Source organism: Cyprinodon tularosa, unplaced genomic scaffold (assembly GCF_016077235.1).
Source record: "Cyprinodon tularosa strain WSP-4 unplaced genomic scaffold, ASM1607723v1 ctg108, whole genome shotgun sequence".
Taxonomy (NCBI): Eukaryota; Metazoa; Chordata; class Actinopteri; order Cyprinodontiformes; family Cyprinodontidae; genus Cyprinodon; species Cyprinodon tularosa.
In genome coordinates this window covers 804,851-927,191 of record NW_024037871.1, presented here as the reverse complement: position 1 = coordinate 927,191, position 122,341 = coordinate 804,851, and the positions used below count along the sequence as shown (strand labels likewise).

Genomic DNA, 122,341 nt, shown 5'->3' with positions numbered 1-122,341 from the left:
AAATAAAACCAATTAATACATATGCACAAATATAAAACAATAAAAACAACTTAAAAGCAGTGACACCGTTTCATAGAAGCTTGTTTTCTATCTTTAAGAACCGCTCGAAATAAGTGCAATGAAATGGTGTCCGACACAGTCAGCTCAGACTGGAGCTGATTCCACGCTGTATGAGACAACACACTGAATGCTTTCTTTCCTTTATCAGTTCGAACACGAGGCACATGTAGAAGAGACATTGGAGCGTAAAAAATGTGAACTACTAGATCTATGCAAAAGAGAGCTTAAGTATGTTGGTGTTAGTCCAAGGAGAGATTTATATATTAGGATCAACAAATGGTTGTTTCTCCGAACACTTAAAGGAGGTAAATCAGCTTTTGCATACAAATCACAATGATGTATCAAACGTCTACTACCAGTTATAAACCTTAAAGCAAAATGATAAACAGTATTCAATGATTTCAGGCATTTGGTTGAAGCATTCATATATAAAACATTTCTATAATCAAGAAGTGGCAGGAATGTTGCTGCTACCAATTTAGTTTTATTTGTTTTTAGTTTATTTATATAGCGCCAAATTCACAACACGTCATCTGAAGGCACTTTACAGTTCAACCAGATCATACAGTCAAATTGATACAAAGTTACAAATATAGTACAAATATAGAGTCAGATACCGTTAGCAAAATTGCTTTCAGGTTTAATAAATCACTTTGCGAGTGCTAAATTAATATATTTACATGTTCTCCTCCCACAAGACGCACTTTTGCGTGTAAACGCCCCATATTGCATATTCATTGCAGAAAAAGTACTAAATGGATAAGAGGCGCTATTTAGCACGTTTTAAAGACCAAATCCTTTTAGCACGCTGTTTATAGATCAGTTTGTAAATTTTTTAGCGTGCGCAGTGAAATAGCTCACGTTTTTATACACGCAAACCTTTGATAGATCCGGCCCATAGTCTTATTCACATTCAAAACCAACTTCAAAGTTTGTAAACGTGTTTGAACTACATTAAAAGCAGACTGTAAATACTGTATTGCCTGTGATAATGATGAAGAGTTGCAGTACAATATTAAGTCATCTGCATAAAAATTATAAGAAGCATTTGACAAGTTGACGCACAAGTTCTTTATATAAATGGAGAATAAAAGTGTACCCAGAATTGAGCCTTGAGGTACGCCATTTAAAATAGTGAGAGTAGAAGAGGTGAAGCCAGCTAATTGGACTCTCTGGGTTCTGTTTGACAAGTAATCAGCTATCCACATGGTAGCTTGATATGAGAGCCCAATTTTGTGTAGAATTTCGATTAAAAGTGGTGATCTACTGTGTCAAATGCCTTTGATTGATAAACAAAGCAACACAATGTTTTTTTTTGTTATCAAGAGCCTGGATCAGATCATTAAAAACCTTTAAAGTTGCAGTAACAGTACTATGTTTTTTTCTAAAACCAGACTGTACATTTTGTAAAATACAATTAGAATCTGAAAAAATCTTTAATCGATCTGCAACTAATTTTTCGAAAATTTTTGCTAGGATACATAATTTAGAAATTGGTCTGTACTTTACCTGCGATTACTCTCCACCCTTGAATAGAGGCAAAACAAATGCTGATTTCCAGAAACTATGGATTTTGTTAGAGATTAGACTTAGATTAAAAATATGAGACAATAGCTACGTTTACATGAGCAAAATTTTCCCGATCCGATCCAAACCTTGGTTGATCGGAAATTCAAAATCTCCGTTTACATGGACACTAAATGAAATGATCCGATCATGACGTGTGTATACATGTAACAAGCGTTGGATCAGATTAAATCTTTTAAGCATGCGCAGAACTTCCTGCCAAACTTGGCAGTTCTGTCTGCGTCTGGTTTTTGGCAGGCCTGACAAACGATGAGCTCGGAGCGAGCGGAAAGAAAAAAGGAGAGAGGAGGAAAAAAGCGCTTGGCAGCGAAATGTACGAGAGAAAATGTAGAGAATGAGCGATTGAACCGGCGTGGGAGAGCGTTTGGGCTGTGGAGAGAGAAAAGAGGAAGAGGAGGAGGATAAATTCCTGCTTCCTGCAGCTTTAAATGAACTTGAGTGTATAAGTCGGCGTTCCTAGACTCCCCCCGCCATGTTGTTCACAACAAGAGCGAGAGAGACCGGTGGTTTCCTGTTGTTGACAAGGCGGAAAAACGTCACGCTGACGTCGCACACATGCGCAGTGAAGATTATTTACTCTTAAGATCCGAATGGGTGTTTACATGGACGCCAATCGGAATGGCGATCGGCAAAAACCACCTCTCTCATTCGGAATTAAATTTAGATCCGATCGGACCGAATCGGATTAGAATCTTCAGTCTGACATGTTTACATGAAACATTTTTGATCTGATCAGGCCTTCAATCCGATTATTTGTGTCCATGTAAACGTAGCTAATGGCTCTACTGTAAACTCTGCTGATCACTGTGGAGTACCACAGGGATCAGTGCTAGAACCAATTCTCTTTACTATATTTATGCTCCAAATCGGAGCAGCATAGGCATAGGATTCATTTCCACTGTTATGCTGATGATACCCAGCTATATCTATAAATCCACATGAAGCTAACCCATTACATAGATTACAGGTGTGTCTCGAAGACATAATGACCTGGATGACTCTTAACTTTCTCCTTCTGAATGCAGGCAAAACAGAAGTTATAGTCTTTGGACCAGAGTCTTTGAAAAATAAGCTGACTAGTCAGTCACTTCAGTTGGATGGGATTAAACTGATTTCAGACAATAAAGCAAAAAATGTTGGTGTTGTTTTTGATCAGGGCCTATCATTTAAATCCCATATCAAAGAGGTTTCTAGAATTTCCTTCTTTCATCTGTGGAATATTGCAAATATCAGAAATCTCCTGTCCAGGGGTGATGCTGAGAAACTAGTCCATGCATTTGTTACTTCAAGGCTGGAATATTGTAATTCTTTACTATCAGGAAGTCCACAAACTGTAGTTAAAAGTCTTCAGCTGATCCAAAATGCTGCAGCCAGACTTCTGATGAAAATTAGAAATAGAGATCATATCTCTTCTATCCTGGCTTCTCTTCATTGGCTTCCGTTAAATCCAGAATAGAATCTGAAGGGAGGAGGTTGCTGGTGAAACCTGTTCAACGTATCTGTCCAAAGCGATGCTCTGTTCAACCAGCGAACCAGGCAACTGGTTGAACAAAGAGCTGATTGGATCAGCCTGACAGTTTCTCTGGTTACTCTCTGGCAGTCACCTAGTTACCACTCAAAGTTGTGCATACTGTGAAACCGCAGAGGTTGAATCCTCGAGTAAAAAACGGAAATGTAGGACTAATTTTACAGCAGAATATACTAAAATATATCCACGTCTAGTGAAGGTGAGGAACAGTGGCGGATCTAGACCAAATGTACCAGGGGGCCAGGAGGGGGCCAGCGTGTTTTCATGGGGGGCCCAGAAAAGCATGAAATAAAAAACTGGACAAGGGATTTAAATATATTAAGAGAGCTGCATGAAGTGGAATTTTATTTTCAATGAGGTTCAATAAAAATTATATTTCTTATGAGGTCTATATACATTTATGATTTAGGAATTTTACATATTTTTGACTTAATTTAAGTTACCTTAAAACTACCGTTTTCTATAAAATTTGAATTAGAACTCAACAAAAACTGTTAAATTCATCTGTAAAAATTAGAGCATTTTTATCTATTTGTTGTGAGGAAAAAAACATTTAGCAGATGAAAACTGGGATCCTATCTCAATATCACTGAACCTATCACCTTATTGTTTTTGAATAATTAGTAAAAGAGAATTTGTAAAGAAAAAGAATGAAATAGATCCAAAGGACCCATCAATAACCATGTCTGTACCAGCCCAGATCATCATTAGAATTTCTTTAAAGTATTATGTCTTCAGTACAGGGGCCAGGACATGATCTACAGGGGTGCCGGCCCCCGTTGGCCCTTGTCTAGAACCAGCCATGGTGAGGAACGATGACACAGTGGCGAGGTGCACTGTATGCTGAGGTCCCATGAAAAATAGAAAGCACAACCAATGTTCAAGGCTACAAGATTGAAGTATTGAACATTGAAAATAAAAGACGAATACTGTTCTGTTTTGTGTTTAAGAATTTACTGTTAGTTAATAAACAGTTTATGAGAAGTTGCTGGCCTTAAGTGTGCATGTATGCATGATGTATGGGGCATGGTGCGATCCTTTGTGTGTGTGTTTGAGTTTGGGGGTGCGGGGGTTGTATGATAAGCATCTCCCTGAAATTAGTTTCGGGCTGTCTGTTAGTCTGTTATTGCATGTTCCATATCCCAGTACATCTCTTTCCCCTTTGAATCTGTTTAAAAAGATTTATGAACCTCTTTGCTAATATAATGATGCCAGAAACAAAATTTAAAGATATGCAGAAGCTCTGCAGTCTGATTCTGTGTGCATCTGCATATTCTCATCTTTATCATTGGTCACACCTTCTTGCATGAGTTGACGTTTTCTAGAAATTTCTAGATATTTACAGAAGTTACTGAAAGCCCCTCAGTTGTCTCATTTAAATCTGTGTTTTGGTCTGAATTGAATGATCCGAACCTACAGAAACAGAACCTACACTGAATGCATTGGTGTAATCCTACAAAATAAAATGTTTTGTACTATATTTCATTTAAATGTACTTTTTTTTTGATTGGCTTGCAATAATTTACATACCCTGCTAAAATATATTGTGTGTTTTCTGTTTGTAAATCTTGGTCATTGTTATCATTCTAAGTAAAATATTTTTAAAGTTATTACTTCAGACACTTTAAAAGAGGCGGTATAAACTTACATCATATTCACATTATTTGTGACATTGAACAAATGTTGTTTTGTCTTAGTCTCCAAGTTTCCTTTTTTTATTTTTTAAAAGGTTGCTTTAAATATTACTATTAATTTTAATATATACATTCGATCTGATTATTATTTGTCCTGTTCTCTGCACCTTATTATCAAGCTGCTATGAACGTACAACCTACAAGTCTGCTATACCACAGACATGGGGCAGCCCTTTATAAACAACCCGACCTCATGGATCTGCATAGAATTTTCTAGAACAAATTCTGTGTTGCGTTTTTATTGGCTGTCGTGAAACAGCCCCCTCTTCTCAGCCAATCAGATGAGAGAAGCATAAGCACCGCTGCCTGCGTTGCTGGGTAAGTAAAACAAAAGCAGGAGCTTTCTCATCTGAGTGGAAAGGTTCGTGCGGCAAAACGGTACGTGTTTTTTTCGTTTTTTATTCCTGATAAAACATTTAAAATGTGTTGAATTACACTCCTTCGAGCTTTAGCATCTGTAGAATGTTGCTAGCTTCGCCTATTTAGCTGGCGACCGTTTGTTGTTTTCGAGATAAGTTGCAAGGTAACGAATCAAAATGACAGTCAAACAAGCGTTTACCCTACTATTATTTTTGCAATTTGAGTTTAAAGTCTGTTTTCATGTAAATTAGGATACAGACATATTTATTGAAGGGTTTATAGTCTGTTTTATATTAGCGGTTTAAACCCTCGTGAGCCATTGTTTGTCAACAGTGCGGGTTTGAATGGAAAACGGCAGAGGGGTTGTGTTGCGACATGTCTTGGCAGATCACTGCGCGTCTTTAACGAAATGTATGCTTTTATATCATTAATTGTTATATTATTTTTTTGCAGTTCTTTGTGTGAAGCTATTTTCTGTTCTAAACCATGGCGACCGACTGCGAGGCTTGGCTGAACGCTAACCCTGTTGGTAAGTGTGAAACCTCAAATACTTCATCAGCTGAGACTGAGGTAGGGTAGTGGTACTATTTTTATGTAGAAGTGGGTGATTTTTGTATTTCCTCTCACTACACTGAAATGACTCAATCTTTCCAGCAAATTTTTATTTATTTATTTTTTTTTAGATAACAGCCTAGTTAATGTTGTCATAACTTAAATATTGTGCACACATGCTGTGTTGTTATATTTTTCTTCAAATCAATGTAGATTGGCATTTTCAAATTAAGCGTGTGTATTTCTATACATAACTTGACAATAAAGCTGTTTACATTAATAAAGCAATAACCTTACAATACAAAGATCATGTGTGCAGGTTAAAATTTTAAATAAACTTTTATCTACAAACCTGTGGACAATTGTTTACCAAAGTAGAAGAAAAATCTAAAGGTGTAATTTTATTTAATATTGCAACGTTCAAAAAATAGCCTTTTAGGAATGCTTAGATATTTTGGATTAAATCAGATGTTGGTCAGTTAATTTATATGACTCAGCCAAAAGATTAAACGGATAACCATAGAATAGTTCTTCTTAATTCAAACCGAAATTATAAATCAGGAGTAAATTAAAGGTGCTGTAGGAGATCATGGAAAAAACGGTTCTAGCAGGCTGTATTTTTGAACAGACACAACCATGCCTCTCCCTTCAGACCACCCCTCGAAACCACGGCTTCAAAACACATGAAGGCACATGCTGCCTACAGCGCATCTAGAGCCGCATGTCTTAGCAGTGATGATGCAGAGCGCTGTGATCACTCCTCTGAAACATTTTATTAACACCGAAATTAACTTAAAATGCCCAAATCTGCTGGCAAAAACATGTTCACTTTTATTATCCTGGTGCCTGCAGTTTAGATTACGTACATGAAAAACGCCTTCCAGCCGCAGCGGCAAACCCCGAGGAGGTGACCGGGCCATAGGTTGCTGTTGAATGGGATTCCTAGTGCCAGTGCACCGCCGGTGTATGGGCGTCTGAGCCGCTCAGACAGAAATAATATTTGAAGGCAAGATGGTAATCTGGATGAACTGACTCCACTGACAATGTTTCAGGTGGACTTTCTCACTTCAAAATAGATTTAAACTACTTTTTACCCACTGATCACAGAGAAATATAGCTGCCATTGTTACAGGCAAAGAAAGGATAGGGTAGCAACTAGGGGTGGAACGGTTCACAAAATCCACGGTTTGGTACGGTTCACGGTTTTGTGGTCACGGTTTTCGGTTTGGTATATCTTGATTGTTACCCCAAAATCCCATAAAAATTAATTAAATTAATGAAAAAATCCAACAAAATTAATTAATTGTAATTATTTTTAATGATCCGCGGAAACCCTGGATCATTTCCGCATGTTTTGCTGCTTTGAATTTAATCATCTCGCGCATGCCACGGCACTCAGAGCGGACCGGATGAGAGCCACAGCGGTGGCTGTAGGCTTTGCTTTGTGCAGGCGGTCTGGAACGCAGTATGAGGGATTTCGGGGTTAGCATGACATGTTGGCCGTGTTGGTGTTAGCATAAACAAAACGTGTTGCACAATGCTTGCACACTGTTGCACTTTTATCCACAACTTTCTTTCCGCTGTCATCGTAGGTCACTCTAAATGCAAAGTGGTCCCATACAGCAGACCTATAAAGTGCTGCTGGTGCGTCTTCAACTCCTGTTCTTTCCCACTCGCCATACCCACACAATTCTCCACAACAAATGAATTTTTCTGCTACATCCGGCTACGCTGCTTTGGTTCTTCTTCTTCTTGTTTACTACTGGTGGTTGGCTTTTGTCGCAGTACCGCCACCTTCTGCGCTGGAGTGTACACGCTTCACCTATGAGAAAAAGGAGCCGCGCATGAACCGATTGCAACACACGCGAACCGAGCGATTCGGACGGTTTTCATAAACCGTTCCATCCCTAGTAGCTACACCCAACACACATCGGAGCCACTTTTTCACCGCGCAGCTAGAGCAGCAAATATGCTTCAGCCCCGTGTCAGAACTAAACTTGTTCAAGCATCAAAAATGAAGCAGCACGTGTGTTTTTGCTGCTCTTGTTGCTTTAGGTGTGTACACCAACTCGTTCTTATGTGTTTAACAGAGGCTGAGGTCCTCAGCGATTCCTTCATTTCGGCTGAGGAAGACAATGGAGGAACTGGTGTCTCCAATAAGAACATCATCATCAACAACGAGATCAATGGGAACTGGCTGTCTTCCTCCAGCAACAACATCCACGAGGCTCGGCTGAAGGCAAAGGCCAAACGAAGGCTGCGTAAAAACTCCTCCAGGGATTCAGGCAGGGGGGACTCCCTCAGTGACAATGGGGACGTAGTGAGAGGAACCTCTATGGCACCGACGAGTCCCAAAAGCAAGCTGCTCGACCGAAAGTCCCGAATGGGAAAGGGCAGAGGCCTGCCAAAAAAAGGTAACTGCTTCTTTCTAATGTGATATGCATATTATTACTCAACAGCATTTAAGTTATTGTCATTTTAAGGGATCATTTGACAGCAGGACCTAGAATCCTAATCCATCAAAGGGGCTAGCTACTTCTTGCAGTTGTCTTTCAAGTGCTGATCCTTTAAACAATTAGACATTTAACATGGATATATAGACCTATCTCTGTCTGTAAACAAGCAGTTGGTTGATCTTAAGCACACATCCTTTAAAACAAGCTTTCTTCATGTCTAGCATTCATTAAAGCTTTTCTGTAATCTTCCGCTCAAGGATTAACACAGAACTCAGTCAGATAGTGTGTATGTTGTCTAGCATTATATTTATCTTTCTCAAATGAAATGTAAGTTAAGGAATGAATTAGTCTAAAGTTAGCAATTGAGCATGTCTATGGGTTATAAATGGAAACAAAATGCTGTGATTAAAGTGCATCTAAATGTATTTTCTTTGTGTTGTCAAAAGGAGTTAACCTTAAGAGGAGGTTTGTATTTTTTGCTGTTTGTTAACAATCTGCATCTTCTTAGTGATGTAACCAGCTCTCATTTAGACTCCCTTTCAGACTATTTTGAATTTGTCAACTTGCCTTCTTTACATAGGCAGTAGACTAAAGGGCATGTCCAGTTTTTCCTTGGTGGAAAGTCTCTCCTCTTTTGGTTACAGTACAGGGCTGCTGAAACAGAAGCGTTCATATCTAAGGAGTTTCATTTTCTGGACTTAAATATGTACACTTTCTAGTTAAGATGAGAAATGTTTAATGTCAAGTGTGCTGATTTCCTTTTTTGTTCCTTTTTTTTTGTAAAGCTAACGAGCAATCAGACTGTAACCTAGGAGTGGGATGGATTGTCAACTGATGTGGGATTAGCTAAATATAGTCCTCCACCCACAGACTGGGTGGAACTAACAGGGGTTTTAAAGGATGTTTTCAAGCTGCTTTGGTGTTTGGATTCTTAAACTGTCTGCAATCTGTTGGGGGTCACCCCCTAGTTGTTTTGTTTTAGGCCTACACAGAATATGCAGTCTGATCTGCATATTGGCCACAGCAATGTTGAAGCTCATATTTAAAGCTTGAAAACAAAATGTAAAACTTGGTTTGAGTTAACCATTTAGGGAGCAGAAACACGACATTGTGGTTCTCATAGTCTTTTATTTCCCCCCTGCTTATTTAACATTTTGGTGGTCAGATGTTTTGAGTAACATAACCGTTGACTCTTATTTGCAGGTGGGGCTGGAGGAAAGGGTGTGTGGGGACGATCGGGTGAAGTCTACGAACCCGTGGAAGTGGACAAGAAAGACCCCAACTTTGATGAAGATCAGGTAATTATTGTAATATATCTGCCATTCATTTGCATTAAGAACAGTTGTTTAGTTTAGTATTTGATAAAGGCACACACCCCAATTAGTTCTCATAATATGATCACTTGGATTTAAAACCTGAGGGTTTGACTGCAGAAACTTCAAAAGGTTAAATTTTTCCAGCTCTGGTATCTACTGATTGTGAAGCTCGCCTCACACCTCTGATGCTAAGCGGCCCACGAGGCGCTGCTTCAAGATGAGCTGCTACTATGGCAGGCCGTTTTGACATTTACTAGCTTGACTGAATATATAATCCAGATGTCTCAAATGCATTTCTTCCTAGTCAAAATGAATATTTCAGAAATCTAAAATGTAATTCTTGCTAGTACAAATGAAGTCATGTTTCCCATTCATGTGTATTGGGCTTTTACTTCCAGATATCAAAAAATAAACATTCTTCCTATCTAAAATTAATTCTGACAAGGATGAATTCTAATTTCAGATCTCTATAATAGAGTTACTGCTAGTCATAATTACTATTTTAGACATCCAAAATTAATATAACATAACATCCAGAAATCCAATTCTTGACATCTGAAATGTTTTTCTGCTAGTAGAAATTTCATTACGGATATCAACTACTTATTTTATGACTAGTTAAATTAGAATTTTCAGTATCTCAATTTTAATAATGCCTATCTAAATCTATCTATTTAGTTTTAGATACTTTCAACAGAATAAAGAGGCTCCATTTTAACATAAAATAGCCAGGGTGACTAGTCACATTTCTATTATAGATGGCATTAAAGCATTCTATTTAGTCTCAATTACAATACTCCTAGTCAGAATTGTATTTTAGATATCTCTAATTACATTTCTACCAGTAGAAATACATTTTAAGTACTCTGGGATTAAATTTAAACTAGTAAGAACTACATTTCAGATATCTACAAATCTTTACTTATTTTAAGTGGCCGTTTTAACATATATTTGTTTGTATTTCAGATATCTTTAATAGTATTCCTCGATCAAGTAAAAATCAGTTAACCCCCCAGTCTGTGCGCCTTCATGCTCCTCAATCATAGGCATTGCATGTAAACCGCCTGCTCAAAACGCGTTTGGTGTGAACGCAGCATTAGCTCTAGGGTTGCCACCTGTCTGTCAAATACTGAATCAGCCTTTTTTCTTTGATAGTTTAATATTGTGTCTGGTATCATATCAATAAGGAAAGCAATTTGTTGTGTTTTCATGAGAGATGAAAGGTGGTAACCCTTGATTACCTGGTTACTCAGTGTTCACATCAGCAGCTTTATGTTGACAAACAGCCAGAATTTTCAGTTTCATTGAAAAGGGAAAACCATAGGGGCCATCTCTTATGCAGCTTATTAGCATTGCACAGCAAAAGGTGTGGGAGAGATGGTTATTTTTCCCTTTAGCATTGTATAAAAATGGCATTGGTCTGTGGGAAAGTGATAAAAGCAATTTTCCAGATTGAACGTCTGTCCTCCTGACACAAAAACAATGTTGCTGTGTTTTGACAGGAAAACTGTGTGTACGAGACTGTGGTGCCTCCGCTGGATGAGAGGGACTTTGAGAAGACTGTTACCCCTATAGTGCAGGAATACTTTGAACATGGAGACACCAATGAAGTAGCTGTAAGTTTTTTAAAGAATACTCCTGTTCAGAAAAAGGCTCCTCTGTTTCCCTTGCAGCCTTAAACTAGTGCAAACTGAGGTAATTTCCCTTCTTCAGGAGCTGCTTGCAGAGATGAACCTGGGGCCCATGCGGAGCGAGGTGCCCTCACTTGCTGTGTCTCTGGCCCTGGAGGCCAAAGCGAGCCAGCGGGAGCTTACCTCCAGGCTGCTGGTTGACCTGTGTGGAAATGTTCTTTCCCCCAGTGACATGGAGGTCTCTTTTGACAAACTACTCCGTGATCTGCCAGATCTGGTCCTGGATACACCTGGGGCGCCTCAAGTAAGTTTCTAGAACCTCTGACTAGCGGCTGTTTGAGGGGGAAGAAAATCAGTTTTGTTTACTTTCTGAAAGTGTTTTTGCAGCACTTTGTTTTTACTTAGGAAAGAGCTGCTTCTACTGCTTCATTCTTGTGCCTCACAAGAATGAAGCAGTAGAAGAAGTTTTTTCACATTACAACAACAATGGGGGGTGTTATTTAATAGACCAACGTAAAAGAGCATATACAGATAAAAATCCAAAGGTGTGGCAGAAATGAACATGCAGCTCTATACGCCCTGACGCCCAAAAATAGTGCAACCAGATTTCAGTAACAGATGATGTTTGAAGGCTTGTTAGACATCAGGGAGCAAATGGGATCATGAATGGGATCATGAAGACCAGTGATCAGAATCAAAATCATCAAAATCTTTAAATACTAATAGCAGTTTCAACCCATCAGCTGAAATTAAAAAGTAGGGAAAAACCGCACAGAGACCCTGCTATGTTGGTCCTTAAAAGATATCCATAAATGCTCAATTTACTTCGGGGAATACCAACACTGAGGCACTTTTCCATTAGTACTCACTGTGACGCTCAGTGTTGCTCAGTTGTGATTGAACTCCATGTGAAGAGTTTTGTTAAAACATCCCAAACCAGTTAAATGCTGTTGGTGGTAACTGCTAATCAGCCTGAACACATGGATCTGGTGGCAGTATGGTCAGGATAGCTGTTCTGACTTGATAGGAAGATGTTTGGAGGTCATTGAAGGCCTCAGGCAGCTGAACATACACCCCAAAAAGTCTTGCAGGTGTCATCGCAGCTTTTCAGTTTATTATATTTATATTTATTTTTAAGTAATGTTTTAAAGTTAGCTATGTTTACATGGACAAAAATAATCAGTTTTATTCAAACATGTCAGATTGTAATTGTTTTGCTCCTATCAAATGTCATTCCCAAAGAGAAAGGTGGAGTTTTTTTCTTATCGTCATTCCAATCGCCATCCATTTTTCTTTACACCACTGAACAGAACGGGGAGGAAAAAAAGTCCATGGGGGATTTCTTTTAAGAAGCTTTTTCTTTGAAACTTGTGGATTTGTTGTAAAAGGAAATAAAATGCAACATACATTGAGCGAGGCTTATTTGTCATAACACTTGCCATCCTGTTTTGTTTTTGTTGGAACTTTAACTCTGCTTGTGGCTGAGCAGAGGGGAACACCGCTGTGGTTTTATCTGTTGGTTTGCAAGAGAAGAGAGCGTGTGTCTCTGTGTGCTCTTTCCTTTTCAGTCTGAGCAGACATTAAATCTCTCACTATTGTCTATCTTTTCTGGTAAAATGCATGCTCAGCAAAGAGCACCCAGAGGCTTATTTGTAAGCATCCCTCACCAATCCCCTTCTTACATTGTCCGATTTATCTGACCAGTCATCTAGTCCCTGCTCTCTCTTTTTTTGGGGGGGTTTGTTGGGGCATTATGAATGCCCTTCCCCCACTCTATGTTGAACTTTCACTAGAGGGTCTCCTATTTTCACACGCTTAGTCTGGCCCCCGCAACGCACCACGCTGCCTCTGGTCCAAAAAGAAACAATGAGGGAGTGCTTTGTGGTGGCAAAAAGTCCAGAGCTGGCTCTTTGGTCTCCCAAAACTGTGCGGCCCCCACTGGCGTAAACAAAGGCACATGTTCTAAGGGCAACCATTATATCCCTGTTTGTTTGGGATGCTCTCAATCCGGCCAATAAACCTGTGGCACTGTACTTTTGCGTTTGTTTGGATTTCACAGCAAACATACAATGCCTCACTTGACCTCTATTATTTGGAAAGAGAAACAGTCTTTTAGTGTGATTTATATTCCACTATGTAATGTTTAGGGTTGGGAATTGAAAAGATTTTCACGATTCCGATTCCCTTTTCGATTCTATGAAACGATTCGATTCTTAATCGATTCTTTTTTCGATTCCAATTTGGGGGAAAAAGGAGAACAAACAGTTTGATTATCAGAATCAACTTTGTTTACTTAACTATTGCACAATCTTACAAACTCAAAAAGATCAAGATGTCCACAGGAAATGTGAAACTGGAGTAACATCTGTGTTTAAATGAAAAATGAATACAAGAACAAACTTAATAACCAACAATGTCTAATAACAAATGATGGGATAATAACCTATTTTAAATAACAAAAAATACTAATTATAAAACAGTAGTAGGGAAAATTAACAGTTCTTTTGCAGAAAGATGAGCATATCTGCTTTTTCTGGAAGGATACGGGATCTTTCAGCGCTTATGGTGTCTCCAGCCGTGGAGAACACCCTCTCAGATGGGGTGGAGGAAGCCTGCACACAGAGGTAGTTTTCAGCCAGTCCAGATAGCAAGGGCAGCGTATCTTGCTTGTTCCACCACCACAGTGTGGCGCTATCCCTGCAGGGGATGGAGGGCAAGCTTTTATAGAGCTGGATTTCCTGATCTACCCTCTGGGCTAAGGAAAGACGGGGCTTTGATTCACAAAGTGACCGCAGCACGTTGTCTTCCTCCTCGAATAGTTCTTCCAACTTGCGTAACTTGCGTAAGTTGCGTAACTTACGTAAAAAACGTGACGTAAGTCGTGCTCCCCAGAGCCGGCGCTCTCGGCTCTGGTGCTGCGGGAATCGAAAAAAGAATCATTCAGCGAGCTGCCAAACGATGCCATGGAATCGAAAAATACGGAACCGGTTCTGAACAGGAACCGGTTTTCGATTCCCATCCCTAGTAATGTTCCTCAATGGGTTCAATATGGACATCCTTCTCATTCATTTTCTCCTTTCAGATGGTGGGCCAGTTCATTGCTCGGGCTGTTAGCGACCAAATACTGTCCAAAAGCTACCTAGAGAGCTACAAAGGCAAAGTCGACTGTGAACATGCGAGGTATGCAACTTTTACTGAAGCACTTCTACTGTCTGTTTACTATACCAGGCTGATGTAACACAGAGCTTTACCACCAGGGTTTGCCAAACGTAAAGCCTCTCAGAGCAGAGAGGTAGAGATGAACAAATTCTGACTAAAAATAAACATGTACTATATTAGTAAAAGTTTAGGATACAGTGCGTCAAACACAGCTGTTGGGTAGAGTTACCTTAGTAGCAAAGTGCTGTTTGAACAGTTCAAATTAAACATTTGTGTGTTTATATTTTAACTTTATTATAAAGAACGATGTTTATCTGCAGAAAAAGAGCTGACGGTTGGCACATGGTTGTTAATTAATTGATCTGTTCAAGCTAGAGTATAGATTTGGAAAACAAAACAGATTAAGGATTACGGTTAAAGTGGCTCTATGGATTTATGGATATGTCTTTATGAACTAAAATGTGAAGATCTCAGCTTTTTTAATGTCTTTGCTATCCTTAGTCCTGAACATGCGCTGAATGTTAAATCTGATGTTTTAATATACAAGGCAAGCTTCCTTTAGTTGTACTTGATGTAAAACGTGTCAGAATCGTCTCTGTACTCGACTTCACACGATTAGCACCTAACAAAAAAGTTAAATGTATTTTTTTTTTCATCCTCTCAGTTAGAAGCAAAACACCCCCATGTCCAAATATGGTCTCTTCTGAGTCACAAAAATGGTATTGGTTGCCCTCAGATGTGGGACAAGGTTCAGACTTCAATACAGTCACTTTAAACAGTATAAAAAGTGTGTTTTTGTTGTTGGCAAATTTTGGAAGAAATTTGATTGGCCTAATTTTGCATGAAATCTTCCATCAGCATATAATGGTAGTGATTTATTACATTTGCAGAGCGGCTCTAGATCGAGCAGCTGTGCTGCTGAAGATGAGTATGGGTGGTCTTCGTATTGACAACCACTGGGGGACAGGAGGAGGCCAGAGACCTGTCATTCAACTCATCAAAGAGGTAATTACTTTTTAGTTTTGGTCATACTAAAATAGGTCAGTCATTGGTATCCATGGGCTAACATATGTTCACTATTAGAACCTTGCTATTGTTAGAGGTTCAGTCCTTTTCACCGTTAACTGAATGTAATAGAAGCTCCTCTGTCCAACTAGTGCAACAGTTTTGTTTCTTAAAGAAAGATGAATTGTTTTCATAATAGATTTTCTCTTTTAGATGAACCTGCTTCTTAAGGAGTACATATTGTCTGGTGATAGCAAGGAAGCAGAGAGATGCCTTCGTGACCTGGAGGTCCCACATTTCCACCATGAATTTGTATATGAGGTACACACAGGGTTACAGTTGTCCTCCTATTATCATTATTATTATTAGACTTTACAAAAATGTATCTTAAGAAAATCTGTGCTGCTCTTTCCAGGCAGTCGTGATGGTTTTAGAGTCCCGAGGGGAGAAAACATTCAAAATGGTGCTGCAGCTACTCAAATCACTCTCTCTGTCCTCCATCATAACCATGGACCAAATGCGAAGGGTATGGCTCCACCTGCTGTTTGAGTAGAGCGCTGCAAAGAAGGCTCCTTTAATAGTGAGGTAGTTAAAATCGCCTTATCTCTTTCAGGGCTATGAAAGAGTTTACATGGACATCGAGGAGATAAACATTGATGTTCCTCTTGCATATTTTATCCTGGAGCAATTTGTGGATAAGAGCTTTCGCATGGGAATCATCAGTGTAAAGCTAAGAGACCAATGTCCCCGCAGGTAAGGGCTTTGATTTTGATCATTTATTAAATATTTGCCAAGATTTGAAGTTGTTTTATTGATGCGCTGATCATCTTCTTTGTGATTTGTCTTTTAGGAACCGAAAGAGGTTGGTCAGCGAAGGAGACTGTGGAGTTGTGAAATTTTAACGGTACTAAGGAGGCCTTCTTATGAGCCAGAATTCCTGAAAAGAAGTGGAAATACTTAACCTTTTTACTTGGGTATTTTGAAAAAATAGTGAAGTAAAATGTTCTCCCTTCTAACGGTATAATTCTGGAAAAAAAAAAAAAAAAAAAGCTGCACTTTTGATTTAAATTGAAGTAGACCACTCTTCTCCAAAGGGTTTCTATACAAATATTTACATAAGCTATCCCTTAAAGTGCCACACCTCAGTGTCAGTAATTCCATGTTGTTTTGTACAGTTTTTATTTTTTCTTTTCTGGTTTTACTGCCACCTTCCTTTCCTTTTGTGTTTTCCAAAAGCAGTGTTTGTACCAAGATAAATAATTTGTGATAAGAGCTTTATGAATCTGTGGAAGAAATAAAAATAAAGGGAGGTTGTTTGTTCATCGCAATAACTGGTTTATATCTGGGCACCTTTTAGTATATGCTACTTTTTTTATTTTATTTTGTAAAACAAAACAGTTATTGTTAAAGTAGAACTTCACAGGCAAAATAGGCCACCAGTGAGGTAAATAGACATACTGTTTGAAAAGAGTTTATTTTTTTGTATTTATGATGTGACGTTCACCAATTTGTGTTTGATTAAATACAAACCATTTCCTTTTATTATGTTGTCATTTATATTAAAACATTTAACACTAAATGCTTCACAAATTCCAAGTTTTCTAAAAATAACATTAACAGAACTTATATAAAATAATACCAAACCATACAAAACTAACAAGTAATCATTTACACTAGCTGATTTACCACTGGAGCTAGAGTGGTTAAGCTCAGTTTTTCCTCCACTTATTGCAAAAGTTCTCTTTTACTAGTGTTTGAATCATCAGAATTGCACTCTTTAAGTCTTTTTTTTGGCTGCAAGTCATCAGCTGGGCATCTGCTGTACTTGTTCCTTCATTGCCAACTCCTGTTGTTTGACAGCCTCTTGAGCCTCCATCTGCATCTTCTCCAATTTCTCCAGGGTGACTGATTTGAGTGGGAGCAGCTTTGGCTTACAAAGAACCATGGTTGGGACATCTTCCATGTAGAGCTGCCCTGTAATTGAACAAGATATGGTTACTTTTCCTACAACCTTAAAGGCAAAACTCAGAATCCCACCATCACTAATCGTTAAAACCTTATTCCATGTGCTTGATCTTTACTCGGTGCTACTGTTTTACAGTCAAAGGGGTAAAGTATCCTACTGATAACATTTTATATATGAAGCTACCATGAGCATCCAAAGTATACATAGCTAAAACAGTCTGCATACATTTGACATATTTTAAATATAACTGGAAATTGAGTGATTAAAAAAAAAAAAAATCTGAAACCCTTAGTATTGCAAGCATACACTCACCGGCCACTTTATTAGGTTCACCTGTCCAACTGCTCGTTAACACTTAATTTATAAGCAGCCAATCACATGGCGGCAACTCAGTGCATTTAGGCATGTAGACATGGTCAAGACAATCTCCTGCAGTTCAAACCGAGCATCAGTATGGGGAAGAAGGGGGATTTGAGTGACTTTGAACGTGGCATGATTGTTGGTGCCAGAAGGGCTGGTCTGAGTATTTCAGAAACTGCTCATCTACTGGGATTTTCACTCACAACCATCTCTAGGGTTTACAGAGAATGGTCCGAAAAAGAAAAAACATCCAGTGAGCGGCAGTTCTGTGGGCGGAAATGCCTTGTTGATGCCAGAGGTCAGAGGAGAATGGCCAGACTGGTTCGAGCTGATAGAAGGGCAACAGTGACTCAAATAACCACCCGTTACAACCAAGGTGGGCAGAAGAGCATCTCTGAACGCACAGTACGTCGAACTTTGAGGCAGATGGGCTACAGCAGCAGAAGACCACACCGGGTGCCACTCCTTTCAGCTAAGAACAGGAAACTGAGGCTAAAATTTGCACAAGCTCATCGAAATTGGACAATAGAAGATTGGAAAAACGTTGCCTGGTCTGATGAGTCTCGATTTCTGCTGCGACATTCGGATGGTAGGGTCAGAATTTGGCGTCTACGACATGAAAGCATGGATCCATCCTGCCTTGTATCAACGGTTCAGGCTGGTGGTGTTGGTGTAATGGTGTGGGAAATATTTTCTTGGCACTCTTTGGGCCCCTTGGTACCAATTGAGCATCGTTGCAACGCCACAGCCTACCTGAGTATTGTTGCTGACCATGTCCATCCCTTTATGACCACAATGTACCCAACTTCTGATGGCTACTTTCAGCAGGATAATGCGCCATGTCATAAAGCTGGAATCATCTCAGACTGGTTTCTTGAACATGACAATGAGTTCACTGTACTCAAATGGCCTCCACAGTCACCAGATCTCAATCCAATAGAGCATCTTTGGGATGTGGTGGAACGGGAGATTCGCATCATGGATGTGCAGCCGACAAATCTGCGGCAACTGTGTGATGCCATCATGTCAATATGGACCAAACTCCCTGAGGAATGCTTCCAGCACCTTGTTGAATCTATGCCACCAAGAATTGAGGCAGTTCTGAAGGCAAAAGGGGGTCCAACCCGTTACTAGCATGGGGTACCTAATAAAGTGGCCGGTGAGTGTATGTATTCACAACCCCTTTGCCTTATACCCCTAAATAATATTGTGTTCAACGTTCAGAGGAGACAAGAGGGCCAGGAAAAGACAAAGGGCTGCAGCAACATGAAGCTCTGTAGGGAGAATCTGGCATTGATCCCAATGCTATTCTTCAGCAAGGACTGGTGGTATGTCAATTGACGATTCCCCTGCGTCTCCTCACTGTCCCCTACTAGGCAGAAATGCATACTTGTTCAGTGCTCATATCCAGCACATAGCCCTACCAGAGAACCAGCGTGAAAGCTCAAACAATACATGTAGACAAAGTTTACCAACTTTCTTTTGCAACAGCACTCTGATTCAAAAAATATTTCTGTATTCAAGAATATATGCTTATACACAAATAAACATCCATCTTGAGATGTGTGTCTATATATATATATATATATATATATATATCCTGTGACAGAATGGCGACCTGTCCAGGGTTTACCCTGCCTCTTACCTATTAAATGCCAGAGATAGGCACTGACCCTACCACAACCCTGACAAGGACTGAGCGGTAGTACATTTATTTACTTATATAAATATATATATATATTTATAGATACAGACTTATTAGCTAGAGTTAGCTTTTATAAAAGTTTCCACAGAAAATTATTCTGTCTTTAGATGTCCAAAGTTAGTAGGTAAACACTTAGAGCTGTTGCTCAACTATTTTTTGGGGGCCAAAAGTTGTACTGAATCAGAAGATTTTATCGTCAGGGAGCGTGCTGAAAGGCAAGCTAATAAAGTTATACACTGAATACATAGAAAAACATCTTAGCTATATAATACTCTCATCCAGGTTTCTGGGGACCCACATCTCAGCGGACATGTCCTGGTCAACTAACACCTCCTGCCTGGTCAAGAAGGCTCACCAGCGCCTCTTCTTCCTGACGACACTGACGAAGAATCAGCTCCCCCCAACTATCCTGCGGAACTTCTATCGCTGTGCAATAGAAAGCATCCTAACCAACTGTGTAACAGTGTGGTACGGAAGCTTTTCTGTTGCAGAGTACAAGGCACTGCAGCGGGTGGCGAAAGCCGCCCAGCACATCACTGAAACTTCACTACTCACCATTGAGCACATCCAGGAGAAACGCTGCCTACATCGAGCCCGAAGCATTCTTAAGGACTCATCCCACCCAGCCCAAAGACTGTTTTCTCGCCTGCCCTTCGGCAGGTGTTTCAGGTGCCTCCGGACCAGAACTAGCAGAATAAAGAACAGCTTTATCCCAAGAGCTGTCTCTTTACTGAACTCTAACCCTCACGGATAGACTCTACTCTCCTTCCTCACACCAACCACCATTTTGCTATTCTGTTTTTTTAGAAGACTGTAATGTTCACCTGCACTCCTGACTGTTACTATTGCATCTTGCACTACTCACTTTGACTGATAATTGATTTGCACTGCCGACTGTTTATTCACATTACCAATTGTTTACATATACATCTGCAATAACGTAATTTAACTGTAATATGCAATTACCTCCCATTGCACTTTAATCTAGATAGCTTCTGTCCAAACTTTATTTATTCATTTTATAGTAAAACCCATCTGTATATAATGCTATTGTAGATAACTGTAAAAACTTTTTTTTAATAGTAATATCCACCTGTATATTATATTCGGTACATATCCAGCTGTAAATTTAGTTCATAACACTAGTGATCTATATATATTATATTCACTATTTATAATAGTATTCATCTCTATACTCATTCAGTAGAAATACCCATGTCCTGTATTTATGGAACCATTATTTATCCCTCACTTGCTGCTATTGCACTTCTGGTTAGACCTAAACTGCATTTCGTTGCCTTGTACCTGTACCTGTGTAATGACAAAGTTGAATCTAATCTAATCCAGCAATGATAAATCCTCTCTTAAATACACTGTTTTATAACTCGTCAGTGATTTGTTTATTACAAATCAGTAAACATAATATATAGCAGAAGCTGCAATGTAGTTCTACAAAATGTAACTTTTGTAAAGGTTATACGTATTTAAATGTCAAGTTGTTTAAACCCATTTCGGACTTTCTGGTTTTAAAATCAAACAATTTTGAAAATCCTGCATAATTTTCCAGCAGCTTTAAAGCTGGCCAATAACAGAAAAAAACGATAATAAATAGGTTTTTATTTATTTATGGCAAACTGTTAAAATATCAGCTGGTTCAAACACATTTTGCAAAGCACTCCAGTGCTGATCAATAAAGGACACAGAGAAGCATTAAAAAGGAAGGAAGTAATATTATAAACACTGCTGTGCAGATTAGCAAACAGCTGCAATACAAACCTTGTTTAGGCAGAACTTCTCTCAGTGTTGACTTGACCTCAGGCATCGTTTCGTCAGGGAGCGTGCTGAAAGGCAAACTAATAAAGTTATACATTGAATACCTAGAAAAACATCTTAGCTCATCCAGCAATGATAAATCCTCTCTTAAATACATTGTTTTATAACCTGTCCATGATTGTTTTATTACAAATAAGTAAACATAATATATAGGAGACGCTGCAAGTAGTTCTACAAAGTGTAACATTTGTAAAGGTTATACGTATTTAAATGTCAAGTTGTTTAAACCCAATTCGTACGTTAACTGTTGCTAATTAGCACAGAGCTAACCCCGCGGAGCATGTTAGCATACGTGTTTTCTTATGTCTACATTCATAAACAATCACTTCCTTTAAAATAAACTTCTGTCAAGATTTTCCTAAGCGCCTTAACTAAAACAGAAAACATTATTTGCACACATGTTTGGTCGATCCTACCTTTAAGCTCCGGGATAAAGAAGAGTCACGTGACCTTCTTCTTCTTCTTATGGGGTTTTATGGCGGTTGGCAGGCTTGTGAATTGTGCATTACCGCCACCAACTGATATGGAGTAAAGCAAGAAAACAGAAAACGATTGGCAAACAACAGATAGATGAATTTCCGCCATCTACTGGAATGGAGTGTGGACCAGAATAACTCTCAGGATTTAAATTCTATTATATAAATGCGTTATTTTTAGTTATCGAAATACTATACTGTAAATATTACTATCTGAATAACTTCTGAATAATTGAAATAAATCTAATTTAACTTTTACTTTACTCAAAATTTGAAAGAATTGCTGTCTCTCCTCATATTTATTACAGTATAATATCACGTGCTCAACTGTTTCATCTACCCCACAATATTCACATTTGCCATTCCTATGTTTCCCTTAGATAAACAGAGTACCATTTAATCCGGTATGACCAAACCTCAATCGAGAAATGATTGTTTCTTCTCTTCTTGTTCTTTCTGTTCTTCTCATTTCTTAACGTGAATTTTCTTTTGAATTTTATAAAACCAACGTCCTTTCCTTTCTCCCATTCCTTTTGCCATTTATCCTTTATTTTCTGTTTAATTAACATTTTAACTTCAGATTTGCTAAAATTAACAAATAAATCCACTGACACATTTTTAGCAGCTTCTTTTGCTGCCTTATCTACTTGTTAATTTCCTTTAATTCCATAATGTGCCGGTATCCATACAAAATTTATAACTAAACCCATCATATTTATTCTATACAGTGTCTGTTGAATTTCTATTAAAATATCTGGCCTGCTTTCTGAGTGACTATACTGCAAACTAATTAAAGATGAACTAGAATCTGAACATATGACTGATTTTAATGGCTTAACTTCTTCCACCCATTGAACAGCTAATAATATTGCAATCATTTCTCCCGTATAAAATGAAAGTCCATCACTTATTCTTTTCCTAATTTTAACATTAAATTCTGGTACGATAAAGGCTACTCCTATTTGATTTGTTGTATTTTTAGAGGCATCTGTATACATTTTTACATACTTATAATATTTATTAATATAATCCTGTACTATATATGAGTTTAATATGAATTCCTTATCCTTTCTTCTTTCCAACAAAGTAAAATCTACCCTAGCATCTGTAATTATCAATGGTTGTATAACTGATAATGGAACTGTTTGGCTTATACTAATCTGATTTATTTTGAATTCTGTTATTTTTTCCTGCACAGTCCAACAAAAACTTCTAATATCTCTTACTTTTTTTCCCAACAGGGTTTTATTACTTGCAGAGTTGGGTGATCCTTTCTATTACCTTTTAAATTAGCCCAATAATTTAATGTTAATTGCTCTCTTCTTTCTCCCATTTCTACTAAAAATGCTGCTGTTGGAGTAGTTTTAATTGCTCCTGTACATAATCTCAATGCTTGATATTGAATCCGATCCAGTTTTTGTAGATTTGTCTCTGCTGCTGAATTATACACAATACTTCCATAGTCTATCACCGATCTAATTAATCCTGTATATATATTCTTTAGTGCTACTCTATCTGCTCCCCACTCCCTACCAATTAAGCATCACATAATATTTATTACTTTCTTGCATTTGTCTAAGATTTTTTTAATGTGTATATTCCATGTTATTCTTTCGTCAAACCAAACCCCTAAAAATTTAAATTGCCTCACTCTTTCTATTTCTTGATTATACAATTTTAATTTACCATCATTAATTTTCTTCCTTGAAAAGGACATTGTTTTAGTCTTATCCACTGAGAATTTAAATCCCCATTTTAATGACCATTCTTCAACTTTAACAATTGCTTGTTGCATCTTTTTAGTAATAAATTCCAAATTCCTCCCTCTCTTCCACATTGCTCCATCAGCAAAAAGAGAAAAACCCATTCCATTATCTATATTTTGAAACACATCATCTATCATTATCGAAAATAATAAAGGACTTATTATACTTCCCTGTGGAGTACCATTTTCAGCAATATATTTCTCAGAATGATATTTACCTATTTGAACTTGTATTTGTCTTTCAGTTAGAAAATCTTTGATCCACCAATACATCCTACCTATAATACCCATCTTTATCATTTTTATTAATAAACCTTCTTTCCACAACATATCATATGCCTTTTCAATATCAAAAAACACTGCTACAATACTTTCTTTACTAATTTGAGCTTTTCTGATTTCAAATTCCAAACTCAAAACTGCATCCATATAGTCACGTGACCTTCTTTGGTTTATCGCATTAACGCTGTGCTATAGCGACACCCACCGGCGGCTCAGAGAAATTAGGACAAGACCACAGTTGTTGCAAAGGCGTGTTTGTACTTTGTCACTATCCAGAGAACATTAGATCCATTAAACGTCACTAAATTTTACCCCCGTGAAAAGGTTTAGGATAAATTAGGAAAAAAATATATTAATAGTTATTCTACAATCTGTACTGCTACAAAAACTAACACTATTACTATTAAGAGGAAAATACTGATTTGTTCTGCTAGTTTTAATCTAGATGTTTTGTGTCAAAGGGTGAGCAGAGCGAGGGTGTGTTATCTTAGACTTAACGCATAGAGATTAGTGTTGCATCATCCCTGAAACTGGTTTTCACTGATAAGTCTCAATTTCGTGCTTGTCTGTCAGAGCAGGATTGTGCAAGAAGCATTCAGTCCAGGTTCTGCCAGACAATCACTGCAGCTCTTATTAGTAGCTCTAAAAGGTTTGTCCTTCTGATAAATGCTTCAGCTGCTGTGTCTGTCGGACACTGGTCCTGTGTATCACTTTTAATATGCTGAATAATATTTGCTCTTTAAACATTTCTCTGATGATTCAATATGAACTCTAAAAGTTTTCACAATCAGTTAATATTTTTCTTCTTTCACTTTTTTCTTTAGAATCAACAATTTAAATCATATAAACTTACCCCAAATACTAGTAGTAAAGTATTCATTACTAATACTTCATATAATGTAACTACTGTAAGACAAATACACATTTCATAAGTTCTTTTCAGATAGATTTAGGAATATTGTTTGAGTCTTCGGGCTCAATTTATAAATTGGACTATGACACTTAGACTCAAGCAGTTAAGGGGTGGAAACATCATCTTAGACAAAAATTTGGTTTCCGTCTGTCCATTGACACCGACCACCCCTGTATATATATATATTTATTTATATACAGGGGCGGAGCTAGATGGGGGGCCACGGGGGTGGGCCAACGGGGCCAACCTCTTACCTGACAAAAAAAGCACTGTGGTTAATTATGCACATATATACTAACATTAAAGATGATAAGTATAGAATTCATCCTCTTGGTCTTATATTGGGTACAGAGAAAATTAGGTCTCTGCAAGTCATCTAGGACTCTTCACTAATATCAGTGATAAATAACTACTTTAATAATTAGTAATCCATTTGATGTAGATATTAGAACATGTAAATATTAATTTGCAGAATGATTATTAATAAAAATACGTAAGTAATGACAATGAATAAGATATCCACCCCAGAACTCAAAACTGAAAGAATTTTGTCCACTACACCTTTAATTTAGACAGCATGGATGTTTAAATATATGCATCTATTTGTTAGCAAAGGCGGAAGGAAAATATACTTTGTCTTTATGTAGAAAATATGGATGTTGTGCTTGTTCCTTTTCCTTTTAGAACAGTGTAGATTGACCCTGATGTTCTGGCACCTATCCGCTTTTAGCCACCATTGGTTATTGCCTGGCCACCCTTAGTAAATTTTCTGGCTGCACCTTTGTATATACATCATTAGAAACATGTTTTAAAAATGTTGGCTCTACAGCCATTTCACTACAATCCTTGACTGCTAACCTTTTTCATTATCAGATAAATCATGTGCTATGACATGGCTCATGTATTTTACCATTTTCATAACATTGCACACTTGATGTACTATCTGAAGCGGAAGTTTATCATCTCTTCCTACTAAAATTGTGGAATTTATAACAACGCACATTTTGTTAAACAGGATGCCACACTAGATAGCATCACCAGCAGAAGAAGGAGAGAATGATTAAGGCATTAGGATAGGATGCACAATCCAGAAGACAATCATGCATTGAGCATTGATTCATAGAAAGATCATCTGAATTCAAATGAACAAGAGCAGAGAGTGTTCCACCATATTGGATACTTAAAAACATACAGATAACATAAAATAATGGCTTAAAAATGCTCCCTATAGCAAATAACATTTTACCTATTTTTTACACACATTTATAGATCAGCCCTGTGTTCATTTTGAAAGTGAGCTGAAAAGGTTGCTGTCACTAGGTGATCCTGAACACTTGATAAGAATGTGTTCCAACTAAAGAGTAAACACCCCAAAGCAACAGGTTTGAAGCTCTCCATGGTGTACATCTTATCAGTCACATTCACTAACAATTGCAATAAAATAACCTATAACATTGGAACAGGTCATTTTAGAGTCTCTATACTCCAGTTAACGATGAACTGATTACTAAACTAGTTTATGATTATTTCAATAATCGATTAATCACGATAAATCCGATTCATCATTTCAGCCCTAGAATCAGGTGATGTCAAACGACTTCAAAGTCTGTTTATTTGAGAGAGTAAATGATATCTGATTTGGCCACATGCTTTATCTGATATCTGTTTATACCTCTTCAGTTCAACCCAAAAGTTTGTTTTTTACTCTTTGCATCATTAAAGATATTAGAATAGTGTTTTTCTTATCAAAATACTTAATAGCACTATATGTGGCTCCATGACACCATGAGAAACCCCCTGAGAGAAGCATCCATGTTAGTTTCTGATTGATACTGAGACTACCTAATAACTTCTGTCTGATATGAGAGAGCACCTCACCCTATCTGTAAGGATAAGTACAGTTAACCTGTAAATGCTGGAATGAAAGCCTGACTGCTCGCCTTGTGCTGAGCCTTCCATAGAATCAGCTCTCGGTGTCAGCTGGGTCTTTTTCCAGACACAAAATCTTGTTTGAATAAAAACATTCTGTTTTTTTTTTTTTGTTTTTTTTTAGTCAACAACAGGTAAGTAGAAATTCTAACCTTGGTAGGATATATAACATATTGACTAATCAAATAATTTTCCATCAAGGCATGTTGTCTAAGGAAATAAAAACTTCATATTAAGGTGTGGATTTTACAAGGCAACATCTGTTCCTCGTCTAAATTATATTTTGAAGGGATGCAGTGCTGTTGAAATTGCCAATACGTTGGAGCATTGTCACAGAACCAGCAAATGTTTTGTTGCAAATAATCAACAGGTTTCAAGGAATATTTTGCATAAAAAAAGAAAAAAAACAAAAACTCAGAGAAACCCTTTCTTCCATTGTGCTTAAACTCGAAGGACCTTGAAGGACAAGGTGTCCAGTCCTCTGAGACTTGGCTTAATAAGGCTTAAACTTGACCACTGCTCATCAAGGCAAGCAGAAGCTTCCATACTGGGCCAAGAAACATAAAAAAAATTCTATTAAAGTTTTTGTAGAGTAGCTGTGTGTTTCCTGGAAGGGGCCACCTTTTACAGCTGCCTTTTGTATCTCTGCTTCTGTCTCCTTGAACCCCAGTCAGCCTCGAGAGATGGCCGCTCACATTGACCCTGGTTCTGCTGGAGGTTTCTTCCTGATAAAAGCGAGTTTTTCCTCTCCACTGTCGCTACAAGCATGCTTAGTGTGAGGGCTTGCATTCGAGTCAGTGAGTCAATGCAATCAATTGGTTTTCCTTAAATAGAAAACTTTGAATCAGTTTTACTGTATGATCTGGTGAACTGTAACGTGTCTTGAAATGACATGTGTTGTGAATTGGCGCTATATAAATAAACTGAATTGAATTGATTGACTGAATGAGGTAAAAATTAGTTTTAGTTGACAATTTCTTAAGGAAGTATTTTCAAAAATGTACGCATCTTTCAATATACAAGACAATGTATTTCAGTGGATATAAATCATGACCTTACACTAATTTAAAACAATTTAGTCCTTCTTAAACAGGAGAATTATAGTTTAGGAAATCCATCTACCTTTATTCTTAGTGTCCACAATCGTATGGCCCTAAATCAAAAGAAGTGATTGAACATGTTTTTTTTTTGTCAGATACATTTGTTAAAGTGTTTATTTACTATGCACAGTTTAAGACAGTGGCGGTTCTAGACCAAAATGTACCAGGGGGTCAGGAGGGGGGCAGGAGGTGGCCAGGAGGGGGCCAGCGTGTTTTCATGGGGGAACAGAAAAGCATGAAATAAAAAACAGGGAAAGTGATTCAAATATATTAAGATAGCTGCATGAAGAGGAATTTCTATTCAATTAGGTTTAATTAGAATTCTATGTCTTTACGAATGTTACGTATTTTTGACTGAATTTAAGTTAAAATAACCTTTTTCTATATAAATCAGAATTAGAACTTAAGCAAAACTAATAAATTCAGCTGTAAAAAAATTATAAGTATTTTTCTTAATTTGCTTAAAAAAAAAAAAAAAACATTAAGCAGATGAAAACTGGGATCCTATCTCATTACCGCTAAAGCTACCACGTTATTATTATTATTTTTTTTATAATTAGTAAAACATGATTTGTAAAGGAAAAAAAAATTAAATAGATCCAAAGGACCTTCCAGTAACCACGTCTGCTCCAGCGCATATCATCATTAGAACTTCTCTTAGTATTATGCCTTCGGTACAGGGGCCCTAACAGGGGCTCTGGCCCCCGTTGGCCCCTTTCTAGAACCGCCCATGCCTTCAATGATTAAAAATGAGCATGTGGGACATCTAAATTACAATTTTTGTACGAGCTTATAGCGGCTCATCAGATATGAAAATAAATATATACTCTCATCAGAAAGCTAAAACTTAATTATTGTTTTCTTATTGGTACAAATATGTCAAAGTAATTAAGAGTATTGTGGTTGTTCAATAATAAGTGGAACAAACACATAATTTGACTTTTTAATGTTTTTATTTTTTATTGTTTGTTTGACACGTAAAATAAGCAACACGTTATCGTATGGTATGTTACAAAAAATGTAATTTTCATCAAGCATAATTGTTGTCAATGAACATTCTCGCTGTTGTGTAGTGAAAGGTTATCCCAGTTTTATTTGATTTCTGGGTGCATTTGAAAGTCTCGTGATAACATTGGTTAGGCGTAAGTATGACGCAGTTGTGTGATCGGGGGCAGAGGAGGGAGGGGAGGGGAGCAGCAGTGTAGGAAAAGAGGAGGAAGCAGCAAGGATGGCGGAGTCACACCTCTGAAGGTAAACCGCTTATTTTAAGCCCAATAACAATAAACCTTTCCATCCCTTCAGCTAACTGTGGTCTCACTCACTTAGCTTTACTCTTCCCTTCGTTTTACGGAACTCTGTTTAGCGTTACTGTGTCATTTTCTGTTGGCGAATACGAGCGCTCTCTTTTGTTCAGCTTCGGAATGGCCGCTGTTTTTTCAGTGTTTTCTTTTTTTTTTCTTTTCATTTGTTTTCAGTTCGAAATCGACGCGTGATTACTGCGCTGCAGCTAGTTGGTATATAGGTTGTTGTAGTGTTCTGGGTGTTTATCTACCTCACCCCCGGCTGCTCTATGGGGCTCTGGTGTCCGCTGTGTGAGCTCACAGCTGGCGGTAGCAGAGATTTCCCCTCTCGGGCGATAACCGCTCTGTTTGGGCCTACGGTAAACCCCTCCGCTCAGGAGCAGGCGGATCGCTCGCTGCCTGGACTCATCCTTTCCCCTCCCCTGCGTGTATATATGTGGATTTAGTTTTTTATTGTTACTTAGTGCGATTTTACTGCCTGTCTTTTTAGGAATGTTAACGTTAGAATCTCATTAGCGGGTTGGGCTAAACGGCTCGCGCTAGCTAAAGCTAGCAGGTTAGCGGTCTGGCAGAACTGACGTTTGCTTAGCTGTTGACGTTTAGCTTATTTCCTGCCTGTTGTCAGTGGTTTTGGCAAAGTTTTCTCAATATTGACATTTACTTCATTCAAAAGAATCAATTTCTGTGAATTCTGGTTGACTCTTTTTTTTCCTTATAGTTAAACAACTTGGCTAAATGACTTGGTAACGTTGAGCGTAACGTGTAGCATTGTTTTAGCACATACCCAATTATTACCACTGTACAAGTTAGCATACAGCAATCTCTAATATTTACTTTTTCGTTCTTGTTTGGAAATGTATTAAATCTCTTTAGGCGACTTGACATGACTCTTTAGCTGCCAAGCTGTTTCCAAGATTCGCTTATAAAACAGCTGCCACATCACCTTTGTTTTTCCTAATTTCTCCTGGGGCCTGATTTGTGTTATTTATTTATTTCAGTGTAGTATGGCTTTCCATTTCCACAAATGAGTTGAGACGTGAATTGCTTTATTTCCATGACAGGCACGTTTCATTTAAAACATTTTTTAATGATTTGCTGTGTTTATTTATTTTTTGTCTATCAAACACAGTGAGACAGATATCAGCAGAGATGGGATTTACTCTAAATGCTGTGGCAGTAGCAAATGGGTCAAAGATATCCCTAATGGAAACTTCATTAGTGTGTGTGGGGAAAGTCAAAGTAGCTCTTTATGGTGGTGCTGCGGTTGTGTTGATGGATGCACATTAGCCTTTTTTCTTAGTAAAGCTGTATTTGACTTCAAGCCTGATCTCTACATGGGCCAAATGCTTTTCACTTCACATAATGTGTTTGCAAGCCTTGTTTACTAAAATGCTTCTTAGGCCCATCCGAAGTCTTGGAGCAAAAACAATTATGTCTATACACCTACAGATCAGACTCTTGTACAATTGTCATTAGTGCTGCTGTTTTAAAAAAACTTCATTACTAAAATTGGAATGACTGTTTAGACATCTCTAAACTGTTTAGAGATGCCACAGTCAATCACCTTCATATCATAATTTACATCATTTCCCTCAATCTCCACTGTTTATCAACAATTCAAGCACTAAAAATAAAAATGAATTCTAGTTTTCTGCTCGATTACTTGCACAAAACCAAAGGATTTTAGTATTATAGGTCTATATGTAAACCAGTGGCACATAGAGCTTTGCACTTTTTTTTTAAAGTAACATATATCAGTTATGGACCTTTGCTTTCCTGCATGACTGAGAATAATCCTGTCATTTCTTTATTTTCTGCATAAATCTAATCTGCAACCATGGTCAGAGAACTTGTAGAGTATTCAAATTTATTTTTTTATAGTCCTTAGAGGTGGAATGTGAGATCAGAAAGGAAAACACTGGTACTGGCCAGGAATTGTGCATCTTTGTAAGTGTTTGGCTTCAAAGTTATTGTGTAACTAACTCCTATTTATCATAGCAAAGTTGTAGGTTTATTTGTAACTATCCTTAGCTTGCTTCAAGGATATGTTGTACCCCAGATTTCATGGCTAACTCATGATGCAATGTTAACACTCCATGGGCCATGTTTGCTTAGCAGCAGTGAGCTTGTGTGAGGTTATCCCAAGTATATTAAACAGATTTTCCTGACCTGCTGTGGAAAAATACTCACTTAAACAGGTTTGGTAGCTTTTCAGAAATCCAAAATCTATTGGTTAAGGCCTACCTTAAAGTAACACCCAGCAGCTAAAAGCTAACTGCAGGTCTTAGAGATGCAAACCCAAAGTGGATCTTTTCCATTTTAATGTGTCGACATTATTTACGCAGGGGATGGACTTAATCTTTCAGTTTGAAACACATACTGGGAACAAAGCGTAAACCTTAGAGTATATATGATTTTAAAATTAAATTAATCAAATAACATTTCACTGAAACTACTTATAATTTAGATTTTTACACTTTATGAAATTTGTTTGATATTGTTACCTTGGCCAGAAATGCTTCTGCATGTTCCACTCAGTGCTTGTTTTCTGATCATCATTATTGTTGCACAGACCCTCCTTCCATTACAATTTAGAAGTACTTTATTACAGGTGCTGGTCATAAAATTAGAATATCATGAAAAAATAGATTGATTTCAGTAATTCCATTTAAAAAGTGAAACTTGTATATTATATTCATACATTACATACAAACTCATATATTTCAGATGTTTATTTTGTTTAATTTTGATGATTACAAATGACAACAAATGAAAATCTCAAATTCATCATATCAGAAAATTAGAATATTACTGAAGACCAATAAAAACAAAGGATTTATAGAAATGTTGGCCAACTGAAAAGTATGAACATGAAAAGTATGAGCATGTACAGCACTCAGTATTTAGTTGGGCCTCCTTTGGCCTGTATTACTGCAGCAATGCGGCGTGGCATGGAGTCGATCAGTCTGTGGCACTGCTCAGGTGTTATGATAGCCCAGGTTGCTCTAATAGTGGCTTTTAGCTCTTCTGAATTGTTGGGTCTGGTGTATTGCATCTTCTTCTTCACAATACCCCATAGATTTTCTATGGGGTTAAGGTCAGGAGAGTTTGCTGGCCAATTAAGAACAGGGATACCATGGTCCTTCAACCAGGTACTGGTAGCTTTGGCACTGTGTGCAGGTGCCAAGTCCTGTTGGAAAATGAAATCTGCATCTCCAAAAGTTGGTCAGCTGCAGGAAGCATGAAGTGCTCTAAAACTTCCTGGTATGTGGCTGCGTTGACCCTGGACCTCAGAAAACACAATGGACCAACACCAGCAGATGACATGGCACCCCAAACCATCACTGACTGTGGAAACTTTACACTGGACTTCAAGCAACGTGGATGAAGTGCCTCTCTTCTTTTCCTCCAGACTCTGGGACCTTGATTTCCAAAGGAAATGCAAAATTTACTTTCATCAGAGAACATGACTTTGGACCACTCACCAGCAGTCCAGTCCTGTTTCTCTTTAGCCCAGGCAAGACGCCTCTGACGCTGTCTGTGGTTCAAGAGTGGCTTGACACAAGGAATGCGACAGCAGAAACCCATGTCTTTCATACGTCTGTGTGTGGTGGTTCTTGAAGCACTCACTCCAGCTGCAGTCCACTCTTTGTGAATCTCCCCCACATTTTTGAATGGGTTTCGTTTCACAATCCTCTCCAGGGTGCGGTTATCTCTCTTGCTTGTACACTTTTTTCGACCACATCTTTTCCTTCCCTTCGCCTCTCTATTAATGTGCTTGGACACTGAGCTCTGTGAACAGCCAGCCTCTTTAGCGATGACCTTTTGTGTCTTGCCCTCCTTGTGCAAGGTGTCGATGGTCGTCTTTTGGACAACTGTCAAGTCAGCAGTCTTCCCCATGATTGTGTAGCCTATAGAACTAGACTGAAAGACCATTTAAAGGCTTTTGCAGGTGGTTTGAGTTAATTAGCTGATTAGAGTGTGGCACCAGGGGCCATCAATTTTGAACCTTTTCACAATATTCTAATTTTCTGATATGATGAATTTGAGATTTTCATTTGTTGTCATTTGTAATCATCAAAATTAAACAAAATAAACATCTGAAATATATGAGTTTGTATGTAATGTATGAATATAATATACAAGTTTCACTTTTTAAATGGAATTACTGAAATCAATCTACTTTTTCATGATATTCTAATTTTATGACCAGCACCTGTAGTTAAAGGGAATCCACTCAAAGGGAAATTGCATTTCCCATATAAATAATCATCACAACCTTAAAGGTTAATTAATCAGCATTTCTAAAACCTTCAGTTTTGCAATTTATTTATTTTTAGTTTTTTATTTTTATTTTGTCAAGACAGCCTTGATCCCTTTTGGTGATACCTTTTGGCATGTGGTCAAGTACACATTCCTATAGAGTCATATAATGCATATAATAATTTGTTTGATTAAACACATTACTTTAAAATTATTGTATAATTATACCGTTAATGCTGTGTAAATGATAAGTACATTTGTACCCCTTAGATTTGGGAGTTACATTAGACTAAACCTATTATTATTGAAGCTTTTCTGGTTTGCCCCTTCACTTTAATGGGTCATCTTCTTTTTTTAACTTTGACATCTGTTTGTACAAAAAAGTAGTCTGCCAGTGTAAAGCAAATAAACGTAAATATAAGGATGGTGCTGCATCAGGGTAGAAAAACCAACGCTGCAACCATAAAAGGAAGTGGCTTGCACAGCTACGTTTACATGGTTGCAGCATTTGGCTTGGCCTGGTTATTCTCACTTAAACTTTCTAACAACTGAGCACGCAAGTATTTTTCCAGCAACCAATTTTCTATTTTACTGAGTTAATTTATGCGAAGCAAAAAGAGCAATGGATACCTTTTTATTGTTTATAGGATGCACTGTATGGTGTACTTCCATGTAAGGGGTACATCTATCATCTAACCGTAAGCCAGAAGTCATGTGATCCAGTGTGGTGTGGACTTTGTGCTTTGAAGGCATTTTCTAAAGATTGCTCTCAGCAGTTCCAACCTTTTCTCCTGGCTTCGATTATGATTGAGACTTTTTTTTTTCTTTTAGAAGCAGCTTGGCTTTAGCTGTTGCTGGAGTGTTTTAGTCCATGATCAAGGTAACTATAGGATAGACTAAACACTAAACGTAGACAAGGAGAAGAACTGGTTTGTTTGTAACATAGCTGTCAAAAGGTCTGCGTTCTAGCACACATTAGAGGGAGAAAAAAAAACTTTATTGTGCACAATATAAACTAGGCAATGTTTGTTATTATGGATAACGCTGGCCGTTGTTTGGTTATGAACAAATTATCAGTGTCTCATAGTAATAATAATAATAATAGCTGGAGCAGGTGTCTGTGGAGAGGGAATTCTGGGAGTCACTGCTGTCCCCCGGTCCCAGATAAACCAGAAGACAATGACTACAAGTACATATCCGATAGTACAAACTTTACCTTCTCAGACATGATGTGTTTCATGTTGATATAAAAGACAGTGAAGTTTTATTCTTAGGTCTGAAACAATGAATCGGAATTGTGATTAATTAATTATTGAAATAATCATCAACTAATTTAGTAATTGATTAATCGTTAACTGGATTATACAGACTCTAAAACATGCCTTTAGGTGACAGAGCAACCCCCTTAGTGAAGTAATTATATACAAAAATGTTAAAAAAATATGTAAACATTTTGCATTTAAGATATAAAAAAACTTTTTGTCTGTCAGAATGCTATATCCAAAACTAAAATCTGATCCATCCCCAACTTTAAATCTTCTTTAAGCGACCTTTAGCTATCTGATCATTAATCGATTAATCACAAAAATAGTCGACAGATTAATCGATTTGTAAAAAAATCGTTAGTTGCACCCCTCGTAATATATGTTTTTAGTTCTCATACAATAACCATATTGCACTTTTAAATATGTACCGATATTAACCAGATGCAATATCCGCATTAATCATACATACTTTTATTACTGATTTTGTAAGGTTCAATCAGCTGATATAACTTGAACAGTAAATTATGGTAACCAACAATAGGTATGAGAACAACGGACCCATTTCTCATTAAGTACAAGCAAACAGATACTTCCAATGGCCAATGTTATTTTCTTATATCGGATGATCCTTGCATGCGTTTGATTTATTAATGCATTCAGCAGCCATGTGTTGACATCAAGTGAGGCACGCATTTTGCCACTAGAGCTGCACTAATACCTGGGCTGAGTGTATTGGCTGATATTGGATACCAATCTATCCAGCTGTTGAATGGGCAAACCATATATCTTGCCATGTTAGTGAATGTAAATGTACTTTATATATTTATTCATAAATTATCAGAATAGTGACCAGTTTAGGTTGTACCCCATCTCTCGCCAATTGAAAGCTGGAGATGGGCACCCACATCCAACAGAAGATGGATGGATGATAAATAAGCACCAAAAAAACAAGTAACATTTCCATGTAAAGTTTACTCAATTGGATGTCTGATATCAAATCACCGATATCTGATGCATCTAATTAGTCAGTATCTGAGTCAATACCTAATCCAGGTATCAGATCAGTGTATCTGCCACTGTATCCATCATCTTTTCTTTAATGTTTTTATTTTTTATGATGAATGCCAGCATTGTATTGTTTTAATCATTGAATTGAGGCAGAAAAGCAATATCGACTCCAAGATTTTGCCCCAAAATTTTGGCATCTCATGTCTGGGATTGGTTGGGCTAATTTTCAAAGTAATCGCCAAAGGCCTTAAAAAAAATCAGAAATTTATTGGTCAGTCTCTTTTAATTATCCAACGTCACAGCGTCTGCAGTAGCATTTATTCTCTTGGCCGTGCAGACTTTGCAGATGCGTCACCCATAAACCAGCCGAGAGTTGAAATGCAGGCTGTTTTATTGCAAAATGTATTTGGGTGATATCAGAATGTTTTTAGATATGTAGATTTGATAAGGACATCCCTACTAGTAAGTTATATCTTTGACAAATTGTTCCTGAAATAGCTGCAACATTAAATTGTTTTCTCAATATTTTTCAGCTAGGTCTGTTTGATATGGCTGAAAAATGTGTTTCTGGCTTGGAGTTCAGTGGAACTATTTAGAATTCTGTAGGATGTATATATTTTATTATTATTGGTCAGGTGTCTATGCTAGTGTATATTGGTATTGTTTTTTTTTGTTTCAGCTCTCAGGCAGAGTAATCAGCTTAACTTTTACTCCATCATTTTTTATTTTCTTTTTGTGATGTAATTTGCACCCTAAAACCTTTCTAAGTTAATTTTCTGCAGTATTTCTCCCTTATTTTATTAAAAGTTTCTTGGAAAAAAAAGTACACCAAACATGTTATGTTGTTTTAGCTAGTTGTAATTAGAGGGCCAATGAATAAAAATTGTATCCCTTTTTCTTCTTCTTCTATGAAATTCCTAAGTACTTGATGCATCCCAAAGGGAAGTTATATACAGAAGTTTAAACTTATGATTTCAGCAGGTTCTAGTTTGTTTAAAGAGTAAGAATTGCTTTAGAAAAGTGTTTCTAAACATTTTGTTGTAAGCAATCATTGGTTGCTATTATTGGAGGTAGAGGCAGCTTTACAAAGTCTTTGTAACAGAGCAGTCGTTGTAAAACCGTATCATACTGACATATGAAATGAGTGTTCACATTTTTAACCCTGTAGGAAATAGAAAATAGACGGTTATCTGATCTCCCTCAGAAGGTTTCAAAGTCCAAAACGTTTCAAGTCAAGTAGACGTTGAAAGTTCAAAAGGATAAACCAGATCAGCTTAGCTTCTTTAGGTTCAGCCTTCTTGTTATCTGTTTGAAAATATCTCTTCCTCTCTCATAGCCGGAATAAACCTTTCACATTTCGTACATATGTTTTCTTCTCTGTCTCTTTATAGCTTCTGTTTTCAGCAACTCCCCAAAACTGAAATGGCCAACTTTAAGTCAGTCTTCATTCAGTGGCCATGCTGAACTCTTTTTCTTGTCAGTGGAGTATGGTAGCGTTGAGGACTATTGCATTCATGTGGAGCAGAAAGATGAGCTGATTCTTATCAGCAACAGATCATACTGATGCTTTAGTTCTAAACTCATATTAGCTGCATATTTTGAAAGAGAGAACATTTTGGTGTAGCTCTTATTGAACATTTTAAAACATGAGTTTGGTTCTGTGTGATGTGAAAGAAATGCATGATAGGAAAGATGAGGCAGAGAGCCATTCATCTGTTGAAACTGAGATGTTGTTTATAAAACAGCATTGCATTGACTCAATGTTTTTTTTTTTTTTTTTTCTTCAACAGTGTTTTTTTCAGAGGGATTAAGCAAACTGCTGCAACCTAAAGCAACTTCTAATCAGCAGACCTGGGATTGACGGGAGTTTAAAGGCTCAAGCATGAGTCCAGTGGACGCCACAGGTTACTTGCTTCGAAGCCGTATTTGCCCCATTCTACTTTAGCCAAGGAACAGTCCCTAAAACGTCCCTTAGGTCAAGTGGCCATTTATTCCAAGGGTAATCATCAATTTGTCGGCCTGGATAGGGATGTATATTTTAAAAGCTTCTTTGATTATCTGTGTCCCTTTGTTTCTTAATAAGTAACCTGTCAAGAGAGAGTCCCATGCACATCTATGCTGGGGTGCTGATTACGTCAAAATGAGTAGTTCCTTAGGTAAAGAAAAAGATTTAAAAGAAAAGGACCCTAAAGGTGGTCTAGCAGGTAAAGAAAGGGACAAAGAGGCCAAGGCTTTATCCAGCCTAGTCAAAGATGGTGGCAAAGAAACAAAGACCAAAGGGAAAGACACAAAGGAAGGAAAGAAGGACACAAGCAGCTCAACTCCAGGTGTTGCCTTTTCTGTTGACAACACGATAAAGCGGCCAAACCCAGCACCAACCACACGCAAGAAATCCAGTAATGCAGAGGTCATCAAAGAGCTTAATAAGTGTCGGGAAGAGAACTCAACCAGACTGGACCTATCCAAACGGTCCATTCACATGCTGCCCACTGCTATTAAGGAGTTGACTCAGTTGTCAGAACTCTATTTATACAGCAACAAGCTACAGAGCCTACCAGCTGAGGTGGGCTGCCTGTCAAGCCTGGTCACTTTAGCCCTCAGCGAGAACTCCTTAACCAGTTTGCCCGATTCCTTGGATTCTCTGAAGATGCTTAAAATGCTTGATCTCCGGCACAACAAGCTCAGAGAGATACCTCCTGTGGTCTACCGGCTGACGTCTCTGACCACGCTGTACCTGCGCTTCAATCGCATCACCACAGTGGAGAAGGACATCCGAAATCTTTCCAAGCTCACCATGCTCAGCATCCGGGAGAACAAGATTAAACAGCTACCAGCAGAAATAGGTATGTGTGTCTGATGGTGGGAAAAAGACAAACTAAAGAATGAACAAATGGCTAAAAGTTTGATCCACAGACTATTGAGAAAGTCCATCCATGACGTACTTGTTTGTTTGCTCTGCTGCCTCTACACCATCTCCCCTCATTATCTTGTTGTTTCCCCTCTATAATGTCTTGACTATCAGTCTGTCGATCAAGTCATCTCTATGAAATCTGTTTATCCGTTGAAATAATCCGTTTTACTGTCTGTCCATCTGTCTCTAAACTTAACTGTTCATCAGTTTCCACACATTTTCTTTTCCATGTCTAAAATTTTGGCCTCTGTAGGAACATCTTCTGGAAGTTTTCACTCATTTGTTTTTAAAAAGCGACAAAAATTGGGCCCATAACTTTATTGTAAGTAATATGAACATTATTGGAGTTTGGAATAAAAGACAAAACTGAACATATTTTCTGACTTTATCTTATATGAAAGAAAAAACGGTGTTTATCATGTTTTTTTTTTTATCAAAATACTATGCAAATCATTCCGCAGCATATCTATCCACAATTTTGTTCTTTATCATTATATTTGGTGCATTTTTAAACCGCATACAAATAATTACTGCTTTGCCAACTTGTCTAAATTATTTGTAACTTTGTTTTTTTTCTGCAGGGGAGCTATGCAGCCTCATTACTCTGGATGTTGCCCATAATCAGTTGGAACATCTACCAAAGGAGATCGGAAATTGCACACAAATAACCAACCTTGACCTGCAGCACAACGAGCTCTTGGACCTCCCAGAGACTATAGGTAATTTAAGTTTGGCACTTAGGTAATCCTTTGACTTTAACTTTACAGCCTGATGCTTTTTCTTTGTGTCTATTAATTGATGAGCAGTTAAAATCAAATTTTTTTTTTTTTGGAATTCTTAATTCATTATGTGTTCTATTTATAGGAAATTTGGCAAGTATAAATCGATTAGGACTGCGATATAACCGATTGTCAGCCATCCCCAAGTCGTTAGCCAAATGTCGAGAACTTGAGGAACTAAACCTTGAAAACAACAACATTTCAGTATTGCCAGAGGTAAGAGCAGAGGTTTTTACACCCGGGGTGAATATAAGGGACTAAAAGCAATCATTTAGATTTCCTTTCTGTTTATTTTTTAAATGGTTTGTCAAAAGATTATTTTCTTGCCAAGTTCCATTTGGATATATTTAAAGTTCCTTGATCATTTTCAACATGTCAATATTTTGTTTTATGTCAGGGCCTGCTGTCCAGTTTGCTAAATTTGACCAGTCTGACGCTGGCCAGGAACTGCTTCCAGTCTTACCCTGTGGGTGGGCCCTCCCAGTTCTCCACTATTTACACGCTCAACATGGAGCACAACCGCATCAACAAGATCCCGTTTGGTATCTTCTCCAGGGCCAAAGTGTTAAGCAAGCTCAACATGAAGGTATTTTGGTCGTTCTGTACAACTTTCTATGAATCTTTAATTGTACCATTCATATAAATACATTTTCATTGTTGCCACAGCATCACAGGCAGATTTTAAGATTTTTATCTAAGAATCACCAGTGGCAAGAACAAGGATTACCCATAGTCTCTATCAGGACCTGTTTCTGTAATCGAACAAGTTTACAAAACACAAGATTTCATGTCTGTCAATATTTATTGAAAGAAATTAAGCCAAAGTGAAAAATTATTTTGGGAACAAATTGAGCCTATGATCTGTTAGCTTAATTTTATTAGGGACAGTTTTATGTAGTTATATTATTTGTAATCTTCTTTACAAGATTGCTTTAGTTAATTGATACAGATTTCTGCACAGCCCTCTTGAGGCCGTTGTCCCTCTTTTTTGTTTCTTTTCTTAACATTCTGTAGTAGAGTTGTTTTTGAGAGTCTTATCCTGTTGATAACACAGTTTAAGCCAAGCTTCAGATCTCAAGTAGGTGGCCTCACATTTGACCCCACAATACTTTGGTTTAAAGAGGGGCTTATGGCACACTCAATTACTGCATGATGTTCAGCCCCTGTAACAGGATGAGACCAAATCATCACCCTTTCTCTACCTTTTTGCTTGAAAGTCTCTGAAACATGCTCTCCTAAGATGGAAAGTTAAATTGGTCAACTTTACTCCCTTTAATATAAAATACTTTAGATTATTTAGAGAACTAAACATTTTTGATGAAGTCACAAACTATTTTCCTGTGACGTTTCTTATTTTAAATTTGAAACATCCATCATTCAACAGCACATGAGACTTTAAGCAGACATTTAGTTATTCCTTTTTTGAAATAAATTACAGCTTTTAAAAATTAAACCCTTTTCAACCGACATTTACATTATAAGATGGGGCATATGTTGTTTGTTAGTATCACGTAAAAGCAACACAAAAAATTCATAAAAAAGCTGATGGACATAGACTATCAGGAGATACTGTCTTTACCCATCAAGGGCAGCCACTCTATTCATTCTCCAAGACACTGGGGGGCAGTATTGCACTCCATTATCAGACAGTGTGCTATAGTGATTTGCTAATTGCTAAATTCTCAGCTGAAAACAATATTATTGAGCTTCCACATCAGGTAGCACATTAATCCTGTTAGACTGCTTGTCTATCAGCATGAGAATTAAATGAAGCATTGTTCCCTGCTGGATAAACAGGATTAGCCTAGAGGATTGAAACAACATTTAAGGCTGCGTCTAATAAACGATAATCATGTTAGAATTTGTGACATGGTGACACATCTTTTTACTACAACTATATGGAACATTGCGATAAACGTAAATCTGAAAGGTTATTAGCACTTTGTAGATCTGGCTCAGAGGAAGAAGTTTAATGATTAAGCTTCACCTTTTGGCAAGACAAATCATATACTGTTTTTTTAAACATGCAATTTAATTCAATGAGTAGGAGAGCTCTTCTAAATGCTTTGATAATGATTTAATTTAAGTAGGAGGACAGAACTGTATATATATATATATATATATATATATATATATATATATATATATATATATATATATATATATATATATGACATGGGAAAATGTTTTTTTTTGTTTTGTTAAATCTTTAGAAAAATTTCTATTTGGCATGATTTTTTTCCTAAAACTGTGATCTGATTTCACTCAAATTTTATATGCATGGATTGATTTCTGTCTAATCTTCCTTGTTAGCTGGAGTTAGCATGTATGCTAAATACTCAGTCCCTCACATCCAGCTTTCATTTTGCATTGTATTATACAAAGTTAAATACATTGTTATTTACTCCTTCAGGACAACCAGTTAACAGCTTTGCCGTTGGATTTTGGTACATGGACTAGCATGGTTGAACTTAACCTGGCCACTAATCAGCTGAATAAAATCCCAGAAGACATCTGTGGACTTATCTCTCTAGAGGTGGGTCTTTATCTTGTCCTGTAGGTTTCAGGTGTTATCTTTGATTGGTTAAGGTCGTTTTTAGTATTTCTATTTATGCTGAAATAAAGATGTGGTATTTATTTGCCATTAAGAGGCATTTTTTCTTCTAAAGCCTTAAGATAAAATTTTGTAATTTGGAATTTCTTAGGTGATGCAACTTTAGATTAAAATGTCCAATTTTTTTGTTATCCTTTTTTATTGTGCCACTTTAATGCTCTTTGCTATTTTCTTGTGCTTTGTTCCTGTAAAGGGTCTTTTAATAGTTTGTCACTGAAATCCGCAATTCAAATAAACTTGTTATGCAGTCTTGCAAAAGTTATCTTACCCTTTGATTCTTTAAAAAATTTCCACACCACTATAAAAGAGTTCATGATTCCATGTGAGAGTTTAACAAAAATGGGCTCACAAAAGTGAAAGGGAGAATAAAAGGTGAGAAAATAACCTGTTATAATTTGCCTCCCAAGACCTTTAGGGTAGTGATTCCCAAAGTTGGGGTTATGATTCTACATGGGGTTCTTGATCAATCAGTAGGGAGTGTTGTAATCCAAACTAATTAATTATTTATGTGCTTAAAGATTTAAAAGAATCTACTACATCTACTTTGGTTCTTGCTGCTGTTGGCAACACCTGAGTTGATTTTTGTAGGAGTGTTTTTGTATTCAATCAATAGTCTGAGTCCTGAGTCGACTGGGACCGTTTTTGTCGGTCAGAAGCTTATAAGTTTAGGAACCTCTGTTTCAGGACATGCCTACACATTTATTAAAAAGACTAGCTTCATCTCATATTGGATGGAGTTGGTCTGTGAGGAATCTTTTTTAAGTCTAGTCTCAGATTGTCAGTTGGATTTACAGGTGCTGGTCATAAAATTAGAATATCATGAAAAAGTAGATTGATTTCAGTAATTCCATTTAAAAAGTGAAACTTGTATATTATATTCATACATTACATACAAACTCATATATTTCAGATGTTTATTTTGTTTAATTTTGATGATTACAAATGACAACAAATGAAAATCTCAAATTCATCATATCAGAAAATTAGAATATTGTGAAAAGGTTCAAAATTGATGGCCCCTGGTGCCACACTCTAATCAGCTAATTAACTCAAACCACCTGCAAAAGCCTTTAAATGGTCTTTCAGTCTAGTTCTATTGGCTACACAATCATGGGGAAGACTGCTGACTTGACAGTTGTCCAAAAGACGACCATCGACACCTTGCACAAGGAGGGCAAGACACAAAAGGTCATCGCTAAAGAGGCTGGCTGTTCACAGAGCTCAGTGTCCAAGCACATTAATAGAGAGGCGAAGGGAAGGAAAAGATGTGGTCGAAAAAAGTGTACAAGCAAGAGAGATAACCGCACCCTGGAGAGGATTGTGAAACGAAACCCATTCAAAAATGTGGGGGAGATTCACAAAGAGTGGACTGCAGCTGGAGTGAGTGCTTCAAGAACCACCACACACAGACGTATGAAAGACATGGGTTTCTGCTGTCGCATTCCTTGTGTCAAGCCACTCTTGAACCACAGACAGCGTCAGAAGCGTCTTGCCTGGGCTAAAGAGAAACAGGACTGGACTGCTGGTGAGTGGTCCAAAGTCATGTTCTCTGATGAAAGTAAATTTTGCATTTCCTTTAGAAATCAAGGTCCCAGAGTCTGGAGGAAAAGAAGAGAGGCACTTCATCCACGTTGCTTGAAGTCCAGTGTAAAGTTTCCACAGTCAGTGATGGTTTGGGGTGCCATGTCATCTGCTGGTGTTGGTCCATTGTGTTTTCTGAGGTCCAGGGTCAACGCAGCCACATACCAGGAAGTTTTAGAGCACTTCATGCTTCCTGCTGCTGACCAACTTTTTGGAGATGCAGATTTCATTTTCCAACAGGACTTGGCACCTGCACACAGTGCCAAAGCTACCAGTACCTGGTTGAAGGACCATGGTATCCCTGTTCTTAATTGGCCAGCAAACTCTCCTGACCTAAACCCCATAGAAAATCTATGGGGTATTGTGAAGAAGAAGATGCAATACACCAGACCCAACAATTCAGAAGAGCTAAAAGCCACTATTAGAGCAACCTGGGCTATCATAACACCTGAGCAGTGCCACAGACTGATCGACTCCATGCCACGCCGCATTGCTGCAGTAATACAGGCCAAAGGAGGCCCAACTAAATACTGAGTGCTGTACATGCTCATACTTTTCATGTTCATACTTTTCAGTTGGCCAACATTTCTATAAATCCTTTGTTTTTATTGGTCTTCAGTAATATTCTAATTTTCTGATATGATGAATTTGAGATTTTCATTTGTTGTCATTTGTAATCATCAAAATTAAACAAAATAAACATCTGAAATATATGAGTTTGTATGTAATGTATGAATATAATATACAAGTTTCACTTTTTAAATGGAATTACTGAAATCAATCTACTTTTTCATGATATTCTAATTTTATGACCAGCACCTGTAGTTTTGGTCTTTGACTAGGCCATTCTACATACTAGCATGGTTTTATCGAAACCAGTCCGTTACATCTCTGACTCCATTGGGTCGTTGCGTTGCTTGAATAGTAACCCTCCCCCCAATCATAGATCTTGGGCAGTGTCCAACAGATGGTTTCTCCCCAGGTTTGTCCTGCATTCATATTTCCATCAGTCACAACCATGCAAAAGAAAAGTATCGCGCTGACACCACTGTTTGATTATAGCGATGTATTTAGGATCATGTTGTCTGTTCTTCAAGTCTTTTGTTTTGTTGCAAACAGTAAAAGATTAGATCTCATTTTATAAGCATTCTTACCACCCAAAAACAAAATACATCGAAAAAGACTGAAGTTTGTTTGTCTTGTGATGTAAAATGTAAACAGTATATGGGGTGTGAATACTTTTATGAGGCATGATAAAATTGCAATTTAGGTTTCATCTTGGCAGCTTTCTGTGTTAAAAGTAAATGATTATATCAATGGAAATGTTTGCCAGACTGTCACTGATGGTCAGTCTATTCTGATTTATGACCCTGTCTTCCAGGTATTAATACTGTCCAATAATCTTCTGAAGAAGCTACCGCATGGTATTGGAAGTTTGAGAAAGTTACGAGAACTCGACCTGGAGGAAAACAAATTAGAATGTCTACCGCATGAAATCGCTTACCTTAAAGATTTACAGGTAAACTTTCCAGATATTCGTTTGTCCCACTTTCTTTACTTTGGAGCGAGTAAAGCAGGTTTTGCTTTTAATGAATGTTGGCTTTTGTGTTCCTTTCAAGTTAAGACACAGAGAATTACATATGAGAGCTAATTTTATCCAGAATAGTGCATCGGTTATAAGCAGCACCAAGTAAAAAATGTTTTACCTTAATATATCGTGCGTGTGATTTTTATTTCAGTGTTTTTCTGAGAAGGTACAGTGGTCTGTCATCTCCCCCCCACTAGCTCTGGTTATAAAACCTCATTTAAAAGTTTCAATTAGAGTCTCATGGCTCCGTTCTTTTTTTTGTGGTAGGACAGACATGGTACCCCAATACAAAGCCATTGACTTTAATAGCTGCATGCCTTAAACTGCACGACCCAGGAGTGATGATAGATTTAGGATATAGTGGAGCCAGCGAAAAAAAAAAACTTTTCTTGGAGGAGAGTACGAGAATCAGATCAGTACAGGGTTCACAGAGTTTGAATAAGGCATTTCCTCTGTGGTACGACCTCAAACAAAAGCAAGGGTTCAAAACTCATGCAGACATGTTTTTGGACTTGCAAGTACCATACCTGCTAAGCTCTGTTAGTGTAACTGTTGGGGCTATAGAGTTATCGATTTTTAGTATTCCTCTCAGGGTTGTCGCTAAAGTCTTTCAGTGTAACGGGATGTTATGCTCAATAAAGTCACTATTATGCTGAAAATCAGGCTGATAAGCTCTTTTTTTTTAATAAGCTTAATGACCCTTTGTCTGACATCTGGGCTTCCTCCCCAGTACATTTAACAATAACAATAGAATTATGCTGATACCCTGACTTTTAATAAGCACAAAAGCTGCAGAAACTCTGTTTTTAAACACAATTACCTCCTTGTTTGGATATATACATCAGGGAAGAACCTCGTGCTGTTAAGACTGCATTAGCTCACTGAGGCAGGTGAACATTTTGCAGCCCCCACAGCAGAGAGCACACTTTAAAACAATAAATATCAAACTCAAAAATGATTTATTGCCGTTTTAAATATAACTTTAAAAAAAATGGAGGTTTAATTCGACACACTAGACGTCCTTTCTACATATTAGTTCTTCATCACAATTTGCCAGTTCAGTTGGAGAGATGGATGCAGCTCTCCAGCTGTTCCAATAAACTCTCCACATTGCTTTGTTGGGTTTTTTATAGTCAACAAAAATCAGAGTATGACTTCAGTTCCTCTATCAGTTCATGTCTTTAGCACCAGTTTCCTCGAAAAAGCCAGAATATTAAAAGAAACTGAAAATGACTGCATGAGACTCAAATTCTCATAATAACGAAAAATATGATTTAAGACTAAGAAACAGAACATGGAACTATAGAATTAAAATAAGCAACTTTAATCTCACCAGTGTCAAGAGAAGACTATAAATAAAGACTGCAATTAACGATTATTTTGCAAATCGATTCATCTTATCAATCTAATAAATGTTAATTTTTTCGAATACCCAAAGGTTCTTTAAAGAAGATTTTTTACAAATAAAAAAAAAAAAATCATAAGTTATGGACAGAGCTTATTGGGAGATGATTTATTTTTTTTTTATCTTAAATGCTAAAAAATATATATATATATAGATATTAGGGATGGAACGGTTTATGAAAACCGTCCGAACCGTTCGGTTCGACTGTCTCGGTTCGGTTCGCGTGTGTTGCGTTCGGTTCATGCACTGCTCCTTTTTCTCATAGGCGAAGCGATTACACTCCAGAGCAGTAGGTGGCGGTACTGCGACCAAAGCCAACCACCAGTAGTAAACAAGAAGAAGAAGCGAAGCAGCGTAGCCTGGTGTAGCAGCATAAAATCAGTTGTGGAGAATTGTTTGGGTATGGCGAGTCGGAAAGAACAGGAGTTGGAAGACGCGCCAGCAGCACTTTATAGGTCTGCTGTATGGGACCACTTTGCATTTAGTGACCTACGATGACTGCGGAAAGAAAGTTGTGGATAGAAGTGCAACCGTGTGCAAGCATTGTGCAACACCTTTTGTTTATGCTAAGAGCAACATGACCAACATGTCATGCTAACCCCGAAATCCCACATACTCCGTCAGCTCCACTGCGCTCCAGACCGCCTGCACAAAGCAAAGCCTACAGCCTCCGCTGTGGCTCCCATCCGCTCCGCTCTGAGTTCCTTGGAGATCGTAGAGGGCATGCGCCAGATGATTAAATTCAAAGCAGCAAAACATGCGGAAATGAACCAGAATTGTAAATAATTACAATTCATTCATTATTTTGGATTTTTTTCATTAATGTAATAAATTTTTATGGGATTTCAGGGTAACAATCAACATATACCGAACCGAAAACCGTGACCACGAAACCATGAACTGAACCGAACCGTGGACTTTGTGAACCGTTCCACCCCTAATATATATATATATATATATATATATATATATATATATATATATTTATATATATATATATATATTTACAGTCTCTGAACGCAAGTTAACAATTAATTTACTAATTGGTTGACGATCATTTCAATAATTGATTAATCATGATTAATCAAATTAGTTTCAGCCATACTTTAAATGCAATCAATTTTTGTGGTGTTAATTTAAATATTGCCTCCAATCTGCCGTGTTTTATTTTGCTTGCTGGCTGACTAACACTGAAGATGCTGCATTCAACAGCTATTACATTCTTCATGAAGTGGCTCCACACCTGACTGTTCCCCTCTGTCTGTGAATAAATATATATACATTTAGTGTATTTTGGAGTAGTGAAAACACACTGGCTAATGGTAGGTGTTTAGTATCTGATGAATTTTTAAGACTCATTAACAAAAACACCTCAGAAATATAAGTGTCATATTTATAAGCAACTGAAAATATAAAACTTGTGTGCTCTCTTTGATGCGCCCTAACGGCGTGTTTCCATAAGGATGTTTGTTGTCATCGTGAACTGATGTGTAGTATTACATAATCACAGCTTACCATGGAATAAACTCCTCACTGTCTCCCTCTCCACCTCCAGTACAAGTACACATAGTGAGAAACGGCCTAAGAATGCACTGTTTACATTCAAAGATGTTAATAAGGTCAGCTAGGTTGGTGCAATTTTTTTTTTATTTTTTATAAATTGTAGCGACTTTCAGATAATTGGTTTCTTTTCTTTGGTCTGAATAAATCGATCACTTTTCCGTGATTCTGTTGCTTTTCATAGAGACATGTATAAGAAAATAAAGTCTCCCACTCCAAACCATGCTAGAAGGTTCATTCTGTTTATTGGTCAGCTGTCCCATCTGTCAAAGATTGCATGGGATCTTTACTAAATGTGCCCAAAAGCTGAAAATGTTGTTTGCAACCTATGCGCCCTCACATAAATGAGCAGGCTCCACCTCATGTTAGTTCCTCTACACGCCCACATTCGACCAGAAACAATCCATTCAAACCGTGTCTTGTATTGCATGGCTTATTTATATATATTGGCTGGTAAGGGTTTGGCAGGAGCAAACCCTTACCAGCTTAAGATAAAAAAAAAATATCTGGATGAGCTACCCACCGAGCTCTACATTATATTTAATATGAGCTCATAATGGTGCGTCGCATCAGTGTATTATATTTAGAAGTTTTCTGACTCTCTATTGTTGCTTCCTTACATCACCCTAAAGCATATAACCGGTTCTGATCGGTTCCTGATGCCCAATTATTGTCGGTGAAGAATGTTTACTGTTTATTCTGCTAATGTTTCTTTCTTTAACTAGATATCTTTTTTTTTTATACCAGAAATTGGTGTTGACCAATAATCAGCTGACTACATTACCAAGAGGCATCGGCCACCTCACCAACCTGACTCACCTTGGATTGGGAGAGAACCTGCTGCAACACCTTCCTGAGGAGATCGGTCAGTGTTTTCACATTACTGACAAAATCCCTTAAATATTTAAAACAACCCCTTGCCATACTCTAAACTTCAGCGTTGCGTTGATTCATTATTCATTCTCAGATGGCTGTAAAGGTAAATGCTCTATACTCATTTATCCAATTAAAGCCAAAACCAATCATCCTTGGTAATTGTCTTTTTGTCATTAAACCCCAAAACTAGTTTCGTAATGCTTGACTGATCCAACACTTGTTTTATGTTCCTTTGAGAGTGTTTTGCCTTCAGACTTGTTTAGCTTCGAGGTTCTGACAATAACAATCACTGCCTCGTGTTCATACTCAGGCACACTGGAGAATCTGGAGGAACTGTACCTCAACGACAACCCCAACCTGCACAGCCTCCCGTTTGAGCTGGCCCTTTGCAGCAAGCTGTCCATCATGAGCATCGAGAACTGTCCCCTCACCCACCTGCCGGCCCAGATCGTTGCAGGTGGCCCGTCTTTCATCATCCAGTTCCTTAAGATGCAGGGACCTTACCGTGCCATGGTCTGAGCCAAGAGCAGCTTAGTGCCACTTCAAGCGCCACTCCAAACCCTCGGCTTTACTCTGCACCCCTTCGCCTGCCTGCCCTCCCATTATGTGTATCATACACTGTAAAGAAAACAGACTCGCTACAATCAGTGTTTTGGGTGGGGGGCACCTAACAATAGGGGAGGGACACGCACAAGGATCGCGTTTTGTTCTCAGTACTCTGGCAGAAATGAAGGCAAACTCTTGGAGACTTCAGTGTTCCTCCAGAGTTGATCCCAGTCCTTCATGACCCCAGGCCACCGAAAAAAACCGCTCACTTTTCATTCCAGATCATAAAACGAGGCAAAGCCCTCCACGAGTTTGCCAAAAATGAAGATATTTAAAGTTTGATCAAGTGACTGGCCTCAGAGGGAAGTCCTCCAGCTTTTTAAACCATAATCCCATTGCCAATGTATTTACAGTAATTACAGCATCTATTATGTGAGCAAGGATACAATTGTATGCAAAAACACAAAAACAAGTCTTTGGGACTTCTCGTTTGCTGCTGCTGTAATTTTAAACTCTGTCATCTTATACCTTCTTTTTTTTTTTACGTAATCTTTCCTCGTCATAACTTATGTTAAATGTTTGTGACCCTGAAGAACAAAGGTCTAATGTTTTGGTCTTTTTTTTTTTTTTTTTGGCTTTTAAATGTTTTTTTTCTTTTAAAACTGTGCCTATGTTTAGAGTGATCCGGTGGTTCATTTCTAAACACACTTCTCCATGAAATACAAAGACGTAAATTATTTCAATTGTTTTTATTACTGTTTTCACTTTTTTTTTTTTTTTAAGTGTACCTGTTGCATCATTCTGTCATGCAAGTGATATCAGTTGTAAAATACGGAGAACCTTTTTAACAAATAGCAGCAGTAGGTGTTAGCATTGAGCTAGTCTTGTATACATATGATAAATGCCAATCATACATGTCTGTGGAGGACAGATGGGGGTGACTTGGACTTTTTGTTGCCCCAAAAAGGAGTGAGCGAGGCGGCCTCTGCCTGGTATTGGGACGGAGTCATGAAACATACCTAGGTGATGAGATAAACGATAGATGTTTTATACATTTATACAATTTCTGGTTGTTGCCTTGGGTGCAATTTTAGTTATGTTTACTTGTTTGATATTATCTCCAGTGTTGGACTTCATTGCCGTCATCCAGTTGTTCATTGACCTACATATCGAGCATTATTAAAGTATATTTCTGAGTCTATGGAGCAAGTTGGTGAGTGTCGGCGCTTCGCAAAGATTTGATAATAAAAATTTTGACGGGTAACTCATCCGTGACACTTTATTTTTTCTTTACAAGTTCCAGTTATTCTCCTTTGTTTAACTGAGTGTAAATTATCCCAAACACACAACTGATGGTATACTCCTTTAAAATTTATATCTGTTTATGATTTTTTTAAAAGATATCATCTGTGCCACACTGTCCCAGCAATGCTGCTGCATTCATGCACTTTTTACGATACTGGCATCTTTTCTCCTGAGGTGGGCACATAAAAGCCCCTCTATTTAACCTTGGGGGCATTTCTAAGTTGTTGTTTTTTTCTTCCTTTTTAATGGCAAATTCTGTAAATTTGTATCACTTGAATATAATTGAGTTTGGCAGTCTCAGAATTTAAAATCAACTTTGGTGGAAATTTATTTTTGTCAATTATTAAAGGAGCTTTGCTGTTTCTGGCTTTAAAAATGTTTTTAAAACTCCCATGTCCTGCTTTATCCATTGCTTGAAAAATGGCTTGCATTTAAAAGGAGCAATGTTGATTATAAATACACTTTCATTAAGTTTTTTTTTGTGTTTGTTTCTTAATGATTAAATGTATATTGAGTATTTTTTTCCCAAGTGACTGTACATTAAAACCCCCTTATAAAAGGTCATTATTTGGATATGTTTTTCTCCCTGTTCCAGTCAGCCTGGTTTCATGTTGTAAGGTTTGCTTTCCTTGCAGCAGCTCACTGTTTCATCGGCCCAGCTGTGAAACAAGCTCATCAAGAGGGTGCGTCTGTGGGAAGAAATCGAACAATGAGCTGCTTCTAATTTACCAGCAGAACCTGTTGCTGCTTTTCTTTGACTCAAACATATGACAGAGGAGACGGGACAAAAGCTCCACTCCCAGATTCTTTCACCTGGCGACCAACAGAGGAGTTCTGTTTTGTTTTTTTAAGTCGGGCCTCTGTGGGTTAAACGGATCAAATTGTTCGGACATGAAGCAACACAACAAAGGTGCATATTTGAGCTCAAACGCAGTTCTAGTACAAGACTGTCGGGGGGAAAAAAAGGCAGATCAGTTGTAAAAAGGGCTTTCTGTGTTCGCGCTCAACAACACCAGAGGCATTGCATTCCTGGATTTTATATAAAAGCTTTGGGAGTTTCTTCTCTTATTGTGTGTAATTACTTTAAACTGGAAAGAGATGCCTTCAAGTACTCGACAGTGACGTGCATTAGGTATGCTGCGTGTGTGCTGTGACCCGGTTTTTTCATTCTCCAACTTATCCAGTTTGTTTTCCTTTTTACCCTTTGTTTTAAAATATTTTTTCACATGCCAAGTTGATACATGTTGAAGGACAACGAAAGAAGACTCAGGACGGCTGGAGAGAGAATTAGTCTGATGGTAGAATGTAGTTTTCTCCTTATTCAGGGGCTCAGCTGAAGTGATTTCGATTGTTTCCATGTTTGTGTTTCAGTCATTCAGCTCACTCTGCTTATTTTTTTTTTTTTTTTGTTCGGTACCTGCATTTTACAATTTCCCCTTTCCTGACCTGGAACCTGCCTTCAGGCAACAAGCATATTGGACCCCTTCCCCTGACATGGTCTGTCTGGATCAGAATCAGAACTTGTTGATTAGAGATTCTTGGTGGCTTTTTGATGTACCGGCAAAATGCTCCCTTTTTGTATATAAAGGGTTTCCAAACATTGTGCCAATTCTTTTCCTACTTATTCTACATTGACGAGCAGCCTTAATGGTCTTTTTTTTATGTGTTTGGCTAATTCTTGTGTCTATGGCCACTGACTGTACTTGATGACAAGCAACTGGACGTTAACAATGTAATTTTGACTAGTTTTCCTCTCTTATTTTTGTTTTTCTTTTACTCTGTACAGTAACCTGTAAACTCGGTATTACAAAATCTGTTATGTGAAGAGTTTTATAAGAAGACAAAGACTGCATTGGAAGATAATGCCAATATGTTACAAGGTGGATGTGCATTAAGCTTATGTTTCACATGTCTGTGGCATTAAAGGGGAATTCCACCAAAACTGACTTGAATTGTTTTCTAAGGGGAGACCTTTTTTAAAATCATAAACGTATCTCATGATAATTTAAATACTCAAAACTATTAACATGTGTTTTAAAGGTGATACTACAGTTTCAAACTTGATCTCAATATTTAGGAAAATATTCATAACTAGGTACCATAGGGATAAAAAAATGACATGAATAGTTTTTTTGTTTTGTTTTTTAAAAGCAAATGATAGCTAAACTACAAAATAAATTTACCGCAATTTGACAATTTACAGCTGTCTTAAAAAATTTTCTTTTAATATGCAAATAATGCAGGAATCTAAGAGTAACTTTAGCAAAAATATGCAAACAATGCTTGAATATATCGCCTTTCAAAAATAGTATTACATCTGGATACTTTTTTCAGAGTACTGATATTTTTGACAACCCTAGTTAGTTGTTTACAGCAGTGTTCTAATTATTACACTGACAAATAATGTTTCCAATTACAGCCATCCTGACACATTTTTGTGAAATAAGGGAATTATTTGGAAGAGTGTTTTCCTCTGGTACTGCATGTTTCACATTCTAGATTTTTCTTCTGCGGTACAGATAAGGTCTGGGGGGAAAAAAAACAAAATAATAAATCCTTAAGTTTGAGTTCACCAAAATCCAATATGGCTGTGGCATTAAAACCAGGGAGTGACTATTTGTATAATTGCCAGCTTTTATCTCGTTCATTCTTTCGTGCAGAAGGTACGGAAGAGGATTGGGGCCACTGAAAAAATTAAAGTTACCGTAACGGATTTTTTAAGTTTATTTCAGTATAATTTGAGATAAAAGTCAGAATTCTGATTTTCATCTCAAAATTCAGACTTTTTTTTCTCAGAATTCTGACTTTAATCTCAGAATTCTTAATTTTTTTCTCAGAATTCTGACTTTAATCTCAGAATTCTGACTTCAATCTCAGAATTCTTACTTTTTTTCTCAGAATTCTGACTTTAATCTCAGAATTCTTACTTTTTTCTCATAATTCTTACTTTTTTTCTCAAAATTCTGTCTTTAATCTCAGAATTCTGACTTTTTTCTCAGCATTCTTACTTTTTTTTCTCAGAATTCTGAATTTAATCTCAGAATTCTGACTGTTTTCTGACAACTAACAAACATTTTAGCATCAAGCCGTAGCCATGTCTGTTTTAGAGACTAAACTAGCTTGTTTTAATCACCTTCTGCTCTTCCATTAAAGAAATATCATCATCGGGGACCCCTCTGGCATGTAAAATGTCGCCTAATTCCGTCATTTTCCACCAATGTGTCACTGGCCCTCTCAAACAACTCACATCTTTGTCAGTGAAGCTGAGTGCTCCCACATCTCTTCCTTCATGGTGTCCATCTACATTTAGACCCAAAATTCTGAGATTAAAGTCAGAATTCTGAGAAAAAACATATTTTTTAGTGGCCCTAATCCTGTTCCCTAAGAAGGTGCTGGGGAATCTATGTTTATGAATTTTGATGTTTGGGTTAGTAAAATGTATAAAGATGCTCTGGTTTTAGCTTATTAACCTAGTAGTATTTAGCATGTCATAAAACTTTGCATATGGGACAGGTTTGACTTATTGTTACATGATTGGTTTACAATGCAGTTTTAGTGACACGTTTTACTCAAGCAGAAATCTACAAGGTGGACAAAAACTAGAAACCTCAGTATGGGGCCTCAGTGTTATCAGAAAGTACATTCCCTATATGTGATGCAGAATCTGTACTTTTTTCTTCCAAATGTCACAGTTGATTGTGTTTGCTTATTTAATGTGATAAGTGACAAAGTTCAAAAGATGTGACATGCTTTAGCTGAACGTCACAGATTCATTTTAAAAACAGTATTGTCAATAAGTTTAGTGTTTTTGTACTTCATTTTAGATTTGGAAACACATATATAATTTATATTTATTACACATAAGGGGAAACTAAGTCATTCTGTCTTTCGTTAAAAGTTTTAAGGACACCCCTGCTTTAAATGGTCTTCCAGTATGGGTGTGAAGGCTTCATTATCATGGGGAAGACTACTGACTAGAGGTCATGATAGTGGTAAAGACACTCCAGAAGGAAGGTGAGCCGTAAATGTCTTTGCTAAAGGAGCCGTTTACTGAGAGTGCTCTGACCAAGAAGATTCATGAAAAGTTGAGTGCAAGATAAATAGTGTGGTAGGAAAACATCCAGAATGGACAAATCCTATCCTAAACTAAAATAAATCTCAGAACCATCTTACCTGGGCTATGGAGAAAACAAAGTCCTGTTTTATTTATAATAGTGACATATATATGCACAATGCAGGGCGAAAAAGTAAATCCCTTTATTGTCCCATAGTGGGGAATTTCACTTTTGACCCATGGGGAGCAGCGTGGGGGGGAACCCAGAGTGCAGGCTGGGGGGATCAAACCAGGTATTTGCAACCTTCTGAGAGCACAAGCACACTGCTTTAACCACTAGGACAACACAAAGTTACTTGCTACACAAAGGTTGTAATCTATAAAAAACAAACGTGGTAAAATACTGCTTCATGGCAGCTCTGACCCATGCTTATGCTAATTTTAAAGACACTGGCAACTGGTGACGTGGACGGTGAGGTGGGGAATCAAACCCAGACTGAATCATGAATCATTTCAGACACTCAATGTCAAACTTTTATCACAGTTTTACTTAATAATAAGCATTAAAAACTGCAGCAAATTGTAATATTACGCTTGTGAGCCCAAGGATTTTTACCAAATGAATACAGACCCATATGCCTTCTTCAAACTCTAATCAAAGACTTTACAATATTTAAAGTTTGTTTTTGTTTTTTTACTTTTGCAATCCTCTCCTGATCGTGGGCAGTTCTAGACAGGGACCAGTGTTCCTGTAGAACTGGATCTGGACCCTTCTGTGGTCTCTGTACTGAAATGCTAAATCAATTGTTATGAGAATTGGTTCTAAGGAGACTATAACTTATTTGCCTTTTGGACCTATTTAAAATTTAACCTCTAGTCTACTTTAGCAATAATGTAGAAATTAAAGTGTATCATATTAAGCTATATTATGATAATATGTTCAACTGTTAGATCAGGGGTCAGCAAACCTTTGCTCTGTGGCTCACTTCTAGGAAATGATGTGTTATTGTCCCATTTTGTTTAGGTTTTTGTTATGTGCCCCCACTGTACTCTGCTCCTGATGATCACCAGATGAGTCACACCACAGATTAACACTTTAATTGTAGCCAGGTGTGAGGCATTCACATTGACACTTGGCACAGCTGGATGACCTTGAAAATGGGAGAATTAGCAGGGAACTTGTTTTTAATGGATCACTAGGATTCCCTGGATCATGACGATGTCTGACTAAATATGCTGAATTAGATTCCTTAGAGCAGTGGTTTTCAAACTCCGTCCCCTGGACCCCTCACCCAACTTGCATTACTGTATTCTCTTTCCCACTGAAATCCAATTATTGCGTTAACCCGGGTTTTTCAAACATGGGTCAATGGGCATCTGGCTTCTTTCCCATTGACAAAAAAGCTGGGCCAAACCACTTGCTGGCAAGCTGCGTGGTCTTTGTCCCCCCTTGCTGCGTGTCATCACTAGGTTAGCGTTGATGATGTCAGGAGTGTAACAGAAATCAGGAAAGTAAACAATGGAGAGCAACATGAAAGGAAGCCAGGGTGTAGCAGTGTGCATGCAGCATGGTGGACATCTTTAATTACTTTGGAGCTAGTGAGGGGCACTAGTGAGGAGAGAGTTGCACAAGAGGTCAGTGGATGGATTGGTGCAGTTGCCACAGTAAATGGTATTCTGCTTTGGTCTGTTGTGGTGTGGAAAGAGGGCTGAGCCAAAACTGCAAAACCTTTGATTCACTGGTTACTCTACGTTTCTACCTGCTCATATGGTCAAAAAGTTTGGGTCATGGCCGAAAAAATGAGATCCCAAATGCAGGTGGCTAAAGGTAGCTTCTGCTGCACAGCGGCATCCAGTGAGGAGCTCGGTCATCCAGGAAGGGGTCAGAGTAGAGCTGCTGCTCGTTTATATCAAGAGGAGCCTCTGAGGCACGGACAAGGCCCAGAAGATAAGACTAAGGCTGTCTATGTTTACTTTCCAGCAGATCATTTAGCATAGGAAGCTCCCAAAATTCTTTCCTTACCTATAAGGAATCCCACAATCTTTTGCGTGACAGGACACTTAGCACATGGAAATTAGCAAAGATACATTGCAGATACATACAGATACAAACCTTAATATATTTTTGTTTGGTTAATGGAGAACTTTAGACATTAGCCATATTTGTGTAACTTGTATTTTCTTTTAGCCATTCTTCAAAAGGCTGTAGTTCCATTTTGATTAGGAAAATCCATAAGTGTCATGCAATAATATATAATGGCTACAGGATGCGCAGAATCATATTTTTTATTTTTATTTTTTTGAGAGGAGGGCTTTGAAAGCACACACTTTTTCAGTATGGATCCTACAGAATATTTTATAAATAGGAAACCCGGACTGTTGCTAAGTCTTCCTTAAGATAAAGTGAAGTTTGTATTTATTTGGAAAACAAAGAGACAAACAGAAGTCAGGTTGCTCACAGTCTTGTGTAAAGTTTACACATGCAATCATGGCTTTGGATAATATACGTTTGCTGGCATTGGTCAACTTTCTTGTTTTAAATCCAGAGTCAATCCAGCCACCTGCCAGGACATTTAACCCACTTCATGCATTCTTTTGCTGACGAGCTTTATGGAGATTTTAATCAAATTTTCCAGTTGGACCTCCTGGCTGCACTTCCAAAGAAACAACCAGCTCTGCAGATAGAATGACTGTGCTTGATTAGCCTGCAAACTGGTATGATTCTGTGGAGTTTTCTTTATAAAGAGAAAGTTCACCTAAAGATGATCTGAAGGGTGGTATTAAAACAACCTGGGCTTCCTAGATCTCAACAACAGCACAGGCTGAATCCTAAATACCACTCGGCAATGATGTAAAAGGACGTCAGACCACATATTAATAGCACATAGAAATGAACCTTTTAGAACTACATTTCTTTAAGAATATCATCTTTTTAAATCAATTGTATTGAATATTTCATATTTAAGTTTTCTGAGACAATGTTGTTAATTTCCTTATCTTAAAGGCACAATCAACACAATTATAAGAAATAAAGACTTCAAATATATTTATATGCCTCATATATTTCTCACTTTCTGAAAAATTTAGCTTTTTCATGACAATCAGTTTTTTCCACTGTCAATGGAGCTCCTCTGACATCAGATAAAGAGCGCCCCCTGCTGGTCAACACATTTTCTGAAAGTTTGCAGGATAATTTTTTATTTATTTATTTATTTTTATTAGCCCGAAAGTCCGTTGTTCCTTTTCTTTTCCCCATTAATCTGCATGAATAACCAGGTAAAAATAATCTATAGTATGTTTATAATTTGAATAAATTGTATTTCTGATCTGTGCTCAGTTTGTACAGCTTCAGGCCTCCACTTCATCCGTCTGTAGGGATGCTTTTTCTCTGCCGGGCTCCTGCAGCCGCAGCTCAGCGGCTCTGGTTGGAGACGACAGGTGTCACTGTATCCATGCGCTTCGCCCGCGCCCCCACGCATCCACCAGCGTCTCCACGCGTGGCTGTTTGTCCACAAACAGTCTGCCACACCGGCTCCTGAACACAGAGAACCATCCTGGGATGCATCAGCCTGACATGATCTCTGTCTCCATTTTCTCCCCCCTGGGTTTAATGGAAGTGGGCGATCTGAATATTCAGCGCTTCAGCTAAAAGCCGTCTGTGAAATCCTATCTGCAGCAGCGGTTCATCAGAGAGGCGGCTGAATTTCTAATAATCCATTAAAGCTGTGTTTTCAGCTAGAGGGCCTTCTAGTCACTTATCGCTGCTGCTGTGGGAGGGGTGAGCAGGGTCGGTGCGTAAAACCTTTCAGTTTCCGTGGGAACAGGTGTGCGTCACGTCACACGGCCAAAAAGGCGCTTAAAACTTGAAGCAGATATCCAAACATTGAGGTGACATTGGAGATGACAGTCCTAAATTCAGAATGTCGAGAGCATTTTGCACGCTTTAGATGCTCATTATCACATTAAATTAAATTTAAATGATTAGTGGACTTACCATGGCACACTACTTTAGCAATTTTGGGGGAAAGTTTTGGCACGTTTGAAGACTTGGAGTAAAGTTTACAGTTATTTTGCACATAGCTGATTTGTATTTATTTTTTATTTCAGTCAAATATTTGATTTAATATTTATTTTTAATAATTTATGGAGTTAAAATGAGACACAAATCTCTTAAAATAAAGACGTAAAATGATATCAGTTGAAATTTTTCAATAATCTATTTACATTTTGATAAAATTTTACATCACAGTTTATTTTATTTTTCAATATTTAAAGGAAATATGTTTATTCGCATTTAAGCACCCTTTTACAATGGATACCCTTATATAGTAAGTAAATTCACTGTCATGGTGCCACATATAGTTTCATGCTTAATTATGCTGATGAAGTTTATAAGGCTGGTAGGCGTCTTTACCATCACCCCAATCTTTTGCTTCATCTAGAGGTGCTCTGTTAGATTCAGATCGGGATACTCTTTTCCACTCCTTAGAGTGGCTGGCAGATATAGAACCATACACAACAGAGAAATTTATCATAAAGAAATTAGATTGGACAAATCTAATCAACGCTTAAACATGTTTATCAGGCAGACAGGAGACAACGGCCAATATCTAAATAACGTTAAAGAATAAATTTGACTACTTCACTGAAGACAAGTAGAGAAATTGTGGAAACACGATTTAGCACACACGTTTAACCACAGGTGTTTGAATCCAAGTGCTTACAGATTAACTCTACATAATGAAGTACAGCTAATGTTAATTAGTAGCATGTACTTGTAAGTGAAATTGTTATTGTTGTTTTCCCCCGTATTTCTTTCTTTTGATTTCTCTCTTTCTGCAGCTGTATGAGAAAATTCATAGGGTTATCTCAGATTCTTATCTTTTTTCTTTCCTATGTTTATTTCTCCCTTTTAACGTTTTATCTCACCTCTTCCCCTTTTCGTTTACATTTTCCCTTCACTTCCATCTACTGTTTAATGCATTTAGAATAATCCACAAGCAATTCTAATAAAGTTCATATCTCAGTCGGAGCCCTATAGCAAAAAGCAGTAATGCTCCACTTGTGAAATTAAATTAGTCAGTCTTCCCCTTCGCACTCAGAGAATTTCTGAGTGCTAGACTGCTGTAACAGCTGACAAGTCTGCAAACTGTGCATAAAACTACCTGTCAATATGGTCCAAAATCTCAGGGAAATGTTTCTTAGACCTTATTGCAGTTATGCTGTGAAGAGTTAAAGGGGCCCAGGGATGTAATATGGCTTTAGAAATGTCTAAGACAGTAGCTTGTTCTGGTTGCATACACAAGGTTTCTGAATCAGTTATGGCATCCTAATGGCTTCATATATTACATTTTCTGTGGTTTTCACTTTGTTCTACTTCAGAGTTTTGAGTATTCACCATAACAAGACCCAGTGATGGGAGCAACAAAATTGTGTATTTGTGCTATAAGGAAACAAGGAAGTAATAGATCAAAGCAACTCCCAACATAGGTATAAAAAGAAAGAGGAAAAGTCGAAGGTCAAGTGCAAAAGAAAAATAAACTCAATATAATATTGAATTCCAAGAGGGATAAGACATGAGTAGCGCTCGGAATGAAATATGAATGTTGGAGTTTGTTAAAGTGAAAGGTAAGGCTGCTGAAGTGTGAGTCAGTATTGCTAAAAGAAGGCAACAGGGTGCAATAAAGTTTATGTCCACTGGTTGTTTGCTGCAAAAACTGTTTAGGTTAAAAATGACTTAGGCCCCGTCCACACGAAGCCGAACCCTGGCCTAAACGCACAAATTTTTCACCAAACCAGCCTCTCATCCATACGAAGCCGGCGTTTTGGGGGTCTGTAAACGATCTTTTTTTTATTCAGCCTTCAGAGTGGGAAGATTCTGAAACGCCGTTTTCGCGTTTCCATCTTTAAGCTCTAACCACATTTTTTTTTTACACGCATGCGTCATAGCGTCGCCTCTAAACACGCATGCGCGACACAGTATCACAACAACAATGGCGCCGTACTGTGTTGAATGGTTGCTGCTAATGCTACTCACCCTGCTGTCGGGCTTACAACAGAATCTTCTTCTTCTGGAATATCTCCAGGAAGAACAGAGCAATATCGACGACATAGTTCAGCACCTGAATTTGACTGAACCACGAAAATGGACCCGCAGGGCAACCATGTATAAATATTACTGCGCATGCCCAACATTTTGTCGCCTATTTTTGCTTTGGCATGACAGCGCCACTTACAGGCCTGGCATACATTTTGCAGCGTTTTCATGCATTCGTGTGGACGATCACATTCATTTTACGTCTCCGTCTTTACGACAAATGTTCTGGAAATATTAGCGTTTCGTGTTCGTTTTGACTTCGTGTGGACGGGGCCTTAGTTAACATTTTCAGAACTAGTGATTATTCTATGGTGGTGGGGGTTCATTGTTGTACCCAGTGCAACAACTAAAGATAACATATGAAAGCCTTAAATAAATAAGACCCTGCACTAGAACATGTTGCATTGTAATCCTATGACATTTGTATTGCTTTTTGGACCATCTGAATACGGCTTAATCAATATAAACATATGAAGTCCCACTTACCCCCATGGTATTTGCAGACCTTTAGAAGGATGGCAACAGAAATGGTGAGAGACTGGCAGCATTTCCACACAGCACACGCCCAATCTGTCTGAGACATGCAGTGCTTACACCCTGCCTTCACACTTAGTCTTCTTCATGTCCTCCCTGCAGGAGTTATTCAAACTCTGGAGGAGAAATGCAACACCGCAGAATTTTCCTGGTAAGAATGGGTTCCAGTTTTTAGGACACCGTGACATGGAACAGCAACCGCACTAGATCAGCTTGTCTTTCCTCAGAGTGGACTTAATAGAAAAAAAAGAGAAAGAAATCAACACACATTAATCACATCTTCCTAGATGTTACCGATCACCTATTAAATCTTTATTTTAATCACAAAATGAACCCTAAGACATTTCTTTTACAGGTCTATTTGATCATGTAGCTGTCTAACAAAAATAAACATATATATTTCACACTTCAACCATCACGTCAGCTATTTGAAAATGTATCAGAAGCTACAAAATAGTGACATTAAATGCTTAAAATATTTGGATGTTATGTCCATGATTGCAGAAAGGTGACCTCAGGCTCTTCTGCATAATGTGGTGGTATGTAAATATTACTGCTGTTGCCTCTGAGTGAAAGAACCAGCAGGATATGGAAACAAGGAACAGTTTATTATTTCACATTCTGTGTAACTTGATTTTATTTTGCGGTGTTTTTTATTTTTTAAATCCTAATATGTATCTTTAGGATAATGCATGATGACACAAAGTATTTCTGTATTTTTTTTTCTTGCAATACATCCTTGCAGACTGAGAACAAATGAGCATCTTCAAGATTCCCCATATTAGTCTATAGTCACACTGTCAGGGGTGGTCATGTTTTTCTTTTTTTTTTCTCCATTGATACAATGATGGCTGAAAAATAAAATATACATCTGGATATTTGGCTTTCTTTTAGGATTGATAAAGCATTAAAAATAGAATTGAACCTGTGCTGATGTTCAAGTGGTGTAGCTCTGGCTGCTGCTTAGTAACAGTGTAGTTAAGCTCCAGCTGCATTACAACAAAATGCCTGCCTTAAAAAACAGGTTCAGTTCATTCTTAATTATTATTTTGGTATTTAAAGCTCTTACTTTTATTTATTTTAATATCTAATTACAGTAAATAATATTTCTAACTTCTTACTGAATCAACTGCTTGTTGTGAAACAGCTTTTATGTCACATACACACTTTTGAAAGGGAATATATTTATGAAAATACATTCTAGTGATGTGGTTTACCTCTTCAGGATGAAATGATCATGATGCATTTTAATTATTTATTTACATATCCAATGTTTAATAGCTTTATACTTTTTTTCTGAGACATCTAGGTAAATGTGAGGCATATTAAAACGCTTTTGTGTTTTTACATTTAACTTCATTTCAAAGATATGAAAAGCTGGAATATTAATTCTATTTATTATAGGCTGATGTATCTGATAGATAAAGTTTATATAAGTGTTTTAAGATTTCTTTGCCGCGTTTAATCGGTTTAAATGTATTTTTGATCTATCTTAATGTGTTTAGTTTCTACATATCCACGTGTTTAAAGGCTTTCTTAAATAGTAATATGACCTCCTCTCCTGTCATTTAAAACGCCTCTCCAGCTGATGCGCCTGTTGTCAGACAAACAAGAAGGGGCAGCGTGCCAGTGTTGACACTCCTGCGGACGCACGCGCGCACGGGGACCCGGCGAGCGGGACACTTTTTGCAGCGTGCGGGCTATAAGAAGAGGGAGTGGCGCTCTGGTGAACAGTGAGGAGAGAAACTCCACACGCAGACAGTAACACGGCAGCGCCCGGGATAACGTGATTAGCGCTCTATTAGGTCCGCTGCTGAGCGCAACTAGATGCAGCGCAGGGAGCACTGCGAGGGGAGAGAGAGGAGGCTCAGTGGAAACGCTCCGTCCGCCTCATGGATCTTCTTTACCTTCTCTTGATTTGCCTGAAGAAGTTACCCGTCCGCAGTGTTTTAGTGCCCTGGCACTGGAGACGCGCCTTCCTCCTTCCTTATCCAAGGTAAAAACTCTTTATCTTTAGATTTACCTCCATTTTACGCACGCAAAAGGTGCCAACATACCAACTGAGATCAACATATTAGAAGCCCTGCGGAAAAAGATGAGGAATTTTTAATTAGAAATTGATGACATTTGTTTTCCTTTTTATTATGTTTTCAGATAAAGCGGCATCTTGAAAAATATCCCTCACAATGAGGAGGAAAAATCCGGGAAAGTCTCAGAGGAGTTATTCAGTCTCTTCCTCTCTTAGCTCTGCTGTGAGCCACTAGTTCTCTTCTTCCTGGCGGATGATATCTGTTAACCTCAGGTGAACTCTCACAGGAAGTGGGCCAATCTGCTATCATGGAAGATGACAATAATACCTTCCAGAACTTCTCCAGCTTGGCTCCTTACAGCCTACAGATAGCTCTGCCATTAAGCCTGCTGGTTGGCTTCATGATCCTAATCATAGTGTTTGGTAATGTCCTGGTGGTCATTGCTGTGTTTACAAGCCGGGCCTTGAGAGCCCCGCAGAACTTATTCTTGGTGTCCCTGGCCTCTGCGGACATTCTGGTGGCCACCCTTGTGATGCCCTTCTCCTTGGCAAACGAACTAATGGGATACTGGTACTTCGGCGAGGTATGGTGTGAGATTTACCTAGCACTTGATGTGCTCTTCTGCACCGCCTCCATTGCCCATCTTTGTGCGATCAGCTTAGACCGATACTGGTCCATCACACAGGCCATTGAGTACAACCTGAAGAGGACGCCACGCCGCATTAAGTGCATCATCTTCATTGTTTGGGTCATCGCTGCAGTTATCTCCTTCCCACCCCTGATCACCATGGGGAAAGACAACAGTGAGAAATTCCCTGCATGTAAGATTAATACAGAAAAATGGTACGTTATCTCCTCCTGCATCGGCTCCTTCTTCCTTCCGTGCGTCATCATGGTGCTGGTCTACGTACGGATCTACCAAATTGCTAAAAAAAGGACACGGGCGCCACCTGGAGACCGGAGGCCAAATGCTTTGTTGAAGCCACCCAGCACTCCTGTTGCAAACCAGAAGGAGAATGGTGCAGAGGATGTCAAGGATCGGCTCTGTCACAAGAAGTTAAATGGTGAGCAAGCCATAGAGCTGCAGGAGGGAGCGGGAGGACAAAAGAAGGCAGAGGAGGTCAAAGGTGAGGTCAATGGAGTGGACCTTGAGGAGTCATCATCTTCTGACCATAAAGTGAACAATCCATGCTCCATTAGAAAGAAAACAAACAAGGGGAAACCAAAATTAAGACAAATCAAACCAGGGGACTCCAACGTCCAAAAGCAAGAACCGAACACCAAAGGCAGCCTCTGGAAAGGCCGGCAAAACCGTGAGAAACGGTTCACCTTCGTCCTGGCTGTGGTCATTGGTGTCTTTGTCATTTGTTGGTTTCCCTTTTTCTTTACGTATATGCTGCAGACTCTCTGCGTGTCCTGCAACGTGCCTTCCACCTTGTTCAAGTTCTTCTTCTGGTTCGGCTACTGCAACAGTGCTTTGAACCCTCTGATTTACACCGTTTTCAACAACGACTTCAGGAGGTCCTTCAAAAAGATACTGTGCAAGAGGGACACCAGGAGATACGTATGACTCCAGCTTGGTATCTGTGTATCTAATATATAGTGCATTCATTGTAAAACAGTATGCCCATTGTGCATGAACCTGCAGTGTGTGATCACTCAGGAAGGTGTTTATGTGCAATGCCTCCACCCATCGCAGCTTTAACAAAAAGATGGAGATCACAGAGAAAACCACAGTAAGATCATATTTTTTATTGTATCTGCCTTTTTTAAAGAGGCAAACATAGTGAAGTTATGGATATGTATTGAATTTGTATGTTGTACTAAATGATTTGTCTGGGTATTTGTCTATTTTTGTTTTTTATGGAAACAGTATTGTGCTATTTTGTATAATATGGTGATAATGATTACAAAAAGATGATGCTGGTGGACTTGTGGTAAAAATGCAGACTCTAAAGAATAAATAAAGCTCATTTTGTCTGAGATGGTTTAAAAAAAACCCAAAGGAACGATTGATGATTTCATATCATTTTGAATCTTCTGCTTTTAAAAGGGTTTGTTCAAACACTTTAAAACACACGCTGGGGGTTTGAGGAGATGGAGAAAAGGACAGAGTACAGAAGATGAAGAGACAGCATTAGTTTTGTGGAAGTCAAAAATGAGGCATTCTGTTCTGGTGGGAGGTTTACTTTTAGTTATTTCACATTTCTAACTATTGATTTAAACAGCTTTTTTTGGGGATCACTTGATTATTCAACCAAAAACTGGAATTATTTGGATTTGGGCAAGAAGATGATAATTATTTTACATTTGTTCAACCCTTGCATCATTTCGTTAATTGGTCCTTAGCCAGCATTAGTTTTTGATACCTTTGGCAGATGATTGACATCATTCTGGCTGTAACTTTTAACCCTCTCTACTTTGCAGAAATGGATGAGTTTATTTATATGTATTGATCTCCTGGCTGGGTTATGGGTTTTTAGGCATAGCCTATAAAAAAAAAAATACCATACGTATTGCTTACAGGTGTGTAGCTAATAGCCGTATGCTATGAGCAGTTTAAACTCAAGTTAAATTCCTTGTCAAATAAAGCTCATTCTGATTTTAAAATATGTTTTGTGTTGAAGTAGGTTACACTCCAGGAAGGATTTTTTTATTTTTATTATCCTGGGATCAATGTTTGAATGGAGAACCCAGTTGTGACCCTGTTTCAACCATTTAAATGTGAGGCAAATTCAAGCAAATGGAAAGTTTTGACAACATTCTGTGGTGTTTAAATAGTCCCACAGTATGATGCTGCCACCACCATGCTTTACAGTTGGTACAGCATTCTTTGGATAAGAAAACTCGCTTTGGACCTTGTAAACATAAATGGCATGCCTGCTAGCATTATGTTCCTGCAAAAGATCCAATAATAACTCTGATGGAATTCTAGGGACTTTGATTAAGAAATGAATCACAGCCAGAAAACCAGAACAAAATGCTGAACTGATGGCCGAACATGGTGGTGGTAGCATCAAATTGTTGGGCTGTTTCTCCTTAAATCAGCTTCACCTGAAAATGACCTCTTCACAGTTGAAATGTACCCATAATACCTTAAAATTTGTACTGAAAACTTGAACTGGGTTTTACTGCCACCCAGTAGGTTAAGGCTCATAGAAAGTGAAGTATAGCGTCCTCTCCTGCAGGGAGCTGCTGTCTCGAAAGGAGAACTGCAGACTTGCCGGTTTGTTTAATCTGACCTTTTTGATAGCCTAACTAGGTGTTTAGCACTTAATGAGCCTGAAAAGAACATGTGCAAATGTTGTTTTGGTTCCCGGATTAATCCTGTTTATGATTAGATGAAGGTCTTTTTATTTAATATTTCTCTAAGTTTAATGACATTTGTTTGTTTTTTTTTATCTTCCCCTTTGAAGGCTTAGATAGAAGGACTTAATGATTCAGCTTTGATGATGTAACTCAAAGACGTTATGGTTCATTTGCCGCTTTGTGTTGTTCATCAGTAGGTAAATAGGGACCCTGTCAAACCTGAACCTGATCAACTGGTCTTTTTCTATCCCTTTCTTTATGCTTCCTCTTTTAAATTCTGAAAAAAAAACAGCAATCTTTAACTGTTCAGTGAATTCAAAGAACGTATAGCTCCCCTGCAGAGGAGTTATATGTAAATTGATTCCTTTTTGACAGTCAAGCGGGCAAACCGCACAAAACTAAATGGTCCCTCTGGGAGATTTCAGTCAGTATAGCAGCGCTTCATCCTGATGAGCCCAATGTATACTTAAATTGAACTGTGTGCAGCGTTTCTCTTCATGTTTATAAAATGCGAAAGCATAGGGGGCTGGGAGTGTAAGTGTGTGAGAACGTGTACTCTGCACATATAAACAGAGGGGATGAGCTCTCTGCATGAACACGTTTGCAGTCGTGCTCATAGAGAATGCATCGTTTGATGGATGTGGGAATTTCTCTGAGTCCTCAGGATGTGGTTTTTTTAATGATTTTTCTTTTTTTTTTTTTTGGGGGAGGGTAGTAATTTAAAATACATTTTTGTAATGGAGCCTTGACAATAGCCAAGAACTAATGGTCAGAGACATTGTCTTCAGCACATTATGGTTTGGTCCTTTTCCACTGGAGAAGACACCTAAGAAGTTTAAAGGTGTTCATCACTCAAAGATGGATTTGCATTGCTTTCCAAGAGGATTTATGCTCCAGACTTTAGCGTTATGTTGCTTAACTCCAAACTCATACTAGTATAAAGTAGGACATAGTTGTGCTTAACTATTTCTTTTTTTTTTTTTTTTTTCAAAAAGATTCCCTGATTATTGTGAAGGGCATCCTCATCCATCTCCTTCAGAGCCTTTGTTGCAAATACAACTGCAAGTCTTTTGGACTATGACTCTGACAGCTTTTCAAAAAGATTTGGAAAGTAGCTCAAGCTTAGTCATACTAAGCGGAGACTGCCAGGGAACATCTTTTTTTAAATACTGCACAGCTTCTCAGCTGAATATATCTCTGGACTTTGACTGGGCTCTTCTAATGACATGTGCTAAGCTCTGGCTGTCTGTGTAGCGCCATCACCCTAAAGGAAGGTTAACCTCCACTTCACAGGGAGTTTTTTTCCCAGCCTCTAGTACAGGGGTCACCAACGTGATGCCCGCAGGCACCGGGGGGCCCTCAAGTACAACAAGGGGTGCCCTATCACAACTCACCAGTGGTCTAAGTTTGAATTTTTATTTTATCTGTTTATCTTCTTTAGATAAACAGATAATTCTTTGAGCATTTATAGAGATTTCAAAGTTAAACAATGAAATCTGTTTATTACGCATGAATATATTATGCATTGTTGCTCTTCATTTATCTCAGTCCATCTTACCCTTAACTCTACCAGCTTCCCTGTCACTGGCGTAAGAAAATACTCTCATGGCATTATAATCCCACCATGATTTACTGTTAGATTTTCATTACATGTAGAATTTTCCTAAGCTTAACCCCCAAAATGTCTTCTCACCAGAGCTCCTTCTTCTCTACGTTTGTAGAAAAATGCTCCAGTGAGTCATGCTCTCAATGAGCCAACAAGTCTTAATAGGCTTGCAGTTGTGCTACTCTTTTAGTTTTTTAGGTGATTAATTGAAAAATGCCTTATGAGATGATAACAGTTTGATAAAGTGGTCTATAATTTAACTGTGATTCAAACAACTTTACAACTTCATCCCTGACCTGCTGCGCTTCCTGGTCGTCATGATGCTGTATGTTCTCTAATGTTCTACAATATATCCTTCTTCTGAGATGAAATTCCCACATGTTGTCTCTGTTTGCTTATTAGTAGATTCTGAAAGTAACTAATTGTACTTGAAATATTGATATAAAAAGGTGTGAAAATAAACACTTCACTCCTTTCTATTTCTAAAAATAAATTTAAAACCACCACTTATTTGCTTCAACTCCATATTTATGAATTACTCTGTGTTGGATTATCACAAATATATTCCAATAAAATACACTTTTTGTTTGCAATACTGAAAAACATCAACAACTTCAAATTTTCTTACATATTTTTTCTTATTCTATAAATGCATTAATGCAGTATTTGATTTCAAGAATCTGCACCAATCTAGGCCTAAATTACTTTCTCTTTATAATCTATGCACCTGCATTGACACAGTTGGAAAAAAGTATAACAAGTTTGCAATTGGACAATTAAAAACGCTGCATGTCCAACCGTGTGCTATCTCACCATGCCAACAAAACAAGCTTTGTGGTGCTCAGCAGGATTTGGTCCAAATCCTGACTTCCTGCTGCCTTTTTCACTCCTCTGTCAGTAGAAAGAAAAGAAATCCACATACAGCAGAGTGTAAAGTTTTTTATCAAATATACTGTAAATTTTTAAGTGTAAGATGAATCACTTTTCAAAAGTTCAAACCGGTCAACTTTTTAATTTCACATCTTACCGTTTCAACCAGTGTTAACTTCCTTAGCTTATTTAGGTGCATGAGAAGATTTTGGTCAGGGATGCCATTTTAAAAAGGTTATTTTATTTACTTTTGACTATTCTGATTCCTCACTGAGTTAAATTCTGAGGCAATTTCACCCTCATCTAGAATTCAATTCAATTGTATTTATGTATCACCAATTTGCAACACGTCTCAAAGCACTTGCCAGAGGCAATGCAATCAAATCATACAGACAGATTGGTTAACATTTTTTATAAGGAAATCCAGCTGATTGCATCGAGTCATTGACTTTGCAGGACTCCCCCCTCCTGGATGAGCATATATCGACAGCAGACAGTGGCTTACACTGAATGGTTGACTCTGCAGCATTCCCTAATTCCAAGCACACATGTTGCTACAACGGAGAGAAAAATATTTCTCCTGTATTAACTAAAAAAAAACTCCGGCAGACCCAGGCTCAATGTGAATGGCCTTCTGCCACATCCAACTGGGAGTTTTAGAAAAACAGAACAGACACACAAAAGGAAAACAGAAGCACTGAGCCAGGAATACTTTCTATGACAGAGAAAATAATTATAGACTAGCTCCACATGTGGCTCTGCCTAAGGACAGAAACAGTTATACAGATGAGCTCTTTAGGTAAAGAGGGTAAAAAAGAAAGCCGATAGCTATCTCTTGGAGTAAAATAAGACTGCACTACTTAACTGTAAGGCATTATTTAGCTTGCATAATGCAATGCAAGGTTCCTTTTCTTTTCATTACCGTGTAATTGTTATTAAAGATGAGAGCATATTTATAGGTCTGCCTTCAAACAGTAAATATTCTCCACAACCCTCCAGATTTTGTCATGAGCAATGAGGTGGGGTTTCCTTTTTGGAAAAGTGTATCTCTAATTAAAGAGCAAAGACCTAATTAAAAATGTCTTTATAATGTTTATAGTGCTACAAATGGTTCTCTTTAAGTCTTGTCAGATAATTCTGGATGTTGCTTAACATTACATGCAGAAAATTATTCTGATATTCTACATTATACAAAAGAATTGAAAAACGTGTTCAGTGTTTTTTTTTAAGGTTTTATACTCAGGTTATCTTTTACTCCGCAGTCAAGTTTTTTTAGTTTTTGTAATTTAATATATTTCTTTGATAATAACTGTTAAAGAAACTTTTTTTTTAAACACACAGCTCTTAGAAAAGACTAATTACAGATACAGAAAAACATGATTACTCTGAAGGACTCAGAATGAAGGTATAGAACAGACAGAAATTAAAAACCTGTGGAAAAGAAAGTAATTAGAGGAGACCCTTGAAATATAAAACACCCTCAGGAGATAAAACACCAAATATTTAAACTTAACTGTTAGAAGAAAAATTAGAAGCATTTGAAGAGGAAATAAAGAGGCATATAAAAAATTTCTGTACATCCAAATGAAAGATATAATATTTACAAAAAGTGCAGCTTGTGCCAGACATTCCTGTAAAATGGGAGGATAGTCTATGATTGTTTGTAGTAATGTTTATGTGTATATGGGATCTTGCTTGAGTATTTCTGAGGTAGGGTGTCTGTTTAGGTCTTTGTCTCAAGGGGGAGATTATATCCACAGCTCTAGGAAATAAACTGTTTTAGGTCTGTTCATGCCCGAATTCTTGTTCCTGTATCATTTTCCTGACAGTAGTGGGACAACATGTATAGTCCAGGTGGGCAGGGACTTGTATCAGTTCTTCTTTTCCTTTTCTAAACTTGTGTTGAATTAACTTTGTGCACATCTGGTAGAAAGCACTCCCCTGTACTGTCCTCACAATGGTCATTGTTGGGCCTTCTTCACCAGGTGGAAGTTGTTCTCATTCCAGGAGAGGTCAGAGGTAATGTGGATGCTGGGGAAATATATGCTGTACAAAGGTTATTCCACTTTCCTATGTGTGCAGAGAGAAACATGTTTAGTCTTCTTAGACCTCCTGTAATCCACTATGACCTCCTTGATCTTAATGGTGTTCACAGTAAAGTTATTACTGCAGCACCGCTGTGTCCAATTGTGGACCTCTTGAGATCTTTTGTAAAGAGAAGTGCTGTGGTTTGAGAAAATAGGAGAAGTCTGAAGTTACATTCACAAAAAAAAGGAGTGGTTGCAGACGAGGTCAGTTGATTTACATAGTATGCCTATAGCCGGGCGTACACTGTGCAATTTTTTTCAGTACTGTTCACACTGTATGACTAAACCCTGCGGTTAGTCTTATAGTGTGAGCTTACAGTTCACGATTTAGGTTCCCTCATGTAATCTACCTGCTCACACTGTACGTCTAAAAACCACGTTGGGCTCAGCTCCACAGTGAGATAGAGCTCCTCTGACTTGTCTATCTGAAAGCCAAACAAATAGAAGGGGAATATGAAGCTCACTAGAGGGAAAGGTGCTGCCTTGGCAATTTGTGCAATTTTGTTCTGAAAGCCCTAACAAGAAAAGGATAAGACTTATTTAGACAAAGACATAGCTGAGCAAACATGGCTACTACGATCTCTCAATTTTACAGACAGAACTCCATTTCACTCTTTTAATCCCTACCATGCTGCTGTGTTTACATCAGTGCGCATGCACACTGAGCGATTTGCCCACGACGGTTGTTTTAATTTATTCTCCCAACCGTCGTGGGCAAATCGGTCAGTGCGATTTGTCCACGACCTCATGATTACTGATCACGAAGTGGTCATGAGAAGCTGATCACCCCTCATTAACCCCTGTACACTACACGACTCGATCAGGCTTAAATTTGGCCGGAAAAACGCACAGTGTACACCGGACATATGTAAACTGAGCAGTGAAGCGGCCAGTGGTGAATGTTATGTACTGTAATGTTATGTTTCAACTGTGCTTATATTGTTAAGTGCCCGACAGGGAGACCTTGACAAAAAATGCTATGAAGTTGCCAGGGGGTAACTGCAAATCCAAATTGAAGGATCTTGTTGGCAGATGAACTAAATATTCTTAAACAACCAGCACAGCACTAACGTTACGGTTGAGTGGTGACATCATTGGCCAAAATAAAAATTAATTGTATTTTAAAAACCCAAACAGCACATACGGTAGTTTTACCCACACTAATCTGCACTGCCAGAATTGCAATTCAAAGCAATTCAGTTAAACCATCCAGCGTCTAAGGAGGGGAAAGCAGTGCTTTGCTAACACTGTTCTCAGTGTGAGTGGGGAGCTGCTGACACTGAAGAAAAACATCGTTGGACAGTGGAAGGAATTTTTTGAGGGTCTCCTCAATCCGGTGCTTGTGGCCGAATTCGTTCATCACCCAAGCTGAAGTCACAGAGTTTGTCAAAAAACTCCAAGGTGGCAGGCCTTAAGGGCCAATGAGATTCGCCCCAAGTACCTTAGCCTAGTCTTGGCTGACATGCCTCTTCAATATTGGGTGGAGGTCCAATAGAGTACCCCTAAATTGGCAGACTCGGTTGTTGGTTCCCTTGCATAAGAAAGGGGAGTGGCAGGTGTGTACTCCAACTATAGGGGAATCACACCTCTCAGCCTCCCCTGTAAAGCCTATGCCAGGGTGCTGGAGAGGAGAGTTTAGCTGATGGTCAAACCTAGGCTTCAGGAGGAGCAGTGCGGTTTTCATCCTGATGTGGAACAGTGGACCAGCTCTATGCCCTCTGCAGACTGTTTGAGGGTTCATGGGAATTTAACCAACCAGTTAACATTTGCTTTGTGGACCTTTGAGAAGGCATTCAACCAGGTCCCCTGTGGTGCCTTGTGGGGGCACTTCAGGAGTTCAAAGTTGGGGTCCCTTTACTAGGGGTCACTTGGTCTCTTCATAAGGGGAGCAGGAGCCTGGTCTGAATTGCCTTAAGTAATAAGTCGGACCTGTTTCCGGTGCAACAGCGCTTTTCATAACCTTTATGCAGAGGGTTTCTAGACCCAGCCAAGGACCGCTGGGGGTCTGGTTCAGGGACCAGCGGAACTCCTCCCCGAATTTTGTAGATGACATAATTCTGCTGGCTACCAACTGCCAAGATTTACAGCATGCAATGTTAGCAGCCGAGTGTGAGGTGACCAGGAAGAGAATCAGCTCCTCCAACTCCGAGGCTGTGGCTCTCAACTGGAAAAAGGTGGCTTTATCTCTTTCAGGTTGGTGGAGAGTTTGTGCCTCAAGTGGAGGAGTTCAAGTATCTTGGGGTCCTGTTCACAAGTGAGGGGAGAATGAAACGGGAGATCAATAGATGGATCGGGTTAGCTGATTCTAGGTTGCAGATGCTACACCAGTATGTCATGGGGAAGAGATGGCCTTGAAATTTGGAACATGACCAGCCTAGAGAGATAGACCCTCCAGCGTGTCCTTGGTTGCACACTTGTCCTCCTCCCGGTGGGATGTGCCTGGAACACCTCCAGAGGGAGGCTGAAATTAGCTTTCTCTGCAGGATGTCTGGGCCCTAAATTAGAGATTGCGTGTGAAGCTTGGTCATTCGGGAGAAGCTCAGATGGGAGCCACTTGTCCTTCACTTTGAAAGGAGCCAATCAAGGTGGCTCGGAGATCCTTTTCAGATGCCCCCTAGAGGCCTCCCTCGGGAGGTGTTCCAGGCACTTCCCACTGGGAGGAGGCCCAGGGGATGATTTTTTTTTATTTCTTTATTTACAAATGATCAGTTTAACTCCATAAACATGCACAAATGCAGCACTCACCACTCAGTCTATTTGCTGATTGGGTAGGGTGTCAGCCTTACGCAGCTCAAGCTCCTCCTTTTTGATGACGCCATATGCGGTGAAAACATTGTGCATCTGAAATGCACAGTGGTGAACTACTCTTGGTGCTTGGACACTGTGTTATGAATGCACCTTGAGAATTGAACCCTGCAGTGTGCCAGTGTTGACGATGAGTCTCCCTTTCCTCATTAAATGGGGCCTGTTGCTGAGAAAGTCACCGAATGGCTGTAGGAGTGTCTGAGTCATTTAAAGGACTAATAAGGTAGCATCCTCTAGAGCGAATTGTTAAGGCAAGTAAAACCTGAACCTGCAACCTAATTGATGTTGACCTTCCTCCCTTCATTCAGCTGCAGGATGAGAAGCTGATGTCGCACCTCTGATGAAGATGATAAGACGTTGTGTCTCTTGGAGAGTAGACACATGCAAAGAAGCTGTTTAAGGTGTTAGATCTGGGTCATGGATGAGCTGTTGGCCACGGTCCTTGTAACCCTTGATTGGGGTTTTTTAATTTAGTGCTCTTAGATGTGCTGCGCGTAACTATGCTTTGTCTGCTGGATCCCCTTATTCAGTAACGATTGCATATAATAAAATATCTTTGAAGACCTCTCCCTGGGGTTTTTAGATTTAAACTGAGCAGAGTCAGGGTCCACTTGATAAAGTGTACCATGCTTGTAACAGGATTGTTTCTGTCTTGCCTTCAAAAATGCCTTAATTTCTAGTGATATTCTTTCAAGAATGGAAACATCCATTGAAAACACACAATGCAAACATCATTTAGGATGCAGCTCTTAAACAATGCTGTAGTGGGCTCAAAGAAAAAAGATAATGCATTCCTCCCACCACCAGCAGCAGTTTTAACAATGCAGGATGGATCTGTGCTTTATGTTGTTTAAACCATTCTAGCTCTACCGTCTGCATAATGCAGACTGAGACACTGGAGAGCAAGGTACATTTCTTCTATAGTTTTTGGTTGATTTTCTGTGAAATTCTGGTTTAGTTTCTTGTGCTAAGCTGGTCATATGGAGGGGTCTTCAGTTGCTGTAGGACAGTTGCCTCGTAGTTCAACATGTTCAGTGTAAAGAGACATTACTCCTCCTTTCTTGTATAGAGTGATCATTTGAGCTGCAATTGTCTATCTATATTAATCCAGTCTGCTCATTCCCTTTTAACCCAGGATTTGAACAAGATCTTTTCTTATCCAATGTCTGCTCTCTAGATATTTATTCATAGACCAATCACCGTAGACCTGAAAAATGGTTTTGTAAATTCAAATATATCAGCAATGTTTAAAATACTCAGTATAGCCATTTTTTCACCAGCAACCATGTCCCATTGAAAGTCAAAAAAATCCTCATCCTTCCCAATTCAGAGAAATTTTTGTTCTTTTGCAAATTGTCTTCACCATGTGAATATATGAATTAATTTGCTGCCTGCTGACTGGCTAAGTTGCTTTTTCTGTTAACAAGCAATTGGACCGGAATAGCTGATAATGTCGATCACAATAAAGACTTAATCAAAGCAATAGCCTGGATTCACTCGGATTCGCTGTTGAATCTCTATGGTTCAGTTTGCTGCGAAATATTCAAATGTTCAATTTAAAGCAACCTTCCAGTTTGCCATAATGAAACATGTTCATTCGCTTATAGAGTACACTAAAATATTATAAAATCACAATTGCAAATGACACCCCCTCCCCCCCGTCTGCAGCAATATCCTACTGTATACAATGAAAAAGCTCCAAAAGTCCTGCTTTGACAATATTTTCCATAACTTAACTATATAAAAGTTAACAGAACCTCAGTGGAACGCGACTTCTTTTTTATTCAACATATATTTCAGAACAAAGTGAGATCAATGAGCTGATACAGTATTTGGTGTTCTTCCACGTAGAACACAAAATAGTGCCATTGAATAATGTATTGTTTTATCACATACATAACAGTTCTTAACTGGCAATAGCAAAAATTTAAGACAAATTGAAAATGCTCGGCTACATTTTGTTTTTACATTTTTGCTTGATGCCAGAGTTAAGCTTCAAATAAAGTAGCTTTAACTGCAGATTGGACCTTCATATTCTTTTCTTTTTTTTTTGTTTTAATCTATTTTTCTCGCTTCCTCTCATTTTTTCTTCCTGTCTGACTCGTGCACATCAACATGCTGCAGGGGATCGTATTAGACGGATGTGGTTGCTGACCGCCTATTGGTAGAAGCCAGCTGTTAAAAGCCTGCAGAATCCCCACCCCCCCACCCCTCTCCTCTCACACACACAAACATTTAGCCTCTGGGAATCAGGGCATGGATCATCAGGTTAGAGTGCACATCCGTCTCCAAGCCTCCATGTCTTGGATGGTGGCTAAGTGTAGCTACCACTCAAAGAGACGAGGACAAAATGTCAGCAGCCTCAAAAAATGATGCAGGACAAACAAACATTTCCAGTTGGAGGAGGCATGTGGGGATGACGTCCTGACTAGAAGATGAGTGCCTGAAAGTGACTGTGGGAGGATGGGCAGGTCTGTACTTTAAACATATGCTGTAGGTGGCAGAGGTGAGCAGGTCATGATCACAATCAAGACACCTACCTGTGCGCCCACATAGTGCTCCCCTGTATATGCTTGTTTTTTTCAGAGTAACATCTGCCTATTGGATATAGCTGCAATATGCATGATTATGCCCACTGATGAGTCACTGTTGTTTGTTCCTACTTTTATTTGTCTCACTTTGTGTAGCATTACAGGAGGTCTGTATACTTGTCAGTGAAATTAAACTTCCGAGAAAATATTAGTGAATTGGATCCACAAACAGGTCCACTTCTGGTTTGGCTGTCAGCTCCTCCTTGCATGGAGGGCATGTTTCAGTGGTGTCATTTCAAATTGAGTCACATTCTCATTAATGGCACTCTTTCGAGCGGTCACCCCTCTGGGTCTGACCGTATTTGCCGCACAAGTCTAGGTAGAGGATATTTCCCAGGAAAATAATTTGTCTGGCCAAATTTATTTTCCAGGAACTCATTATGATTGAGAGCAATCAGCTCTCATCGTCCCAGAGACCACAAAGCATTATAAGACGTGATTATTAGGCCTTTGAGGTAATTCACTCTGGTTGGAGGAAAGAGAAGATGCAGGATTTTAAACTGACCTGACCTGCATGGAAATGTTTGTGAGCTGAATTGATCTGTTTGTTTATTAAATAAAATACATCCTTTAAATCTTGTGCATTCGTTTTTAATAGTTTTAGAAAAGTTATTTTTTTTAACCAAAAAATTTAATCATATGGGCCACACTTACTGGCATTTCTGTTATTAATAATCTGGTAAGAAAAAAAAGACATTAGCCAATGAGCACACAGAACTTCAAACCATTTTTTTCCTATTGCTCATTTTCAGTTTTCTTTTTTTTTTAATATCCTGGTTTTCTCATTATTTTTTTGATCTTCTTGTGCAAGCAACAGCAAAGGACAACAGTAACTCATTCAACAGGATTAGTGTCAAACATAAAATAATGAATGTTTCTTCCTGGGAAAATAGAGGACTCCATGAGGGCACTGAGAAGGAGAGGTAAGTGAATAATCAATGAAACAACATCCAATAACATGTAATGTTTGTATAGGAGGGGCGGAAGTCTCACTGTTGCTTTATTATCTGGGGACAGAGGTAAGAATATCCACAGAGGCTGAGGTTGGCAGGTTGTGGTGTGCGGTTTTGATCGGTTATGGTGCTTATATTTCCTTACAAGGAATGATTGATATGGCGGTAGAAGGTTGGATGGTAAGTAGGCAGGTGAGTGATGATGGTGTTAATCCAGCTGATCCAAACGGGCAGTCAAAAGAGGTTGGTGGTTAGGAACTTTCTCCAACACGCTTACATGAAGTTAAAGGACTGCAATGTTAGGGTAAATGGGAACTGGATAATGGTTTCTTGGAAGGATTACCAAGATAAGGGAGCTGCATGAGAAGAGCAATATGTACATGTAGGAGACCTGATTATGGCTTGGAAAACAAGAATGATCTGGAATTCAGCCCAAGGGATCTGTGCCTCTATAAGATCCTTCTGATTAGACTCAAACCAGCTCCAGCAGTTCTGAAGAACTTGCAACTCATTATTTTTAATGAAATAATTGGACTGAGTAGTTGAAACTCATTAAAAAAAGGTTTCAGGGGACTCAAATTTACTTAATGTAACATATTCTTGATTTATGAGTACATTTAACTCAAAGCATTGAAATTACTTTAATTATTTGTATATTAACTAAACATAACCTAAATACATTAATAAAGAAAAAATAACTCTAATGGCGAGGTACTTATGCTGTTTTTGACAATGAGAGCCCATCGGCTGACTAGTTGAGAATAGGGGTGGCTATCATTGTTGCTGTTAAATATAATATGGACTTTTCAATGTTTCAGAAGCTGAGTACATCCCACAATAATTCTAGTCTTTTTATGTTTGTGCAGTACTCACAGGATAGGAATGGCGGATTCTGTTTACAAGTAGAATTTGGTCTTCTCTGTTCACAGTTTTGAGTAAAAGAACAACTGAAGATACAATTTGAACTCTCTAGTTCATATAACCAAAAATGTCAAATTAGTGTCAGAGCTCAGCACAGAAAACCAGTATTCAGACAGCCAGACAGACAGTATGATATCTCAAAAAGCGATTTTAAAAATGATGGATCTTCAGAGAAAAGCCAGGAACCTCTGCAGGAAGAAAACACAGGTTAATGACCACATCTGGAGGAAGATCATGAATGTGTGAGTCACTAACCAGATCTTAAAGTGCAGTCCATGCCCAGAGGACAAGGTAGGTTCCAGCTGGTTGGCTACCGACAAGACGCTGCAGACGCTGCACAGAGAGTCCTAGAAGTTGAACCCCCAAAGACTGAAGAACAGGCAGGAGATCATATCCAAGTAGACAAAGGAATGCAGAACAATCCAGAGGATTGGGCCCAATCCGGTATCAAGGAGATACACAGGAGTTTGGTGTCAGGAAGCAGTTCCAGGTTCAGTAAGCAGGCAGAATCCAGCAGGAGTCCAAAGACCGGTCAGGCAAACAGATCAGAACGGCAACAGGCAGTCTCAAAGGTCTAAAAGCATAACGGGTCAAGATCAGGCAATCAGAACACAATAACACTCGCTAGAAGACTCTTAAAAAGGGCTTGAGATAATCTGGCACTGATGACTGGTTTGAGGGCCGGTTAAATAGAAGCTGGAGCAGGTGGAACACATGAAGGGTAATGAGAAACTGGGTGAAGCTAGACAGGTGAATAAAATAATCCAGAGATCATGACAATGATAGTTATTAAATGTTCTGACTTTATTACTTTGTGTAATAAACAGGAATTTAAATTAAGTGCCACTTAATGATAAAAGTTTTTTTTTTTTTTTTTTTACTTTTTAATTACAGTTTTTATCAATTTCCTTAAAACCTTTTTCTATTCTCTTTTTTGCTAGTTTTAGTTAAGTATAATGACCCTGGGGCACAGCCACTGCTTTGGAGGAGTAGCAGCAGGTGGTTTTTAATCAGTGATCAGTGTTTTCATTGATCCCTCTGTAATGGAGTGTGGAAACAAAGCTTTGTTTGGCCTGACTTTGCAACTCCCAGCATATAGAGTCTGATGATGGCTGGAAAGATTGCATGTTAAGAAAGTAAGCCTTGTCGGATTAGCTAACCATATGACCATCAAACAAAGAGAAGTTGCACTGAGATGAGCCCCACTTAATTTTAATGGTGCCGTTTACTTTAATAGTTTAATATTTTGAACATTAGATGAAGTAGCCTATTTGGATTTATTTTATTAAATTTATCTGGATAGCTTTACCTAGGTATTGGGCTAGAAATAGATCTGGTAACCCCTTAGTATGGGTTGTCTTGGCAATTATTCTTTGCAACATTTTAATTCAAACATGGACTAGTTTATATTTCTTATTAGCTGTGCCCACCAATGCATGTGCATTAGCATCTCTGAAGGCCCAGGCTGTTGGACTGAAGCAGATAGGCTACAGCATCAGAGGACTCTAGGTGCCACACCTGTGTGAACAAAACACTGGGACTGTGGTTTGAAGTCTCAATTTCAAATGCAAAATTCAAATGATTGGTGAAAATTTGTTGTAAACAGCATGACATCACAGGTTCATCCTGTGTAGTATAGTAGTGTAGTTATAATGGTGTTTTTTTAGCACCGTTTTTGTCCCTTAGAAATACACTATATTGCCAAAAGTATTTGCTCACCCATCCAAATTATTGGAATCAGGTGTTCCAATCACTTCCATGGCCACAGGTGTATAAATTCAAGCACCTAGGCATGCAGACTGTTTTTACAAACATTTGTTAAAGAATGGGTCGCTCTCAGGAGCTCAGTGAATTCCAGCGTGGAACTGTGATAGGATGCCACCTGTGCAACAAATCCAGTCGTGAAATTTCCTCGCTCCTAAATATTCCACAGTCAACTGTCAGCTGTATTATAAGAAAATGGAAGTGTTTGGGAACGACAGCAACTCAGCCACGAAGTGGTAGGCCACGTAAACTGACGGAGCGGGGTCAGCGGATGCTGAAGCGCATAGTGCGAAGAGGTCGCCAACTTTCTGCAGAGTCAATCACTACAGACCTCCAAACTTCATGTGGCCTTCAGATTAGCTCAAGAACAGTGCGCAGAGAGCTTCATGGAATGGGTTTCCATGGTCGAGCAGCTGCATCCAAGCCATACATCACCAAGTGCAATGCAAAGCGTCGGATGCGGTGGTGTAAAGCACGCCGCCACTGGACTCTAGAGCAGTGGAGACGCGTTCTCTGGAGTGACGAATCGCGCTTCTCCATCTGGCAATCTGATGGACGGGTCTGGGTTTGGCAGTTGCCAGGAGAACGGTACTTGTCTGACTGCATTGTGCCAAGTGTAAAGTTTGGTGGAGGGGGGATTATGGTGTGGGGTTGTTTTTCAGGAGCTGGGCTTGGCCCCTTAGTTCCAGTGAAAGGAACTCTGAATGCTTCAGCATACCAAGACATTTTGGACAATTCCATGCTCCCAACTTTGTGGGAACAGTTTGGAGCTGGCCCCTTCCTCTTCCAACATGACTGTGCACCAGTGCACAAAGCAAGGTCCATAAAGACATGGATGACAGAGTCTGGTGTGGATGAACTTGACTGGCCTGCACAGAGTCCTGACCTCAACCCGATAGAACACCTTTGGGATGAATTAGAGCGGAGACTGAGAGCCAGGCCTTCTCGTCCAACATCAGTGTGCGACCTCACAAATGCGCTTCTGGAAGAATGGTCAAAAATTCCCATAAACACACTCCTAAACCTTGTGGACAGCCTTCCCAGAAGAGTTGAAGCTGTTCTAGCTGCAAAGGGTGGACCGACGTCATATTGAACCCTATGGATTAGGAACGGGATGTCACTTAAGCTCATATGTGAGTCAAGGCAGGTGAGCAAATACTTTTGGCAATATAGTGTATTTTAGCATCTTGGCTGTGCTGATCGTACTTCACTTTATAACCAAAATATAGTATTTTTTCTGGATTACTTTCGGCAGAAAAATGCACCAGCAGAGTTCTGAACATATATCTGCAGCCTATCCTATCCTGCACCTTTCATCATCACAGACCAAAACATGTGATGAATATTTCCAGCACTTTCATCAATCTATGCTAGAAACAATTAATTAAGGTTTGTGGTGAAGACAGATAAATCAAATCCAGAATATATATTTGGATTGAATGTTTCCCTTTAAAGTAGAGGCAACTTTATAAATGTAAAATTTCTAACCTCCTAAAGTGAGTCACTTAGTTTTGCTGTTGTTTTTTGGACATCATAAAAAGACTGACAAAATCAGTTACCAAAACGATCTAAAGTAATAGTGACCACATAAAAATACACACCAAGAACTGTTTATTTTACTGAAAAAACAACGGAAACAAATACAATTGACAACCACTTCCTGAATATCATCTTGTGTAGTAGTCATAGACGGTTCAATTGGATGATTGATTGAATGACTAAGCCATCTATCTCTGCAGTAACACCATCTGCCCAAACAGAGTTTGCTGTTGAATTTTCCAGATGAACACTGTACACAGCACCTGTCATACATCGATCATAAACTGACAAGCTGATTGGTCAGAGTGATGATCTGGCACAGCGATTTAAAAAACATTAAGGGAAGACTATTTAAGGAAGGTGGAGAACTGAAAACTCTCCGGGGTATGTCTAACCCTGAGCAAACAGAGCACTTTGTAATTAACACAGATAAAAGAGAAATAGTTGAGTGCTCCCTCGTCATTATTTTAGCTCTTTGTCATGAAAATCCCCATCTCGCTGCAAGTGACTGACAGAAAAGAAGAATACCGGTACGCTGACACAGGAACAGTAAGGTGTTAGTGGGTCGCTATAGAGTCAGTAATGACTGTCTTGTGTGTTCTGATGGACGGGCCAGTGGGCGTTTGGAGGAGATTATACCTAAGCACTATGCTGCTTCATCGCTGGAGCTCTTAATGACTAAGACTTAATGAAAGCAGCTGGTTCATGAGTTTGGCCGACTATTTCTCCATTTCAATTAGATTTTTTTGTTCCACTGGAAGTGAGGCTGTGTCTTGATACTTCAGGTTTAGGCTGTTCATCTTCAGTGCCTTTTTCCGATCACTTTTAAGTGAACCATAAGTTGGGATGAATAATCTACTCACTCTTTTAAATGTTGCTCTTTATTGGGCAAATATCTCTCCTTTGCCAGACATAAAAAGGATTACCTTGTTCATTTAAAAAGCAGTGTGATGATTATCAGTTTAAAGCGACCCCTGGAAGCAGCCCCATGTCATGGGTCTGTCAGTATAGCTGTGGTGATTTTCCACTTAGTAACCTGTTTTCCACCTCTGGAGGGCAGAGCTGTGCAGACTGCAGTTAGCACACACCTTCCCAGTCCAGACTTATTAGAGCTACATAATTCAAGCGGCTGATTGAGTGTCAGTCAAACTGAAAGGTCAATACAGATTCCTTGAAATCTTTTCTGTAACCCATAGCCACATGAACAAAATAACATCATTTTGTTTTTGCAGATTTTCGTTGATTCGTTTATGAGAAAAAACTTTTCCCGTGCGAGGTCAAGGGACACCTTCGACATATTCCTACAAGTTTGGCACTTTGGAGCTTAAGACGTATAAGATGTCCGAGCCTGAAGGAAACCTTGTTCTCTTTCATACAGCCTTGGGTGAATAAAACAAAATTTTCCCTTGATGGAGAGTATTTATTTTGCTTTCTGTGTACCTTTGACACATGTTTTCTCCTCAAACACAGTGAGGTTTTTTGGGTCTCTTCCATGGTCCTCTTGTGGCGCAATACCCTTTGGTTAAATTTATGATCCTCACAAACTATTTCTTTGCTGATCAATCCTCATGAAGGATTCAAAACATTTCATATTTAGCTCTTTGTTCTCCCAAATCTGGAGGAGCTGCCTGAAAGCTAAAGCTCTGAAGCGTATCGAAACAAATTTATGTCACACGCCTCATAAAGTGTCACAAGGGCTCTGCCAGGTAACCTAATGGACTGAGCTCCAGCTCTTTGTTTCCACAAACCTTTCTTCACTTTGACAACACAAACACTGGAGTGTTAGGACTATCTGGCTCATCACTATCAAGAAGACAAAGAAATTCACTGGTTTGAATTACCCACCTTATTTTTGGCAGCTCCATCTTCCCATTAGAGTTTAGTTTGGAGCATGTTAGAAACCGCTTGTAAACTTTGTCAAAGTTAAAGTGATAAAGCGTCTTGCTGAAGGACATGTGTGAAAATAAAGTGTTTCTTTATAAACTAACTTCTCCTGTTTCAGAGTTACTATTATTGGTTTAACTTTGATCTGCTTAAATGTTATTATGACCCCTTTTTAAAAATAATTGTATCCATATATTCATCTTCAGTTGCCTTTAAATGACATGTAAGCTGATATATTGTGAATTGTTGCTATATAAGTGAATTAAACATAATCTAGGTTGCTTTACAGAATTGGTATCTTATTAAAAAAATGTAAACTTTTTGAAGTCGTAAATTTAAATATCATCATTCTTTTTAAAACCTCACATTTTAAAAGGGGCGTGGACTCTTTTGAGATCCCATCGCAAACAGGAAAGCATGAGTCGTAATAATGTACGTTTTCAGAGTCTCTGAGATATGAAGGCTTGAGGAATGTGTGAAATGTAATGGTTCTGTTGTAAAAGACACAAATCAGGGCTGGTTGGGCAGAATAAAAGTTGTCACAGCAACAAGAGACTTTTATCAATTACTTTTTCTCTGTGAGTCTCCAGTCACTTGTGAATTGTTCACTGTCAAGTTGTTCATTTTAAGTGCCACCATGGCCTTGTACTGCTGAGCAGTTGTGTTGCCAGAGTGTGAGAGCATTCCTGTTGTTGCCCATCAGTAATCATATATTTGTGGTTCTGATTCTCTGATATTCAGGTTTGTTAAATTTGCCTTATGAGTTTAAATAATCTAATTTTTTTCCTATTGAATATTCAATCTAGCAGAAATAATTGAATTAAAGAAGAGAGTATTGCTGCATTAATATTATAATATGTCAGTGAAGTACACAAATGACTCCATGATTTTTAGACAGAGACAATAGAAAGAGTCTATTTTTGCATATAGATTTTATATCATTTTTACCAGAAGTTACGCTTTCTATGGTCTTAAAGTGCGCGCTCTGTGCTGCAGGCAAAGTTACAGTTTGCTGTAAGAAATGACATTATATGAAGAAAAAAAAAAACACCAATTTGTGGAAACGATTGAAAGTGTCAGTCGAATTCATGTACAGGTGAAGTTAATATCTCCATGACTCACACAGTATCATGCATCAGGAGTTTGTTCCCTGTCAGCATTCAGTGCATTTTTCCATATTAGAGTTTACGATAAATAAAACACATAACAGTTGTCATTTCAGACCCAGGGACACATGAATAATTCAGGAGTATGTTATTTTATGTGCGGCTTAAACCTTTTATGCAGAACCAAAAGCAGAAGTGGAAGCTTGCAAATGACAAAGAATCACATTATAGTTAATTATCTGTACCATGGAAAATTGGAAGAGGTGTGTCAGTGAGCCTGAATCCAAATGATGCAGATTATCTAATATCTGGGTGTTATCGAGACATAGATCCTATTTGTATCATGGGAGACAGATGGGAGGAAATGCAAGAAGAAATGTAATAAGCAGAGAGTTGAAAAGGAGGAAAAAATACAAAGATGGGAACAGGGACTATAAGAAAAAAAGGACAAAGTAAAGTCCCTGGAAGATTTGCTATTGTGAAAACAAACAGCCTACTAAGCTCAGAGCCAAATATTCACAAGGTGCCTGTTACATGTTTCAAGCAAGGTGCTGGGGGATGTGAATGCAATTCATCTATATGCTAAAACATGCTCTGTTTGCACAAGAACATCTCAGGGTATCAGCAGTATAAGCTTTAGTGATACCTAAATATATTATATCTTATGCAAACTTTGTGGAGACTTAAGGAGCATTTTGTTTTGTAAAAGCAGATGTGATTCCGTCTCTTCCCAGCAATGACAATAATTCTATTTGACTCAGTCAAAAGGCTCATCTTTCATATCAATGCCACTGGTATAGTAGTCTGAGGCCCAGGCATGGAAAATGGACTGGATAGCCCATATTTATGGGGAATTGGGTTATGCGGCTGCCAAACACAAATAGAAGAAAACCACTGGTATTCTCTCTGGAACATTCCCAGCGAATCCGAGGACAAGTGCACAAGAAGTGTGTACATTAAACACAGGCAAAGCCCAGAGAATATGGGTCTGGAACCCCCGGGACGCTCTACCAAATTGAAAGAGCCAAAACAAGAAAAAGAGCAATCAAAAGTGGCTTTTTGCAATTTGTCAAAGCACAGTGACAGATTTATGCTTGTATCGATTGCCGTGAATTTATCAAAGAACAAGAAATTGAAAGCCTTACAGTCTTTTAAAAAGTAGTCGCTTATCAACAGTGTGATTATTTACGCAAAGATAACTTGCTCCAGAAGCACTCTTGCCTTGCGACCATAAGGTCTGGAGTTTTAATCTCCACCTGTTTGGACCAGAGTTCTTCTCTAAATTTTGCAGTGGGTTACAAAATTTCATATTCAGTTTTTACTTTTAAATTCAAGCTGGAAATAATTATTATGTCAATGTTATCTCTGATCAGGAAATACTGTTTTAACATATGCATGAAACTGTTGAAATTAGATGTGCTGTTTTTATGTGACATCATAAAGCCTCCATTCGTTTAGCAGGAAATCCTTTCTTTATGTTTTACTTCTTAAACTAATAAAAAACTTTTCTCCCATTTTGTCATTAATTAGTTATTATAAGAAAATCAAACCTACTGTCTTCTGATAGCTAATTCTTTTTTTAGCTTTTTTTTTCTTGGCCTTAATTATCCATATTCTCCTGCTTAGTCCTGTCAGGGTTGTGGTGGGGCCAATGCCTATCTCTGGCAGTTTATAGACGAGAGGCGGGGTACACCCTGGACAGGTCACCATTCTGTTGCAGGGGAACACTGGCGTGATAAACCAGACTAAATGTGAGATTAAATGTGTAATTTAGTCTGGCCCAGTTGAATGAAACAATGGGAGATTGTTGATGAGAACAACCTGTTGTTTTTCAAACCATGTCTGTGCCTATTGGCCAACGCTCAGACTAATGAGCGTTGGCCAATAGGCACACACATGGTTTGCCTATTGGCCAACGCTCTGACCAAGGACCGCAACTGACTGCGACATAGAAAGCACAACAGAAAGCTGGTGGGGGAGAGTAAACAAACAGCCTGTTGGTAAAAGGGTGAATACGTCCTTCTTAAAAATTAATGAGCATAGAGCCTCTCCCTGCTCACCTTTCAACGAAAACCCCAAGTCTAATCCTTCCAAAATTGTTTCCAAAGGTGAGTCAAAAATCGCCATCAGAACCAGCGCTCCTTCCGACACGACTATGCCAAGAGAGGGCCGCTGCAGACGGGCTGCGGTTAGCCCTGGCTGCCATTAGCCTCGGAGGTCCGCTGGTTGCAGTGGTCCTCCAAACTTTGGAAATTGTTTTTTTAATGACGCATTAAATCGGTAAATTGACCATATACTGACGCTTTAAAGTATAATATTCTCCCCTTAAATGATCTTAAGATGTACTTTTATTGAACAATAGCAACAGAAAAGAGAACTTTTAACTTGCAATGGAGCGCTCCATTGAAAGCTGCTGCTACCGCAGTGCATGCTACTGTTCAATAGTTGTTGCCATCTTCCTTGTTGCGCTTTCTCCAGCGTTGTTCCGCTTTGTCGTTACGCCCTCAAAACCCCACCCACTTTGCATCCAAAAATTCAAAACACATCTCTGTGTTGTGATTGGCCCACCAGTTCTAGGGCCTGGGGTATTGATCGAGGCTAGACCACCCGCAGGCAAAAATTATTTTGGCCGCTGGGGCTAGTTTACTAGGCTAGGAAAACACAGATACAAACAGGACACAACCATTCACGCATACACTCACGTCTAAGGAAAATTTAGAGAAGCCATTTAACCTAACAGTCATGTTTTTCACTCTGGGGGAGGAAGCCGGAGTACCCGGAGAGAACCAAAGCATGCATAGGGAGAACATGAAAACTCCATGCAGAAAGACCCGGGGCCAGAAATCGACTCTGCAACCTTCTTGCTGCAAGGCAACAGTGCTACCCACTGCCCCAATGTGAAGCCCTGTCAATTTTCCACTTATCCTAATTTTTCATGACAAATTGATGCTAATTAATATAGTTATTCATCATTTTAGGAAGAGCGATGGTGAATAAAACATGTTTTGGTAAGTTTTGCCTTTAAAAAAAAGTTGATGAATTTTGGCATTTGATTAGTTTGAACTTGTTTTACAGGCAAATGCACAAAAAACTAACATTTGTAAGCTAGAAAGTAAAGTGGAAATAAAGTAATATATTTGGTGATAATGATTACATTAAATCCAACCTTTCTACCCATCTAGCTACAGCAAGTTATGCTGCTTTAAAATTGGCTTTACTGAAAAATGGGGTTTCGCCCTATCAGCAACAGCCCTGATACGTCCTACAGGAATTTTGGCTTTAGAAGCAGCTTAACACTAGAAATGTAAGGACTATATCTATATATGTATCTGCATATATACATACATCTGAGTGGTAACTTTTTGTGTGGTAGAGTGCATCTCCTCCAAACGTCTTAAACAAGCTTTGCTTTGCAACCACAGCTTGTACATCTTTCCCTACCATAATTCTTACTTCCACTAAACTTTCCGACAAGATGCTTTGATGCAGAAATCCAGAAAGAAATATGTCTTTTTGCCAATTACCTTTCGTTACCTGATCTTCTTGTGGAGGTCATTGACTGCTGGAAAAGGTGTCATGTTTGCCATTTAAAAAAAAAAAAAGTTTTCTTTTAACATGAACAAATGTACCATCAAAATTAGCAGAAATGCATGCTGATAACGTATACCACTAGGTGTGTGTTATGAGTTTATATAATAGACAGATTTTTTTTCTTTTTTAAAAGATTTATTGAAATGAATGAACTTTTCAAGTAATAATGATTTCAAGATGCCCCCATAAGTGAACCGAATTAAGTACAACTTTATTCGGTTTGTGTTTTGCATTGTCAATGTTACTCTTTCACTCCCATTAATACACAATTATGCACAGAAATAAATATGAGTGTGGGTGTTTTCCAAGCAAATGAATGGACTATAACACAATACCTAACTAATATTGTTTCTAACTCTGAAGAGAAAAGCAGCTCATTAAACTGCTTCATGCATAATAAATTCCTGGTTTTTAAAGCAGTGTTAAATGAAAAGTTACTTCCTGAAGTAGAACTATTTAACAAAGAACCAATGATTTCACAAAACTTTATCTCTGTAATAAAATTGGTACAAGCACAATTTACGGATTTTCTTTTGTCTATTTTCAAATCTTTTCTCGGGTTCTAAATTGACAGAAAGGTTATTAACAATCCCAATGAATTCAATGCATCCCCTTCCTATTGAAAGGTCAGCCTTAAAATCGTTCTATTTGCAAGGGTACTGGGAGCCAGGCACACAGCACAGCTAATACGTATAGTTTTTATTTCATGGTGTGTTTTGCTATCTAGCATTGATATATGATTTATATTCAGTAGAAAGACGCATATTGTGAGGTTTGGATCTAAGCAGAAACTCAGCGAAAATCTTTTTCAGAACTGCTCTGAAAGCTTCTCGCTGAAGCTCCCCTTTAACCTCTCATCCATCTGCTTCTTCCCCTCTCCTCCCATGTGGATATGTTTTGAGAAAACTCCAAAAGCACAGATTTTCTGTCAGAAAATTTAATTTTTATTCTCTAATATACTGATCCTCTCAAAAATAGAGCTGGAAAGGTTCTTAACCCACCCCCCGAAAAACAGCCAGTGTGTGAAAAATGAGATGAGAGGCAAATATAAAAACGGGAACACATGGGCAGCAGAGAGGGTTTGGCCGTGAATACTGATGGGATGATCATTTGCCATTCAGTTGTGCACGAAGAAGCTTGTGTGGCTGGCTTGAAGTGGGGAAAGAAACAAGAAAAGAAGATGGGAGCTGAGCTTTGGGGACCACGACATCTGGCACGATCTCGCACTCTCTGCTCGTCACGTTTTTTTGGCCCTTGTTTATTTCTGGGGGAATTGCTCAGTCCATGGGGGAGTTGTCTGCAGGAAATACAGACATCAATCTCCCAAAACATGCAGAAGAAATAGAAACAGATCAAAGCAGTGCTCTCATCACCACTTATGAATAACTGTGCTATACGGTCCTACAGTGCTATAAAAATTGTTCACTCTCTTACAGAATTACACTGTTATTGCTGTTTTGTTATTCTTGTCAGGCACTATATTATCAACTGAATAAATTCAAAGAAAGCTGATGGACATTTGTCCCACTACTTTAAACAGATGTTCTTAATCCAGTCAAATTATACGGTAACTAATCATCTTTAAGACCATGTCTTAATGTTAATCAGGCCACTTCCAAACCTTTTTTATTTTGGATTGGTTCAGAGATGGACTTAAGATCAATACACAAACTATTGATTGGACTTTTTACTTTAGGATTTTCTGGTAGGTTCTGCTAGGTTCTATGCTAGCACCTCCGTGTTTTATGAGGGTAGCAAACAATTTTTTTTTTAAATGGTTGGTTTTAGACCCAAATTTAGTGAGAAAACATTCATCAATAAGTCACACTTGTGACTATAGTCTGCCAAACATTAAGCTACTACTGAGGTGTGGTGGTTTTATAACTCTTCAAAGAGAGTTATTTTTGCCCCTCTATAAATAATCATAAATGGATATTAACAGAGATGAGAGTGACCTTCAGTGCGTTATACATTGTTTTGGCTTCTTTTGTGACCATGTTTTCTCCATTTGTAGTTAATACCTCTTGCTGTGCCAAATACCTATGGGCTTTACAGACAAGACAGGTTTGAGCATTTGCACTGGGCTACAGCTAGTTATAATACCAAACTCTGGTCATATATATTGCGGATTCAGACAAAAATAGGGCTGTGTCTGAACGTCCATCCCAAGGGCGTAGGAATATGTTTACAATTGGGGGGGACACATGTCGGAAATCTGAGATTCGTAAATATTCAACAGAAACATATCTTAAGTACACTACTTAAAAAAAAGGCTATTTAATCTTTTACTTTATTCCTTTATAAAAGTGTCTTGCAAAAATAATGCATTTAAAATTTACATAATGCATTTGTTCATAAGATGTGAGCATATCACCAAACAAAATGACTGGAGTCTTTTATTAAGCAAAGGGAGATGTCTTTCAAGGGCTTCAGCCCTTGGCATATTTAGTGTCCGCATACGCATTAGAAAATCAAATATTTCAGTTTGATTAAAAACAATTCAGTAGGCCACAGAAGTGCAAAGTTTGATATGTTTTATTTTGTCAAACTTGCAATAATGGTCAAAAATGAATTTATATAGGTTGACTGACAGAGGGAGCTGACGGTGTGTTGAAGAATTATGGACAGGCGCTTTGAAGCATCTGGTTCAAAAACGCATTCTAAACCTTTGGTAGAAATCCATCTATCCTTCCATTTTCTGTACACCCTGTCCCTTAGTGGGGTCGGGAGGTGCTGGTGCGGGGTACACCCTAGACAGGTCGCCAGTCTGTCCAGACCTTTGGTAGAAATGGCGCCTTTAATGTAACGTACAGGATTTTGGACCCAGGAAACAACTCAGAACGGTAAGCAGAATGCAACAGTTTTTATTTATAATGGAAGGCGAGGGGAGCGTACAGGCGGCTCTCGGTCAGGAAACCCCCTGTGGCGGAGACAACAAGTTAGTGATCAGCAATCAGAGAGCTAGAGAGGAACTGAGGCTGGATCACTAACCTGTTACTGGGTCGCAGGGTGGGCGATTAGCACCGCTTAGAGTCCGGGGCAGGAGTCCGATCGATGAAGGGGCTTGTGGAAACGGTGGCCGTTGAGCGGCGGATGGTCAGCTGAGGGCTTAGGCCGATGAGCTCCAGAGGCAGTTCGTTTGTGGATTCAGAGACGGGGTCCAAGCGAAGGTACAGAGGGGCAATCCAAAAGAGAGGTCCAGGTCCGTTCGAGGGTCCGTTTACTGGTTTGGGTTCAGAGCAGGCAGTCAGAATCAGATAAGGGGTTTGGCAGGCTCGGAGAGAAAAAGGGCAAAAACAGGTCAGGTAACAGGTAGGCAGGCAAACAGTAGAAGAGCTGGAAGGTACTCAAAAGATGGTTTGAGACGATCTGGCACTGGGAACAGATCCAAATGAGCTATATATAGAAGTGGGACCAATTAGAGATAATTGCAGGCAGGGTGGAGTGAGCAGGTGTGAGGAGTTGGAGATTAAGCCAGCACCAGTGCCGAGATCGTCACAGAGCCCCCCCCTCAAGGGCGGATACCAGACGCCCCAGGCTGGTCAGGGTGGGTACTGTGGAAATCCCTGACGAGAGATTTGTCCAGGATGTACCGGGAAGGTACCCACTGCCGCTCCTCCGGACCATAGCCCTCCCAGTCAATGAGATACTGAAGACCCTTCCCCCACTTCCTGGACCTAAGAATGCGCCTCACCGTGTAGGCTGGGGAACCATCAACCAGACGGGCGGGAGGCGGGGGCCTGGAGGTGGGCACAAGGCAGGAGGTCTTGACGGGCTTAACCCGGGACACATGGAACGTAGGGTGAATCCTCATTGACGGGGGAAGGCGCAGACGGACCGCCACCGGGTTGATGACCTTGGAGACGGGGAAGGGGCCGATGAACCGAGGAGCCAGCTTCCTGCTCTCTACCTTGAGGGGAAGATCCCTGGTGGAAAGACAAACTCTATCCCCAGGCTGATACAGAGGGGCCGGAATCCGTCGGCGATTGGCTGCTCGTACCTGAGAATGTAAGGAGGTAAGTATAGCCCTCCTAGCCCTTCTCCAGGCACGTTGGCACCTTAGTGCAGAAAGGCGGGCAGACGGGACCCTGGCCTCCCTCTCCATGACGGAAAACACCGGCGGCTGGAAGCCGTACACAACAAAGAAGGGAGAGAGCCCGGTGGAACTGGAGGGTGTGGAGTTGATGGCATGCTCCACCCAAGGCAGATTTTGGGACCAAGTAGTGGGGTCAGAATCACATAGAAGGCGAAGTTTAGCTTCGACCTCCTGATTGAGTCTCTCCGTTTGACCGTCGGTCTGGGGGTGAAAACCAGAGGAGAGGTTGACTGAGATCCCCAGTAAAGAGCAGAATTCCTGCCAGTAACGGGCCACAAACTGAGGACCCCTGTCTGAGACAATGTCGGAGGGGAGGCCATGCAGCCGGAAAACCTCCCTCGCCAGGATGAAGCCCATCTCCTTAGCAGAGGGGAGTTTAGCTAAGGGGACCAAGTGGATCATCTTAGAAAAGCGGTCCACAATGGTAAGGATTACGGAATTCCCCTTAGAAACAGGGAGGCCAGTGACAAAGTCCATTGACAAACTAGACCAGGGCCGGGAGGGAACAGGCAGAGGCCGGAGAAGGCCTGACGGGGGACGACGTGAGACTTTGGCTTGGCAACAACGGGTGCAGGCCGAGACAAAGTCCTTGACATCCCGGGTCAGGGTGGGCCACCAAAATCGGGAGCGAACAATATTTAAGGACTTGATAATGCCAGGGTGGCAAAACAGCCGGGAGCAGTGACAGAACTCGAGGACCTTACCCCGTAAGAGATCAGGAACAAAAAGTCTGTTTTCGGGGCAGGCCTCAGGAATATTCACCCCAACCAGGGAGTCTCTAACCTCTTGTTCCAGACCGAGCCGAGTAACACCACATCGAACCGAGTCAGGAAGAATATAGTCCTGTGCCCGATCATCGTCCTCTTCCAACTCGAAAATTCGAGAGAGGGCATCAGGCTTGACATTTCTGGAACCAGGCCTGTAAGAGAGAGTGAAGTGAAACCGACTAAAAAAAAGGGTCCACCTGGCTTGTCGGGGGTTGAGCCTCTTGGCCGTCCTGAGATACTCCAGATTCCGATGGTCTGTCCACACAAGAAAAGGCAGTTTAGATCCCTCCAGCCAGTGCCGCCACTCCTCCAATGCCAGCTTGACTGCCAAGAGCTCCCGGTCGCCCACATCATAGTTCTTCTCAGCTGGAGACAGCTTCCTGGAAAAGAAGGCACATGGGTGAACTCTGCCTTCTTCTGTCCTCTGGCTGAGGACTGCCCCAACACCCACACTGGAGGCATCAACCTCAACAATGAACTGCCTTTCCGGGTCAGGGGATACCAAAACCGGGGCAGAGGTAAACAGGAGCTTTAGTTTGTGAAAAGCCTGGTCTGCCTTTTCATTCCAGTTGAACCTCGCTTTAACTGAGGTCAGGGCATGGAGAGGGGCAGCGACTCGGCTATAATTCCGAATAAACCTTCTGTAAAAGTTGGCGAAGCCAAGAAACCGCTGAAGCTGCTTGCGGTCGGTTGGTGTGGGCCATTCTGTGACTGACCGGACCTTGGCAGGATCCATGGCCATCCGGCCAGGGGACAGGACAAAACCCAAAAAGGCAGTGGTAGTCACATGAAACTCACACTTCTCCGCTTTGACATATAACTGATTCTGTAAAAGTCGAAGCAGAACAGAGCGAACGTGTTGTCTATGGGAAATGGGGTCTGTTGAGTAGATCAGGATGTCGTCAAGGTAAACAAAGACGAACCTCCCAATCATATCCCTGAGGACTTCATTCACAAGGTTCTGGAAGACAGCGGGTGCATTTGTGAGACCAAAGGGCATTACCAGGTACTCATAATGACCCGTGGGAGTGTTAAAAGCTGTCTTCCACTCATCCCCCTCCCTTATCCGGACCAGGTGATAGGCGTTTCTAAGATCCAACTTAGTGAACAATTTAGCCCCCCTGACCTGATCGAATGCCGTGTTCATCAGAGGAATGGGGTATCGGTTCTTAACCGAGATGTCATTCAGCCCCCTGTAGTCAATGCAGGGACGGAGTGAACCATCCTTCTTCCCCATCCTTCTTCCCCTCCTCCTCGCCAGCAGGCGAGGAGGAGGGGCGGATAATACCTGCCCTCAGAGCATCCTCAATATACTTCTGCATGGCCTCAGACTCAGGGGGAGAAAGAGAAAAAAGGCGGCCCCTAGGGGGAGTGGTTCCGGGGAGCAGGTCGATGCAACAGTCATAAGGGCGGTGAGGAGGCAAACTAGTGGCTTTGGCTTTATTAAACACCTCCTTAAGGTCGTGATACTCAGAGGGAACCCGGGAAAGGTCAGGGTAGGCCTCCTCAGGCTTACTCACGGGTGACTGGAGAGGTTGGGCCGACCTCAAACAGGAGGCAGAACAGGAAGAAGCCCAGCCAGTAACCTCCCCCCTCCGCCAGTCTATAAGAGGGTTGTGTTTCTTGAGCCAGGTGCTGCCCAAGACAATGGGGACCTGAGGAGAGTTAATGATCATAAATGTGATGACTTCGCTGTGATTACCTCCAATCAGAAGCCCGACAGGTTCGGAGACCAGATGAGAGTGATGCAACTTATGGCCGTCCAGTGCTAGGATGCTGTGAGGAGACCGGTCTGGAAGAAGCTGGATGTTAAGTCTCTTGGCCAGTCCTTCATCCATAAACTCGGTATCGGCCCCAGAATCAATAAAGACAGACAGGTCATGAGTTCTGGCAGAGACAGAAATAGTAGCAGGTAGCAGAAAATCGGAGGAGACGTAGACCCTGGTATGACTCAGTAGGGATCTCCCCCCCCCTACTGAGTCTGCCCTTTTAACGGACAGGTGTTGGCTCGGTGTCCCTCTCCTCCACAGTAGAGACAGAGGTTGTGTTGGAACCTGCGGCGCCGCTCTTCAATAGTGAGTCTAGTTCTCCCTAACTGCATAGGCTCAGGGTCTGCCAGAACCTGAGGGGGCGGCAGCGCTGCCTGATTAGGGGAGGACGAAGATGGTCGGGAAAAAGTTGAGCGGCGTTCCCTCCGCCGTTCCATAAGACGGAGATCGATGCGGGTAGCTAAGTCCTCTAGTTGCTTCAGGGTTCTAGGGTAATCTCTGGTAGCGAGCTCATCTTTAATTCTATCGTTCAACCCAGTGATAAAGACATCCATGAGGGCGGGCTCGTTCCACGGGCTTTCGGCCGCTAAAAGGTGAAAGTTAATGATGTATTCAGAAACTGGCCTGTCTCCTTGTCTCAGAGACAAAAGCCCCCTAGTGGACTCCCTGCTGGGCAATATTGGGCTGAACACTCTAATTAACTCCCTGGAGAACTCATAATACGAGTGGCATAATGGGGAGTCGTTCTGCCACTCAGAGGTTCCCCACAGTCTCGCTTTACCAGTGAGAAGGGAAATAACATAAGCAACTCTTGAACGCTCAGTGGGGTAGGAGGAGGGTTGCAGTTCAAAATGAATCTCACATTGGGTGAGAAAAGCCCGACAATGCTCGGGATCGCCCCTAAAGAGCTCTGGCGGAGTCAGACGCGGTTCAGGAAATGACGTCACAGCACGTGACGCGGAATCAGGAACTGTTTGCGGAAGTGGTGGGGCTGGGGGAGCCTGGTTACGAAGATGGAGTAAAATTTCGTTCACGCCGGATTCTAAGTCTGAAATGGATTTTTCCACGCCGGCCCGCCACTGACCGTCTGGTGATGGGTCCATGTTTGGCCAGATCGTACTGTAACGTACAGGATTTTGGACCCAGGAAACAACTCAGAACGGTAAGCAGAATGCAACAGTTTTTATTTATAATGGAAGGCGAGGGGAGCGTACAGGCGGCTCTCGGTCAGGAAACCCCCTGTGGCGGAGACAACAGGTTAGTGATCAGCAATCAGAGAGCTAGAGAGGAACTGAGGCTGGATCACTAACCTGTTACTGGGTCGCAGGGTGGGCGATTAGCACCGCTTAGAGTCCGGGGCAGGAGTCCGATCGATGAAGGGGCTTGTGGAAACGGTGGCCGTTGAGCGGCGGATGGTCAGCTGAGGGCTTAGGCCGATGAGCTCCAGAGGCAGTTCGTTTGTGGATTCAGAGACGGGGTCCAAGCGAAGGTACAGAGGGGCAATCCAAAAGAGAGGTCCAGGTCCGTTCGAGGGTCCGTTTACTGGTTTGGGTTCAGAGCAGGCAGTCAGAATCAGATAAGGGGTTTGGCAGGCTCGGAGAGAAAAAGGGCAAAAACAGGTCAGGTAACAGGTAGGCAGGCAAACAGTAGAAGAGCTGGAAGGTACTCAAAAGATGGTTTGAGACGATCTGGCACTGGGAACAGATCCAAATGAGCTATATATAGAAGTGGGACCAATTAGAGATAATTGCAGGCAGGGTGGAGTGAGCAGGTGTGAGGAGTTGGAGATTAAGCCAGCACCAGTGCCGAGATCGTCACATTTAATTCCAGTTTGCAGTACAGAACAGAGAAAACTACAGAGTTGTCAATGTTGTGTTAATCTGTTTATAGTCTAAAAAGAGGAGCCAGCAGTTTATTTGAGCTGTCCATTTCGAGGAATGAAAACCACGAAAAAAATAAAAAATCCACGTAAAACTCACGCCCAGACTGGGCTAATTTCAACACAAGTTGTGTTAGGTGACTGTTACTCACACTGACGTTTCTCTTTTTAAAGTAAGTCCTACTGCTGTTTCAGCCTTTTAGTTGGTGGTGGCATTGTACTGAAATGAGATATATATAAAAAAAAAAAAAAAAACATTTTGGCTAGCGTGGCAAACGTCTAGAGAAAGTAAGCAGTTAAATATTGGATGAGTGATCAGCCCAAGACTACGGAAGAGGATAGGGCCACTGAAAAAAAAAAGAGTTAAGTGATTTTTAAATTTTATTTCAGTTTAATATGGGAAAAAAGTCAGAATTCTGACTTTTTTTTCTCAGAATTCTGACTTTTTTTTCTCAGAATTAAGACTTTTTTTCTCAGAATTCTGACTTTAATCCCAGAATTCTGACTTTTTTTCTCAGAATTGTGGATCTTAATGTAGATGGGCACCATGAAGGAAGAGATGCGGAGCACTCAGCTTCACAAAGATGTGAGTTGTTTGAGGTGGCTAGTGACACATTGGTGGAAAATGACAGAATTAGGCAACTTTTTACGTGCCCGAGGGGTCCCCTCATTAATGGAGGAGCAGAAGGTCATTAAAACAAGAGAGCTAGTCTCTAAAACAGACATGGCTATGGCTTGATGTTAACATTTTGTTATATTACATTTGTGTTGTGTTTTCCAAATAGTGTAGAAAATGAATGGTGGGTTTATAATGTTTACCTTTTATGAGCAGGACAGTAAGCAGAGAAGTGTAGCATTACCTCCAACTAGTTAAACTCACAATTATGAAGTGATTCAACAAATTCCTCAAGTAAAAAAGTGCAACTTTTATTTTTTTTTTACCAGATTTGTTGATTAATTTCAAAATTATGTATTCCTTCCAAATGTCCAAATCTGAAGAATTTTTTAAACCAATATCTACATTATTTAACATTTAGTTTGTTTTATTAGTACATCCTGTTATATTTCTTTAAACGTATATTTTACATTTTCTTGCACAGCAAGCTCAGCAGATTTGAAATTGTGTGCTTGTGTAAACACAAGTAGTCAATCTTTACTCTAAACATATATTCTGGTTATTTTTTAGTTAGACCTTCTTGTTTTTATATATCTGTATAGTACCCCCCCCCCCCCCCCCCCCAAAAAAAAAAAACACTGTAAATTGATTAGAAATATTAATCATCTGTCAGATTTATGAGAAAAAATGTCAGAAGAAAAAAGTCAGAATTCTGACTTTTTTACCCATGTTAAACAAAAAAAAAAAAGTAAAAATCAGTTAACCTTTTTTTTTCAGTGGCCCTAATCCTCTTCCGTACAAGACTAAGATGACTAAACCAAAAAGATTCAGTTTCTATATATGAAAGTGAACTGACAAGACGTTATAAATAGACAATATTCATAGCAGCATTCCCGACAGACCATTTTACCTCATTCACAAGTTTCTGAATTCTGTGTCGCCGTTTCCCTCCCTTCAAACACACAGCAGTTCAGAGAGGGGAGGGGGAGTACAGTGACGTAACGCTATCCTGCGCCTTCAAAATAAAAGCACGCTAGTTAAAAAAAATGTCAAAATAATATGTTGCGGTACAATTTTTTGGGGGGGACATATCCACCTGGCTTTTATATTGGGGGGGACATGTCCCCCCCGTCCCCCCCGCTTCCTACGCCGCTGGTCCATCCTAACCCTTCAATCACTATACAGAGCAGATACTACATACTGAGGGCAACGTGCCTTTGGATCCCAGCACAGTCCCCGTACCATCTTTGTTTTCTGGCTGAATCTTAACCTGGCCCCAAAACGCTAACCCTAAGAACTAACCCTCCTCTTCATTCCTCGGAGGGTCCGCCACATTAAGGACCGTCCCAAACCACATGTGGGTAGGGCGAATGGACCGTTCAGCCCTTCAATGGCGAGTTTGCTTTAGTGCAGGCTCGGTGGAATTTGGCAGCGGGTTAAACAGTGAACTAGTGGCAAGTCCTATTTGAAATAGTTTTATTTGACTGGATAGATTTATTTTTAAGAAAATGGCAAATTTTTTATGTCATGTTAACCTGCGCCAAAGAGTTACAGCCATGCACATGCAGCGTCACTATGTTGCCATAAGAAATCCAACTGAAATGGCTTTCCCTTTCAGATGGAGGGAAGAGGCTGTCCCATTCCATACAATCCAAGCAATTTCCAAAGCTATGAGTGTGACTTTATTGCGAGTGACTCTTGATAGTAAGTGGTTAGTGGATGGATGGTGCTTTGCGAGGATAACTCTTGCAAAGTATTCTGGGGTATATCTGCTCATTTAGTGACTAACAATGTACAGTACATTTCCAGGTGCAATGTGAGAAATCTGAGTCCACTACTTTTTCATCCACTAGACAAGCGGACAGACATGAAATGGTGTAACCACTTTATAGTGCTTTATATAAGGGTTAAGGCGGACTTTTGGATACAGCCATAGTATTTGTTTTTCCTTTAATTTGCTTCATAGCTGCCGGGAAGAAATGTCTTCCAGATATCTTTAGAAATGTCTTCCAGTCTAATAGATGAGAATGATTTTCTTTCTTATCTAAATAAATGACTTAATTTCTTTATTTTCACTTCTTGATTTCCTTTAGGTCATACTGGGTTACTTTTACGGCCACCTAATGCTAACGGATTATTTCAGTATCTCTACCGGATTCAAAGACTTGATGACAGAAAATATTAAAGTGTTAAGGAAAAAGCAAAAAAAGGTTTACATTTCTAAAAGATAATATATGTATACTGCTCAAACAAATTTAAGGAACACTTTGAAAACACATCAGATTTCAATGGGGAAAAAAATCATGCTGTTTATTTATATTGATATGGGCTGGGTGATGTGTTAGTAACAGAAGGATGCCACATCATTTGATGGAAATGAAAATGATCAACCTACAGAGGGCTGAATTCAAAGACACCCCTAAAATTACAGTGAAAAAATGATCCGGCAGGCTAGTCCATTTTATTGAAATTTCATTGCAGCAACTCAAAATAGTATTTAGTAATTTGTATGGCCCCCACGTGTATGCACGCCTGACAACGTCGGGGCATGCTCCTAATGAGACGACGGATGGCATCCTGGGGTATCTCCTGCCAGATCTGGACCAGGGCATCACTGAGCTCCTGGAGAGTCTGAGGTAAAACCTGGCCGCTTTTGATGGATCGAAACATAATGTCCCCATGGTGTTCTAATGGAATTAGGTCAGGCGAGTGTGGGGGCCAATCAATGGTATCAATTCCTTCATCCTCCAGGAACTGCCTGCATACCCTTGCCACATAAGGGTGGGCATTGTCGTGCACCAGGAGGAACCCAGGACCCACTGCACCAGCATAGGGTCTGTCAATGGGTGCAGGGATTTCATCCCGATACCTAATGGCAGTCAGGGTGCCGTTGTCTAGCCTGAATAGGTCTGTGTGTCCCTCCATGGATATGCCTCCCCAGACCATCACCGACCCACCACCAAACCGATCATGCTGAACGATGTTACAGGCAGCATAACATTCTCTGTGGCTTCTCCAGACCCTTTCACGTCTGTCACATGTGCTCAGGGTGAACCTGCTCTAATCTGTGAAAAGCACAGGGCACCAGTGGCGGAATTGCCAATTCCGGTGTTCTGTGGCAAATACCAAATCGAGCTCCACAGAGCCAGGCAGTGAGCACAGGGCCCACTATAGGACGTCGGGCCCTCAGGCCACCCTCGTGAAGTCTGTTTCTGATTGTTTGGTCAGAGACATTCACACTAGTGGCCTGCTGGAGGTCATTTTGTAGGACTCTGGCAGTGCTCCTCCTGCTCCTCCTTGCACAAAGGAGCAGATACCGGTCCTGCTGATGGGTTGCAGACCTTTTACGGCCCTGCCCAGCTCTCCTGGAGTAACTGCCTGTCTCCTGGAATCTCCTCCATGCTCTTGAGATTTTGCTGGGAGACACAGCAAACCTTCTGGCAATGGCACGTATTGATGTGCCACCCTGGACCCTAGCCAAATGCAAAACTGGTGAAAAAGAGTCAGAAAAGATGAGGATGGGAAAAATGTCAGTGGCCTCCACCTGTAAAACCATTCCTGTTTTGATGGTCATCTCATTGCCCCTCTAGTTCACCTGCTGGTAATTTCATTAACACCAAAGCAGCCGAACCTGATTAACAACCCCCTCTGCTACTTACCTGACCAAATCAAGATCCCAGAAGTTTAATTAAATTGATGCTATACTCTGATTACAAAGTGTTCCTTTAATTTTTTTGAGCAGTGTACATTTTACAATGCTTTAGTTGAGTCTGTGTTTATAATACTGAGCCTGTGTTGAGTAGAGAAAATCTGTAGTGAATAATAATTAAAGAGATAGACTTTATCATCCCTTCTTCTTGGACTTGAAATGTGTTTACAGAAGACTTTGTCCTCTTAGTGCATGAGAAACACTTGAAAAGTAGATAAGCAACAGATGATATCTATATTCTGGCTTTCAGTTGTCTTAGTTATCGTTAAGATCTTGACAGTTATGAATATCTATTTCTTGCATCTTTTTTACTCAATTATACTCTCCCCAAATGTCATCAGGTCAATCAATATCAGTCTTGTCAAAAGAGTCTGAGCAGGTGGCGAGCTGCTGATCAGCAGTCTTCATTATTGTCTTCAACATTGTTTCAGAAGAGCAGGGGTTCTTCATCATGTCTTTGTTGGTTTTTGTTGTACTTTTGTTTGTGCTTGATGCATCCTGCTCTCCACATGGGGTCTGTCCAGGGTTCCACAGTAGTCTTTTCTCACAGTTTTTCTAACCCTCCTGAGGGGATTAGATGATAAACAGTCAAACTTATCCTGGAACTACACGCCCCTTTTACTCCCTGCTCCCTTTACATTTACTACTATTATATTCCCAATAACTTTTACACATTTTACTCTCTGTTCTTCTTGTATTCCTAATCCCATTTGCCTGTTATCTGACATAATTTCCCCTTCTCTGTTTTTTAACACTTTCATCATCTGGTATATATGGTCAGTTATTATATATCAGTTGCATCCATTGAGTAAATAACAACACAGACAGTGGATATCCTTGCAGTAGTGCTACAGTATGCAACTCACCCTCAACATGAGCCAATTTAGTGCCCTGTTGATTAAAGCTGTTATTTTCTCCTCGTAGTTCAAGTCCTATAGATTTGGAATTAAATTAACTGACGCAATATCAAGTAATTCACATGCATTCATCAAATCATGTAGTTGACTAAAATGATAAATTCTCCCAACCTTCTCACAATGTTTTACCAGAATTCTGGCCCAATTTTCCAGAGAAAACAGGTTAAATCGACTTTGTTCTGGTAACAATAGTGCTCACATACACCTTTTTAGCTCTGCCCATAAATTTGATGGTAAAATTTGGATTTTGTGAAGGACATTTTGAATAATTAGCTTTAGTGTCTCTTTCAGACACTCTAAGTTGTTCTGAACTCATTTGGACTCATTTGTTCTGAATCTGATGCTTCCAGATCAACGTAGTTGAAAGTGGAAACAATACCTTTGCATAATGTTCTTTCTTCATAAAGCCATCTATTTTGTTAATTGCACCAGTCCTTCATTCATTAAAACCCCTCCCTAGCATGATGCTAACTCTTTATACATACACTATATTGCCAAAAGTATTTGCTCACCTGCCTTGACTCACATATGAGCTTAAGTGACATCCCGTTCCTAATCCATAGGGTTCAATATGACGTCGGTCCACCCTTTGCAGCTAGAACAGCTTCAACTCTTCTGGGAAGGCTGTCCACAAGGTTTAGGAGTGTGTTTATGGGAATTTTTGACCATTCTTCCAGAAGCGCATTTGTGAGGTCGCACACTGATGTTGGACGAGAAGGCCTGGCTCTCAGTCTCCGCTCTAATTCATCCCAAAGGTGTTCTATCGGGTTGAGGTCAGGACTCTGTGCAGGCCAGTCAAGTTCATCCACACCAGACTCTGTCATCCATGTCTTTATGGACCTTGCTTTGTGCACTGGTGCACAGTCATGTTGGAAGAGGAAGGGGCCAGCTCCAAACTGTTCCCACAAAGTTGGGAGCATGGAATTGTCCAAAATGTCTTGGTATGCTGAAGCATTCAGAGTTCCTTTCACTGGAACTAAGGGGCCAAGCCCAGCTCCTGAAAAACAACCTCACACCATAATCCCCCCTCCACCAAACTTTACACTTGGCACAATGCAGTCAGACAAGTACCGTTCTCCTGGCAACCGCCAAACCCAGACCCGTCCATCAGATTGCCAGATGGAGAAGCGCGATTCGTCACTCCAGAGAACGCGTCTCCACTGCTCTAGAGTCCAGTGGCGGCGTGCTTTACACCACCGCATCCGACGCTTTGCATTGCACTTGGTGATGTATGGCTTGGATGCAGCTGCTCGACCATGGAAACCCATTCCATGAAGCTCTCTGCGCACTGTTCTTGAGCTAATCTGAAGGCCACATGAAGTTTGGAGGTCTGTAGTGATTGACTCTGCAGAAAGTTGGCGACCTCTTCGCACTATGCGCGTCAGCATCCGCTGACCCCGCTCCGTCAGTTTACGTGGCCTACCTCTTCGTGGCTGAGTTGCTGTCGTTCCCAAACACTTCCATTTTCTTATAATACAGCTGACAGTTGACTGTGGAATATTTAGGAGCGAGGAAATTTCACGACTGGATTTGTTGCACAGGTGGCATCCTATCACAGTTCCACGCTGGAATTCACTGAGCTCCTGAGAGCGACCCATTCTTTCACAAATGTTTGTAAAAACAGTCTGCATGCCTAGGTGCTTGAATTTATACACCTGTGGCCATGGAAGTGATTGGAACACCTGATTCCAATAATTTGGATGGGTGAGCAAATACTTTTGGCAATATAGTGTATGTCAAAAAAGTGTAAAAATGCTCATTGCGTTCAAACACTGATTGTTCACCCAGAGCACAGTCATTTCTTCAAATACCAACCCGAGTGTCCCTGGGAGCATTTTTAAACTTTCATCTGAGTTTTTAGCTTACTTCTTAAGTGACTGCTTCTTCCTCACGGAGCGGCCTTTCAGTCCATGGGAGTGCAGGACTGTGGCTCTCTCCAGCTTTAACCAGCATTGTTACAAACATCAATTTTTGGGACAGGGTACCCTTATTTGAGCAAAGGAAGATGGCACCTCTAGGTGTAGGGGAATTAACCAGACTTGTGAGGTCAACATTTTTTCTGCCGATTTCTTTTTTTACCCAAGTAACTAGTGTGTTTGAAATGTTGCCTTAAAATATCTATCTACAGGTGTGCATCCTTTTCACTATTTCTTTTTTTAGTTCAGCTAGCAAACACTGTGACATCATTATCATATGGGTGTTCCCTAACTTTTTAAGAAGTAATTTGTTCATGTAAAATACTGGATTACAGGTACTAAGTCTTATTTATTATCAACCAGTGAAAGATAAATGTATGAGTCTTCATACACAGTGTATGAATACTGTTTATGTCTCAAATTTTAATGCCATACTTGACTAGGTTTAAGTTCAGTCATATAAACCGATTTTCATTGAGACATCCTTTGATGTTTTTTTCTCCTTTTTCTCCTGTGTTTTTCCCCATTTCCTTAACTCCTCCCTCTTTTCGTCTTCTTGTATCTGGTGACCTCCACTCCCCAGCGGCCATTTGACTAAGTGGGAACTTGTATCAGAAATATGAAAACAACAAGCCAGACACAAGACAAGCGGTGGGGTTGAAACTGCTGCCTGGAGATAAGAGACCAGCTAGAGTCACTCCTCATCACACACACACACACACACCTACACACCACCACCAACACACATAAAAAACAGTCTGATGCATGTGTAGCAACAAAGCAGGTAATTGCGGCTCTGTTTTGGCAGACAGGAATTACACCAGAGGGGGATTCAATTTCAGGGACCTCCCCAAGGCTCTGCATGCGTCCTTCCATTACACTGTTATTTTGCAAGGTGGATGATGAACTTATCATTGTGATGTGGCACTAGGGAGGTGCAATACAAACAGGGACATTTACAAGCAGGATATATGATTACAGAAATTCACTCCCTTAAATGCTCTATAGTAAAAACTCAGGCAATAAAAGGTTGAGAACAAAAGATCTAATGAAAAAGGTTTGAGAGAAAACATATTGTTAAATGATATCTGACTGGAAAGACAAGATGATGGTCTGTTGCAGAAACATCCCCAAAAAGTGTACATGTATACGTATGACTGCTCTTTAAAGAAACCTGCGAATTCTATCATATGTGCATTTATGCACATGCACTGATTTTAACGGGTTTATGCCTTTGAGTAGGACTGCATTTCTGCTTTTACCTGTATTAATGGGTAAATTATATCTTTATTTTTTTGTTAGTGTTTATTGTTCACTTTATTAAGGAGAAATGCAAGTCCTTGCAAAAATGAAAATAAGAAAAAGTAAATCCAGAGTGTCACAAATTCCCATTAAAGCTGTGATGCTATATCAATATCTTACAATATAACCAAACTGAGTTTAATATAGGTCACAGATATGTTCTTGTGATTTTTTGTTTCATTTCATAAACAGTTTTGTTTCTAATTGTCATTTCACACTCAGAAAAAAAATAAAAATACCGCCAACAAAAACATCAATATCAGCCTCACCATAATCAAGGTAACCCCTTAATTATTGAGCTGAATCTTTATATAAAGACAAATAATAATCAGGAAAGTTAAAGATATTTTCTGTAATTATTAATAAAATATAACTATTAATATATTTACATATTTCACCAAACAGCTCTGGTGAAAGTTGCTAATGATGTTCTCACACCCGCAGATAATGGACTTGTATCTGTGCTGCATGTGACACAGTTGATCAAAATATTATTTTAGAAGAACTTGAATATTTTGTAAGAACTTAAGAAACAGCGCTAGACTGGTTTAGATCTTATCTATCTGACTGATTTCAGTTTTTTTACGTTAATGATAAATCGTCCTCATGCTCCAGGGTTACCACAGGGATCAGTTCTAGGACCAGTTCTCTTTACTATATTTATGCTCCCAATCGGTAGAATTATTAGACAGCATGCGATTAATTTCCACTGTTATGCTGATGTTACCCAGCTATATCTGTCTATAAATCCAGATAAAGCTAACCCATTACATAGATTACATGCATATCTCAAAGACATAAAAACCTGGATGGCTGTCAACTTTCTGCTCCTGAATGCAGACAAAACAGAAGTTATAGCCTTTTGACAAGAGTCTTTGAAAAAGAAGCTTCATTTGGATGGGATTTTACAAATTTCAGATAACAAAGTAAAAAAACCTTCCTGTTATTTTTTATCATGACCTGTCAAAGAGGTTTCTAGAATTTCCTTCTTTCATCTGCAGAATATTGCAAAAAATTTGAAATAGCCTGTCCAGAGGTGATGCTGAGAAACTAGTCCATGCATTAGTTGCTTCAAGGCTGGACTATTGTAATTCTTTACTATCAGGAAGTCAACAACCTGTAGTTAAAAGCCTTCTTCTAAAAGAAGAATGGGAGGCAGATGTTTTATCAGGCTCCTCTCCTGTTGAACCAAGTACCAGCTACTGACCAACTACCAGGGTGTCTGCCTGTGCGGAAGACACCCTGTCTACTTTTAAGGGTAGGCTTAAAACTTCTCTTCTTGATAAAGCTTACCATTAGAGTGTCTCAGGTTATACAGAGCTATCTCTATAGTTATGCTGCTATAGGCTTTGACTGCTGGAGGACATAGGGACTGCTTTTTCATCGTTCTATCTCTATTCTCCTACTCTGCAGAATGTGTTGGTTCAATCTCTAATGGTATGCTTTCTCTGGCTTTTCTCATAAGAGCTTCATCTGGTCTGTTCCTGTTTGACTGTGACACCATCCTGGAGAGAAACATCAGCTGTGCTGCTGCCATCAACACCTTTGTTTATAGATGTTTGAGATCCGCCTGTTTTTCACTGTGTTCCTGTTTTTCCAACTGTGACTGGCTGGGCGTGCTCTGAGGTTTTTTCCTCTGGCGTGGGAGCTGGATCGGAGCTCATCTGCCTAGACGTGGAGCTGGTTTACAGTTGCCTTTTGTATCTCTGCTTCTTTCTGTATATCTGCTTCTGTCTCATTGAGCCCCAGTCGGCCTCTGCAGATGGCCATCACACTGAGACTGGTTCTACTGGAGGTTTCTTCCTGTTAAAAGGGATTTTTTTTCTCTCCACTGTCGCTCCAAGCATGCTTAGTGTGAGGGATTGCTGAAGAGTCAATGGTTAGATCCAATCACCTGGTTTTCCTTTGGTAGAAAACTTTGAATCAATTTTACTGTATGATCTGGTGAACTGTAAAGTGCTTTGAGATAACATGTGTTGTAAATCAGCGCTATAGCAATAAACTTAATTGAATTGAATATACCTATACAAATTATTGACCTACACTTTAAAATGTGCAATTACACATATAGACTGACGTTCTCAAGTTCCTACTTTTAGTTAATAAATACACAACATCCAAGATTTAAATGTATTATATCAGACTAATAAAGACATATTTAAAATACAGAAATGTGAGCTTAATTATATGTGTGTTTAATATCATGCTTAGAGGTTGGAAATCTTATTCTGGATGATTAGAGGCATTGCAGTGTCTTTCAATCATACTGCCATCTGTGGTCAAAGCATAGAACTGCAGCCATCTTCCGTTCATTCTAGTAGCTCAAGGTTTTATATCTATTTTTTAAACTTATGTGGCGTTGCCATTTCTGTCTTAGTTGAGCTGGATGGTGGTCGCTTCTGAGTATCCACAAAATCTTAACTATAGAGCTTTGAATGTTTGCTTGGTTGGACATATTTCAATATGTACGCACTTGACGACAAAACTGCCAAACAGTATGGGAATGTCCGACCCGAAGTAAATTAAGGAAATATCTTTTAAAGATATTTTTCAGTAAAAACTTAGACAATGTCTCTTTAAATAGTACGCTTGATTGGGAGAGAATTATTGTCATGGTCTTGGTTCTGCTGTTCTTTTCTTTGCTCCTTGTTTTCTAGATTTATTAGCCTAATTCCAGTTTTGTTGTATTTCTAGATTTATATTAGTTCTCAAGTTTTTCTGTTGTCCTCTTTTGCCCTCTTGTGTGTGTGTGTGTATGTTTCTGTCCCCTTGGCTCCCTCGTTGTCTCCTCTCACACCTGTTCCTTGTCTGCTCGTTAGCCCTCCCTTTGTCTCTGTCTCCTATATATGCTCTCCCTCTGCTCTCACTCTTGGTTGGTTCCTTGTCTTTGCTGTCTTCCCATGCTGTAGTCTATGTTCCTTGTCTCTTCCTGGTTCCTCGTGTTTGGTTTTCCCCAGATGTCTCCTCTGTTCTGGTTTGCCTTTTTATTATTAGTTGCATTTTTGGATCCCTGCCTTTGTTTACTGTTTTGCCCCATTAAAACTCCCAAGAGATCTCCTCAGCCTCTACCTCTGCATTTGGGTCCTCCAAACCACAACTAAACCCTGACAATTATTAGGTCAGGTTTATAACTATGATAGGTAAAGGTTTTCCTCCTGAGCAAATGTAGTTTCATCCAAACTTTTACCTGAACTGATCATTGGCATAATCTATATCAAAAAAATCGAACACTAAAGAAATAAACAACTTTACTCACTCAAGAAAAAGCAGAATAAAAATATTTCTGTGATTCACTAGGCTAGTATTATATGCACATCCCAAAATAAGTCAATACACCTCCACAAGTATTTGCTAACTGTCCTTATGCAATTTGAAGAGAAACCGCATAAATAAACCCGCTAGTGGCTTCATTTAGCCTGCATATTTATTTATTTCCCCTTTTCTTATCGGAAGCAGTAAAACTCATTCAAGTGGTTAGTGCCCCGTCCACACGAAGTCAAACCCTGGCCTAAATTCACAAATTTTTCACCAAACCAGCCTCTCATCCATACGAAGCCGGCGTTTCAGGGTCTGTAAACGATCTTTTTTTTATTCAGCCTTCAGAGTGGGAAGATTTTGAAACGCCGTTTTCGCGTTTCCATCTTTAAGGTCTGACCACATTTTTTTTTTTTACACGCATGCGTCATAGCGTCGCCTCTAAACATGCATGCGCGACACAGTATCACAACAACAATGGCGCCATACTGTGTTGAATGGTTGCTGCTAATGCTACTCACCCTGCTGTCGGGCTTACAACAGAATCTTCTTCTTCTGGAATATCTCCAGGAAGAACAGAGCAATATCGACGACATAGTTCAGCACCTGAATTTGACTGAACATTTCGTTGCCTGCTTTCGCCTATTTTTGCTTTGGCACCACAGCGGCACTTACAGGCCTGGCATAAATTTTGCAGCATTTTCATGCATTCATGTGGACGATCACATTTATTTTACGTCTCCGTCTTTAAGACAAATGTTCTGGAAAATATTAGCGTTTCGTGTTCGTTTTGACTTTGTGTGGACGGGGCCTAAATTCCTGTTAGAGACCCGACTTGACCTACAAATGCTCAATAGAGCTGGGACTGGTTTACATCATCTGTCTCCATCCCGTATTCATGTTTATCATTCAAAAGTAAACTACAAGTAATTAATATTTTATATATATATATATATATATATATATATATATATATATATATATATATATATATATATATATATATATATATATATATATTCTTTTTTACTTTACTTCACAGTATTTATAATCCAATGCTCTTTCTGTCCTGACTACAGAATTTTATTCTAATTTTTACCCTTTTTCACTTTACTCTGTTATTTTTTCATAAACTTTTTAATACACTTGTGTGTCCCTTTTACTATATTGGCATTTTTGATGCTGTTACAACCTAATTTCCCCATTATGGAACAATAAAGGGATTTAGTTTGTCTATTGTTTACAATTTCAATGGGGCAACACCCATTTTTTCCATCTTTTTTTCTCCTTTCCATGAAATGAAGGAGATTGTGACAAAAAGGCAGTTAACTGCTGTTGCAGATCTGTGATTAGCTATTACAGTGTTACATTTTCCAACAGTTGGATTTATATTAGTTCTCAAGTTTTTCTGTTGTCCTCTTTTGCCCTCTTGTGTGTGTGTGTGTGTGTGTATGTTCCTTTCCCCTTGGCTCCCCCGTTGTCTCCTCTCACACCTGTTCCTTGTCTGCTCGTTAGCCCTCCCTTTGTCTCTGTCTCCTATATATGCTCTCCCTCTGCTCTCACTCTTGGTTGGTTCCTTGTCTTTGCTGTCTTCCCATGCTGTAGTCTATGTTCCTCGTCTCTTCCTGGCTCCTCGTGTTTGGTTTTCCCCAGATGTCTCCTCTGTTCTGGTTTGCCTTTTTATTATTAGTTGCATTTTTGGATCCCTGCCTTTGTTTACTGTTTTGCCCCATTAAAACTCCCAAGAGATCTCCTCTGCCTCTGCATTTGGGTCCTCCAAACCACAACTAAACCCTGACAATAGGAACCAACCACAATGGACCCAGCAGAGCCCAGTCTGGACACCCTGAGGGATTTTTCCCTGAAGCTGGGAAAGGCTCTGGACACTATTGCCAGTCTCAGCCCGCCTGAGGAGAGGGTGAGTGCAGCTGGCCAACTAACGCAAATTCTCCTCACAAACTCCAAACTAATTTCTCCCCCAGTGCTGTCTGAACTGTTTGAAGAGTTGGAGTGGAACCACCAAGCAGCCAGCGCCCAACTCTTCAACAGACCTCCACCACCCAAACCATCACTTCACCTCCTTCCAACTCTGCTCTAAATCGCCTCCAGTCCGGTTCCTCCACCTTCACCAGCTGTTGGTCCCCCCATGCCGTCTGCCTCCTCCAGGCGTAAGCGCCGCCGGGGGAAGAAATCCATTCCCTCTCCAGCGGGTCAGCCTGGCGCCACCACTCCCTCTCCGGCAGGTCAGCCTGGCGCCACCACTCCCTCTCTCCGGCGGGTCAGCCTGACGCCACCACTCCCTCTCCGGCGGGTCAGCCTGGCGCCACCACTCCCTCTCCGGCGGGTCAGCCTGACGCCTCCACTCCCTCTCCGGCGGGTCAGCCTGACGCCTCCACTCCCTCTCCGGCGGGTCAGCCTGACGCCTCCACTCCCTCTCCGGCGGGTCAGCCTGACGCCTCCACTCCCTCTCCGGCGGGTCAGCCTGACGCCTCCACTCCCTCTCCGGCGGGTCAGCCTGACGCCTCCACTCCCTCTCCGGCGGGTCAGCCTGACGCCTGCTTCAATCCCACTCTTCTTCAGGTCAGTTTCCCCTATGGCCTATGCCGTCACCTCCATGATCAGCAGTTAGCTCCTCGAGTTAGAGGTTTAAAGTCAGTCACCATGATTACACCCACTGCAGTCAGAGCACCACATATTGAGGAGTCAGAGTTATGGGACTACTTTTATGGGCAAAGGGAGGATCTATTCCCTTTCCTTCCACCTCCATCAGTTCCCTGTCAGCCAGCACATCCCAAGCCCTTCAGCGGGCCAGTGTCCTTAGCTCCAGAGCCCTTTAGCGGGCCGGTTTACCTAGCTCCAGAGCCCTTTAGCGGGCCGGTTTACCTAGCTCCAGAGCCCATTAGAGGGCCAGTTTCCCCAGCTCCAGAGCCCATTAGAGGGCCGGTTTCCCCAGCTCCAGAGCCCATTAGAGGGCCGGTTTCCCTAGCTCCGGAGTCCATTGACGGGCCGGTTTCCCTAGCTCCAGAGCCCATTGACGGGCCAGTTTCCCTAGCTCCAGAGCCCATTGACGGGCCAGTTTCCCTAGCTCCAGAGCCCATTGACGGGCCAGTTTCCCTAGCTCCAGAGCCCATTGACGGGCCAGTTTCCCTAGCTCCAGAGCCCAGTAGAGGGCCAGATTCCCTAGCTCCAGTGCCCAGTAGAGGGCCAGATTCCCTAGCTCCAGTGCCCAGTAGAGGGCCAGATTCCCTAGCTCCAGTGCCCAGTAGAGGGCCAGATTCCCTAGCTCCAGTGCCCATTAGTGGGGGGGTTTCCCCAGCACCAGAGACTCCTGAGCCCGTTATCAGGCCGTTTAGACTAGCACCAGAGACTCCTGAGCCCATTAGTGGGCCGTTTCGCCTAGCACGGGAGACTCCTGAGCCCATTGGAGGGCCGTTTAGCCTAGCGCCTGAGACCCCTGAGCCCGTTCAGAGTCATCCTGATTTCCCTGAGCAGACTACTAAAAGGCTCTCTGAAATAAGGCTAAGCAGGCGCTCCAAGCCTCCACGGCCCCTCAGCGGGTGCTCCATGCCTCCACGGCCCCTCAGCGGGCGCTCCATGCCTCCATGGCCCCTCAGCGGGCGCTCCATGCCTCCACGGCCCCTCAGCGGGCGCTCCAAGCCTCCACGGCCCCTCAGCGGGCGCTCCAGGCCCCCTCTGAGGCTGTTCCTGTGCCGCAGTCGGCGGCCCCCTCTGAGGCTGTTCCTGTGCCGCAGTCGGCGTCCCCCAAGGTTCCTGCGGCTGCGTCAGAGACGGCGTCGCCGCCGGCGTCCTCCAGAGACCCTCCTTCGTCAGAGACGGTGTCGCCGCCGGCGACCTCCAGAGACCCTCCTTCGTCAGAGACGGCGTCGCCGCCGGCGACCTCCAGAGACCCTCCTTCGTCAGAGACGGCGTCGCCGCCGGCGACCGCCAGAGACCCTCCTTCGTCAGAGACGGCGTCGCCGCCGGCGACCTCCAGAGACCCTCCTTCGTCAGAGACGGCGTCGCCGCCGGCGACCTCCAGAGACCCTCCTTCGTCAGAGACGGCGTCGCCGCCGGCGACCTCCAGAGACCCTCCTTCGTCAGAGACGGCGTCGCCGCCGGCCTCCTCCAGAGGCCCTCCTTCGTCAGAGACGGCGTCGCCGCCGGCCTCCTCCAGAGGCCCTCCTTCGTCAGAGACGGCGTCGCCGCCGGCCTCTTCCAGAGGCCCTCTGTTGCCGCCGGCCCCCTCCTGGGGCCCTCCTCCTTCAGAGACGGCGTCGCCGCCGGCCTCCTCCAGAGGCCCTCTTTCGCCGCCGGCCTCCTCCAGAGAGCCTCCTTCGTCAGAGACGGCGTCGCCGTCGACGTCCTCCTGAGCTTCTGCCTGGCCTCGGGCCCCACGGCCGCCCTCCAGAGACTCTGCCTGGCCTCGGGCCCCCACGGCCGCCCTCCAGAGACTCTGCCTGGCCTCGGGCCCCCACGGCCGCCCTCCAGAGACTCTGCCTGGCCTCGGGCCCCCACGGCCGCCCTCCAGAGACTCTGCCTGGCCTCGGGCCCCACGGCCGCCTCCAGAGACTTTGTTTGCCCTCGCCCACCTTGGGTGGGTTGTTTTGGTTTTTGTTTGGACTCTGCGTTTGGTTTTGTATTTCGTGCCCTCCTTCCTGGTTCCCCCTCCGCCCACCCAGGGTGGGTTGTTTTTTGTTTCTGGACATTTTGGGCGTCTGGGATCCGCCCTTAAGTGGGGGGCACTGTCATGGTCTTCGTTCTGCTGTTCTTTTCTTTGCTCCTTGTTTTCTAGATTTATTAGCCTAATTCCAGTTTTGTTGTATTTCTAGATTTATATTAGTTCTCAAGTTTTTCTGTTGTCCTCTTTTGCCCTCGTGTGTGTGTGTGTGTGTGTGTATGTTCCTTTCCCCTTGGCTCCCTCGTTGTCTCCTCTCACACCTGTTCCTTGTCTGCTCGTTAGCCCTCCCTTTGTCTCTGTCTCCTATATATGCTCTCCCTCTGCTCTCACTCTTGGTTGGTTCCTTGTCTTTGCTGTCTTCCCATGCTGTAGTCTATGTTCCTCGTCTCTTCCTGGCTCCTCGTGTTTGGTTTTCCCCAGATGTCTCCTCTGTTCTGGTTTGCCTTTTTATTATTAGTTGCATTTTTGGATCCCTGCCTTTGTTTACTGTTTTGCCCCATTAAAACTCCCAAGAGATCTCCTCAGCCTCTGCCTCTGCATTTGGGTCCTCCAAACCACAACTAAACCCTGACAATTATTAGGTCAGGTTTATAACTATGATAGGTAAAGGTTTTCCTTCTGAGCAAATGTAGTTTCATCCAAACTTTTACCTGAACTGATCATTGGCATAATCTATATCAAAAAAATCGAACACTAAAGAAATAAACAACTTTACTCACTCAAGAAAAAGCAGAATAAAAATATTTCTGTGATTCACTAGGCTAGTATTATATGCACATCCCAAAATAAGTCAATACACCTCCACAAGTATTTGCTAACTGTCCTTATGCAATTTGAAGAGAAACCGCATAAATAAACCCGCTAGTGGCTTCATTTAGCCTGCATATTTATTTATTTCCCCTTTTCTTATCGGAAGCAGTAAAACTCATTCAAGTGGTTAGTGCCCCGTCCACACGAAGTCAAACCCTGGCCTAAATTCACAAATTTTTCACCAAACCAGCCTCTCATCCATACGAAGCCGGCGTTTCAGGGTCTGTAAACGATCTTTTTTTTATTCAGCCTTCAGAGTGGGAAGATTTTGAAACGCCGTTTTCGCGTTTCCATCTTTAAGGTCTGACCACATTTTTTTTTTTTTTTACACGCATGCGTCATAGCGTCGCCTCTAAACATGCATGCGCGACACAGTATCACAACAACAATGGCGCCATACTGTGTTGAATGGTTGCTGCTAATGCTACTCACCCTGCTGTCGGGCTTACAACAGAATCTTCTTCTTCTGGAATATCTCCAGGAAGAACAGAGCAATATCGACGACATAGTTCAGCACCTGAATTTGACTGAACATTTCGTTGCCTGCTTTCGCCTATTTTTGCTTTGGCACCACAGCGGCACTTACAGGCCTGGCATAAATTTTGCAGCATTTTCATGCATTCATGTGGACGATCACATTTATTTTACGTCTCCGTCTTTAAGACAAATGTTCTGGAAAATATTAGCGTTTCGTGTTCGTTTTGACTTCGTGTGGACGGGGCCTAAATTCCTGTTAGAGACCCGACTTGACCTACAAATGCTCAATAGAGCTGGGACTGGTTTACATCATCTGTCTCCATCCGGTATTCATGTTTATCATTCAAAAGTAAACTACAAGTAATTAATATTTTATATATATATATATAGATATATATATATATATATATCTATATATATATATCTATATATATATATATATTCTTTTTTACTTTACTTCACAGTATTTATAATCCAATGCTCTTTCTGTCCTGACTACAGAATTTTATTCTAATTTTTACCCTTTTTCACTTTACTCTGTTATTTTTTCATAAACTTTTTAATACACTTGTGTGTCCCTTTTACTATAATGGCATTTTTGATGCTGTTACAACCTAATTTCCCCATTATGGAACAATAAAGGGATTTAGTTTGTCTATTGTTTACAATTTCAATGGGGCAACACCCATTTTTTCCATCTTTTTTTCTCCTTTCCATGAAATGAAGGAGTTTGTGACAAAAAGGCAGTTAACTGCTGTTGCAGATCTGTGATTAGCTATTACAGTGTTACATTTTCCAACAGTTGAAATATTTAATTTTAAATTTACCAGAGAAGTTCCTTCCTCAGTGGTCATTACCAAACCTCATCAAAATGTGACCCAAGCTAGCAAGGGACAGGAGCTCACACAGTCTCCAATAAAGGGGATAAATGGTTGAAAACAGCAGCCTAACAAGCAAGAAATAAGGCCAAAGTAACACCCTTCTTGTAAGCTGAGGCAGACGTGACCAGATATACCTGGGAAACAAATAAACCTGGGACGATCGGGCAGTTTTATGGAGCGTGTCGTCTCTGTACACAGCCTGTGGTGATGTTTGATTGGAAAAAGATGACAGTGTTTGCATGGAAGGAAGCCTGTTCATCATGAAACAAGGGGTGAGTGAGTGACAAACAGAGATCCTGTATTATTATTGCCAATATTTATTGAATGCATGTCACTCTGCTCACAGGTGTCTGTGTGTGCATTTATGTTTGCACTGATGTAGAGGACTGATTGCCTAAGTGAGACTACTTGTTGATTGTTTGTGCGTCATGAGGATTTCTTGGCTTCCATGTTTGTTTTATAAGACCTGCTATATTAACATAGTGGTCAATTTGTTTAAATACCGAGCTATGTGCCAAAAAAACCCTAAACATATGTGAATTTGAATCCTTACCAACTGTTTTTCTCCATCCTTATTTTCAGTCATTTTTGGCATCTTTTTCATTCTTCAGATGCCTTGTTGCCTAAAAGATGTATTAAAACAACTTGAGGGAATTTGCGTGTTGTTAAGAAAATCTGAGCATTAATCAACTGATAATTGAAAAGGCAAATTTTTGTTTACAAGTGGAGGAGTAACAGCCAGTCGTTGATTTGTTTGCTAGAAGCAGAATAGCTTATTTTCCTTGATTAATATGTGCACTTACATTTCAGGGTGCTTACAGACAATCTTGAACTGCAGGTCAGGTTTGTTTTTAAAATCAAAGTGAATCAGGTATGATGTATTAAAACAAAACAATCATAGGCCCATCAGAAGGAGCTTAAAGTAATGTGTTTAAAGGGTTTAAAGCTGAAAGACTTTAAAACAACATTTATACCTGCAGGCATACACTTGTTGAAGTATTGGGCATATTTTACCTATATTAAGTCAAAATATAGTTTATGAACTTATTTTTGCTTCTGCATATATGACATTTTCTTAATAAAAGTGTAAATATGTAACAATCACACATCCTACAAGAAAGAAACAGATGCACATATAAACTACAGGTGCTGGTCATAAAATTAGAATATCATGAAAAAGTAGATTGATTTCAGTAATTCCATTTAAAAAGTGAAACTTGTATATTATATTCATACATTACATACAAACTCATATATTTCAGATGTTTATTTTGTTCAATTTTGATGATTACAAATGACAACAAATGAAAATCTCAAATTCATCATATCAGAAAATTAGAATATTGTGAAAAGCTTCAAAATTGATGGCCCCTGGTGCCACACTCTAATCAGCTAATTAACTCAAACCACCTGCAAAAGCCTTTAAATGGTATTTCAGTCTAGTTCTATAGGCTACACAATCATGGGGAAGACTGCTGACTTGACAGTTGTCCAAAAGACGACCATCGACACCTTGCACAAGGAGGGCAAGACACAAAAGGTCATCGCTAAAGAGGCTGCCTGTTCACAGAGCTCAGTGTCCAAGCACATTAATAGAGAGGCGAAGGGAAGGAAAAGATGTGGTCGAAAAAAGTGTACAAGCAAGAGAGATAACCGCACCCTGGAGAGGATTGTGAAACAAAACCCATTCAAAAATGTGGGGGAGATTCACAAAGAGTGGACTGCAGCTGGAGTGAGTGCTTCAAGAACCACCACACACAGACGTATGAAAGACATGGGTTTCTGCTGTCGCACTCCTTGTGTCAAGCCACTCTTGAACCACAGACAGCGTCAGAAGCGTCTTGCCTGGGCTAAAGAGAAACAGGACTGGACTGCTGGTGAGTGGTCCAAAGTCATGTTCTCTGATGAAAGTAAATTTTGCATTTCCTTTGGAAATCAAGGTCCCAGAGTCTGGAGGAAAAGAAGAGAGGCACTTCATCCACGTTGCTTGAAGTCCAGTGTAAAGTTTCCACAGTCAGTGATGGTTTGGGGTGCCATGTCATCTGCTGGTGTTGGTCCATTGTGTTTTCTGAGGTCCAGGGTCAACGCAGCCACATACCAGGAAGTTTTAGAGCACTTCATGCTTCCTGCAGCTGACCAACTTTTTGGAGATGCAGATTTCATTTTCCAACAGGACTTGGCACCTGCACACAGTGCCAAATCTACCAGTACCTGGTTGAAGGACCATGGTATCCCTGTTCTTAATTGGCCAGCAAACTCTCCTGACCTTAACCCCATAGAAAATCTATGGGGTATTGTGAAGAAGAAGATGCAATACACCAGACCCAACAATTCAGAAGAGCTAAAAGCCACTATTAGAGCAACCTGGGCTATCATAACACCTGAGCAGTGCCACAGACTGATCGACTCCATGCCACGCCGCATTGCTGCAGTAATACAGGCCAAAGGAGGCCCAACTAAATACTGAGTGCTGTACATGCTCATACTTTTCATGTTCATACTTTTCAGTTGGCCAACATTTCTATAAATCCTTTGTTTTTATTGGTCTTCAGTAATATTCTAATTTTCTGATATGATGAATTTGAGATTTTCATTTGTTGTCATTTGTAATCATCAAAATTAAACAAAATAAACATCTGAAATATATGAGTTTGTATGTAATGTATGAATATAATATACAAGTTTCACTTTTTAAATGGAATTACTGAAATCAATCTACTTTTTCATGATATTCTAATTTTATGACCAGCACCTGTACTTAATAATCACCTATCTTTAATACTGGATTCCTTGTTTAGTTATCAGTTTCTTTCCAGGGAGCTATTTATCTCCAAAGATCTATTTACTCATCATGTTTAGATAAAAAACAAAAAAGTGTATTGTCTATCTAGCAGTACAACACGCATATGTAAATACACTGCCTGGCCAAAAAAAAAAAGTTGCCACCTGGATTCAACTAAATAAATAGGTACGGGCCTTCTATTGGATAATTACTGCATGGGCGATTATCTTTCAGCTGGCAACAAGTTATTTAACCCCAACTGGTGCAATGACAAGCTTCTCATTTCCTAAACAACCATGTCATAAGACACACCCCGTGGTCTTGGAAAAGATGTTAGTCTGTTTGAGTAGGGTCAAATCATTGGCATGCATCAAGCAGAGAAAACATCTAAAGCGATTGCAGAAACTACTAAAATTGGGTTAAGAACTGTCCAACGCATTACTAAAAATCGGAAGGATAGTGGGGACCCATCATCTTCAAAGAAGAAATGTGGCCGGAAAAAATCCTGATCGGCGATCACTTAAACCTGTGGTGAGATCAAATCGAAGAAAAACAACAGTAGAACTCAGGGCTATGTTTAATACTGAAAGTAAGAGCATTTCCACACGCACAATGCGAAGGGAATTCAAGGGATTGGGACTGAACAGCTGTGTAGCCATAAGAAAACCACTAATCAGTGAGGCTAACCGTGAAAAAAAGGCTTCAATTTGCTAGGGAGCATAAAGATTGGACTGTGGAGAAATGGAAGAAGGTCATGTGGTCTGATGAGTCCAGATTTACCCTGTTCCAGAGTGATGGGTGAATCAGGGTAAGAAGAGAGGCAGGTAAAGTGATGCACCCACCATGCCTAGTGCCTACTGTACAAGCCTGTGGGGGCAGTGTTATGATCTGGGGTTGCTGCAGTTGGTCAGGTCTAGGTTCAGCAACAGTATGTGCTTAAAGAATGAGGTCAACTGCCTACCTGAATATACTGAATGACCAGGTTATTCCATCAATTAAGTTTTTCTTCCCTGATGGCACAGGCATATTCCGAGATGACAATGCCAGGATTCATCGGGCTCAAATTGTGAAAGACTGGTTCAGGGAGCATGACACATCATTTTCACACAGGGATTGGCCACCACAGAGTCCAGACCTCAACCCCATTGAGAATCTTTGGGATGTGCTAGAGAGGGTTTCGTGCAGCGGTCAGACTCTACCATCATCAATGCAAGATCTTGGTGAAAAATTAATGCAACACTTGATGGAAATAAATCTTTTGACATTGCAGAAGCTTATCGAAACAATGCCACAGCGAATGCGTGCTGTAATCAAAGCTAAAGGCGGTCCAACAAAGTATTAGAGTGAATTACCTTTTTTTTGGTGGCAACTTTTTTTTTGGCCAGGCAGTGTATGTTCTCATATTTACCACAATTTCATTTTTTACCACTAAGATCCATCCATCCATCCATCCATCCATCCATCCATCCATCCATCCATCCATCCATCCATCCATCCATCCATCCATCCATCCATCCATCCATCCATCCATCCATCCATCCACCCATTTTCTGACACGCTATATCCCAAGTTGGGTCGCGAGGGATGCTGGTGCCTATCTCCAGCTGTCCAGCTGGCGAGAGGCGGGATGCATCCTGGACAGATCGCATATCCATCGCAGGGCAACATGGAGACAAACAGGAGAAACAACCATTCACACACACACACACTCACACCTAAGGACAATTTAGAGAAGCCAGTTAAAGGAGAATTCCGGTTTTTAACACTTTTAGCCCATTTTCTGTAGTGTCCAGGATGAAATCGAATGATCGACACCAAAATTTTGACAATTGGTCCTGTCTCTGCTTTTTGGCTCATGCAGAATCCCCCCCTGGCTGCTTCAGAATGGCTTCCATTGTGCATGTCCGATAATGTCCTTAAAACAACCTTAAACGTTCTTTTTTTAAAATATGCTACTCACCGGGTCGTCAGCGCTGTTCAATGACGTTCCAAAAAAAGTTTCGTGAAGAAAAACCGTTCCTGTCTTGTTTTATTTAGCATTTTGTAAATCCCAGAACTATTTTTTCCGATACATCACAACCGCTTATAAACTTCCGCTTCCCGTTTGAATCTGAAGCGTTGCACACTCCAGACCACTAGTTGGCGACGGTATCCTCTACCGTCAAACTCAAAGTCCAATATGTCCTCCTCAAGAATCCACCTTTCGTATTCCATTTTCAGAGTTTTTTAAAGTGTTTAACAGAGACGTTAGCACCTCGACGTCGGAGTACACAGAGTGAAGCATAAACACTTGGGCCTTGCGAAAAGACTACAACTAATTGTAAACAGGCCCCATTTCCGTTTCCGGAGGGATATTGACTATTCCAACAGAACTCAATGGGATTTACAAAATGCTAAATAAAACACTACAGGAACGTTTTTTCTTTACGAAACTTTTTTTGGAACGTCATTGAACAGCGCTGACGACCCGGTAAGTAGCATATTTTAAAAAAAGAACGTTTAAGGTTGTTTTAAGGACATTATCGGACATGCACAATGGAAGCCATTCTGAAGCAGCCAGGGGGGGATTCTGCATGAGCCAAAAAGCAGAGACAGGACCAATTGTCAAAATTTTGGTGTCGATCATTTGATTTCATCCTGGACACTACAGAAAATGGGCTAAAAGTGTTAAAAACCGGAATTCTCCTTTAACCTAATGTTCATGTTTTTAGACATCTTACCGCTAAGATGAACAAAGCAATTGTCACACACTGATTTTGATCACTGTTATTTAGAAACTGAAAAATAAATTGGGAATAACTCAGAATATTAGAAATATTCAGAATGAAAATGAAGATGCATTTAGCTGCTGGTCTTTGATCTTTACAGCCCCTCACATGTTGTCAGTTATTTAACAACTTTTTATTTTCACTGGACCCACACCTGCAAAGAGAGAAGATTAAAGGCTTGAATATCAATTTCATGTTGTATTTTTATTGCTATATTTTCCCTTTTTAAGGCTGTACTGATTATATGTAAGCATTATCAAAGTCATAAAAAATAATAATAAGAAGAAAGGCCACAATATATGCATATACTACAGTATCCACCCATTTTCTGTCATTTAATTGTAAGGGAGGTGTTACCGATCTCCAGCAGTCTATGGCAAAAGGAAGGTTACATCCTGAACAGACATCGCAGAGCAACACAGACATACAATCAAGGAAACACACTCACACCTAAGGGCATTAGAGAAGTTATATAAAGATATAGTGGATGGTTTTCGCGCATGTTTTGAGAACCTCCCTCTCCACTTAAAAAAAAATGTTGACAGCAGGCCGCTGTGATGAGATATCCTATAATGCTTTGCAAGGAGAGCTCTCCGTGCAAAGCATTCTAGGATATATCTGCCTCTTCTGAAGCCTTTCTTTTCTTCTAATACACTTCGTAGACACTTTTTCTCTTACAAGCCTTGGCCATTTTCTAAGAACCACAAGGAGAAAGGTGAGCTTCTGAAACCGTATTTCAACACAGATATATGCCTGAAAGTGCGAATGCTCAGAAAAAGATAGCTACCTGGGGACGAGCACATAGGACGGCCTTACGTAAACATATCACCAGAATGATTGACAATTAGGAGGACCATTTATTTAGATGATCCACCCTCAAATAAAAGATCATCCTCTATACCTTTAACGAGTACTTTTTCTGCAATGAACATTTACTTCATTGGTATGCTTCCATCAGTTAGTCAGTCTGGCTACTCTTTCTAAACTGAGTACACTGTAACTTCACTTGACGAAGAAGAGGATTGTTTTGTACAAAAATGCACTAGCAAAACAAACACCTGTAGTCGATGTCTTAGAGGTCTGTTTTTACTCCAGCTTCTATGTTTTAATATTATTTTTTATTTGCTGATCCTCATATGTCATTTGAAGGTAAAGTAGTAATACAGGAAACACTTTACTGTATTGTGTTACAGGACGTAACATACCATATTCTCACCTACAGTATGTACATAAAATAGTATCATTAATTGAGTGACAGATGTTAATTATATGATCTTCTCAGCACTTGGAGCCAGCAGG

At 40.0% G+C, this 122,341-nt stretch overlaps 3 protein-coding genes across 3 annotated transcripts; all 3 read left to right on the top strand.

Moving 5' to 3' along the window:
• The first annotated feature begins 5,109 nt into the window (after window positions 1-5,109).
• pdcd4b (programmed cell death 4b) lies at window positions 5,110-16,676 on the top strand. The gene is made up of 12 exons (XM_038291180.1): window positions 5,110-5,247; window positions 5,683-5,758; window positions 7,872-8,195; window positions 9,441-9,535; window positions 11,056-11,169; window positions 11,267-11,488; window positions 14,267-14,364; window positions 15,234-15,348; window positions 15,562-15,669; window positions 15,764-15,874; window positions 15,962-16,101; window positions 16,199-16,676. Exons 2-12 carry the CDS (start codon window positions 5,716-5,718, stop codon window positions 16,248-16,250), a joined length of 1,422 nt encoding a protein of 473 aa, XP_038147108.1. The 5' UTR covers window positions 5,110-5,247; window positions 5,683-5,715; the 3' UTR covers window positions 16,251-16,676.
• A 12,167-nt stretch (window positions 16,677-28,843) lies between these two features.
• shoc2 (SHOC2 leucine rich repeat scaffold protein) lies at window positions 28,844-51,243 on the top strand. Its single transcript, XM_038291164.1, has 9 exons — window positions 28,844-28,928; window positions 37,305-38,357; window positions 39,007-39,144; window positions 39,290-39,420; window positions 39,602-39,790; window positions 41,618-41,740; window positions 44,781-44,918; window positions 48,700-48,817; window positions 49,139-51,243. Exons 2-9 carry the CDS (start codon window positions 37,655-37,657, stop codon window positions 49,345-49,347), a joined length of 1,749 nt encoding a protein of 582 aa, XP_038147092.1. The 5' UTR covers window positions 28,844-28,928; window positions 37,305-37,654; the 3' UTR covers window positions 49,348-51,243.
• Window positions 51,244-63,024: 11,781 nt separating this feature from the next.
• Window positions 63,025-65,070, top strand: adra2a (adrenoceptor alpha 2A). The gene is made up of 2 exons (XM_038291154.1): window positions 63,025-63,360; window positions 63,519-65,070. The coding sequence occupies exon 2, from the start codon at window positions 63,702-63,704 to the stop codon at window positions 64,962-64,964; it is 1,263 nt and encodes a 420-aa protein (XP_038147082.1). The 5' UTR covers window positions 63,025-63,360; window positions 63,519-63,701; the 3' UTR covers window positions 64,965-65,070.
• Window positions 65,071-122,341: the final 57,271 nt, after the last annotated feature.

Excerpts from the sequence above, each read along its gene's own strand:
- shoc2 (XM_038291164.1), top strand. The coding sequence starts at position 37,655 with ATGAGTAGTTCCTTAGGTAAAGAAAAAGATTTAAAAGAAAAGGACCCT. Across the intron at positions 39,421-39,601 it reads ACATTTCAGTATTGCCAGAG|GGCCTGCTGTCCAGTTTGCT; the intron begins GTAAGAGCAGAG and ends GTTTTATGTCAG. Across the intron at positions 39,791-41,617 it reads TAAGCAAGCTCAACATGAAG|GACAACCAGTTAACAGCTTT; the intron begins GTATTTTGGTCG and ends TTACTCCTTCAG.
- pdcd4b (XM_038291180.1), top strand. The coding sequence starts at position 5,716 with ATGGCGACCGACTGCGAGGCTTGGCTGAACGCTAACCCTGTTG. Across the intron at positions 9,536-11,055 it reads CCAACTTTGATGAAGATCAG|GAAAACTGTGTGTACGAGAC; the intron begins GTAATTATTGTA and ends GTGTTTTGACAG. Across the intron at positions 15,875-15,961 it reads CCATGGACCAAATGCGAAGG|GGCTATGAAAGAGTTTACAT; the intron begins GTATGGCTCCAC and ends TATCTCTTTCAG.
- adra2a (XM_038291154.1), top strand. The coding sequence starts at position 63,702 with ATGGAAGATGACAATAATACCTTCCAGAACTTCTCCAGCTTGGCTCCT.